The sequence below is a fragment of the Perca fluviatilis genome, chromosome 11 (assembly GCF_010015445.1).
Source record: "Perca fluviatilis chromosome 11, GENO_Pfluv_1.0, whole genome shotgun sequence".
Classification (NCBI taxonomy): Eukaryota; Metazoa; Chordata; class Actinopteri; order Perciformes; family Percidae; genus Perca; species Perca fluviatilis.
In genome coordinates this window covers 37,337,675-37,481,853 of record NC_053122.1, presented here as the reverse complement: position 1 = coordinate 37,481,853, position 144,179 = coordinate 37,337,675, and the positions used below count along the sequence as shown (strand labels likewise).

The 144,179-nt window shown below is 40.8% G+C and overlaps 1 protein-coding gene across 2 annotated transcripts; it reads left to right on the top strand.

Annotated features, from left to right (window-relative positions):
* The first annotated feature begins 39,092 nt into the window (after window positions 1–39,092).
* LOC120568250 (neuropilin-1a-like) lies at window positions 39,093–142,795 on the top strand. 2 transcript variants are annotated; one of them, XM_039815635.1, is made up of 18 exons: window positions 39,093–39,902; window positions 40,797–40,971; window positions 65,178–65,359; window positions 78,083–78,310; window positions 84,863–85,033; window positions 90,360–90,526; window positions 104,566–104,721; window positions 106,363–106,507; window positions 108,811–108,986; window positions 109,516–109,671; window positions 113,453–113,597; window positions 118,392–118,574; window positions 120,892–120,933; window positions 126,079–126,216; window positions 130,612–130,919; window positions 132,064–132,160; window positions 132,321–132,365; window positions 139,010–142,795. In XM_039815635.1, the coding sequence occupies exons 1-18, from the start codon at window positions 39,812–39,814 to the stop codon at window positions 139,282–139,284; spliced, it is 2,880 nt and encodes a 959-aa protein (XP_039671569.1). In that variant the 5' UTR covers window positions 39,093–39,811; the 3' UTR covers window positions 139,285–142,795. The 2 variants fall into 2 exon arrangements, with proteins under 2 accessions (XP_039671569.1, XP_039671568.1); XM_039815634.1 differs by having other exon boundaries at window positions 39,094–39,902; window positions 120,889–120,933.
* Window positions 142,796–144,179: the final 1,384 nt, after the last annotated feature.

Genomic DNA, 144,179 nt, shown 5'->3' with positions numbered 1-144,179 from the left:
TCTGACTTGGTGAGTGACATACCATCGCGGTGAGGATGGGTGGGATTATGTAGCGTGTAACAGGATTACAAGTGAAGTGCAAGCTGCTGCTGCTGCTGCTGTGCAAATCACAGTAGCCTACTCGGATTACCAGTAGTGTTGAGAGCATGTCACTGCCTTTAAGTCAAATCTACATTGACAACCTTTGAGGAATGACCAAGGTTTTTTTTAAAGGGACTCTAACAAACCAGGAGAATACATTTTCTCCCTCATACAGGAATGTGTAAACCTGAAGGTTTTACATTACAAATAAAACTACACACTCACTTAACCCCTAGCCCCGTGGTTTTCAGCAATGCAGAGTTCAATATGTCTGTTTCTACCAGGATTCAGTAATACTATGATCCTAGATGGGTGTTACACACAATCTGTGTGTAACAGTGAAATCATTAGCAGTATAGCAGCCCTCCTAAGGATGAGTACTGAGCTCCATCGATATTGTTAGAACATTTTTGTTTTTAGTTATTCTAAACTATTTCCTCTAGAGATTTTTTCTGTCAATCCTGGATGGATGTTACATCACAGTACTCTTGCTGGACATGGGGTTTTTTTGTGGGTTTTTTGATAAGGAGAAGACTTCTGTGTTCAACATCAACATTCTTCCTGTAACTGTCCCACATATCAGAGAGAACCTGAACATTTTGGTCAATAATAAAATTTGTTATTTTCTGAGTAATTCTAAAAAGAATGTCAGTTACATGTAAAGTGAACTGCATCTGCATTTTGATATGTGTGATGATCCTAAAACAGGCCTGGCTTGCAGAATTGCAGGCTAGTTTAGCTGAAACTATAAAATACCTGGAAAATATAGGGCTGTACCCGACTCAGAATTTAGTCAGTCGAATCAGATTTGGCTATCCAATAGGAATATTCAACTATTTGAAACAGTTAACGTTTAGGGCGACAGCGACGTTCAAGTAATAGTAAACAAGCCAAGTGAGCCCTTCGAGCAAATGCGTGCTAACTGTACTAACAACGGTTTGGAAATGTGTAGTCTTGTAGTAGACCTTCCTCCACAGCGCTCTGGAGGAAGGTCTGGCTAGTCCACACAGCATTCGGGATAGAAGAAAAACGTGCTCTGGGATATTGGTATTCCTTTAAACCAATCACAATCATCTTGGGTGGTGCTAAGCGCCGGACGGAGCCATGGTGCCTCTGCCAAATAGCCTCGGGAAGGAACTTGTTTTGGTGTAACATGTACTTTCAAAAGTAGTTTTTGTCGTGCAACAGAAAACTCCGATTGGACAGATAGTCTAGCTAGCTGTCTGGATTTACCCTGCAGAGATCTGAGGAGCAGTTAACCATAGTCCTCACAAATCCACCGGAGGTTAGAACGCCAACACAGAGACAGAGGAAAGTAACGGCCGACAACGAGGGACAGCCGGCGTAATTTCCGGCGGCACCCGAACAACCCCGGAAGTGCAACGTTGCCGATATAGACTAGGAAATGTGCACAAAATGTTGCTGACACTTACAACACCCAGACACTGTATCTTATTAAGTTGCTGTGAGCTGTAAATTAAATACTCAAGCAGAAGGCAGAAGATAACGTTATCTCGGGGGGGCCTGACCGGGCAACGCCTCGCTTCTTCTGGGGAGCTGCCTCCGTCTCACTCAGAGTCAGCCTGGGTCTCTGACTGATGATTCCAGTCTTCAACTTTCAGGGGGCAGCCCTAGGAAAATTAGAGGATGCCATGGCATATGTCAGTTGATATTTGAGGTTAAAACATAACTCTATCGTCTATCCTGAGCAGATACCTGTCCTACCAAAGAGCACAGCTCCCAAAACTGAATCCTTTTTTTTAGACCTAAAAAACAAGAGTAGTCTCTGGTGAAGCTGTGTTTTTGCCCCATGATGTTGGTGCTGACTTTGACCACTTAAGGCATGGGGAATAGTGATGCCCGTGAACAAATTCATTTTCCTCCCTCTCCATTATTTCGCCACCTCTCTCTAAGTAAAGTGCTGTGGTACTACGGCAATTTGATTACAAACACATGAGAAAATATCTGTTAATCTTTGATCCTGAAATTGTGAAATTACATGTTGAGTTGTTTGGCATTTTCATCGAGTTAAAAATACAATATCTACCCCTACAAAATTCTGCATAATAAATTATTATCAACCTTTTTTATTCTTCTAGGCTTCAAAAAACCATTTTGAACATGTGTGTGCAATTTTGAGACCAGACAAAAGATTTTCGTTGGGGGGGAAATTACTTTTTGTCTCTCAGAGGAAAATTGATTGAGTGTGTAATAGACTGACCCATCCTCTAAAAAGATTAGTATATCACTTAGTAGAGGTAATAGCTGTTTTCATTGGGGGGGAAGAAAAGATGCTGCAAATATGTGCGTGAGACAAAATGAACATTTGAAGCAGTCCCAAAAGAATCGGTGAAGAAGTGGCTCTTATTTGTATACAGTTTCTTTTCTTGGGGAAACGGAAATGCACGTACAACTCCTGTGAAATATTAAAAACAAGTGACATGTGACAGCTGTAACATTCTCTGCACAAATGGTTTATTCTAAAAAACTCAAAGTCACATTTGCATTTATATAGTCTCCTGCGTTATGAATCATTACACTCTGGAACAAAAGTCTCTAGATAAGATGTAAAAACTAAATGTTATGGCATTGTTATCTCGTGTGCGGAAGCTTTTCTTTTCCTCGTTTTTGACATTCACGCTTTTTTTTATTATTATGTTGATCCTCATGAAACCTATAATTATGTGTTGAATGGATCTTCACCCCACCAGGGAAATCAATTAAATCTCAAAGGCTTTTTTTGTTTCATTTATGAGATGGGATTTTAATTCCACTGGCTAATGAAAACTAATGAAAACTTCCATTCAGATTTCAGTCATCGATCTGCATATCAATAGCACCGATGCAAGGCATTTTAATACATTAAGCAGCTTAATTTGGAGCACGTGTCTCTGTTTATACACCAGGGATCCCTTATCAAATACCACTATCCAGCTCATCAACACATACTATTTGCACTATCATTTACATTTCAGGCCTTCAAGCTCCTAAACAGAAAAACACTTGCTATGAATATGTGAGAAGGTAGATTCGGATCTCTCAGGGCGGTTGATGGACATGTTTGTGGTTGCAGAGCTTGAACTTAACGCTCACAAGATTGCCCTCGAACCACAAAACCAACCTTCAAAGGAGTGTATTTCAAAGCAGCCGATGATCTTCAACAGCAAATGTAATTTATGGGTCAGTGTAGCCAAGTCACGCTATATTAATTCTGAGACTTGATGCGGGGCATTGCCAATGACTGGGGCCAGTTGAATGAAATGTTGAATGGACTCCCCTGGCTTGTTGCAGGTGGAAGTGAATTCTAATCTGACCATAGTGCTGCCCAGCTTACTAATAAGTGCAGGATGGAGACGGCGAACATCCCCGCCTGCTACCGTGAGCAGTGAATAAAGACCAGCATGGAGGCCAAAGTCTCAAACAGACTGTTGGGTTCTGACTCCAAGTGTACTCGCTGAGAATATTAATGATAACTAGCTATATGTGTCTGGAGCAGGGATATTCAACAGGGGGTCCGGGACCCCTAAGGGGTTCTCAGAGTCAATGCCGGGGGGGCAAATTATTGTTAATTAAGATACGGTTCATCCTAAGGATTCACTGTGCCACATGTATGTGTAGCCTTAAAACATGATTTATCAAATAATGCCAACAATTATTTGGCTACTTTACTGTAATAGCTTAGCAGGGGCGTAGCACCAAATTCTGGGCCCTGTAGAAAGGCATTTTCTATGGGCCCCTCCCCGCATGCACAGCTATTCATTCTAGCATCTTTTTGGGCCCTCCTCACATGAGAGCCCTGGGTACTCAGTCCCCTTTTTCCCCCCAGTCCGACGCCCCTGTAGCGCAAAAAAAAAGGGTATGTATAAGGGCTTTAGGCTGCCCTACACATTATTTTAGGCCCAGTTTAATATGCAACTTCATTTTATACAACATATGTAGTAGGGGGTCCCTGATCTGTCTCTCTCAGTTAAAGGGTCCTTGGCTTTAAAAATGTTGAAGACTGGTCTAGAGGCCTAAACTACGAAGCAAGCAATATGACCAATCGCAAACATTTGCAAGTCTACAAGAGCCGTATATTTTACATTAGAAGAGCAAACCATAATCCTACAGAAATATATAGAACACAGACACGTGATACGGGCAAAAAGCAATACAGTTGCTGCTGCTAAACCCAGGAAGGAAAGCTGGCAAAAAAACTGCCGACGCTGTAAATGTGTAAGTTACAAGACTTATCAATATCACTGCCCCATCAGTCAGGCACAACAAGATCTAACCTAATTACACTTGTGCATTCCATTAACTTTCGTTGCTGTATTCTTTTAGTTGCAACCCTGGCAGTGGTAAGCAATCGTGAACATAATTCAAACCGATGTGTCGCATTGGCAACATATGGCTCAAGAAGCTGACAAAGATACATAATTCCCTCCGCTGAGAATCTTTTATAAAAGTACCCATCAGGGAATGTCAATGGGTTTTGGCAGTCTGTAAATGTTCTAGCTTTTCTGAGCACATCTCTCACTATCCGCGCACCAAGCTCTACCGGATCTTCTAAGAATGGTGACGCCGTTATCAATCGAGTATTGATTGGTCAGTAGGCGGGGCTTTAAATCTTGCTTCGTAGTATTGGTCTCAGGTCTCACTGCTGCCAGTTCTCCTACTACTGCTACTATTACTACCACAGTGCTTGTAGTACTACATGCTTGGTCTCATCCACTCAAATGCTCAGTATCTACTATTTCATTCAAATACTACAAACCTTCTCAGCCTTCTGTAGTCAGGAATATCCATGCAGGTTATTCACACATTCTGTAACTTTGAAGAAATCGATTTGGGCGGCGTTGCTGCCGTTTTTGGATAGGATACAATAGAGAGCTGGCATTAAATGGGGGAAGAGAGATGAAGGGGAAGACATGCAACAAATATCCCTGACTGGACTCGAGCCAGGGATGTAGCGATTACATGGTCCGCATCTTTAAACCCCCACAACACCACCATAGCCCAAGAAACTGATTTCCTGGTAAGTGATGTAAGCTTGGAAGTTTAGAACAAATCTGTCACAGATATCCGTGCTCAAAAAATGAGCTCCTTCAGATACCTGTCAGGTGTAGGAACAGGAAGCAAGCACAAACTGTTTGAGGTGTCAGTGTGCGTGCTTGATGATCCAACAGCAACACGAACATCAGGGGGAGGCATCCAACGATTTCTGTAACGTCTGAAGCCGATGATCCTACAAGCAGCCTACTTAACGCAGCAATTAGCCGAAGCAAGAAGTCAAATCTTTACCTGCACAGGAGCTAAGAACTGCAGTATGGCTGTCAGATAAATGCTGTAAAAGCGCCTGGATTTTAGACCTAATAAATAAAACGTGGTCATGTCAGCAGCGGTGGAAGAATTATTCAGATCCTTTTCTTCAGAAAAAGTACTAATACCACACTGTTAAAATACTCTGTTAGAAGTAAAAAATCATCCCATTGTAAAAAGAGTAAAGGATCCAACCAGTTGTGTGTTTAATGGTCTAATCATCTCAGCTGGACTTGTAGGTCGTTATATTGTTGGCTAGTTTACTTTAGAATAAAACATCAGATTTTATAAACTACAAGTACATTTCTCTCTGAAATGTAGCGGAGTAGAAGTAGAAAGTGGAATGAAAAGAAAAAACTCAAGTAAAATACAAGTACCTCAACATTTGTTCTTAAGTACAGTACTGAAGTAAATGTACTTAGTTACATTCCACCACTGCATTTCAGCTAAGGTGCTGAAAGTTACTGTCAGGTCCAGATTCAGCTCCATCTCTCCATCTGTCTAATCTCATATCACATCACGGCTCTGCTCTCAGTCTGCTGTCAGACAGCATTGTTTTTATTGCAGAGGGCTTCAAGTCAAGTCATGGTCAAATGCTCTACAGGTGGACAGAGAGTCAGACTCTCTTGCACTTTACTGGTAGTAAAAAGATTACATGTTAAAGCCCACCTGATGCACACTAACAGATGTTGCAAAGAGAAGAAACGCAAACATGTGGAAAACCTTTTCTGCCACATATGAAAGGCTTGTAAGCAGAAACATTTCACATGGTGATGGTGCAGTGGATTGGACACATGTCTTTGGTGTGGGAGACCTGGGTTTGATTCCCACTGTGATACATCAACCAATGTGTCCCTGAGTGACATTTAACCCCTAGTTGCTCCAGAGGCGTGCAACCTCTGCTATATATAGCAATCGTAAGTCACTTTGGATACAAGCGTCAGCTAAATGACATGGAATGTAATGTAATTTCTACATCCCATTAGTGTGAAACAGCATTTAGGGAAGACTTTCCAGTAAACTATACATGCATTCCTGATTTTTGGGGTTCAGCCGAATACCGAATCCACTGGTTAAGATTCTGCCGAATCTGAATACCGAATCCTCCTCCCATAGGGTGACCAGATTTCTCGGAACTAAAACCGGGACACTTTGCGCGTGACCGTAGTGCTTGTGCACGCACACGCTTTTTAACATGAACATGTGCCAGCCCAGGTCAGACATAGACACAGACAGTTACTTCATTATTTTGATCGTAGGCTCCTCATCTTATAAGTGTTTTTTTCTGTTAAAATTAACAAAATTTCAGCAATAGCCTTTTTCAGTTCATTTTGAGATTTATGTTGAGATTTTTTCTAAAAAAGATTTTTTTAAGTGTTATTTATATTTACTAAAATGATTAATTGAAAATTTTGAGCATTAAACACTTAATTTCCTGCATTCTGGTGAATTTGTATGCACCTATTTCTTTCTATTTTTTTCTGAATCAATGTATGCTGCAAATATCTTTATGTGAAGAGAAACAAACAATCTGTATTGCTTTCATCTATTTATTCTCCTTTGGATCGATTTTTCTAATTATATCTGAGTCAGCACACATTTAGCCTAGCATAATTTACTCCTCCCTCCTGTTTGGCGTCTGTTAATGTATTAATAAACTCCTTGACTGTAATATTTCAGATGTGTTTGAGCAATGTCCAAAACTTTGTGCACATTCAAAATACAGTATATCTGTGTTCTCTGTGATTTGGAGGAGTCGTGATATTTTGAGAAAAATAAAGTTATAATAGGCTATTACAAGAATAAAGTCACTATATTTCAGAAAATAATCTATAGGCTACCTGCACCATAGTCTGCTGTGCATTAAGTGATTGCTCTCAGTGTCCACTCAGTGTCCACTCTCTCTGTAAAATGCAGCGCAGCTTCAGGTTTATGGATGCGCTCAGCTGTGGACATGCTGCGGTAGATGTGTTGCGTTTGTGCTCCGTGTATTTCTGCAGTAATTTCGGGTTTCCACCTCCGATATAGCAGCGTACAGCCACTTCCCTAGCTAAACTATTTGTCTCATTCAGACACCGAAGCGGGGCTCTGAGTCTGTCAGACGGTCTGAGATCTACCGTATCAGCAGAGCTATCATGTAATGCACAGCAGACTATGTTGCAGGTATAGATTATTTTCTGAAATATAGTGACTTTATTCTTGTAATAGCCTATTATAACTTTATTTTTCTCAAAATATCACGACTCCTCCAAATCACAGAGAACACAGATATACTGTATTTTGAATGTGCACAAAGTTTTGGACATTGCTCAAACACATCTGAAATATTACTGTCCAGGGGTTTATTAATACATTAACAACAAAACAGGAGGGAGGAGTAAATGATGCCTATAGGCTACATGTGTGCTGACTCAGATATAATTAGAAAAGTCCATCCAAAGGAGAATAAATAGTTGAAAGCAATACAGAATGCCTGAGAACCTTGCTTCAATATATTCCATTATGTTTTTATGTTTGAATTGTAATCTGTTTCTCTTCACATAAGGAGATTTGCAGCATACATTGAGTCAAAAAAAGGTAGAAATAGGTGCATACAAATTCACCAGAATGCAGGAAATTATTAATTAATAAATCATTTTAGTTCTTTTGGAATAAATAACACTTCAAAAAATCTATTTTTAGAAAAAATCTGAAAATGGCTGTTGCTGCAATTTTGTTAATTTTAAATTAATTAATTTAAAAAAACACTTTATTAGATGAGGAGCCTACGATCAAAATAATGAAGTTACTGTCTGTGTCTGTGCTGTCTGGAGATTCCTTCATGCACAACTCGTATTCTTTCAGATGTTTCATACCAAATGTTGTAACAGCGGCCATGTTGTGTATAGTTTAGGGTCCTCGCCACCATTAGACAAATCGGCATTGCAGATTGAACATGTAGCTGGACTTGAATGGCCTTCTTTTGACTGAAAGTTCTGCCAAACAACAACATTTTCTGCTCACCAGATCCATTTCCACTTTCTCACAGCCTACTGCATTGAACGCTCCACCTACGGAAACACCTTCCCGTAATCAACAGCGCCATCATTACGTCGACCAGCGTAGCGCAAGTGTAGGGTTCGGTTCGGTGGAAAAAAAATGTACGGTCTGGCAGAAACCGAACCCCATCAAAAAGCCCAGTAACCGAATCTGAAGCCATATCCTAGATTTGGTGCATCCCTGATTCCTGAAGCAGGTTTGCACTGATTATCGTCTGTACTAAGGCATAAAGCAAATGCCTTCAGCTTCTCCCATGTAAAATTGCTGCCAATACCTATTCAAAACATATTTTCTTTATATTTTCCCATAAACAAATGTATCAATGTTCACAATGCCCAGATGTGCTGGATGCTCTCAATACAGAAACCACCAGTGTCTTTGTGTATGTACCGTATATACATATATTCTTCCAAGCCATTCACAGTTTGGAGCAAAAATACATCAGCATATATTATACTCGACAGTCATATCTCATAAGAAATGTGTGTATTTTTGTAATACCTGTGACATTTGCTTGGCATTTGAATCCACCTCCACATCGTTGTAATGCAGGACATACAGGAATCCGATTAGCCATTCATATTGGATTTTAAATCTCAGGATTCAGAATTTCCCTCTTAAAACACCCTCAAGTTGAATTCCCCATGACATTTACGTCTGGTGATTGCTATTCCAGATAGGCGTGACACCTAGCATGTTATTTAGATGTCATTTGGATAGCGGATTGCGTTTCAACCTCCACAAAGATTACTGTTGAAATGTCCCCCTCTCCTTTTTCTAGATGGAAAATGCAAGCCAGTGGCAGACTGACACGTCCATTACATGTAATGTTGTGACAGTGGGGAGCCGGTTGCAAATGAGAGCCTGCATGTGTGAGAGTGGATTATGTTTGTGTGATTAAGATGAGATAAGATCAGTGTAAGTGTGTGCGTGTATGTGTTTCTGCAGATTCTTTTTTTCAGTTTTCTTGCATGTCTTTATCTGTGTTTATATGTATGTGTCGTAACAAATCATCGGAAACATGTTTGAGCTTATTCAATGTTCACACGTGCTTCAGTGTCTCACAAATGGAAGTGTCTCTTCTCTGAATGACAGAAAGCAAACCGCCTCTCTTGTTTACCAAATGATTATCGTGTCATTTATTACTGGAATGGCCAGAGCTGTCACCCTACATTTATATATTACTGACTTATGTTTTTTTTTTTGAGAGAGGAAGTGCCAGGGGTGGACGTTGGACACACAAAGCCCACTGGGACGCTGACAAATCATCTTGAGTCTGTGGTTAAACTTCGGCAACAACAGTCGTTTGGTTAAGGTAAGAGAAAGATCATGGTTTTTGTTAAATGGTAAAAAAGAAAACGTCTTGTCTTGTGTTTAGGTCATTGTTAATTTTACCTAACCTTCATTTGAGGGTCTAAATATATAAGTATAATAAACATAATTGTACCTTAGTTTCTATGAGTGGATATTGTATGGAAAAGGGAATAGTTTATTGGCCTGTTCAGTGTCAACATTTTGTAACTTGGCAGATGCATTAACTGCGTTCATATTTAAAAAAAAGAAAATGCAAAAAGTATTGCAATTGAGTAGTGTATGAACCTCATTTCTAGGAGACAGGGCTGGAAAATGAAATGAAAAAAAATCTGAATACAGTGAGTTTAAATATTGAAGCAAAACTCACTGTGGTAACACTACAGCTTGGTCTCTTCATAGCACAGCTTGGCCAGTCATGTCTCAAAGTGATGTCTGCTCTTAAAAGTGGTAATCCTCAGTGTTACGTCACACCATAGATGGGTGAGCTGTGGACATTTAAGGCCGTGTGCTTGTCACCTTCTCTCTTCTCAACCTTTACATTCTTGCACTGTCTTCTGAAGTGTCAGAGTCAATTTAGACTGGCTGCAAAATTGTAAATGATAAATATACGGGAATTTGTCAAAGTCGTGCTGTTACATAAACATGCTTAGAGTTTCACATTCTGCAGGGACAACAGAGGGTCATAAGCAATGTTTACATACAGCGCAGTCATTAAACCATTCCTATCACAAAATTTTCCAGTGAAAATCTACAGTTTGACAGTATTTTCATGAATCCAACTGATGATGGACGAGTACCCAGAGGATCAACCCAATAAATTAGCGGAACGGCAGCCTAATCATGTTAGCGATACCCGCAGACATCTGGTAAACACTTCAGCTGGAACCATGCAAATGAACTCTGGCATAATGGACGGCCAATTATGAATTTGACTGATGGAGCAAGCGGGGGTGTGCATTTGTGTGTCTGATTTGTTTTTTTTAATACCACATACTGTGTGAAATATTTGTGTGGTGTGTTTGAAGGGATTGTGTATCTACGTACAGTACAGGCCAAAAGTTTGGACACATCTTCTCATTCAATGCGTTTTTTTAATTTATTTTCATGACTATTTACATTGTAGATTCTCACTGAAGGCATCAAAACTATGAATGAACACATATGGAATTATGTACTTAACAAAAAAGTGTGAAATAACTGAAAACATGTCTTATATTTTAAGTAGCCACCCTTTGCTTTTTTTATTAATAAGGGAACAAATTCCACTAATTAACCCTGACAAAGCACACCTGTGAAGTGAAAACCATTTCAGGTGACTACCTCATGAAGCTCATTGAGAGAACACCAAGGGTTTGCAGAGTTATCAACAAAAGCAAAGGGTGGCTACTTTGTGGCCTTACTTGTTAAGTACATATTCCATATGTGTTCATTCATAGTTTTGATGCCTTCAGTGAGAATCTACAATGTAAATAGTCATGAAAATAAAAAGGAAATGCATTGAATGAGAAGGTGTGTCCAAACTTTTGGCCTGTACTGTATGTATGTATGCTCATGTATACATAGTTGTGCATGCATACACAGGTGTGTGTATGTGTGTGTGTGTGTGTGTGTGTGTGTGTGTGTGTGTGTGTGTGTGTGTGTGTGTATTTCTGTTTGCATGCATGTCACATTTATATTTATATATGTGTTTTGTGGCATTTCTCTGGGTGTAGATGGCTTAACTTGTGTGTATTACCTTCAGTCATGCATGTGTGTATTTATGCAAAGGCATAAATAAATGTTTATTTTGTCGAATATAAAAATGTGCAGAGAGGACTTTGTGTGTGTTTCTTTATGTGTGTGCACATGTGCAATCCCCTGCGGTCTTCGTCATCTGTGTGTGACAGCGCGACAAATTTACACTACAGAGCTCACCTGTTGACGTGCACGGGGGCGAAAGAGATAAATATCGATATTGCCATGGTAACTGTCGCCCTGCTGTTCCCAGCGACCGACAATGCAATGTGTGTGTGTGTGTGTGTGAGGGGGGTGCTGTTGCCTGTGGGGGGTGGATGTTCTTTTCCAGAGGTATAGTTGGCGACACAGCGGGTAGGTGACAGGGATTACAGCCTCAGCCAGTGGTAAATAATACAGCCATGCCGCCAGTCCCTGTGCACAAAAGCCTCTATATTTCTGAGTGGTTGCCTAGGCAACTAAGAGCAGAGAGTGGCCCTAATTTTATGTTGGACTCCCTGAGACGGATGAGCTGTTCCGTGTGTTGAGAAGGGCTGTTCATGCATGTTTGTGTTGGAAAAAGGAAAGCTATAAGGAGATACAGAGACTGATATGTAGTCTTTGCTGGATGTATCTCACACTCCTGCTACATGTATATACATCTTCCACAAGGAGGCCAGAGGTCAGTGGGCTGGCTTCAGCACCATGGAAGTTTGCCAGTTACACTGATAGTTAGTCGACTCTCCTGCTATCTGCTGCTTCTGCTTTTTCTCAGTTTGAATCGTTTGCAGCTTTGATAGCAAACCCAAATATCCTGTTTACATACGAAACTGTGCTTGGGCCTACAATAAAAAGGAACATGCAAAATGAGTGGACAGTTAGAGACAAAGTAATGAATTAATGCACTCTGATTACTGTGTGTTAACAAAGCCTTCTTGAGCACTAAACTCCTGAAATCTGCTGAATGCCAAAAGTGTCTCATGCCAAAGCCAGGTACGGTAACTGGGATGTGACAAAATGGTTCCTTTTCTGGTGCATGCAGATGTCAATCCACGATGTCATATGTCAAGATCCAGCCAATGTGTGGTTTTACAGTACATAGAAACAACACGCACAGGTGTTTTGATGCATTTCATATGCCACCGCTCTTTTGGCCTTAAAAGATCAGCTGACATCACCATAGCATAACAACAATACAGAAGGTTAATGTGTCTTACTGATTAGCTATATATATGTTAGGGCTGTCAAACAATAAAAAAATTTTATCGCGATTAATCGCTGAATTTCTATAGTTATCGCAATTAATCGCATGTTTTATCATGATTAAAATTCTATTATTTTGCATTTAAGAACTGTTTTTAAGTACATATTAACAATGGAAAGCAATTCTTACCAGTATATCTTGATTGAATCTTGAATCAAATGAATGCAAAGAAAATGACTTTATGAACCTGATTTTAAGATTTGTATTTGTTTATTATTTATTTATTTACTGTAAACAAAAGAAAGTGTGTGAATCTAGTCACACATTTGAATCTAGAGTCAATATTAGGGTTCGGTATTGTTTGTTTTTTTTCAATACTGGTGCTAAAGCGGTACTTTTAAAATGGTTCCGGTGCCTTAATGGTGCCTGAACCGATTAAAAAAAGAAAGATACTAAACAACAGTTGGCAACATTAAAGAACGGCTTGTTTATTGATAAGGCCATATGGTCAAAATTAAATGATTTAATAATAATGTAATAACTATAACAATAACTTATTTCCAGAGGTGGGTAGTAACGAGTTACATTTACTCCGTTACATTTACTTGAGTAAGTTTTTGAAAAAATTATACTTCTAGGAGTAGTTTTAAATCACTATACTTTTTACTTTTACTTGAGTAGATTTGTGAAGAAGAAACTGTACTCTTACTCCGCTACATTAGGCTACAACGAGCTCGTTACTTTTCTTTTTACCTCTTTGGTATTCTACGCGTCATTGTATTATCCCCCCGCGTACGCCTCATTTTAATGTTTAATTTTGACAGAGAGAGAGAGACTTCCGCTAAAGGCTCTACCACGTGGCTGTGTTTCACCAATCAAACGTTGTTGTGCAGTCTCGTCACGTGACCATACTCAATCTCAGCGGCGGGCCACGGGACGGGTCAGCTTTACAGCCGCAGCAAAACAAAAGTGACAATGTCAGAATCAACCGTCGGCAGAGGCCAGATCAACATGTCCTGGATTTATTATTTATTACCCGGCTTCACCTAACCTAACAACCGCGGTCCCGCAAGCTGTGTCACGACAACTAGTTCAATCAACCATCAGGGTTTCCCAATCTAGCGGCGCATGTTCACATAAAAGAGGCGATGTTTGCACAACATGACCAATAGCCACATATTTTACATAAGAAGAGCAAACTATAATTCTACATAAATATGAAGAACACAGACACGGTTTTACAGACAAAAACGCAATACAGTCTCTGAAAAACATGTGTCCAAAAAACAGGTGGACAGCTGGCAAAAAGAAAAAATAGCTGACGCTGTAGATGCTTACATCACAACGTTTATCAATATCACCTATCCCCGTCAGTCGGGCACAAGATCTGACCATAATTACACTTGTACTTTCCATAAACTGCCGTTGCTTTAGCCTATTATTTCAGTTGCAACCCATATATATATATATATATATATATATATATATATATATATAATAATGGCAGAAATATTTAGGTTTTTATAGGTTGTGTGCTTGCACATTATATCACCTGGTTGTTTCAGAAACCTGGATAAGCTCTTATCTTGAGAAACCGGAATATTCTAGCAGCAGAACCCGAGACTGGGACATGCAGACCCTGCCATGTGCACAGGTGCATCCTGAGTCAGAGTGGTGTAGTTAGTCAGTACAACAAAACATCTGATGAATGATATAATGATGATCTGCAACTGAAACTGAAAGTCTAAAGGTGTGTTCAGACAGAGGTGGCAGGATATTTGTTTCTCTCAAGCACTTTGCCTGTGATTCTGTTTTACTTGTTTTACATTTAAAATGTGCATCTTTTCCCTGTAACTTCTCCATCCATGCAAATTTTTGCATTAATAAATAGTAGCATTGCTCTTGTCTTTCATTACTGGTGATCAGATAGAATTAGAATTAGAAATCAGAAAGGAGTTTATTGCCATAGTAGTTATAGTGCGTTTCATTTGTAGGCCTACTCTTCACGCCCCCTGACCTCGGATTTCCCCGAGCTTAAAATTCCAACATGGCTGCCCCGTGCATCAACAGTTGTGAGAGCTGTAGTAACGTACAGTTATGAGCACCTTTGTCTTAGTTGTGTTTTACTAAATCAGTCACACACACAGTCTTGTCCATCTTCTATCTGTTGACATGTTGCTACGCTGTTTGTATGCACAAAATACAGCATAACGCGTTGTTATCAACTTGTATTGCTAACAATGGCTAACCTGGCTAGAGCTAATGAAAACAGTGAAAAATCAGAATGGAACGCATTCATCTCGGGTGTGAAGTCGTTCCCAGCTCCGGCTTCTGAGTTCCGAGGTAAATGGAACGCACTATTACCCTACATGGAATATCCCTTGGTGATAGGTGCACACATACACAAACAAACATATTAAACATTAACAAGAAATAAACAACAAATACAGAAACAGAAACAAATAAATACAAAAAATGTAGGTATATACTGTATAGAGAGATGCCAAATCCAGCAGGGAAATGAATGCAGGCAGCTAGTTTCATCCTCACCTGCAGTCAGAGTGGCTTAGTGGCTGCATCAATGTAGACATTCAGAACAGGGAACATGCAGGTTTCACTATTCTCCATGTAAACTTTCTATCCCAAATATGATGAGACTAGGAATGGGGATATGTGTAAACGTATTTAGTAAATCCAACCCCTCGAGATTATCCTCTTCAAAAACAAAGAATAACCTGCATTGCATTTTCATCCAAAGAAGTAAATTAGACTAAGCAAAAGATGCCAGCCTATTTTATTTACAGTCAATATGTTGCCTAGGAGACAGAAATCCACTGCCCAGTGTCTCATCTCCCACACTCAATAATTCATTTGCTTTTATACTCATTATCAAACCACTTTGTAAGTGGTGAAAGTGACTCATTATTTGAATTTTCAAAACATTGTGATTTACTTTCAGCACAGATGGAAAGACTATTTCATTCTATTTTGTTGGTAGACTTTCTCTCTCTCTATCTATATATATATATATATATATATATATATATATATATATATATATATATATATATATATACTGTGTATATATCTGGTCATTTAACACATAGCCAAGTTCTGCTGATGACAGTGCGACAACAGACAAGTTTAATAACATTAATAATATCGTTCACTTTCTGTCTCTCTTCCCCTTCTTCTCACTGGCTCAATATCTTTCCTTCCCTCTTTGAGCATCTTTCTCTCGGCCTCTCTCTGTCATGTGGTGGACAATAAATCAATAGTGTATCATTGAAGGAGACATCTGTGGGAAAGTGAGGAAATAGGAGACCTTAGGGTGAGAGAGGAGAGAGGCCGGGCAGCTGGATCATCAAATGAAGTCTGTCCCTCTGTCTTTCTCCCACTAGGTTACTGTGTGTGTGTGTGTGTGTGTGTGTGTGTGTGTGTGTGTGTGTGTGTGTGTGCGTGCGTGCGTGCGCGTGTTCGTGCACAAATGCTCAAAGGGCTTGCCGTACGTGTGTGTGTGTGTTTGAGAGGGACAGTGTGTGTCTTTGTTTTATGATGTAAGCCAAAACTGTCAAACTGAGAGATGAGTTAAAAAATTGTGTGTGTGTATGTGTGTGTGCGTGTGTGTGTTTGAGAGAGAGAAAAAAATAAAAAAGGGGATGATTAAATGAAAGTGATACTTTCATAAAAGCATGCACGCACACATGAGTTTGTGTCTGTCCGTCCAATGTCTCCGTCTCTGTTATTTTGTCTCTTTGATGGAAGGTGTGCTTCATTCATAATGTATCATGGAGGCGAGTGCATGTAAAACATTACCAGACCCCATCAAATTCCAGACAGTAAACTGTCTGGCATCGGTCCCACTAGCAACGCCCAAAGGCAGCCTGACACACACACACACACACACACACACACACACACACACACACACACACGGGAATAAACCAAAGTACTTGTATTCGAATATTGATTTGCAGGCTTCTCTTTCCAATTCAGCCACACTTATGAAATTCACTCATGCAGCTAGAAAACATGTGATGCTTTATAGTAAAAGTCTGTGTTCTTTCAAAAGATTTTATTTTGTATCCAGGATCACCACTTCTATGTTGTTTTTGGTTCATTTATGTGTTGCTATCTGCAGTTATTAGTGTTAGTGACTGTGTTGGCAGAGAATTTGTAGTAGTGTAATGTTTTTTTCACGATAACATTGTCTGCTTCACAATATTTGCATGAAATAAAGAAAAATGTCCCGGATAACAACACGTGTTAAATCCCACCCCCAAACAGTGATTGTCCAATCATAGCTTAGCAACCATAACTAGGGTCGGCAGGTCTGTCAAGCTTTGGATTTCACAGTAGTAGAAGTGTAAAGAATGGATGGAACTGTGTTTATCTGGTGTTAGCATGACCGACTAACTAGCTCAGCACCTACAGTAGCGCTACACTCAAGCAACTTAGGCCAAACTTGCCTAGATCGTTTCCTCAAAGCTTACTCCTCATCCTTGTATCCTCTTTTCTTCTTAAACTGAAGCAGAGTGAAAATGTAAACATTAAGCATAAACCTAACCACTGTGTTGCTTATCAAAGTAAGTTTTTCTTAAGCTTTTGAACCATCCAAGGGTTACGTCAGAACAAATAACATTTTAATTACAGTTTATTTAAATACTGTAATTTAATACTAGGGCTAACTTTCCACCCTGCAATACACAGACAATGCTGTGCATCATACAATATATCTTCATTATTATTATTATCTATTGAGTCATGGACAGGACGCACGTTTTTTTCGTGTGGTGATTACGAACTTTAAAGCAATGTATTTCAATGGGAAGCATATTTCGTGATCACAGAGCGATGACGGTAGCGCGCAGGGAGGTTGGTCGGGGTGGTGGATGGGTCAAACAACTCAGGACTTTCACCCCGGAGACCAGGGATGGCGTCCCGCGTGTTGCAGTTCCTTTCCCCGTTCTTCTTTTCCTAACCACAACCGTCCCGTTGTTGTGGCGTTTCATTTGTTGTGTGCCCCTGTGCCCGGGGATCGCGTTGTTGTGGCCAGCGTGTGGCGTTTCGTTTCCCTGTTGTTGTGTACCCCTGCGCCTGGGAAAGCGCCCAGGGATCGCGCCCAGGGATCGCGCCCAGGGATCGCGTCCCACATGTGGCGGTCCATCCTGTTGTTGTGGCCGGCGTGTGGCGCTTCATTTCCCCGTTGTTGCGTCCCCCAGAGAAGGTTCGAAAATCGTGACTTGTACACGTTCAAAATTCGTGACGTGTACACGAAATAAACGTCAAAATCGTGACCTGTAAACGAATCAATAAATCAAAATAACGTGACTATTTCACGACCTGGCATGAGACCGGGTTGGAGTGCCACCGTGAGCAGATCGGAGCAGACTTTTGTGTTTTTACCCTTTAGACGGGAACGCGACGGTGGAGCGTTTTTAAGATTTCCACTCTGGAGGGTGGTTTCACTTCTTTGCGTTTTTAAGCCCCCAAAACGCCGTCACCATCTAAACGAAAGGCACATCTGATCAAATATTTTGTAGTTTTCACCCACGAGTGTTGTCGTGTAAACAGGGCCACACATAAAGGGGGGGGGGGAACAGGACGAAACGTTTTAGTTGCCTAACCACAACTATACTTTAATATAGATGCAAAATGAAAATATTCTAGAAATAATTTTCATAAATGTCTTCTTCAAACATAATCCAGGATCTGAATCCAGAATCATCCACTATCAATATTCTGCTCTTGTTTGATTTGATACAGGTCATGGAAACAGCATATTCCGGTTGGATATTCCAAAAAAGGCCTTTTTCCGAAAATAGCATTTTCCGATCAAGAGTGGGGATATTCCGGTATTATTCTGGTTTTAGAGGCATTCTCTGGACATGTATACAGCGCATTTGAAATATGCGTCTCAATCTGGGTTTATACCCCAGTTTACTCCCAGTTTACGGCCTCTTGCCTGTTATGGTCATCTCATGGTCAGCTCTGTGCATTGCTATGATTTCTGTAAACAAACCAACCAGCCAACAGTTTGCAAGGCTACAGACCTGATAAGAAGGAGAAACACCGCTACTTTTAAATATTTTCAAAGACATGAATATCAACAGGTTTTTGGATATGCGCACACATTGCTATGCCAACCTTTTCCAGAAGCTGTTTCAAGGAATGAAAGAGGGAGGCTGTGTTCGCATCAGCCACCACTAGAAAACTTTGAAAAAATCTTATTTTGCACGGCTACATGGAAACGGGAATATTAGTGGAATTTTCACTTTCATTAGCCATGGAAACAGCTTAGTCGGAATATCGTCTTCTTCGGAATATGGGCAAAAACCGGAATATTATGTGCATGTGAACGTAGCCAATGTTTTTCATACCACTGCATAGACATGCATGCACCAGAAAACACAGACACACCTTACCTTACTTTCAATACATTCTTTATTTAATCAATACTGCCAGGCAACCAGCGCACAATGAACAGCAATTAAACAGACAACCGACAACCAACATTCAAGCAGCAACGAGAATTAATAACAACTGCAATAGTCATAAAAGATATCAGATAATCAAATTTTAATATCTCCAAAGGGAGTAATAGAATCTAGCTTGAGAGTAGTTTGCAGTTCATTCCAAAAGATGCATGAATGCAGTCCTGCCAAGATTAGTACATAAATAAAAAGTAGACGTCCATTAATTATTGGAATGTGTACCATAATTGCAAGATTTAAATGAGAGAGAGAGAGATGTAGTTTGTAAACTTTGGCACTAGATAAATATCATGCGATTTACATACTGTACGTACTGTATATCCCTTCTTGTTCACAGACAAAACAACACTTTTTCACACACTACACATTTCAGCGTAATGTCTCCTACAACTCTGACGGTTAAGTGAGATTTCTTCATAAGTTTAGAGAAACATATCCACCCACTGCACTTTTAGCTGCACTACATACAGTAAAGGGCTCATTGCTTCCAGCATTGGTATTGAAACTTGGCATTAAACATGAATTGTGAACTGCAGATTGATCCAATATAAACATAAGTCCTATATGGAGAGTAACACATGCTTAGACTGTTAGTAATTGCACGTTTCAAGCAGGGTTATGAGTTTTTGCTTATTTTCACACCAGTGTTGTAATGTAACGGAGTACAAATACTTCGTTACTGTACTTAAGTAGAAATTTCACGTATCTGTACTTTACTTCGCTATTTAAATTTATGTCAACTTTCACTTTTACTCCACTACATTTCCTAGATAAAATGTATACTTTTACTCCGTTATATTTCCACTAAGCATCTTCGTTACTCGTTACTAAAAAATAAAATTAGAAGAAATGTGTGCGACTGCAATAAGGGAGGTTTGGCGAATCACTGCTCCTAGATTGCATTACGCACGCTCCGCGCGCTCTATTTCAGCGCTTGTTTGTTGCAAACCGCCATGGAAGCATGAGCACCTACTGGAGGACCTCCCGTTATCGTGGACCACCAGGCTCGACATAAGCAATGGCCCGATGGCCCGGGGGCAGTAAAAACGTTTGTCGGGCTGGTTGCAGCCATAGTCACTGGTGTGTGCGTTACACGCAGCACATGTAGCCTACTGACTGGAAACGTTACCGAGGATTATTTACCGCCGATGGCGCAGATGAACTAACGCTACACTCGTTACTGGAAGTAGGTAGCCTACAATAAAACCTCCATGATTAAAGTGTCAATGCTTATCAATAACCCACGTACCTGTTCTACAGGCAGAAACACGTAGAAACCATATCTCAGTCTGATCTGTCCACTCTCGTCCACCGCGCTGTGCAAACACAGCTCTACTCTGCAAACAGCGACTTTACAAACGAGCTAAAATGAAAGATGTCAGTTTGTAGTCTAACTGTTTGTCTTAATTTGCAACCAATCTTGAACTTTGGACAAACTCTTGTAAACGTAGCTGATTTCTAAACGAGCCATCCTCTCGCTGGAGCGGTAAACCTATGGATGTATTTTAAGACCAAAACAAATACACGTGGCGACTTAATATGCACGTGAATGACGCGTTCTTCATTGTTGACGATGTTGCCAGTTGTATTATTTAGCAACAGAATCGTCTTATTTCAAATTAGGCATACAGGACTAATCTGAGATCATTTTCTAGTTAAGTAGCCTATCTAGTTATCATTATGGATTTTCCATGTTTTTAGGGGTTTGCTTACTAATGTAAAAAATATAGCATTAATTTAGTAAGAAAGTGAAAATATCAAGATGACAAGATGATGCGTATTAGGTATAATTTTATTTTCTTTATTTGAATGTAGTTGATGACCCCTGGTCTAGCTTTGCTGCTAATGGCACAACATCCAGTGGCAGTGGCGAGCTTTTTTCCTGCTTTTTTGTCCTTTTCCAATATCACCTATGATATTTCTTTCAGGGCCAGTAAAAATGTAGAAGGGGCCAGCAAAACTCTGATCTACTGGCCCCTGGGGCCAGTGGGGATTTTTTTTTATGTTGAGCCCTGCGACCACCCGACAATAGTGGTGAACTCGGTGAACAGGGTAGTGGTGAAGATAACGTCATACACCCGTGTTGCAAGAAATGTTTCTGTACATTGATGTCAGCTCTAAACATATGCTGTTTGTTCTTTGAACTTAAGAGAATTGTGCCTGAAAAGTCCCTGAATATGCTTTATGCTTTACTATAAGAAAGCCACAATAAAAGTTCTAACCGCTTGCTTTTAAAAAAAACAACTTTTACTTTTACTTTTGATACTTAAGTACATTAAATATCAGAAAATTACTTTTGATACTTAAGTACAGTATATATCAGATACTTTAAGACTTTTACTTAAGTAATATTCTAAAAGGTAACTTTCACTTCTACCGAAGTCTTTTTCTAGTACGATACTTGTACTTTTACTCAAGTATTGCTTTCTAGTACTTTATACAACACTGTTTCACACCCACACACACGCTGACCTGTTTAGGATGGATGATGCATAGATATATAGATGATAGATGTGTTTGCAAGCGGCCACACTTCCTAAACTCCCTGACTGAACACAATGAATGGCTGCTTTCATTCATTTGTGTGTGTGTGTGTGTGTGTGTGTGTGTGTGTGTGTGTGTGTGTGTGTGTGTGTGTGTGTGTGTGTGTGTGTGTGTGTGTGTGTGTGTGTGTGTTAGCTGTGATTATAATTTGCCCTGACTATTGATTGGCCTGTAAACAATTGTCTGGTCTGACCAAATAGTCAATGTGATGGAGTGACAGTGTCTCTCTGCTGACAGACCAGCTACTTTCTCAATGAGTCATTGTCTGCCTCAGAATCCCAAGATAACTCCATAGTATATCAGTTGTATCACTGTTTGCCTCCTCAGCAGGCTTCATCTAGCTGTATGCATATGTTTGTACTGATGAGGTTGTCAATTTAACGGGTTAGTCAACCCTATCCCACTGCCATCACTCTACTGAACTGCTGATAAGTGGGGTCATCCCCACTTTGGCCACGCACCCACTTCTCTACACATTACATACTTATCATTCCAATATGCATCTTGCACACTACTTTGCACTATTACTTTTTGCCCCTTACATCCCACTCCATGTGTACTTGTCTTGATATTATGTTTTATTTTATATTTATATTTTTGTATATTATGTTGATATGTGCCTATATGTATATTGCTGTCTCTATGTGTCTATATTACTATTTGTCTAACACCTACCAAAGTCAAATTCCTTGTGTATGTAAGTATACTTGGCCAATAAAATAAAACTCAACTGAAAATTTAGGTTGTACTGAAAAGGTTAAATTGTAAAAAACTAGTCTGCAAACATTATCCTCATTAGACAATATCCTGATTCAAGATGAGCGACCTGTGTTAAAGTAGTTATTGCTGTCTGTCCTGCTTTTAAACAATTTTTGGAAAGTGGATCAGAAGTATATTGTTCTACCTTCATTTTTTTAGCCGCACTAAAGGCATGGTTTCACTTTGATCTTGACAGCTATTGGATGGATTGCCACTACATTTTGAACTGACGGCGCCTGGGTAGCTCACCTGGTTGAGCATTCATCCCATGTACATAGGCTTAGTCCTTACCGCAGCGGCAGCAGGTTTGATTCTGACCTGCGGCCCATTCTCATTCCCCCTCTCTCTTCCATTGCTCTGCCCGGCACCGCCCAAGATGATTGTGATTGGTTTAAAGGTCCCATGGCATGAAAATTTTAACATTAATATGAGTTCCCCCAGCCTGCCTATGGTCCCCAATTGGCTTGAAATGGTGATAGGTGTAAACCGAGCCCTGGGTATCCTGCTCTGCCTTTGAGAAAATGAAAGCTCAGATGAGCTGTTCAGGAATCTTGCTTGTTATGAGGTCATAAGGAGCAAGGTTACCTCCCCTTTCTCTGCTTTGCCCACCCATAGAATTTGGCCCACCCATGGGAGAGAGACATCATGGCTTTCAAACGACTGAAGCATGGCAGTTGGTCAAGGCCACACTCTCTCTCCTCCTCAATAGAAATGGCACATCCTAAGGAAAGCTCATTGTGGGACTGGCTCTAGTGGCTGGAATTCTGCACTAAGGCTGAATTTCGGGAAAGAGACTTCAGATACAGTATTAGGGGACCACTAAGGCCTATATAAAAGCATCCAAAGAGCACCATGTCATGGGACCTTCAAAGAAATGCCAATAATCCAGAGCACGTGTTTCTCCCATCCAGGAATGCTGTGTGGACTGGCCAGACCCTCCTCCACAGCACTGTGAATGAAGGTCTGGCAATGCGAGACTAATGTGTCCCATACTTTTCTTCAAGACCAAATTCCTGCAAAACTAATGACATTCCCATTAGCCCCAGCTCAACTTTGTGTTTAGTGTTAAAGCTGCTGTAGGTAAGATTGTGAAGATCCAGGACTTTGCCAACAAATTTGAACATCGACAACTTCTCAGTCCCTCCCCCCTTTCTGCTGCAGCCCAAACCGTCTCCTAAGCCCCTCTCACACAACAGAGTTTGACAGAACTGCCGGCCGGCATGTCAGACAACTAAACACTAGGACAGTGTTTACTCACCAACAGTAAAACGATGCTAAGTAGCAGGCTAGCGTTAGCCATTTCAGCATCATATCAGACCGACCACTGTGCAAACGTTACTATCATCCTCACCAACATAGCTTTGTGGACTTTTGACTACTAATAACCAAGTGAAAGATAAATCATTCATGGTAATTATGTTACCTGTTGAGAGGAAATGTGGCTACATCTGCATCGTTCTTCAGATCTTTAAAATCCCGGAGCTCACGCCTCCTCTGAAAAGCCTCTCCAATATTCACCTGAGTTTAGGGAAACCTTTCTGCAGCTCGTGCGCAGGGAGGGGGGAGGGGAGAACGCTCTTATATGCGTGTGCGTGCCTGAGCAGTGATTGACAGGCAGATAGACCCCCCCCTGTGGCCGTGATTGGAGAAAATCAACCAGGAGCGGTGGAATTTTGCCAATCGCACTACAGGCTGTAGGTGGTGCCAGAGGAGCTGGATTTTTTTTATATTACATAATTCATGTAGTTCTACTGGAACATAGGGTCAGTTTCAGCAAATATGACATAAAGTTAGTTTTATAAGACTTACCTACTGCATCTTTAATTGAAAAAGATGTTACCATGCTAACACGCTAACCTATGAAGGTGAACATAGTGAACCATATAATTCACTAGCTCAACATTAGTATGTTGGCATTGTCGTAGGGAGCATTGTAGCATGCTGACGGTGAACAAAATTAACCCTACAGTCACATAGGCTACAAAGGACAGCGACACGCACTCGCTTGTTGGGCGTACCTGAGCGTGCCTAGCCTAGCCTACTCCTGGTTATCACGGTAGAACAATGTTTTTGGATTTAAAACTATTTATATCTCGATAGGGGTAGCAAAATATATGAGATAAAATGCCAAATATATCAGATGTATACAGAAATACGATGTCCTGAAGTGTTTCCGCCATCTTGAATAATCTTCTTCGACTCGAGCAACCAACGTGCATACGTCACACTGCCCTCACGCTGCCTTCACTCCGATTGGCGGTCGCTTTGTCGCATCGCTCAGCATTTGCATAAAATGCATATAAATAGACTTCTTGTCTATTTTGGCCCCGCCTTGCTCGTGGCAAATGGCCACTCCCATTGAAAATGAATGGCAGCCTGTCACTTTTTCGTCTCTTGTAGCTAATGTGACTGAGGGGTAAGATGTAAAAAGGATGCAACTGTTTTTAAATTCTTTATTGCAGAGTATTAATAGGTTAACAATTTTTACAGTTTTTTGTACAATACTAATAGAATGATGCAGCAGTCTTCTCATCACATTTCATTTAAAAAAACTTATGTGCTTTTTTTCAATATTTTTTTTTGGACTTTTTTTATTAGATAATGCAGAAAATGGGAGAGAGAGTGGATGAAATGCAGCAAAGGGACGCTGGTCTCAGTCAAACCGGAGCCGCTAATATGTACTCAGCCTACATTGACACACATACACTGGGTGAGCTACAGGTCTCCCCCACTGTCATTTCTAATTATTTTCTGCCATGCCATATGCCATTTCCAAGGATTTCTGTATTTTTGAGATAGTTTCCTAGACTGGTTTGTGCTTTTTAGGAAACCCTCCTGCTGCCCTCAGTCCTTACAGAATAAGGTGTCCGATGATGGATAGTGCCCTGTGTCCACCCCCATCACTCTCCCTTCTGTTTCCCATACATCGAGATGTGGCACCTGCAAAACATGTCAACAGGCCCTTTGCTGTTGAATCCTCGAACCCTGTTTTAATTAGAACATTTAGAAAAAGGGGAAATTGCACAAGATTCCAATAAATGTCCTGTCCTCAGGGCAATATTTAATTAAAAAAAAGAAATCTTGAAACAAGCTGTGCTGCTGAAGTGATCCATATTGTCTCAGTTCATTTGTTTTGAGAATTTGCTTCAAGTGGAAATGTTGGAATGGCCTTGTGGAGTTATCTGTTGAGTTTAAAGTAAATCTAGTGGAGAAATCTGCATTTCCACACGTTGGGGAATTTTTTTTTTTAGAGACAAATATAAACGACAGTAGATTAAACTACTCGTTAAGATGGATTTTTTTTTTTTTGCAGTGTGGTGGCTAACTGAATCCAAAGCCTAGTCTCAGGGAGGAGAACAAATGGGCTCCTTCATGGCCCAGTGAACCATCGACTCGGTAACCAGCAGAGTCCTTCAGACAGAAAAGATGCATGGTGCTTTAAACCATTGCAGGCCTCTGCTCTCTCTCTCTCTCTCTCTCCCTCCCTCATTCCTTTCCTTTCCTCATGCTCGGGCTTGAAACCGCTGCTCCACGACACGGGGCATCACACGTAGAATAAAAATGAGGTGAGGCGGCTGGAAAATTGAACATGTTGTCAGGCCGCAGCCGCTGTTTTTAGTGATTTAGGAACTGTAGGCCGCACTCGATTAGGGTCATTCATATTGGGTAATGTAAATACAGTGATAGTGGGGTTGGTCATGTGAAGAAGGGGAATGTTTGCTGAGGTTATTGGTAATGAGAATGTTACAGTGTGGTATTTTTTTTTTAAATGGTGGTCAATGGGTTTTCCGTATATAGACTGGCAGGATTATTATAGTGTAGCATTTTGAAATAAAACCAAGGAGAAAAAGCAGTTCACGTCTGCAACTTTTGTTTCATGATTTTAGCCAAGTTGTGCGGTAGCGCAAACATTTCCTTCATAGATGGTATCAGTGGGAATTAAACATGGAACCCTAGCAGTGTTGGTGACTTGATCACGTAAGCCATAAAGTAAATTATACAGGCAATCATAGCTGTAACCGCTGAATTGTTTAAGAAAAAGTATAAGGCAAATATGCAGCATAATGTATAGTCATCATGGCTTCCACTCCACAAATGAAAACAAATAGCAGATTATCGTAATGTGATGGCTGGAATGTGAGCAGCTTACACACAATCTTTTCTCTGTGTTTTGTGTTGTTGCCTTGGTTCAACAGGAGAAAACAAATGGGCATTCAAAAGCTATAAGTATCCAAATACGAGAGATCACTCAGAATCACTCGCATACAGCCGGTGTGTTCTTCACATATTGGCAATTTTTTCTTTCCAAAATACTCTCTCTAATGCTTCAAAATTAGATTCTTACATTTACTTTTACATTTTAGATTCTTATTCTTACTTCAACAGGTAAAATTATCTCATTGTCATCATTTTTCCTACTAAATGCTTGCTCTTGGGGGGAATTACTGGAATTGTTGGGTCTTTGTAAATTATAGTGTGGTCTAGACCTGATCTGTAAAGTGTCCTGAGATAACTCTTGTTATGATTTGATGCTATAAATAAAATTGAATTGAATTGAACTGAATTTTGCTGTATAGACTAAAATAAATATTTGTTGATATGGTTTTCTTTAATTCTACATTTTGCACCAGTTTCTGTGGAAAAACATGACTTTTATACAGATATTGCTTGGCTGATTAAATTCAATTAAACTTTGCTATTATACTTGTGTACAACAAATTGTCTTGCCATTCCAAACACCTTTACCAACAAACTTGGTAAAGGTGTGTGTGTGTGTGTGTGTGTGTGTGTGTGTGTGTGTGTGTGTGTGTGTGTGTGTGTGTGTGTGTGTGTGTGTGTGCGTGCATGCGTTTGTTAGTAGTAGTAATAGTAGTAGTAGTAGTTTTCTTGCATATTAATGTCCAACATGAAAGGAAAGTAAATCATCTCTGCATACGCAGCAGAACGTTCTGCTGGAATGTCTAAACAGCCGCTGGTCACGACTCGCTCTCTCTCACTAATTAACGGCTCAGGCGACCTCTGTGCTCTGGCCGAACTTTGACCCCTTATAGCCGCTATGCTGTAATTGTCGTGTAGGCATCTCAGGCTGGTTGGAGCATGTTTAAAAAAGGACGGCGATAATGTAGGCCTACTATCTGTCTAACAAACAAACAGGCCTTTCTCACACACTTTCTCCAAATACACACTTAAACACACACACAGTTTCAGTGCCACACATCTTCTCCTTCGCCCACCTTCCTGCATTCCTGTTGCAAACAAACGGTGCACAAACTCCCACACGTCTCACCAACTCTCTTATCTTAGTTTCTCTCCTATGTAAAGACACAAACAGTCTCGCACACACACACACACACCCTCCACTCCCTAAATCAGTAACAGCCCCCTGACTGCCGCTCCGGGTCACTGATCACACTCTCTGTGACTTTTAGGTCATGATACATTCACTTTCCCTTTGCTTTCATTTGCTGCCATACATTAGATCCATTTTGATCCATTGGATTTCCCTTTTAATTCTCCTTTTCTGTGTTTTCTGCTGCTGGATAAACAAAGTTTCTGCCATAGGATATAAGAAACTAGGTACACACAGTGCTAAAATCTTATGTAAAATTAGGACTTGAATATCTTCCTGAAATCAAACTATTTCAAAAGCTGCTTTGGTTTGAATTTTTAGCACACTGTTACACATAGGTGTAACAGTGTGTAATAGGTTGTGTGTAATAGGTTTTCCAGCACTGACAGTGCTGGAAAATTAGCAAACAACCCCACAAGCGTCATCACACATTTTGAATCAAACATTGCTTAACTCTGATTGGTGCATACTGTAGCATCGCCCTTTTCCAGCTGACCCTGGAACACTTCAAACCCGTAAGAAAGGCAAGAATGCAAAAACACAAAACTCCTTCATGTAGGATTCCAGGGACTTTAAATGAAGAAGTAAACTAAAAGAAACTCTCTGCGAGTTCCCGTTACTGATGTAGTTCAGAGAATTGTGAGGTGTAACAAATTAGGTTTTCAGAAAAGAACAGTATCAAAAAAAGCCTTGCCAAGAATGATTGTTCTTCCAGAGAAAGAGAAACACCTGGAAACAGTTCACACAGCACAATACTTGTAATATTTTTGTTGTTGTTGCTGTTTTTATTCAGCTTCACTGTTGATTCACATCTTGGAATTACATGTTGTTGTTTTTTTTAGTGTCCAGTAAAAACTGTTGGGGATATTATTGTGCATAAAGTATTGTTTTCCATTTTTTAATCCTCCCTCTATCACACGCTCGTGCACTCACACACTAACAGAGATGTGGGACAGCGTTTCTGTCTTGACGAGCAGCTCTTCGTATCACTTGACAAAGTATCAGGGTTTCTAGAAGTGTCAGATTTTGGGACTTGCACTTAAGCCTTCCCGCGTAGCCGCTCAGTGCCAAGCAAGGGCTTAGCCTAAATCGATGATGACGGTGCCAAGAGAGAGAATGAGAGGAGAAAATTTCAAACAGCTGCCCCTAAAAATAAGAGAGGCAAACATCATTCAGTGGAGAAATGTGTGTGTGTAAGGAACACAAGCGGTGTTAGTTTTCACTCGAAAACCTGATGTGGATCCTGTAAGAGGATCAAAATCTCAGCTGAGTAGTACTTAATGGAAGACTTTACGTCCCAGCGCTTAAAAAAAGTTTGGCTCCAAAGCAAGATATTTATCATATTATGAAAAACCTTTTCACAATATAAGCAAAAATATTATCAAAAGAATTTCAAGTTTAACACAATTAAAACAACCCTTAACGACATGCATGACTGTTCTATATGCTGCCGCATGGTGGCCATGTGAGCCTGACACATGACCACTGTGGAAATTTGAATCATGTGACTGTTCTATTGAACATAATGGGCGCCATTTTAAATTCAATTCAATTGCATTTTGTTTTTAGTATCCAATCATAAAAAGAGTTATCTCAAGACACTTTACAGATAGAGTAGGTCTAGACCACACTCTATAATTTACAAACACCCAACAATTCCCCCAAGAGCAAGCATTTAGTGCGACAGTGGTGAGGACAAACCTGGGACAGACCCAGGCTCTTGGTGGACGGCATCTGTCCCTGCTGGTTTGGACACAGAGACACTGATACAGATATACAGATATAGAGAAATGTGATTCATCATAATTATAGCAGTTGGTATGATGAACAGTGGCAGTTGTAGTAAAAATAAAGATAACGGAACTATGACTACCAGCTAGTCTTCCTGGGGTCCAAAAAAACATTTAATCAGACAATATTAAAACATTTCAAGAAATAAAGAGAAAAGAAAAGAAATACAACAATATCTGCTTACAGAACAAAATAACAAAAAAGACTCAAAAAAATAAAAAATAACAAAAGGGTATGCAGGGTATTGCGGGGCATTGTGATATAGACCACACCATAATTTACAAAGACCCAACAATTCCAATAATTCCCCCAAAAGCAAGCATTTAGTGCAACAGTGGCGAGGAAAAACTTCCTTTAACAGTTAACGTTATGAAATGGAACTAGTTCAGTTTAGGTAACAAAAATACTTATGGTTGGTAAAACATCAGGGATTGGCGTAAAGTAAATCACGTAAAACTATTAAAATGAGGAGGTACAATGGGAGGTAACGTGACATCACAGATGGCATCGCATCAAGGACTACGGTCCGTAAAACTGTTAATTTCAAAAAGCGACCGTTGACATTTGGTTTACAACAAGACTCGAAGCCCGGTCTACTGTGAAAGTCCTCTGGGTTTTTGGTGTCGACGGTCTGATCTAAACTTTACAAGTAAGAACCTTACAAACCCCAATAACAACCTTACGTTAGGTCATCATTTTATCAAAGACAATAAATAATAGGTAAATAAGGTGGATGGAAAGATGTATCAGTTCACAAGATCATCAAGTCAAAATGTACATGTTTTACCTCCTTTTAATACATGTTTATTTTTTGTCTTTGGTTGTGTGGTAAAGATCTTTGCAGGGAACCTGGTTTGCTGAAATGTTTAAGTTTAGTTTAGTTTATTAGTACGGCTTATTTCCAGATGGCATCCAGAGGCATCCTATAATACAAAAGTTCAAAAAATGAAAATAAAATGAATTACATTACATTACATACAATTACAGCAGGCCTAAGCTAAAGGGAGTAAGACATACAAATATATGGCACACAATTGGAGCAAGCACAAACAAGCAAGCACAGATGATGTACAAAGTCAATCAGCACTGTTCTGCTCATCTACCTCATGTATATTTCAATCTTACAATTACAATATTGTTATTAATATATTACCATTGCACTGAACTGCCTTGCACTATATTTATATTTAAATCTTAAATCTCAGACTGTTCTGATATTGCACTCTTCCTTCCCTCTCTTCAATTGTTATTGTATATTTTTTGTAAATTTGTAAATTCTATCGTATTGTTATACTGCATACTTACCAGTATTTTTTTTATATTTCTTACTGTCCTTTTGGTTTTTATTCTTTATATGTTAAGTGAGTGTTGTATTTGAGATCAAAGATTAACTAGAGTCAAATTCCTTGTTTGTTTACGCAAACCTGACCAATAAAGCTGATTCTGATTCTGATTCTGATTCTGATGGCAGAGGTATCAAAGCAGTTCATGAAATAAAAACAATACAAAGGAGACGAGGGAAAGGAGAAAAGTCACAGAGGCCACACTGAAAGCACATACAAGACATAACACGGAGGCAAGCAGCAGAGCTCGAGCAGCAGCTTAATATGTTTGACTCGACTTGATCTGATAAATACTGACTCACTGGGATTTTGCTGATGTCGAATGGAAACCTTTTACATGTGGACTGGGTGAACCCAGCCCGATCTGCCGGCGATTTGATTTCTCCCTGCAGCTCAGGCTGGAAACCTGTACATTTATCTATCCTGCTTCCGTTACAAATTTGCGGGGACCAATCACAAACTGGCTTATCCACCTGGTGCGCTATTGGCGGGTTTAACACGGTGACGATAGAGAAGCGACGGCAAGCAGCTTCTTGTTTACATTGATTACACCAGAAATCTGTCGCTGCTACGTCACCCGGATCTTTGGTCTGATTGGTTGAAGGACTATCCAATAGCGTACAGAGTCATTTGAACTATGCCCGTTGATCACGCCTCTTGTGCAGTAGAAGATACAGAGCAGACTCCCCAGACTAATGTTCAGTCTTAAAGATTGAGATTGGCCTGGTGATAGCCAGACTAGGCCTACTGAGCAATGGAGCCCAAATCCCACTAACAGGCAGAACAGGTATGACTTTCAGCTGTCTGTGACTCAGATATGACTCAGCATCTAATGTCACGGCTCTTTAGATAAGAGACAAGTTGATGGAAATCAGATTTTCGCAACAGCCTTGAAAATCTCTGATTTGTTCTGTGTTGGGAAATGTCGAAGATGACATCTTGAAGTTGTTCTGAGCTTGTCTCAGTAACACTGAGGAGACTTTAAGTTTCAGAGTTTGTGTCGTGTTTATACGCTGACTGAACAGATTTTCACATTTTCAGCCAAGCCAACATGTACACATGTAGGCTATGGCGAAAGACAATAGTCATTTCACGATGATGCCAAAGCGATTGAGAAAAACTGTATTTACCACTACAGCTGGACGCTGGTTACGTCGTCCTTTTTCAAATCGCCGTCTTGGTAATGACAGTAATTATCATTAACAGAGTCCTCAATCAAGGCGTTTTTGGCCAGCATCGTCCAATTCACGCCTCAATCAAGAGTCTCATAATTCGGTCCTTGGGAGGTGTATCTGGCATGACTTGTGTGTGTGTGTGTGTGTGTGTGTGTGGGTGTGTGTGAGAGAGAGCACAAAAGCTTTGTCAAGGTCCCAGAGTGTGAACCAGAGAAGGCAGTCTGGAACAATGCCAGGCAGTAAGATCTTATCGGCGGTACAATGACCTCGAGTTGTGTGAAATATCTTTTCAAGAGTGTATTTTTATGCGTGTGTATCTGTGCATGCGTCTACGTACGTGTGTCTGGGGAAGAACGGGGTGCTGACAAATGTGGTTTAGAGCTATGAGAGTGTTTTGGTTTGGGAGGATTATTTTATGAACAGGAGCTCTAAGTGGAGTAGGGCTGAGGGCTGTATGCCTGTGTCATATGTGTTTGACCCATGCACATGTCTGCATGTTTTTGTGATGACATGATCTTGTATGCATTCACACACGCATGTACTGTATACACCTACATGTTTTATTGCATGTGTGTCTCTGTATACATATTGCTCTTACGTTTCTATGATATGTGTGCGCCCTCTGTCTTTTTTAAGATATAAGAAAATAGAAACATATTCATCCCAGGCAAAATAAATATATACACGTAGAAAAAAGTAGGTAGAAATTAAAAAATGAAGTTTCAATAACTTGGGTATGATCAATCAATGTACTAGCATGGCATTTATGTTACAATATGACAATATTACAATGAAGAAACTGTAAAGAGAGGTGCATCAGTGGCACTATGTTATATGTTACAAATTACAGGCATAGAAAGATGGAGTATGCATGGGTGCATCATAGTATGATAAAAGCAGTCAAACTGAAACCAAAATTACAGGGGATTGAGTTTGATGTACTGCTTTATGTATGTTTACACTTAAACACATGCACACATTTGTGATTGCAGCATGTAAAGAATGTTTCAGTGCATGTGCATGTGCAAGTGCATAATAACAGGATACATATAAGCACAGGAGTCACTGAGCTTTGAGGCCCAGTGTTAGCCAGCATGTAGCAGGCTAATGGATCACTGTCAGTGTCTCCTGTAATTACTGAGATATGACTGTGTCATTATCGAAATACGCCCCCTCCTCCATCATTCCATAGCCATTAGATGCATGTGCGTGCGTGTGGGTGGGTAGTCTCGCATTGCTAGACCTATCTCCTCAGTGCTGTGGAGTAAGGTCTGGCTACACCACAGATGCATTCTGGGGTAGGAGCTAAAAAAAAAAAAAAAAGCTCTGGGTTGTTTGCATTTATTTAAACAAGTCACAATCGTCTCGGGCGGTGCTAAGCTCCAGACCCAGCTCTTCAACAGAAAGGTCGACCTCCTTAGAAATCCTTTCCATAATGTTGTCAGACACCTAGAATATTAAAAATGAGCACTTTTGTGAAGGTAAATACAAGCTGGACAATTATCCTATTAACTTACATTGTAGCTTGTAGCTATCTCGGTTAATACTGGACCAATGTCAGAGATAGTTGTTCCCATCAGTCACTTAGACACAAAAACATAGGAACATAGGGTCCCGGTTAATAAACGGTCGTTACCCTTTAATGTTAGTGACAAACAATAATTGGGTTTTGGGGTTTGAAGCTAATTGATAAGATATTTATTACTGAAATGCTCATTTGGCACCATAGTTGACTTCTCTCCTCGCATTTTTGTGCACACAGGCTTTTGCTTTGGAGTGTTTTTCAAAGAACAAGATATTTTCTACCACACGTTCTCACCTTTTGTGCTGATGATTCATCCAGGGGAATGTTATATCCGTCCAAGCTATGGAAGCACTCCAGCTGACTGTCACCCTAATATTGTCTATTAGAAAATGAACAGGACTTTGACTTCTGGAACTTGCTGTGCTTCACAGATGACAAAGATTTTTTTTTTTTTAAAGATTAAAAAAAAAGGAAAACAGATGCATTTAAGAATAATGCTGTTTCAAGAAAACACCAGTTGACAGGTTTGTAAATATTGATATATTGATAAGTTACAAAAATATCCTTTGATTAACATGCATTGCCATTGCCACACAAACCTATGGCGGCGGTTTAAAAAAAAGCTCTCCGTATCTCACTCAGCGTCCTCTCACACTCACTCACATGCTCAAATTCGCCCCAACGCAAACACACTCCCTGTAATTAATGAACAAGAAGGAGCATTAAAGTGATTTATTGCGCTGCTATTAGCATTTTATTAAATCCTGATTAATGGCTCTGAATACTTGGAAGTACTTTGCATGAAAATGGAAAACAATATGGAGTTGACTATTGGAGCAACATATCAGCAATCAGCAGTGGTGGAATGTAACTAAGTATATTTACTCAAGTACTGTGCTTAAGTCCAAATCTTGAGGTACTCGCTGCTTTTCTTTTCATGCCACTTTCTACTTCTACTCTGCTACATTTCAGAGAGAAATATTGTACTTTTTACTCCACTACATTCATCTGTTACAGCTTTAGTTACTAGTTACTTTACACATTAAGATTCCTTCACATAAATCAGATCAGATTACTTCTTCCACTGCTGGCAACCAGCGGCGGCGATACGAAAGGAAAGTGTTGCCATCAGTCTCCGATCTGTTGTCATACAGTAACACACACCAAGTTCTGTTCTCGCTCTAGAGTTTTGCGTCACCAACATGTACTTTGCCACCGAGGCTATTTCCAGTCCTGCTTGGCAGTGTTCGGAGTGTGTTGCGGTGCCAGAGATCTTTTATTGTCTCCGCTTATACGAGTGCAGTAAGACCACGTCCAGGATCTTAATGGGAATCGGGTTTTGAACGCTGGCTGGAAACATTCAAATTCGTTGTGATCTTTTGATTGTAATACAAACTGTTTTCTGAGAAATGCGTCGTCTGTTTCCTCGCTCTGTGCCAGACCCACTCAGATGCTCATTTGCTGATCTCTTTACTCTGTTTTTATGTCGCTCAATCACCCCCTTCACTCGCTCTCGCTCTCACTCACTCACTCCATCATCTTCTGTGTTTACATTCCTATTCTCACACACATTGGATTTGTCTTTCTCCGTGTGATTATGTTCAAGCAGATGAAATTCTATTTAGTAGTGGAGGAAAAAGTTCAATATTTCTCTCTGAAATGTAACAAGTACAAGTAGAAAGTGGCATGAAAATACTCAAGTAAAGTACTAGTACAGTACATTTGTACTTAAGTAGAGTACTGGAGTAAATGGACTTAGTTACATTCCACCACTGCATCTGCTGGCCTTTCAGTGAGCAACTGCTCCTGTTGCTGCTTGTTTTTATTTATTCTCTTTGTGTTTTGCATGTCTTTATAATTCATAATTCTTTCGTAAACATTTTGCTGGCTAGTTGAAATCTCATCCTATCGTGACTGCATTCCTGAAATGGTACGTTGTGTCGTTGATTTAGAATTTACAATTTGTTCACTGGACTTCTCTATTGCTTAGACCACGGGTGTCAAACATATGGCACTAGGGCCAGAACCATCCCGCCAAAGGGTCCAATCCAGCCCACTGGAGGACTTTGCAACAGGTTCAAAAATTGCTGAGAAGTCATTACTTCCAATTTTTCAATGCAATACACTGCTTTTCCTATTTGTCAGCGCAATTTGGTGGCGCTATCCTAATTATAGTAGTAGGCCCTATGCTAGACACACTATTATACTGTTGACCCAACGTGCTTACTGCAGGCAACGTCACACAACACTGCCAAGCCTAGGCTACTGTCCATGCAGCTGCTGCTTTGTCAAAAAGGAGAAAAGTGGAACCAGAGTGTTGGGTTTTCTAAGAAACATGGACCAGTTCCTATTTCTCCACAGACGTAAATGGGAAGCCAGTGTGCTCACAGCAGCTTTCAGTGCTCCAGGAACACAATATACCACAACACCACTATCAGACTCCTCTTGTCAGTGGTTTGGTTTGACTGTATTTGGCCCGCAAACTAAAATGAGTTTGACACCTCATCCTTTGACAGACTTTAAGCTGGTTTACACTCAAAAAGAAGATCTGTTTCAACATTCTTAAAACCCCCAAAAAGCTCTTATTTTTTACACCAGTGGTGTAAAAAATTTGCTTTTTGGAGGTTTCCAACGTGGGTGCCAAGAAGAAGAAGAAGAAAACAAGAAGACATACTTTATTAATCCCACAAGGGGAAATTACATTTTACACTCTGTTACAGTTCCACACAACACATACAGAACTGAAATACACCCACTTGGACTAAATACAGATATGTCAGAGTGAAGGGGCTGCCCATGGCTGCCTCCAAGCAGTCGGGGTGTTGGTGCCTTGGTGTTTTAAGAAGTAAGCGTGTTTTTTCCCAGCCCATAAAGGAACACTTAAAGCTTCAGTTTATCTCCAAAATTAAAAATCACCAAATATGGAGATGCGTGTTGTTGTTTTTTATTGGACAGCAGCACTATGCAAAATTCTGCCAAGATATGTTAGTATAATCAACCTGTGTTTTGCTTAAACTGAATTACAGTTTACCACTAGCTCTTCTCTTGTTGATGTCCTCCTGAGACAGCGGCTGAAGACAGGAGACAGCAGGTCCTCAGTGAGGACATGGGAGATTCAGAGAATAAACAGCTTGTTTGCTAAGAACACAGCAACCGTTTTCTTGAAGCGTAATGAATGACACTGCATTCATACAGTGCGGTGAGTCATTAGCAGCTCTTAGAAGTGTCCGATAATCACATTTTAATCTTTATTTAGCCAGGAAAGGTGTGCTGAACAAGCACGCTCTAATTAATAATAGCATGCAGTTACACCTGGGAGATATACTACAGTCTTCTGCTGTTTACCACAGGCAGGCTTTCAGAAACGCTGAGCTCATGAGTCCAAACTCCACCTGTGTCCCCACTGGCCTGAACAAATGTTTGACAAGCCACCAAAAAAATAAAACCTACAAAGTGTTGTGATTATTGAAGTTTTTCTCATTTTATTCATTTATTTCATCCAAGGGCGTAGGTTTGGTATCAACATTTCATTGAGGGGGTGGGATCTGGGGATCCTCCCCAATGAAATGTTAAGTGTCAAACACTACATTTCCTGCATTCTGGTGAATTTTTATGCCACATCGTATGGTGCAAATGTCTTTATTCTGCATATTCAAAACATCCCACGTGTTTCTGGATGATTTTTATTAGGATTCATGTACATCTCAACAACAAGCTGTTAGAGAATGAGACCTTGTTAAAGCCAGAAGCTCCAAAGTTTAAATCTACATAAAAGACATGAAAGCTCAAGAAATCACAAATTTATTTTTCACGCTCCTGTTGTGTTCTTTAACCCCCCAATGTAGCACAAAGTAGACACAGTTCTTGGTAAAAAGGAGAGTTCTCTGCGCTTCTGCAGACCACAACAATCCGGTGCAACCAAGGCAGGACACAGGAACAGTATAAAATAGCAAAAAATTGCCGGTGCAACACAGATGTCTTCTTACTTGATGGTTTTATTTCTTAAGGTGCATAACAGTGACTAACGTTTGGATGTAAGGTTACATCTTCATCAGAGTCCTTCCTTACTATTTTAGACACAGTTTTTGTTTTCCGTCCATGTTTAAGGGTTATTTTTTTACCTCTTTTGGGAAACGGGTTGTTTTCATATTTTTTTGAGCTGGGGGACAGATCTGCCTTTTTCTAAATATTGGAAGGGACATATCCCCTGCATCCCCCTACAATATACGCCTATATATAATAATATATATATTATTTTTTGTAAATGTGATCTTTCTACATGATGATTCAAATCCTAAACTCAAATCTAAATGTAAGTACCTAAAAGCTTTATTTGAGGACGCCTAGTCAGTTTACTGTCCTCCTGAACCAGATTGGCTCCTCCAAGGTTAGGAACCTGCAGCTTTTAATACAAAATCAAACATGTTATGTAATAATGCTTATTTTTGTGAAATGCTTTGCATCTTCAATATACTGTGTAAAGGCAAACAATAAAACACATGGAATACAACTTGATGCATGCAAAAATAGTTGTTAATATATGTCATATAATAAGTGATATTTCTTCCTCTGCAGTCAGCTATTGCCTCTCTTCATGTCCAGCTTTTCAATATCATATCATCCTGTGGTTTGACTCTAAAGATAAGCCAATGTTCAAATCAATATGGCAGAAAAGCGTATTGATTCTTTAAGCTATTTGAGTAAAAAAAAATATGCAGGGACAATATCCATTGCATGTCATTAAAAACATAATAAATGATTCATCCGTTTACAGGACGCTTTATGTCCACTTTGGAATAGACCACTTTTCAGTGTCTCGGTTACTGTGTGTGTGTGTGTGTGTGTGTGTGTGTGTGTGTGTGTGTGTGTGTGTGTGTGTGTGTGTGTGTGTGTGTGTGTGTGTGTGTGTGTGTGTGTGTGTGCGTGCGCGCGTGTTGATTGTCTTGTTGTGTATTATTATTTCTAGTCATTCTTGTGTATGCTGTTTTTTTATGTGGAGCACTTTGGGTTTACTTGTAATGAAAGGTGCTATATGAATAATAATAACAATAATAATAATAATAATAAATAAAATATTGACATTGGCATTAAAGTTAAAAATCGTTTCATTTTTAGCAAATCAAATCAATTTAGGGATTCATTGACGAAACAAAGAAAATTCTAATACATGTTTTAACATAAAAAAAGGATCCAGCATGCACCTCCAAACCTAAATAATAAATGTTGGCCTATTATCTGCATTTACAGCATCATAACAACCAGATCTGATGTATAATCAGACTGATGATCAACACCGAATACGTCTCCCTTGTATCCCTTGCTCCTCGTTTTGACAAAGCTCAGATGTGGGCGCGCGCCTGCTTGGTGGACACTGCCCTCACCGTGTACCACACTCACACGCCAGCGGCAGTTTGCGCACGCAGTTTTCTCTCTGGCATGCGTCGGGAGCGCACAGAGGGCGCACCGCACCGCCCGGTGTCAGTTTGCTCCAGCCCCTTGGAGCGCTCGGTCGGTCGGTCGGTGGGTCGCTCGCTCGGTCGGTCGCTCCTGCTGATTGCGCTCAGTGGCGTTTAGCAGCAGGAATTTTGGGGAGTGGAAATTCCGCTGTTACTTTCGCAGCTCGCCTCGTATTCCTGACATATCTGCTGACGGTCAGTCAGTCGCTGCAAACACAGAGAGAGAGAGAGAGAGAGGCGGATAGAGAGAGAGAGAGAGAGAGAAAGGCGGAGAGAGGGCTGAACTGAAAGATCTGTAGAGCAGTGCTCCGAGGTTCCTCTCGGTTGGTTTTCAGTGACTACCCGTTAACTACTGCTCCCTCTTCTTTCTCTCTCTCTCTTTTTAAATTTCCACTCGGACCCTGTTTGGCATCACAAGTGAGAGGTTTGATAAAGAACCGAGGGCGCTCAGCTGCCACTTCTGGCCAACGGATTTTCCCCTTTTTTGATTTCTTCGTCTTGTTTTCTGCTTTTGGATTATTCTTATTTTTTTTCTCTCCAGGAGATGGCAAGTTGTTCCCTGACAGACGCACGGGTCTGGTGCTGAAGCTCGCAGGATGCTGGGGTCCCTACAACAGCCACATCTCTCACTTTGAGACAAGCTTCGCTTATATTTTTCTCTCTTTTGGACGTAACCCCTCACCCCCCGGACCTTTCCGTTTGTCTTGATTTTCTTTAACATAATGTCGGGGTTGTACAGTCTAAGGATGCCTTGTGGATTGCTATTGTTCCTTTCCAGCCAGGTCCTCTTGGTCGCTTCGTTGACTCAGACTGGTAGGTGTTGACTGCTTGTATGAATACATGGGGCTTGACAACAGGCAGCCTGCTGAACATTGATCAATTTTGCATCATTTTGCACCATTGTTGCCTCTCACCTGTTATGCCTCGGCTTTCCCTGTGAGAGCACGTCTGCAGGGGGTTCAAGTTAGACAATGTAGCTAAATACTGCGTGTACTAAAATGACACTAATATATTCCAATAATGAAGGGTATCTCTACAAAATGACAATTTATTATCACAGACAGAGGAAGTGAATCCTAAGATTTCCTCGTTATAATGCAAATATTACACATTTTTTATTGAGTTCTGTTCGCGCTTCAGCCAATCAAAGACGCATTTTTTGAGCTTTTGCGCGCGGTGCCACTGAAGCTTGATATAGGCTACAAGCAATTTCATAAATCATTCGTTGGGAAAATTAAATGTAATCACGCTGCCTGTTTGCAGGGAAAGCAGCAGCAGCAGCCAGCCAGCCCACCTCACCTTCACGGGCGGAATAATCCCACCTTATGGCCGCAGGGACGCAAAGCGACCCACCTCACTTCATACCACACCTTTTCTAAAACAGTGTAATCAGAGAGTTTATCACCTTATTGAGGCTGGTAGAATTCCCCAGCATGGGAAGTTATAGTCACAGTGTGTGGCGTGGAAATAAAACAGAAAGTGCTTTTCTGTCAGCATATTCTTTACTCTATGCTGGATATTTGGATGTATGGCGATCCCCAGCTGGAGGTCTTCCTCCCTCCCATCCCTGCTGCTGCTGCTGCTGCACTTTAATCCTTTACTCTAAACTGCGCTTTCATCAGTCAACATGTGAGTGCACTTCGGTGCCTAGAAAGTCCCATTTTTCTGCACTAACTGGAAAACTTTCTGCCTCCTCTTGCGGCGCAGATAAATGCGGGGGGAATATAGAGATCCACGCGGCGGACTACCTGACCTCCCCGGGCTACCCCGGCGCCTACCCGCCCTCCCAGCAGTGTGTGTGGGTGATAACAGCCCCCGAGCCCGGGCAGAAGATCCTCATCAACTTCAATCCGCATTTTGATCTGGAGGACCGAGACTGCAAGTAAGAATTCACTCATCTCTCTCTCTCTCTCTCTCTCTCTCTCTCTCTCTCTCTCTCTCTCTCTCTCTCTTTCTTTCTCTCTCTCTCCCTCCTTTGCTCTCTCCTCCATCCTGCCTGGATACAGTGTGAAACTCTGCCACCTATTGGCCAAGCAGTTATAGGCTCCATCTGCTGCTGGAGGTACAAGGATGAGCGATATGGAACTGGGGCTGCAGGAAATGACTTGAGAGGAAATGGGGTTTGATGGGTTTTTGTAATTCATACTTGATAAGGAGGGGGGTTTGTCTAATGGCTTTTGTGTCTGCTTGGTTTTTTTTTTTTGGCTGGAATTTAGAGGAGAGCAAACCCAGCCAAAGTCTGCGGTGCACCAGCTTTTTATTGATGGAGTTCAGTTTGCTCATTGCAGGAATGGAGAAATTGTGTTTGCTTTTCATTTGGGGGCAGAGTTTACCTGTTGGTTTTTGGAAGAGGAAAAGAGCACGTGCGGCTCGTTTGCTTGCAGGAATAGTAGAACCTCAAGGATCTAATGTCATTTGACAAATTGTTGGAAGTGCTGCTGTCAGCTTGTTGGAAGTTTGACCAGTTATGTTGTCTCCCCTTGTGCACGTTCATCCACGTTTACACTTACAATTGCAGTCCAAATAAGTCGATGAATTTACTTGTCAATCGCCCGAAAATGAACTATCAATTATCCCTTTATGTCAGAGATCTTCAACTCGGGGTCTGTGACCCCTGGGGGGGCGGAGGGGTCACGGACAGAGTTACTGCAGGGGGGGCACCAAATTAGTTTTTGATATTTATTTGAAAGTTTTTTGTTGTTGTTTAAATCAGAATATGTCTGAAAATATACATTAACATGAATCCAACTTAAAGATAAATCGGCTTATTTGTAAAAAAAAAAAAAAAAAAAGCTAACAAAAAACATTTAATGCAAACAACATTAATGATACGCTTACTAAGTAAGATAGCCATCATAGTATTCATCCACAGATACAGTTCAGCTTAAGGACACTGCGCCTTCTACATGTATGTTTAACATAAAAAATGTAGGTCTATACATATACATTTTGATCCATCCATTTTGATCCATCTGGCCCAGTTTAATATGCAACTAAATTTATATATATATATAATTTATGTCTCTCTTTCAGCTATGGGGTCCTGGCCCAAAAAACATTGAAGACCCCTGATTTTGGTCATTCTTTGTAGCAAAAATGCCATAAATTGCAATAAAAAATTGGCTCTCCGAAAACTTGTAAATGACATTTTTGTCTGTTGCCACACTTTATAGATTTCTAGATATTGGTACTTGTCAAAAGAATCAATAATAAAAGAAAACGTTAATGCCGCCCTGTTTCCCTTCATCATCACTTATATATATATATATATATATATATATATATATATATGCACACACTCACAAATCGTTCCTGAACACGTCACGTCTGATGCTGCTTTCCTGAGCATTACTCTACTAAACCTGTAAACAAGTTCCCATGCAGACACAAACACACCCGTATGCCCCCTCTCTCCGACCCAGAGACACACACTGGATTGTGTGCATCCACACAGCAGCCCATGTGTCGCTCTCTTCCATAAATAAGCCTGTTTTTATGTCGGCTCCTCTGTCTTTTTTTTAAAAGCTCCATAAACGGCTCCTGTGTAAATCACAGCCGGCTGTCCAGCACCGTCTCACAGATGGGCTCCTCCAATACTATTGGATCATGTTTCACCACCGAGGGACTAATAAACCACGAGGACATTAGAAGCACTCTGGACATGTAGTGGATATTGTGTGTCTTTCAGTGGATTACACATCTTCCTCAGTGTAAGCAAATGTTCAGGAAAGAAAACTCCTTCTGCAATGACCTGATTTTGTGTGGTAACCCAGAGGTGCAGTATAAGTATGTAATAATGCTGTTTAAGTACTTAATGAAATGTAATAAATCTTGGTAATAAAAGTTTAGTCCTTGGTTGGCCCCTGTAGTACACCACCAACACAGTATTATTGTCTGCTTAAATTACTTTTCTATAGGTCAGTGTGCTGAAATAAGGCAGTTGTAAAGTAAAATATTATGGTTTAATCAGGATTTAACATGTTCTCTAACATTTACGTATGTCAAATGTTCTTATCCAATGAGAGAGCAGATAGGCTTCTTCTTCTCGCATGTGACAAAGATGCAGAGGAGGGTTTTCAGGTCATAAGACGTCCAAATTGTTCTTTTTTTGCATCTATACAATACCACACTGTAAAAATACTCTGTTACAAGTAAAAGTCCTGCATTGAAAATGTTACTTGAGTAAAAGTATGTCATCAGGAAAGGATATTGTTGGCTAGTTTACTTTAGAATCAAACATCAGATTTTATAAACGACATGTGTTTTGTGTGCAGAAATCTGTGTGTAAATGTGTGTGTAAATGTGTGAAGTAACTAAAGCTGTAACAGATGAATGTAGTGGAGTAACTAAAATAAAAAAAAAAAAAAAAAAAAAAAAAAAAAAAAAATTTGAGTAACTAAAGTAACTAGTAACTAAAGCTGTAACAGATGAATGTAGTGGAGTAAAAAGTCCAATATTTCTCTCTGAAATGTAGCAGAGTAGAAGTAGAAAGTGGCATGAAAAGAAAAGACTCAAGTAAAGTACAAGTACCTCAACATTTGGACTGAAGTACAGTACTGGAGTAAATATACTTAGTTCCATTCCACCACTGGTAAGCGTGCAGTCAAGAGAGACGTTTCCACATTAAGATTGACATGCATTTACTGCTACAGGATTCAAACCTGTGACCGTTCAACAGCCTGGCCGCCCTGCAGACACCTTAATGTGTCTTTTCTTAGGGGCCTCCGTTTTGCTCGATTGGTTTCATGGTTTCATTATTTGTTGTGTGAGTTTATGTTGGATGATGATGGGGTGTAGCTCATAGCTCTCCCACTTGGCAGGAGCAGTGTTGTTTTTGGGAATGAGTCAAATGTTCGAAATATGCCCATTGAGGGGGGCCTTAAGCCTTTGGCGAGACCGCAGTCCCACTTAAAAATTTCCTGAGATGATATTTAAGAGTTTTATTTCAGAGTCTGATTCCACCGGGCTTAACGTCAGCTCCAAAATATGATACTGCCGTCAGGGAGGCCATGATTGGAAACAGCAACAGAATCTAATATTTTGCCATGAATCTGAAGTCTTAAAGGTTGTGCATTAACCTCCGCTAGAAGACTGGCTTTCAGTCCAGGGAGACATCTGCTCTGCTGAAGTGTCCTTAAGCAAGATCCTGAATGCCTATCAGTTCTAGATCAGACCTTTGACCCCCAGTGTCTCTGCAGAGTCGAGTGATAGAACTAGGATGGTTGTTTTTTTTCTCAGGAATTAAATGGGGAATGGATTAGTCAATCCATTAAGCGATTAGTCAATCAACAGAAAATGAATCTGCAACAATTTTGACAATCACTTAATGGTTGAAGTCCATTTTTATGCCAAAATGTCAAATATTCTGTGCTACCAGCCTCTGAAATGTGAGGATCGTCTGCATTTCTCTGTTTTATATAATTGCAAAGTGAACATCTTTGGGTTTTGGACTGTTGGTTGGACAAAACAAGACATTTAAAGATGTGAGGTTTGTAAAATTTTGGCATATGTAAAACAATGAATCTAATAATTAAGAAAGTATTAGGGCATACAATCGATAATGAAAATAATTCTTGGTTGCAGCTCATATGTACTGTACAGAGTGAGGTTCAGTAAGTTTAAAGTGATCATATTATGCTCATTTTCAGGTTCATAATTGTATTTAGAGGTTGTACCAGAATAGGTTTATGTGGTTTAATAAAAAAAAAAAAAACATATTTTTGTTGTACCACACATTGCTGCAGCTCCTCTTTTCACCCTGCATGTTGAGCTCTCTGTTTTAGCTACAGAGTGAGACATCTCACTTCTGTTCTATCTTTGTTGGGGGTCGCACATGTGCAGTACTTAGGTAAGGACTACTAGCCAGTCAGAGGCAGAGTATGACGACGTGTCCTAACAGTACCTAGGTAAGGACTACTAGCCAGTCAGAAGCAGAGTATGACGACGTGTCCTAACAGTACCTAGGTAAGGACTACTAGCCAGCAGAGGTGTATAGTCCAGGTGCCAGAAAGTAAAAATCCTGCCATGTTTTTGGATCTGCCTCTACATCTAGAACAGGTGTTTTCACTAACGAGCTCATCTACCTGGTAGAGGAGCTGGTTTAGTGATGGTTGGGACAGCTGCTGGACAGGATTTCTACTTTCTGGCACCTGGACTATACACCTCTGCTAGCCAGTCAGAAGCAGAGTATGAGGGCGTGCCCTGACAGTACCTAGGTAAGGACTACTAGCCAGTCAGAAGCAGAGTATGAGGGCGTGCCATGCTAGCAGCTAGGTGAGCATTATAACGTGTGTTACAAAGTGACCACGTTTGTCTCTGAAGTAAAGGCTGGACTACAGTAGAGCTGTTTGGAGCAGTTTGTGAACAGTGTTTTCTGTTGGAGATGGTAAGTCCCTTTGGGGGAGGACTTTGGGCTTTTTCACTTTGTAAACCTATAACGTGCACAAAAAGATATATAACACAATAAAGGAAAGGGAAAAAGACAAAAAGCATAATATGAGCACTTAAAGTAAGCTCACAAACTAAATCTTAACGTCTAATCAACAAAAAAACGTTAGGTTAGTTTGGATAGTGGTGAGACATGTTTAGTAATAAAAAACTAGAGCTGCAACAAGCGATCGTTTTCACTTGTTTCATTTGAGATTGATTAATAAATGGTTTTGTCTATTAAATGTCAGAAAATATTGAAAATGGCCATCACAATTTTCCAGAGCACGCTGCGACATCTTCTAATTGCTATTTCATTTTTACAACCAACAGTCCAAAACACAAACAAATTGAATTTACAATCAGAAGAAAAGCAGGAAATGTTTGGTATATTTCCCCTTTTTTTTGCCCGATAACTGACACAAACCATTAATCATCAGGTCGACACTACAGAGTCCCATTTGCAAGGAAAGACATATATAAAAAATCCTTATATATAAATCCATACATAAAAAAACAGCCATACATAGACAACATCAAACAGCTCCATTCAGGCTTTTTTTTTGGTACTGTTTTTGCATTTTGCACGTTTATACGGTCAATGTTTTTACACTGTTTCTATATATATCTTTTATGTTCTTATATGTATTTTATGTCATTTGAGCCTGTCAAAGAGAAATTTCTTATCCAAATTTCTTATCTTATCTTATTGATGATCATAATTTGTGTCATACGACAGATAAACTAATCCACTAATTGTTCCAGCTTTAGATAAAACACGGTTGTAAAGATCCGTGTGTATTTAGTTTTCCTCTCATCCAGTGACCCTCTTAGTAACTGGACTCGTTGGGGTTCAGTGTCTTCAGGGAAATCAAGCCAGTGGCCTTTAGGTGACAGGACAGTTTCAAAAACACTCTGCTATCCCACAGTTTAATTCAAATATACCCTCCTGATTGTAATATATCGTTGGAATGACACTTCCCCCCCTCCTCCCTCATCAGACCGCCTATCGCTGCTTGCCCATTTCTCCCAGTCCCATGATTGAATTACTGGACCAAAATGGAACCAACACGTTCCAGTGTCTGCAGTTAACCAGCCAGACAAAGGAGCCCTAGCACCGGCATCCACAAGCAAATGCAGGCTACATTTCCGACATCTGTGTGACAAAATATCTTCCCCGTGCACCCTCATGACCCAATGGTTTGTAATTATGATCCCTAATTACAGCGTTTTTATAAATACACATTTGTCAGCCGGGAAATGTTTTCTGCTAGTGTGATTCATGAAAATGGAAACTTTGGGGACGAGTTTAGTACTAAAATGAGATGATCTCCCAATTTGGAAACAATGACACCACGTCAAAATAACAACAACATTTATAAGATAGAGTGAAGCTTTATGTTGTCAGAGAAATAACACAATTGAACTGGATCATACACTTGCTGAAATTCCAAAGAAATACACTGTAGCACATCACTCGAGATGAACATGGAGGTTGAATGGATTCATTTGTGGTTCACAAGGCCTTCAGCGACAACCTTTTACTTCCATAAACTCTGAAGTGACACGATCTGCGCTCAGGGAACAGACGTTGGTTTTCCACAAGAACCGGTAACACTTTTGTTCAGACACGCTCAGATGCATCGGCTCTGCCTCCGTAGCCAATCTGGAGCGGCACCAGAACAAGTCTCGTCTCACGTCCACGTCTGAAATAGCGTGGCCGACAAAGTGAATCCCTGCGGAGCGCGGTAAAATAGAGCAGAGGCATGGGTAAGGAACATGCGTCGGTGGCAGGATAATTTGGGACATCTTTTTAGGAGTTGGCTGAACTGTTTCCTCCTACATGAGGTTGTACTGGCACAGTCCCCACCTCACACATACAGTACACTCACACACACACACACACACACAGACACACACACATGCACACACAGTGAATTGCGACAGATACTGTATAGGCACGTAGCAACATGAGACAAGCAAAAGACAAGAGTATAATGTGTAAACACACAAAAAGGGTTGATCACACACACACACACACACACACACACACACAAGTGCACACACACACTGAATTGCAACAACAGACAGATACTGTATAGGCACGTAGCAACATAAGACAAACAAAAGACAAGAGCATAATGTGTAAACACAAAAAGGGTTGATCTCTCTCTCACACACACACACACACACACACACACACACACACACACACATTCTGAAGTGTCTGTCCTGCAGCTTAACAGTAGAGAGAAGGCAGTGGCCAGACATGCTCAACAACAACAACAACAGGAAAACAGTTGCTCTGTTTCTGTGACAAACACAAGGAGGGACAGCAGTAGCAGCGTGCAGACACACACACAAACACACACAAACACACACACACACACACACACACACACACGCGCACACACACACACACACACACACACACACACACACACACACACACACACACACAGCAACCTAACTTTCTGTACATAGTATGCTTCATTTGCACTCTGTGGTGTACACACACAGCTACAGTCTGCGTGCTCTGCAAATTCTCTTACACACATTATTGTGCAGTTTTGTGCCCACAGGGACACAATGAGACTACCACTGACATGCAGAAGGGAGCGTTACTGTAAAGGGAAAATCCTCTGTACGTAGCAGCTTTTGATGTTGCATCTTGGATTCACGGGTTCATACCGGCAACGAGGGCTTCCTGAATGTTTTGATGGGTATGAAAAGGATGTGAATCATATGCTATGGCCTTCACAGTCACCCCATCTCAATCCAACTGAACACCTATGATATATAAGTAGGTACAGCAAAGACATTACAACACTTCATCACAGAATATCTGAAATGTCTTGACATTTTCTCCCAAAAACACATTTTATATTTGCTGCATGCTGACCCTCAAAGAAATAGAAGGAGATGCTATAAATTACATTGTGATGGCAGGACCAGTTGTTTATTATCATATGTCCTGTTTAGTCAATCGCAGTCCACGATTAATAAAAAAATGGGCCCTGAAGCAGAGTCACAGTCACATAGCCTGGAGTTGTCACACACACACACTTGGAAGGCATTTGCGTGAATATGAGTGGGGGCTGGGGCGGGCTGTGCTGTTTACAAAGTCAGTCTTGGATTTTGTTTTTGGCAGTGGTGGCCTGAAGGTTAGAGAAGCGAGCTTGTGACCGGAAAGTGAAAGAGCAGCGCTTGTCCCTCCCTCATCACCACCACTGAGGTGCCCTTAAGCAAGGCCCTTAACCCCAACCGCTCCAGTGGAGCTGCTCAGTGGCCAGCAGATCAGACTGTTTTTGTACCGGGCAGCTTCCAGGTATGAATGTGGAACTGTGTGAATGTGATCAGGGCATAAATAAAGTTAAAATAAAAATGATCTTCATGGTTTTAAAGTCGATCTTACTTGGCTGATTCTGATGACTTTAGACTAAGTTTTTTAATTATATAGTATTTCAGTCAAAGTGTGCATGGTAAAAAGTTGGAAGAATGGCGGGATGGATTGCTGGATGAAGGATGAAATCGATTGTTGGACCATGGATGGAAGGATTTTGGGGTGAATGGATTTATGGATTGATGGATCGAATTGCCGGACAATGGAGGAATGAATTTCTGGATCATGGATGATGGGTGGATGATGGATGGAGCTGTGCTAGGGCAGATGAATGAATCAACAGATGGCTGGATGAATGATGAATGCATTGTTGGATGATAATGGCAGGGTGGATGAATAGAATAGGCGGGTGGATGATTGGATGAATCAATCGATTTGTGGATGATGGGTAGAATGATGGCCGAACGGAGCGCTGACTCAAAGAGATAAATGTGTGAATGGAAGTATAGTTGAATGATAGATAGGGCTGGGTGCTGAATTTAATACTTTTTAGGCGCCGACCGAATTACCTCCAAAGTATCGAGTATCGAAAAATGCCTCGTCACTCAATACCCAATTTAAATCCCTAAGGAGTAAATCTCATCAGCGTCAGTGAGCCAATCAGCACGCAGCATGCTTCTGCCAAGATCTAGAAATGTCTGTGATTGGCTGTCTATACACAGAGACAGCTCACGTAGTAAGAGCAGAAAAATATATATATTTTTTTTATTATGGTATTAAAAAAATCGGTATCGAAGTCCCAGTATTGGTATCGAAACTTTTTTAGCGATACCCAGCCCTAATGATAGATGGAAGAATTGCAGGACAGATGTGTGAATCATCAGATGGCTGCATGGAGGATTATGGGATGGAAGGGTGGACTGGATATACAATTGGTCAAACTTTAGTTCCTAGTACGTTGTTGATGACCTCTTCTTTTAAAAGTGCAGAACAAGCGACTCTGCTGTCAGTTGTTTAGTCTTGTGTTTGTGCCGCAGCACAAATATTCTGATGAATCTCAGCCTTTGTGTGGCTTTAGACCGAGGCATTATTTCATCAGTGGTCCTTTGCTCAGCATGCATTCTGACTTTGCCAGTTTCAAAGAAAATAAAAGCGTCCCTTCCAGATGGTTGTATTTTTCAGTTCCACAGCCGCCACACAACACAGGAAGACTGAATGTGCCGCTGTCACAGATCGGTCAGCCTGTGGCTCGCTCCCAACTTAAGGCGTGAGCCAGCAAAACTAATTTGGTTGTTTGTTCTGTGTTTTTGCAGCGACGTGTTTCTTCTACTTGTTACTTTAAAGTACAAAACAGCCGGAGAATTAGGTCAATGACAGATTGGTTTTTTTTCTTGTTTGTTGTCGGAATGAGCAATTGCCCTGTCTTATGTAATATCATTTTGAATTCTGTATTAAACAAACACATTTGTAATTTCTCATGTGCAAAATTCACAAAACCTCGATAATTAACCAATTTTAGGTTGTGAGACTGTTCAATATGTAGAAAGCAAGTGTTATTGTGGCCTTTTCTACAAGAACACAGAACAGATCTACAGATCACATACTGTACCTCTCCCTTTTCTCATGCCATCTTTACTTTCCAAAATGACTACATCCCCCACGTTGCAATGGGGTCTCAGGCTGGGAGTCCCTCCTGCTGAGCTTTAAGTACTCAAACAGAGGACATGAGTTTAATCAATAAATCTCGCCTGATATTCAGTGTGATGCACACAGAGCTTGGAATATTAAAAGAATGAGGGACCAAAACAAAAGTAGAAGATGAAGAGGAAAGAGAGAGCAGACGAGTGCAGACAGACTCGGAGGTGGAGGGCTTCAGGCTGGTTGGCATGGTCAGGCTCATCTGACCTGGGTGACAGACCTCTGGCTCTCCCTCCTCCACCCTCCTCCACCCTCCGGCTGTTCTCTCACTTTCTTCTTCCCGTCACCACCTGCACCATCTCTCTCTCTCTCTCTCTTTGAACTCCATGTTGCTCTTGTCATATTTTCATCCCAGTTTTTCCTCTGCTCGCTGTCTCCCTCTCCTCCATTTGGATAAATGATGGTGAACTGTTCGCTGCGTACAACCTGAACTTTGATAGAAAACTCCACACAGAATGATGACTGAGCAAATTGTAGCTACAGATGCCATTTCTGTGGTTTGTCTCTGAACCACATTAACAGCAAAGACTGTTTGCGACGTTACCAGTGCAAGAATCAACTTGGAAAATAAGTAGCTGAAGATACTTAGTAAAGTTAGTCAGTAAGTGAAGCTTAGCATTCATGTGAAGTCATATCTCTGGTAGGGCTGCACGACATGAGGAAAATATGCAATAACATTGTCGAATATCGCGAGAACAGATATTATTTGTGATAAATAAACAGATATTAAAGTGTACTCAGTTCTGCCTTTCTGCTGCTTTCAGTTTTCTGCTAAAATACAACAAATTGCTTGTCGAATTCCCCAAAAAAACCCAAAAGGAAATCATTTCCATCCTAATTTTTTAAAAGCACCATTAAACAGTTATACTTTAAAGTGCAAATTTCTACTGATAGTCTCTTTCAACTAACTAAAAAAATCTCTGAGAGTCTATCGCAACATGTCACAGCCTTTCACGATGTGGAACTCTACTTTTAACTCTCTTTTGGTCAACTTCTGATAAAAACTAACTGGGTCTCCAGCTGCTAAATGCTCCACTGTGTTCACCAGATGGCAACTATGCTGTCTCTTTGGTAGCGTACAGTGGGTTTATTTTAACTTTGTTTTTTTAAATGTAAATAGCTGCTTGCTTCATCAGAATGTTGATTACAGCCTGAACCAAACATGTGAGGCTGAACTGGAAGTGTTGAACTTTCCTGACCTAAAATTGAGCCATTCCTCCAGCTGTTTAAACTGTGATTACATGCATCATTAGCATATGAGAATAGCAGTCAACAGCCAAGCTCCAATAGTCCAAATAAACTTACAGCCTTGTGTTTCTCCTTTTCATTGATTTGATAATGTTGCACAATTGATCTGTCAATGAATACCAAATTCCTGGTTTCCGCCATTTAATAGATGAGTGTAAAAACAGAGTTCCAACATTGGCTGACTTTCACCAGACGACTCTCGTCTCTCAGCTGCAAATATTTGTCTAATGAAAGAAAGGCTGATCTTTGATTAATGCTATTGTTTCTCCTATGCAACTGTCCATAGTTTGGATTAGCTTTTCTAAACAATTATAGACACAAACTCTGCGTCCCTTATGAACCGGCTCACACATATGGAACACACATGTACACATACAAAGGCAGGATAAATAACACTGGAATATGCTATATACACACACACACACAATTAACAACTTGCTGTAAATGTAATCAGACCTATCGTGGATGCCCTGCTCATCAGTGAGTCGCACATAAACACACTCACACTTTCACACACAAATGAAAACACATGTCAGATTAGATCCCTAACGAGCAGATTAACGAGGAGAGAGTTTGGCAGGAGGGGAGAAACAGGGAAACCCAGCTAGCAACGTCACACGCACACACACACACACACACACACACACACACACACACACACACACACACACACACACACACACACACACAGCTGCAATCCCGGGATTTACAGTACGCACTCGCTAATACACTCCAGATGTCCCAAAAGCAACATACACGCCCTTATGCACGATAGGGGGGTATCTATCTGAGTAAACAGTTGGATTTAATAGTGACGATAACACTTGTTTTGAACTATTTCGGCTGTTATCTTGTTTGTAGTTCAATGTATTGAAATCCACTGTGAGCATTGGAGGTAGCATGAAAATGAGAGAGGAGTAAACGGAAGGAATGCTGGATTGGTTGGTTGAATACGTTTGGAGGATTTATCCAACGAGGCATAGGCATCTCATTTAATGTGATGATGGTTGGACAGTTTTACTGTAGGATCAGGCTTCATCCGTACTGCAAGTCTTTTTTTCTTTCATGCATCCTTCAGAAACATGGATTTAAATTCACTGTTACTATAGTCCTAGGCTGCGTTTCCTTAGTAGTTTCACTTCCCCTCGTTCACTTCCCCTCAGCCCTTGATATTTCATAACAACAGACCTCGCACAGAGGCCACTTGAAGAGCAGCGTGATAGTGGGCGAGGCAACTGCGGGGGATTGAAAATGGAACGCACCTGCCCTCGTTTACTTTTAGCCCAATCTATACTAATAGACCACCAGTTGTAGGCTTAGCGCTACTGCTTCAAGCTGGTTTTATTTTCCATTAATTGTGACATTCTATCCCCGTTTTTATCTTCTTTCTATGTTTTCTTTTATGTTACGCACCTTCAATGATGTTAATGATGTGAAGCACTTGGTTGTAACATTCAGACTGTTTTTATGGAGCTACAGCAGCTTTCACACCTCAGCAGAGCTCTCAGGGAAACCAGAAATCGAAATTGACGTATGATAAGAATTGAACATGTCTTTGGCTTAGTTACAGTTTTAATATAGATAGATAGATAGATAGATAGATAGATAGATAGATAGATAGATAGATAGATAGATAGATAGATGGATAGCTAGATGGATGGATAGATAGATAGATAGATAGATAGATAGATAGATAGATAGATAGATAGATAAATAGATAGATAGATAGATAGATAGATAGATAGATAGATAGATAGATAGAGCCATGACAGACAAGCCATGACCTACTTCTTACTCTGTGAAGTATGTAAAAAAAAACTAAAAACTGACCTATATGTTTTGAGTCCCAAAAGTCACGACACCATTACAAATTCTTGTAATCAAATATAAATGACATGTGACTTCACATTCATCTGATCTGCAAATCTGCCTTCTTAGGAACTTAAGAGGCCCGTGAAAATTCAATGTCACACTTGGGACTTGTCACCGGCGGGATACGAGGGTCAGAGGTCGGTCAGCGGTCCAAACTGTGTTTTGACCTTCTCCGGGGAGGATGAGTGGCCTGGGAGGCTTTGTCCTTTTAGATATGTGCGACGGGAAACTTGCCCCTGCTGGAGCCAAAAATGGCTTTTCATTAGCAGCGCAGACAATAAAGTCTTTCTCTTTCACAGCTTGTAGAGGAATGTGTTGTATCTGTCTGGGTAGAAACGCCCCAGGGCGACCTCCCATTGAGATATGTAGGTACACACACACACACACACACACATGCACGCGCATGGGCAGACGATAAACAGATTAAAATGTGTGGGAGGCACAAACATATATACATGTATACACTGCATATATGAAACAAGTACATATATTGATATAATATATATCATATAGTCTGATGACCCAACTCTGTGTAATGATTAATGATTGCTGACTGACGGAAACACAGGAAATGGGTGTGTTAGTCAAGTGTTGAGAGCAAAATCATCAGCGTGTCACGTGATTTGTTCTGGTATTATATGCCAACACTTTAGTACAGTGCTCACTAAGATTCCCTGTTTTAGATTAGTGTTAACCAGTAGTAGTGGTGGTGTTTAGATCCATTACCTGTGTAGCAATAGCACACAGGGCTGTGCAATGTATCAGTATTATATCGATATTGTGATGTGAGACTAAATCATCTTAGATTTTGGATACGGTAATATCGTAATATTTTATTTATTTATTTATTTATTGTACGAGGAATACCTCTTGAGATGTGTCATCTCATTTTCGAGAGGGTCCTCGGTAGGACTGGACAGTACAGAAGACAAGACATTTGAAAATATTTCCTACAATATCGTTGCAATATCGCCATTGAGGTATTTGGTCAAGAATATCGTGATATCTGATTTTCTCCATATCACCCAGCCCTAAATTAGCACAATGTTGCAATTCTCAATAACAAGTGAACGTTCTGCATTAGAGTCCAAACAGCAAGAAGCACTTGATTGATGCTTGATTATGAGACATGGTTGCTTTGTATTGGTAAAGGATTTCTACATTATTGCATCTAATGTTGCAGCTGTTCCTTGTGAGGTCATGCGCAACTACATTACATGAGGTTTGATAGTTCAATTCATAAAACTGCATAATAAGTTGGAATTTATTGAAGTCTTTAAAGTTATTACAGCTGTCAGATAAACATCAATATTTCTCTATGAAATCGAGAAAAGTAAAAAGTTGAGCAAAACAGAAATAAGAAACGGTAAAAGACATGGGATTATTAATTTATTTAAACTGCCTGCACAAAAAAAGTAAGGATTTCATGATATTGCATGTATATTTACTTTTGTTAAACGTGCAATATAAGTTTAATATATCATACAGTCAGGTTAAGTCTACTGTATGAGTAAGCTCATTCTTTCACTGTGCAGTCTTCTATACTAGACACCTTCATTCCATGTAAACCAGGTTAGTTAGCCAAGAAAGAACATCTTTGTTCAATTAAGTAATTATAATTTTAACATGACACTGAAATATGTTCCAGTCGCTGTTGCAATATCTAGTTGTTAGTGCCTTCTTCATCACTCATGCTGCTAAAGTGTTAGCCTGGAGCTCCAAGATCAATGATCCACAAAGAACAGGAGAGTAATTTTTGGTTTCTTCGTGACTGAAAAGCTCATTTGGCAAATGTGCTTATCCTCCTTTAACTTAGTTTATTTCTCAAATGCAACTCGTTAAGTCACAGCACCAGCAGGCATCTCTGCCTAATAACTTCATTCTCTGACATGAAGGCAGGAAACTGTTTGCTCTTTATCTTTCTATCCATCTGTCAACTCGACTCTCTCACTGCCAATACAAAGCGATCCCTGCTGGGCTTTCTATATGTGTGTTTGAATCGAGCTAGCTAATTAATGTTGCATGTTGTCAGGAACAAGAGAGGTGAATGTATGGTCGGCCAGGCAGATGAACTTGTCGAGGGTTAACACGTGTCAAAGTGCAGTTGAAGTGACACAGTGTTTATTGCTTTGCCCCTCACTCGCTTTAGAAAGGTGTGGATTGAGTGTCGCTTGACAGAGTGCCTTTTTCCTCCCAAATCTCTAAGGTGCAGACCGAGACGTTTAGCCTTTCTCTGAATTCAGACTTAGAAACGCCCTTCTGTGTTTAAGTCTAAAGTTACCCAGACAGACTCCGGATGTAGTTACAATTTTTCTGTAGCAGATGCAACTTTTACTTTTTGTCTGTGCAAAAAGTAAAGCGTTGCAGTTACACCTGGATGTTTTTTAATTATATGTATCCAAAACTCACACACAGAGTTGCAATACTTTGACCCTCAGAGAAACTACTTTACCCCCCCACCACCTCTCTGAAATGTCTACTTTGACTTTCGTTTTTCTCAACTTTTTCACATTAAACCTCACTGAGTTTCCACCAAATCTCATTTCATCCTTCAGGGTCCCTAAACAGTCTGTCTAAGAAAGAAAGGGGGAAATGGTGTTCTCCTTCCCTCCTCTGTCAGATTAAGGCTTCCTAAATGAGAACAAATTCCACCTCCTCGTCTCCGTTTTAATTTCCCAGCAGGATTGTGCAGCCGTGGCTTTGTATCTGCACGGCCGAGGTTGAAGGATGAGGATATTCATACTCTGGCTGCTTGGCCCAATTTATTTTTGGGGGTAGAGGAGTTTGTGTGGTTCTGTGTGTGTGTGATCTTACTTATTTTAATAGGATTCTTTTCAAAACATTTTCTACATTTTTAGAAAGTGTACTGTAGATACTGGGGTTACCTAATAATGTATCATTAAATCAAGGTTTGGATGTTTCTGTTTGTTTTGAAATGTGTTTGTTTATTGCTTCTGATAAACAGTCATGGTCATAAATGCGATGTGTGTGGGTGGACCGATGGCAAGTGTAAAACTGATTATTTCTGAATATGAATATGTGTTGGGAGTGTGTATGTGTACAAGAAAATGGTATTTAATGAGTGCTCATAGCTCTAATGAGTAGTTCTGCAAACATTAATGAGTTTGTGTTTGCTCTTGTATGTATATCTTTGTGAGGACCATTATTTTGATGTTGAGAGTCAGGACGTTTTTGGTCCTCACTTCATCTAAGGGCTATTTTATTGTTAAGACTTGGGTTTAGGTTAAGGTCAGGGGTAACAACTGCTGAGGACCAATGAGAGTGCAAAGATTTCAGGACAGCAATTCTGTCTTTCTTGCTTGACACAAGCCAACCTCTTAAAATGACGGTTATATCTAACTAATTTGCAAAAGCAAATATGTTTAAATGGAAATGAAATGATGCCCTGACAATGAGTTTATCAACATAATGAGAAAGGTTGTTAATTAATGAAAATGGCAAGCCAAAATGTTGATACTGAACGCATCAGTAATTGTTAACACTGGCAACAGATTTCATTTGTGTTCGCTCCTGCAATACAACACTCTGACAATAAAAGTTTTTTAATGGTTTTGTTAAGGTACTCAGCACTTGGTTAAGGAAAGTCTTGGTTAAATATGGCAGCAGTAAATTAAAGCACAGGATACAATGTGTTTTACATTATTAACATTTCACTTAAAGGCACAACTTTCCCTAACCCTTACCTAAGTCTTTTTATTACCTGAATCTAACCACGCACAGGACACAGGATGCTAACCCTGTTCTCCAGTGTCAAAGTCCAAAAATGTAGCTTGTGATATTAATCAAGGCATGCAGTTGGGACGTAATCACAACGTAATTGTGAAAACAAACGAGCATTAAATAAACCTAATTTTGAGGAGACTGAGTTGCACAGCCTAGCGAGTATTGCTCGTTAGCAATCATTGTGTAAATAAGAAGCCTGTTTTCATGATTTTGTGCCAAGCAGCACATATTCGTTTCCTGTAATCATGGAGCCAAGGGTCACGCCAAAGAGGAACATTTTAAGCAAATCTCTACAGAACTTCAAGGTGAATTTCACCCTCATACACAACATGACCTCTCCCTTTTGTTGTGTCAATCCCACACTGCCTGCTAGCCCATGATGCTTTGTGAAGCAGTTAAATTGTATCCCATAGAAAATGAATAGGGGCTGCACCACATACATTGGCTCTTAATGTGGGAAAAGTAGATTATTGCAAGCATAGAAGTACAAACTTGAATACAAGTGAGTAGTTATGCATATATATATATATATATACATGCGTGCATGCGTGCATGCGTGCATGCATGTGAATGAGGTGAGAAACGAGAAGGGATGGACTGGTGTGTGTGTGTGTTTGATGGCAGGTGGCATCGTAGTGTGTGTTCTGCTCACACATTTGGATGAAACACACACGCGTGCCATCTGTAGCCTCCCAGCAGAGCTCAGAACGACTGGTCATACTGAGTTTAGCGGCACTAAAACACAAAAACCACTCATGTATTACAAAATTCACATAGTCCCCACATGGCAGCCTACAGCTTCCCCAGTGTGTGTTTGTGTCTTTGTGTGGACTTGTATTACTCACATTGTTGGGACATAAATCTGCTCACACGGTCACATTTTTGGGACTTACCTCCCAGTAGGAGACAAAAACTGACCAAAAGGGTAAACCATGTGTTTAGGGTTAGGGTTAGACATGTAGTGGTTATGGTCAAAGTTCCCACATGTCTCCCGGGAATTAATGTAAGTCAAGGTAATGTCCTCCTTTGTGATTAAAAGAAGGGTGAGTCTACTTGTTTCAGAGAGGATAAAACTGCAAATGCCATTGTCTTGAATACACAATGTGGCATTAACTTCCATATTCTGGACGGTGTTGAGCCCACAGATCAGCTCAATTGTGTTTTGACCCCAAAACATACTAACCTTTAACCTTTAGCATGTCTGTCCAATTGTATACTATCACTGACAGAAGTTGAAATTGGTGTGCTGTGCACTTAGTCTTTAAAAAGTCTCAGTAATGTTTCAAAAAGCGACACAAGTCCAAAGCAAGAATATGAGATCATGTGGACAGGTGTGAAAAGTTGTACTGTGTTACTTCACATAGTCTTTGGTTTAAATGAAGCTTGGATAGCACCTGTACATGATTGATTACTCTGCTTTGTGGGATCTTAAGATACATTCCAGATGAAGTACTGTATGTGCTGTTTGTTTGGTGTGAAAGCTCTGTCAGGGAGCATCATAAATGACTAATAACAGGAAACAGGAAGTAACAGGATGTTTCCTGAATTGTCTGACCATTTTCTTAGTTAGTGCAGTTTCTTTGTTCAATGAGTAAAGACAAAGGGACTTCGCATTGACCACATTCTAAGACAGCAAGCAGCACTGGAACTATTTAAAGTATTCATGGTTAACTTCAGGTTTAGGTGTCAGACCCTCAGAATCAAAGATCCTTCTCAAGTCTACGCACACAAGCCTCAACGCACAAGGATGGCAACTTCATCGTTTTAACTCCTGAGTATTTGGTTTGGGCGTATCAAAAGTGGAATGTATCCTTTTAAAGCCACATTGTGTACAGAGAAGTGCAAGTTTTTCGGAGGAATCTTTTAATGTCTGGAGAGGAAGTTAGAGAGCAGACAGTGTTTGTACAGACAGATCCAGATGAAGGGAAAGACACGCGGATGGAAGAAATGAACGACAGAGGGAGAGAGGTGTGACGCTGCTCTGGAGAAACACTGAGTCATTCCCAGCTTTAGCTTTGCTTTGCAGGAGGTTCAAATATAGTCATAGTCAAAGTGAGGCTCAAACGTCGCTCTTGAAATGCTCCCCTGATACCTTCCAGATGTGTGTTAAGAAGTTAGCCACGGGTGGGGGACACACAACACAACACGGCGAGCATATTAATGAAGTGTATGAACGAGCAGGGTTAGCTCAGTACTCCAGTAGCTTTGGAAGGAGGTGGGAAGGAACGCAGGGTTGTGTGAAAGTTCCCCTTCTCCGTCTGGATCTGATTTATTTAAAGAGATAATCTTCCACATCCCCATTTGGGTTCAATATGCTAACATTGTCAGTGCCAGGTAGTCACTGCTTTGGTCAGTTTGCTTTGCACTTACTGACTGAACTGTATGAAGGTTTTTTATTCGATTGCCACTCTGATTCATTTCTGTAGGTGTTACAATTTTAATTTTTTCAAATCAGCCATTGTGGAAATTGCTGCTAATGCTAACTTATGATTTTCAATTATTGTTATATTGATTCAATCTCAAGTCAAGATTCTATCTCACTTGTTCTGGAGCTTTCTACTGCATCGCACAGTCTTCGTCGCAACATGTTTCAACTTTCCTTTTTGATATGGAACTTATATTATAGTGTTGCATTAGCATCTTTAACAAAAGAATTGATTATGGTGTCAAGACTGTGTCCTTTAAAGCCTTATCTTTGATTGATGTTCAACTCTAGCAGCTAGTTAGGAGGAATATTACAATTACAGTTTGTCACCTGTAAATCAAATTGGGAATTTGCGTTTTTTTTTAGCAGTAAAAGATGGAGAAGTTATAAAGGTAGGTCCCCCACCAATGGCCATGGCATATAGCCTGAGAGGCAAATCCCAGTGCAAAGAAAGCCATACAATAACAATTGAGGGTGTCCTGGATGAGAATTTCTGCATTTTTATCAAAGATTATTGGGGATGGAAGAGGTTGCTGTTTTAGTGAGTAAATAAAAGTGTAATTGTAACTGAGTCTTATGTTTTCTCGGTAAAAAAAATAAAAAGCTTCAATGGAATAAATTCATTGATTTGGTGTATTTTATATCAGTTGGTGGTATAGAGATCCCCACGCCACACATTTTCTTCCAGATTTCTAGTTTAGCCAACACCTCTTCAAGATACCGCAATGATTTTATACATCTCCTGACCTTCTCTTGCACTTCCTGCTCCTGGTGCTTATTACGTTTGACGTTTAGCCCAATTGTACTTACTTTCCTGTACATGACTGTGGGTAAGAGTGCCAGTTAATAGCATTAAATGTAAATTTAAATATCTGCTGTTGGGCCCCCAGATGGAATGGCGATTGTTTTGCCCTTGAGCAAGGCATTTGTTAGTGACAGCTGCATTTGGAGGGCATGCCTAGCCAGTTTGGTTAATGAGTGTTGCGAGGGGATGGAGAGCCGGCTGCAGGGCTGCAGACTGAGAGACTCTCTCTTAACCAGAGTGTGAAGAGACAGAGCCACTTCATTAAACGGCCTGTCTCGGTAAACACCTACTGCCTCCAGGACTGGCTGCACTGACTACTGACTGACTGACTGAGTGACGCCATCTGCATGCAAGACACACAAACACACACACACACACACACACCATGTCTCTCTGCCTATGGCTCTTATTTTATGAGCCTCTGTAAGACACAGCAGGATGGAGAGGGGGAGCGAGGTGGAGGTTTGATGCTATGAATAAAAATGCCATCCAATAAACATCACCGTCGGCTCTATAAGACTTTACAAGTGAGCACTTAAGTCCATTTCTCACCGGGCATGTAAAGCTTTCTGTGAACACATGGAGACTAAGACTGACTGACAGAGAACAAAACAGTCAGAGATGGAGAGAGAAAGAACAGATTTTGTACACCTCCAGCTCAAATACCACGATTTAAACATCGGAAACATTGTTTATGCTCTGAGCTGTCAACGCCTCGGATGCATTATGTTGCCTGGAAATATGTTTGTTCATTTGGTTTATTAATCTCATTTGATATAAATGATTACGGATGATGTAGCTGCAGCAGTAATATTATAGCTTGTTCCCGGATGTATGGACAGTAAAATGTGGCTTCATCTGTATAGGTTTGGTCTCTGCTTTTGCAGCTGCTGTTGAATTTGTATTGATTACCTATGCAATTTTAATTGTGCATTTGCTAGCTGCAACTTCTCCTGTATGACAGTGTTAGATATACTGCATTGATCTGGTCTCTCTCAAAGGATAACATCTTTTTGCTGGTTTCTGCTGAAAAATAAAAAGTTAAACATCCTCACGAATACCATATCACAGCAATGTCCCTGCTTCGATTCCCGGCCCGAGGACCTTCGTTGCATGTCCCTTGTCTCTACTTCCTGTCTGCGTCTTCACTGTAAGAAATACAAAATAAATTCTTTGTCTTTTTTTTTAAAGCTATTTTTCCATTTAGAAATTAAGCTTGTGGGCATTAAACCTTTTTGAAATGTAGTCTATACTTGTGAAAAAGATTTCAAAACGCATTTAAAGACTTTAGGAAAGTGATACCTCCGACGCCCTCCACCTTAGAAACCTTAAAGAATCATCTTTTTACAATTTACAAAACGAAATCAAAGAAATAGTCAGACACATATTTGAGACACACCATTTAATCAAGATGTCTGTGAGAGATTCGAGAGAGAGAAAAACAAATTTCCCACGTCCAGCTCATGAAGGGACTCTTTGAAAACCCCCCACCTAACAAGCTGTCCGTCTGCATGCTAACGCTGTTAGCCAGGAGGAAGAATCAGCAGTCAACAGAGGAATTCCTTGAGCCTGAGACAAGCTGACTGAGGAACTTGGGTCCGAACCTGCTGAGGAAGTTTCTCACCATGTGGGAAGACAATGACTGTTTTTGTCTTTTCTGTACATCTGGCTGAATGGGTTGAGTACAGAATTTGCAAAGAATATTCAGTATGTGCAAGGGGCAGATGTAGTCCAGGATGAAGGTTAGTGCAAGTGTAGTGACTAGGGATGGGGGGGGTTAAGAGTCAGTGTCAGTGGGGGTCCAGGGCCTTGTTGATGAGGCTGACTGTAGAGTATTGCTGTAGGGAAGGGTCTCATTAAAAATACATTCCACACATTCCTACATTAGAGTTTTTACTGCTGATCAGCAAGCCGCCATGCCGATGGAATATTTTGATACTCTACCCAGCTTCCTTATAGTTGTCTTGTCAGAGAGGTCAGAGGTCAGCTCTAACACAGAGACCCCAAAGCTGGTATGGATTTTCTGTCTTGCTCAAGGACAGCACAGCTGATATGGGCACACAGGCCCAGGCTCTCTGTTTTCAGCTTTTAGATACTCGCCAGGCCATGTTGTTTCCACATCTGGCTGCAAGAGGAAGAAGCTTATTATATCACATAACATTCTGTATAATATGTTTCATTTGTATAGCACTTATCGAAACAGTCACAAACGGCTTTTAGACAGTATGGTAAAAATAAAAGACAAATGTGTAAACAAGGAGAATGTCGAATATGAAAATCATGGTAAAAGAATGCCAGCAAAACACTTAGAAACAGCTCTGTGAAGACTATAAAAAGTCACATGTTCCGCACAAGATGTTCCAGTCTTAATGTCTGAGGCATCGGAGACTACATCCACTGGGGTTTCCCATCCAGTCAGTCAGAGGGGAAAATCTGAGGCTGGCTCAGAACTGATGGGCTGATGATCTGTTGGGAATCTTTGCAGTATGGTTTTAACCGTCCTGATGATATCAAACATGTCTTGTATGTGTGACCTGGTATGCAAAGTCCTGTACACATTCTGTAGTGTGTAGGGAAAAGCTATAAGTATACAGGGAAGTGCATTTCCAAGATAACAGTGATGTTACAGAAGTCAGCATGAAATTATCATGACTGGAAAAGTCATGTCAGGCACCTAGGGGGGGCCAATCCCTAAATCGGATTTATTTCCCAGTCTCAACACATAGTTGAGACTGGGGCTGTGCAATTAATCAAACCTTTAATCGTGATTACGATTTCGGCTCCTAACGATCACAAAAACAGAGTAATCGAGAAAAACGATTGTTTTGTACATTATGTTTTGCAAGTGAACTCTTCCTTGGTCTTGGGTTCTGAATAAGAAAAAAATTTCAAACCGGAAAAGAATGAAGGGAAATTTCACAGTTCAAAGTATGTTCTCTGTTGGTTTGTTTAACTCTTTCACTGTTTTTTAAGTTCAATAAATGCAACATATTTTCAAAAGTCAATGAGTATACGTGTCAAATAATCCTGATTTCAATATTGACCAAGATAATCAGGATTTTTTTCCATAATCTAGCAGCCCTAGTTGAGATTGAAGTGTCCAGTTCAGCCTGAACATGCATGCATACAAAAGAACATGCAAATCAGGTCATTTTTCACTTCAGATGTAGACCAGTGTATATATGGAACCAAATATGTGGTCGGATATTTTACTTGTGGGAAAAGAAATAAATGATTTTCTCTGTATTTGTACACAATCTGGAGACATAGAAGTTACACTCACATGTTCCCTACATGATGATTTATAGATCTTGTTCTTTGCGATTAAATGTACCTTAGATAATATGACTTTAGATATTGATCTTTTCACCGTGCAAAAGAAGGTAGATGAGCAGATGTTGCCATTGAATAATTCACCGTACAGTTGCTGTATCTGAGAATCTTCTTGACTGTAGAATGCTATAAGTCTATAAGTCAGTTATATAAGCTATAAGTCAGTTTAGACTAAGAAGTCAAAGTAATCAATACCGATGTAGAAGCAGCCCACGTATCCTAATTTTGATCCTCTTGTACGGGTCAAGCTCCAAAATGTTTGATCCTACACTTCCCATAATGTAATTTGATAGTGTCTTTGGTTAGACCCTCTTTGCCTCCAGCCTGTAACACCGGCTTTCTCTTTAACATTTGTAGTAAATTGACTTTCTTGTGTGAAATCAGTGGAATGACTCTATAAAATGCACCCAGCTTCGGCTTCCGAGTTCCGAGGTAAATGGAACGCACTATTAAAACATAGAACTGCAGTTGAGTTTTTGGACATATTAATTAGGCTCAGACGCAACAATTACTCATGCATATGTTCAACAGCTGTGTGCATTCAAGCAAAGACGCATAAAAAACACTAGGAGGAACACCGGTGCCCAATAATCCGTAACGTTGATGTTAAAAAGAGAGATAATTGGCGCCTGGGTAGCTCACCTGATAGAGGGTGAGGTGACAGAGGTTTGCTTTTCTGTCTGTTTTTTTTTTTCTCATACTAATGACACATGTCCGTTTGTTTGTGTGGAAAGCTTTTATTAAGCAACTGTAGGAAGGAATTCAGAAATGTCAACAGATGAGCGCATCAGCGCACACGGGGCAACGAGTGCACATTAACACAGGCGCACACCTACATAATAAGCTTTTGTAAGTTTATAATGTTCAATGCCTTATCGCGCTGATGTGACCGAGCCCGACCCGAACCTGAACATCATTTCTAAATATCTGTCCGAACCCAAATCCGTATCCATCCTCTATTCTCGACGCAGCGGCCGCTGGTTCGACTCCGACCTGTGGCCCTTTGTTGCATGTCATCCCCCCTCTCACTCATGTCTTCAGCTGTCCTATAAATAAAGGCCTACAATGCCCAAATGATCTCAATCTCAATCTCTCAAAGAGCTCATATTCATCCAAAAGGTCAGCCCATCTTATTTATCACTTTGTGATTTTTTTTCAACAACCTAAACTTGTATTTCCTCTCTCCTCCTACAGGTACGACTATGTGGAGGTTTACAACGGCGGGGACGAGCTCTCAGCCATGTTGGGAAAGTTCTGCGGGAAGATCGCACCGTCTCCGATCATCTCCAGCGGCAGCCAGCTCCTCATCAAGTTCGTCTCTGACTACGAGACACACGGGGCGGGATTCTCTGTGCGCTACGAGGTCTTCAAGACAGGTGTGTGGTCTGTGGTTTCATGATGTCACTGCTGAAATGTCCTTTGAATGTCCTGAAATGTTTGGCGCTGCTTGTATTAGACAGCAGCATTACCTGATAAGCCTAAGCTAGAACAGAAGCGGAGCTGCAATTGCTCTGCTGTTTTCTACACACTCCGCTGAATGTGATGAATCGCCTCATGGGACGCAGCCAATTTAAATTCAATTGTAGTTTAGCCAGGTTTCCACAGGTTTGTTCTGTAGCTTTTGGATCAATGGCATGCATCGACTTTCTACAATGAAAAATAATCAGCAGTAAATACTTTTTTTTAAACACATTTGACATATTTTAGGAGACTGGTACGCTGTTAAAGGACAGCAGAAGGTGATAACAAATCAAATTGACTAAAGTTGTAATAATGCTGTCCTCTTAAAGGGAAATCTGGTGACATACAACCTGGTTTTCATTTGCAGAGTGTTAGCATTTTACAAGGTAACCGATCACTAAAAAGATGTCTGACACGGTCAGGTGATCATACCGACTAAAATTATTCCTGTAGTTGTAGGGAATCTTAGGGCGCTTTCACACCTGCCTCGTTTAGTTTGGTTGTATCACACTAGAGTTGGTTTTCCCCCTTGGTGCGGTTCGTTTGGGCAGGTGAGAACGCAGTAATCGCACTCGGGCGCGCACCAAAAGCATACCAAACAAGTCGAACTCTGGAGCGGTGCGTTTGTGGTGAGAACGTGATCCGACCTCGAACCGCACCAACTATACGTACTCCTCCAGTCTGAGCTGAGGTCTCCTGTAGTCAGGTGTGTTCAGGAACCTGTGATGCAGCAGAGAAGCAAACTGTAGCAACTTCAGTGTTTCTCTCACAGAATTAGACAGCAGTGAAGCTCGCCGTCCGTCACTCGTATCTCCGTGGTCAAACCAGCCGCCGCTAAAGTTGGAGACAGACGCCGGCAGAGCAGAGCGAAGTCTCGGAGACCAGATCAGACGTAGTAATGTCTCTCGTGAAACAATGTCAGATTATTTTAATGAAATGAGCTGGTTTGACCACTAGACCAGAACACAGGACCTTCTTCCTGCATTTACTTTCTTGCTCTCGCCCCCAGACACATCTGACCAATAATGTTCCTGCGTGATTTGTAATGACGCATTTTGGTACACTTGGATTTTTCCAGATGTGAAATCAAACCGAACCAAGGGGAAACCGCTCCCAAGTTTACAAACTCATCAACTGATATCTCACAATGTTAATGCAGTGGGAAGTTTCCCATTCTGTAACTCATTCTACCGTCACCTCATGAATGCAGCACAAACGCTCTATCTCGCAATGTTAACAAAAAAAGGGAAAAATAATTTGTGTATTTGCCCCATAATTCAGATCTGGTCCAAAATGTAATGGGCTCCTCCTTGGGCCTGGCTTCACCCTTTTTACGAAAATCAGGCCAGTAGTTGTTCTATTTAATTGCTGACAAACCAACAAACAAACAGACAGACAAACCGAACCGAAAACAGAGGTATTAAATATGACGTTATGTGAACCAAGTAATATGACTATATGAAAACTACATGTCGAGAAATGATAATAATATATAATACAATATATATCATATAATAATGATAATAATAATTACAGTCTAAATATTGAAATTATTTATACCACATGAATTCTGCGCACGTGTGCACATGTACCTTTTCTAAAATAACCTTTCAAAGATTATAGTTCAAGTTGTTTCCACACTAATGTCCAGGGCTGTTCAAACAACCTGAGCTGAACCTCTGGTACACTGACCTCTAAACCTGAAAGGTAAATAAACTCAAAGACCCAGAATTCCATTGGAGGAACAGAGAGTCCCAACAGGGGCAGGATGCAAGCAGGATGGACCTACATAAACACTGCCTGTCGAGGAAGGAACCCTGCTCCCGTGTCCTACATTTGTATTTGCTCTTCTCTCTTGGGGCCACTTGAGTATCTGCCAAACGGCGAGTCTCCTGTGACCACTTCCGTTTCCACCAATAGGGACTAGAGATAAATCAGATAAAAAGGGAGCACGCAATTACGTGAGGTTCGTCTTCTTTTTTCATTTGTTTTCACCCCCGAGAGCAATAATCATTCACAGAATCACAGGATCCAGGAATAGGAATCCCCAGGTTGACTAATGTTGAAAGCATTGTAAGATGAAAAATGGATGGGCAAGTGTTTTTTTTTATGTATTTAAATGAGCAGTAAGACAGTGATCCGAGTAGGGTTAGGGACCTAATTCACACCGGAGCTTCTTTAGGCTCTGCACTGTCGAATGTTCTCTCTAAACTACAGAGTATGGCCCTTCTTCTGATACACCTTTCAAATCTAAATCTCATCTGTCATTTCAGGGTGCAAAGTGGAGCCTTGACTGATTAGAAAGTCAGTGTAATGAATCTTTAAAAGTAGGTCACCTAGTATTATCAGCTCTTCCAGCTGGGATTTTTTAAGATAGAGCTTCCACATAGATGTGTGATGATTTCTTTTTGAGCTTTGATCACTGTTATAATGATCAAATCAGGATTTAAAGTAAATTCATAGTACTCTCTGGGTCACCGTGCTGTTTACTTTCAGAAAAGGTCCCACTTTATATCTTTTTTAAAAAAAAATTATGAAATAGACACCTATGATGGTGGTGGAAGTTTGAAGAGTCTAATATGACGGGGATGAACCACCAATTTAGATATGTACATGGAATTTAAAGGGTCAGTTCTTCCACCTCCAGTTCCTCTAGTGCTATCACGCCAAGCATGTATCTAAAAACCTGGACAAATAAAACCAAACCTATCTGCAAAGATAGAGTCAAGTAAGAAAATGTTGTTTTTCCAATGTGAGTGAACCGACCCTTTAAGCAACTAGCTCCCATAGATTTAACTCAGCTTTTACTGGACAAACTCCCTAAACTGATGAGGATCATGTGTTATGATCAGAACAACAGCTACTACATGGACCTTGTGGTCAGACTGGTTGACCATCTGAAAGCTGAGATATTTTGTATTTTGTATTTTTTTAAGTGGATCATCACTCTGACTTCCAAGAAGTTAGTGGATGAATAAAATGAGTGAGTTTGATTCCCTCATGTTGTCAGGTCTGCTGGTCTGAACCTGCAGGGTATGGACATGTCAGGTGTGTGTGTGTGTGTGTGTGGGGTTTGTATGTGTGTGTGTCTGCACGCTGCTACTGCTGTCCCTCCTTGTGTTTGTCACAGAAACAGAGCAACTGTTTTCCTGTTGTTGTTGAGCACGTCCGCCCGCAGTCTGCTCTCTACTGTTTAGCTGCAGGACTTCAGAATGTGTGTGTGTGTGTGATCAACCCTTCTTGTGTGTTTATACAATATCTTCTTGTCTTTTGTTTGTCTTATGTTGCTACGTGCCTGCAGTATCTGTCTGTTGTTGAAATTCTGTGTGTGTGTGTGTGTGTGTGTGTGTGTGTGTGTGTGTGTGTGTGTGTGTGTGTGTGTGTGTGTGTGTGTGTGTGTGTGTGTGTGCGTGTGATCTACCCTTTTGTGTGTTTACACATTATCTTCTTGTATTTTGTTTGTCTTATGCTGCTACGTGCATGTACAGTATCTGTCGCAATTCAGTGTGTGTGTGTGTGTGTGTGCAGCAGACAGGTGCACGGGACCCCAGGCTCATTTAGCTAATGGGCTGTTTGTCCTTGGAGGCAGCAGGGGTGACCTGCAGATGAGATGGATGCTCTGGCACAGAAGAGGGGCTTCGAAACTAGGACAGCCAGTGTGTGTGTGTGTGTGTGGGGTGTATGTGTTGGCCTCAATATGGGTCCTCTAACAAGTTAAAAACAGCACTTGTACTCACTCAGGTAATCCCCCTGCCATGTTGCTGCCTTCCTTCTCGCCACATTTAAAAGCCATTAGAGTCGGAGCAGCATATTGAAGCTGGCTGCTAAGTGGAGCTGCTGCTCTGCTTACAAACAGGCTTTTTACTCTGTTCGGTTCGGACTCCCCTTTTTGTCTCTCTCTCTGCCTGCTTTTGTCCTCTGATCTCAGAATATTTTTGTACATCTAATAGTGAAATAAAATAGTAATCTGTGAAGTATCAAAATATATATATTTTAGACATACATTTTTTATATGTCATTTCTAAGTTTGCATATATAACAAAATAAAACACTTAATACAATAAAAGTAAAGTAATAATGATCGGGGGGGTGTACGAAGACATCCTACAAAAAAGCAAGGTAAAATGATTAGAAGAAGTTGAAATCAATCAGTGGTCGCTGCTATTAATTTGAATCAATGAAGAAACAAAAAGCAATCAGGCAATTTGTAACACAATTACCAAAATTGTAACAGTGGTTTCTTGTATTTGATTTTTCTTTTATTTTTTATTATAAAATAAATATAGCCTATAAATGGTCATACATACATTACAACAAATACATATTATATTAAATTGCCGAGGATAGACTCAATAAAATGAAATACATAACTTATTTCCATTCTAACATGGAAGACAGAGACACAACTTTCACAGAGACACAGTTGTCATATCACACTGTACCAACATGTAACCATGACCACCAGAGATATAGCCTACACAGTTAGGAAAGTCCGTAGAAATACGAGCAAACAAACTGTCTCAATATGAAGACATTTTCTGTTATGATTTTGCACAGGTTTTTTCAGTATTTAGATTTTTGGATTAACAGAAATGTCCGTACACTTCACTTTTTTCAGTGTGTGTAGCTAGCACTGAGGACACTGACATCATGTCCTCTGTATTTCTTGGAACTGGGGGATTTGAAGTACCTGAGGAGTTAGTGTCAGACACATGGTGGATGATTTCTTTCAAGGCTTGTTCTGACTTAGAGGCAATATCATAAAGTCCTGTTTTTACCTCTCCTCCCTTGTTTTGGTCCCTCTCCTCCACGTCTGTCATTATGATGATAAAACCCCAGAACGCAGCCACAAAGAGCCTTAACCCTCGCTCAGATGACAAGTTCTATTTGGCCTTAAAGATAGCGCGGTGCAATAGCGGGTAAATCTCTGGACTAATGAGCGTCGGGCTGTAAAGCTCTGGCACATCCGTCTCTCATAACCATAACCATAACTCCACCCTCTGCTGACCACAGAACATTTATAGATGATAACCATGTGAGCCCTCCTCAGCGTCCTGGAACTATATTTGCACCGACTCTCTCGCTTTATTGCAGGTTTTTAAACCAAAAACACATGTCTCAGTGGTTAAGTCGATAAGGGGGGGATCTTTCCTACTTTGAGCCACAGTTGATTGAAGGGTCGTTGATAAAAAAGATTAAAGACAGAAAGATGGATGGGCAGAGAATGAGAGATGAGAGCGATGTTACACATTGCGATAGTGATGTCACATAATAACAGATAGGCTTCAACACACAATAAGGTTTGTATGCGGCGTCTTTGAACACTTTCAAATATGAAAACACACAGTCACGTATTGGCTCGCTTGATTTTTGAGGGGCAACTTTGTCATTTTGGGACATTTAAACAAGAAACAGAAAACAGAAAAGTGATTTTTTTTTTTGGCTTTGTTTGCTGGACAGTTTAGCCACAAGGCCAAAATTACTGATTAAAGGATTCGTGACATTTTTTAACCTTTTTGTTATTTTTCATGAGTTTATGCATGCATTTATGTTTTGAATGAAGCAAAGTCTGGTTGAAGGAATGCAGGCTCTAAATGCTTTCTAGTTTACAACATTGTTGATGCAGCGGTTTTTTATGAAGTCAGCCATTATTCCACTTTTTAGATGTTTACTTGCTTGTCCTCAGATCAGAAGGTGCTTTGTTGCTCTCATCCACAAGCTCTGAAAAGAATCAGCTGGGGATGGACTCGAAAACCGACCAAAAGTTGCCCATGAGGTTCAGTTCTCACATTAAGATAAGATAAGATATACTTTATTGTCCCCGAAAGGGAAATTTGTTTTGGTCCTTTCCGCAGCTTTACAAGGACAACACAAAATACAGAAAATAAGCATCTCTCAACACACACTCTTATGCAACACAAAACATGCTTTTGTATACATTAGCCAGGTACCTATATAGTAAGCACACATATTGCACAAAATGACATGGTGCACTGACATAACGCACAACCCAAATAGCCTACTTATTGCACAACTAACATATTGCACAACCCCAATAGCCTACGTATTGCACAAATGACATAATGCACAACCCAAATAGCCAACATATTGCACTCTCTAGTATTGCATGATAGAACAACATACATTTTTGTTTGGCTCCATACACTCTAAGTCTTTGCAGAAAATGCATCCTCTGTTGAAGTCTGGAACAGAGAGTGTTCACGTGGTCCTTCCAGCTAAGTGCATTATCGATATGTACACCAAGGTACTTGTAAGAGCCAACCTGAGTAATGGGTAAGTGGTTGATCACTACAGGCCTGGTGTCGCCTATGGCCTTTGGGTCAAACACCATCTCCTCAGTCTTGGTCACATTTAGCACAAGATAGTTGTCGTCGCAACACTGGACAAATTCCTCAATGTCCGTATGATACGCTGCTGGGCTTCTATCTTTATGCATAAGGCCGAGGATTGCTGTATCATCGGATAATTTAATAATATAATTGTCAGTGTGGAGTCTAGTGCAGTCGTTGGTATACAGTATAAAGAGGACTGGAGAGCTGACACAGCCCTGAGGGGCGCCAGTGCTGATTGGCCTGGGCTCCGTGAGAGCATTATTCACTCTGACCTGTTGGGTACGGTTTGTTAAAAAAGTAAAATACCAGTTGAGAATAAAAGAGTTAACATTCATGTGTTTCAGTTTCTGGATGAGCATGTGAGGCTGCAGAGTGTTAAAAGCTGAACTAAAATCAACAGAATGCGTGTGTAGGCCTTGGGGTCCTCAAGATGTTTACTGACCAGATGTGAAATGCTGTTAATAGCATCATCTGTGCCAATGCCCCTGCCTATAAGCAAACTGAAAAGGATCTAAAAACACACCAACATCTTGCTTAAGAAATGACACCATTATACTCTCAAGACATTTCATGACAATGGATGTCAGTGCCACAGGCCTGAAATCATTATTCACCTTAGCAAGGTTTTTTAGGTACAGGTGTAATTACTGATTTCTTCCACAGGGTAGGTATGGCGTGTGAGTCTACTGATTTTTGAAAGATTGGGCACCATGCAGGTGTCAGCTCCTCTGCACATGTCTTTAGCAGGAATGCAGATATTCCGTCTGGCCCAGTGGTCTTAATACATAAGTCTTTAAAAAGCAATCTGACCTCCTGAGGTTCTATCACCAGCCTGTGCGTCCTGCTCTGTGACAAATTGACTCTAAAACATTCGTCCATTCAGAGGAGAAGTCCCGAGATTCAAATCTCAGTTAGAAGTCATTCAGTTCATTAGCTTTTTGCAAGTTAGAAATTACCTTTATCGTGTCCCATAGATTTTTTGAGTTCATTTCTGTAAAACTTTGTTCAATTAATTCTTTATGTCTCCTCCTGGCTGCCCTGAGCAAGTGATTAAGTTCTGTTTGCACAATTTTCAGTTGTGCTCTGTCCTGGTTCTTGAATGCCAATTTCTTACGGTTGATACAGTCTTTATCCTCCTTAATTGTTGTTAGGATATACAGTTATTACTATCTGAGGTATAACATTGTCCACACAGAATTGTATGTAATCCATTAACAGTCTCTGCCGCTTTATCTACGTCCAGCTCATGACAGATACTTCGTTCTGTGGAGAGAAAGTAACCTTTAAGGGACTCTTTACACCAGTCTTGGTGTATGGTTTACTGCTCTTGAGAACAGTTCTGTAAGTAGGGATGAGATGGACTACGTTATGGTCCGAGTTTGACAGCGGGGGTTTAGACCTGCTCACGTAGGCATTTTTCACATTACAATAGCACTTATCAAGGATTCTATCCTCTCTTGTACCACATGTAACGTACTGTGAAAATTATTAAAGGGATAGTTTGGATCTTTTGAAGTGTGGTCAGTGTGTTAGCTACAGTAGATGGCAGTCAGCACACCCCCCAGTTTGGAGGAGTAGGCAGGAGTACCAACACAGAAGCTAAGCTATGTCCTGCTGTGGACCGGGGACAGTAGCTAAACACATTTTAGACTAGGGATAGACCAATTATGGACCCTGGCTGATTATTGGGCCGTTTTGTTGGCATTTTGCAGATGATCTGTGTCAGTGTTTTATTTGCCTGATAACTGATGAAGTTGATGAATTAAAAAGTGTTCTACTTTGGCTCGGCTACAGCTCTGTGTCTGTCCCTCTGCTTCAGTTACACTCACCACTGAGTCTGACTTAATGTCCCCCCCCCCACTATCTGACTGTTACTGGGGATTATGTTGAAAGTTTCTAATTCATTAAATAATTGCTTAAAACATTTCATTTTCATTTTCACTGTAAATGCATATCGGTTGCAAATATGGGTTATCAGTTTCATTAACTACTAATAATCGGTATCGGCCTTGAAAAACAAACTTTAGACACCTAAAAAGACGACCTTAGTTTAAATGGATGCTATATTTAGAATATTTTTACTGCTTTACTTTGTTGTCAGATAGCTCGATTCAACGTGGAACTGAAGCCGTTTTATTGCCCTCTTCAAAGCCACCAGACTCCTTTGACAGAAACAGTCATTTTACTTCGCAGAACACGGAGTTGCTGCTCTACCGCTGCCTCCATCTGTAAGTTTATGTCATTGACTTGGGTGTTTTAAAACGGTTGGGAACAAACAAAAAATATATTTAAAAAAACTAACCAATGGAGGCAGCGGTAGAGCAGCAACTCAGGTTAAATTGCTGTTTTTGTCAAAGGAGTCTGGTGGCTTCGAAGAGAGCATGGATAACGGCTTCAGTTCCCCATCGCAAATGGCTGTTTGAGGGCAAGGTAAATGGGTAAAAATATAAAATATCTAAGCATCCACTTAAACTGATGTGAAATGTGTTTAGCTACTGCCCCCCGTCCACAGCAGGACATAGCTTAGCTTCTGTGTCGGTACTCCTGCCTGCTTCTCCAAACTGGGGCGCGTGCCGACCGCCATCTACTGTAGCTAACACACTGACTATGGAGAAGTAGCTCATACAACCACACAGTCCAGTCTCGCTCTTGCATGATAGCAAAAGAAAAGGTGTGGTATTAGTTGTTTTATTATCCAGACATTGTATGCACTTTCAAGGATATTTCTGCCCTGAAATCCCATTACTGTCATGTCTGACCTTGATAGACATACAGCAGCAGAGATTTCTCACAAGGGCTAGATTTACTCAACCCATCTGCACATTTGACAGACACACACACACACACACACACTCACACATGCATACACTGGAAAGTGTGCCAGCTGAGCACGATAGAAGCCTGCCTCATCCCTTACACGTCATTCATCATGTCGCCCTTTTAATGACACCACCTGTGTCAACAGCAAGGGCTCCAGTGGAGTGTGTGTGTCTGTATGAGGATTCATGTTTACAGGCATGCTCAGCAAACATGCAGGTCACATCTGGCCTGGCAACATAAGAACCCCCAACACACACACACACACACACACACACATACAAACCCCTCGTGCCTCCTAAGGGACGCTTGACCCTCGTCCAGGCCTCGTGTCGTCTTTCACCCTCAGAGATCAGTCACCGTCTTGTAACTTCGCTCATGTCACTTTACGACTAGAGAGGTGTGAACTGCCAGCCGCCAGTTGACGGATGCGAGCCGACTCAGAGATTTTCCACGAGCGGTATCGGCAGTGTGGATGTGACTGAAGAGAGAAAAGCTTGTGTACAAAAAAGCGACAATGACATAACAGCTGCTGTGTTCCCCCGTTGCTCTGTTTGTACTTTTATCAGGAGACACTTATGTCATATGTTACCACTTAGTGGATTTGTATTTGGTTTTCAAATGTTAAGTGTTGAAAAGCCTTTATTTCATTATCCTACAATCCAGAGGAGCAGGTGATGCTTACCAGGAATGATGTGGGTGGGTGAAACTCTGTTTTGTGTTGTATTAGTGAAACAAATCACAAACAAAGGGTCTCTCTTGCATAATGCTCTCTGTGCCTGTGTGTAACATCATGAGCAAAGTCCAAACAAGCTCTCAAGGGTATACACTCTTATCATCACAAGCTGAATGGCACCCTTGCAAACATGCATACTTCATATAGTAAAATGTTGCAGATTTATGCATGGAAATAAATAGAAATGTGGCTCTAAAACATAAAGATCAACACATCGACTTATTTTAATGTCGCATACATCATGTTGCAAATGCATTGAAAGTTGAAACAAAAATGTGTATCTTCTCAGGAAAAAGCCAAGACAAGAAGTAGAGCTGGCAGAGACAGAACATTAACTTAATGAAAAGGTGATCAAACTATACGTGGACATTACCTGCAGAATTTAAGTCTTTATTTATTCAGCATATGATTTTACAGGCCTTGATCATAATGTAGTGCAACATCATCGCACTACAACAATGGTGAGAATAGAAAATGAGCTAGGTAAAAACAACACAGCTGATGATCTTAACACTCGAAGGTGTTAGGTGCAAAATGCATGAATGAAAGTGTGAGATCATTAAACATCATCGTCCAAGGGTGCAAAATAACAGCAGGCGATGTTTGTGTGGATTTTCTTTTGTGGAAGTAAAACATTATTTATATAGTCCTCATTTAAAATCTGGGTTACACAGAGATATATGGTTACAAATGATCAGGGGCGTAGCACAAAATTCTGGGCCCTGTAGAAAGGCATTCTCTATGGGCCCCTCCCCGCATCCACAGCTATTCAGCATCTTTTTGGGCCCTCCTCACATGAGGGCCCTGGATACTCAGTCCCCTTTTTCCCCCCAGTCGGACTCCCCTGCAAATGATTATAAGTGCTGTACATACCGAAAAATTGATATTTATCAAAAAGCAGCAAGAAAAAATCAGAGCATTACAGTAAAATCCCTCAAAGATAATATTGAAACACAAAGCATGTGTGTATTAACCTGAGATGGACAAAGTGAATCCACAAAGTCGAGAGCAGCACTAATATTTGACTTGAATACAGATTATAAGGTTGTGGTTGAATGATTATGTAGGGTAGCGTGTGTGCCCATTTGGATGTGTCTAATGAGCTAATAGGGTGGTATTTGTCCGTCTATGAGTGCATCTTTTTTGTGTGTGTGTGTGTGTGTGTGTGTGTGTGTGTGTGTGTGTGTGTGTGTGTGTGTGTGTGTGTGTGTGTGTGTGTGTGTGTGTGTGTGTGTGTGTGTGTGTGTGTGTGTCAACAGCCTCTCAGTGTCTGCCCCCCAGTCACAACACAGACACAGACGGCTCCGACATGGGGAGGGGACCAGTGTGTCTGATTGGACGGAGACGACATGAGTTTTGTCAATAAAACATAGGTTATATTTGAAGAAAATCGTAACTCCTTATTTGGTCTGTTACTGGCTCTTAACGGCTGAATTCTGCTCATTGTCCTATTTTTAAGGCAAATGAGTCACTTTATCTGGATCCAGTGTGTCCAAGTGTTGTTTCTTATTTCATGTGCCATGTGTTTCTTCCACAACATTGTTAAAAAGAGAAAATCCTGTCTCACCAAGAGATTTTTAATGAAGGGAAAAGCCCCCCCCAAAAAAAAATCTTAAAAAAAAAAATAACTTTCAGGGTGTTTCAAAATGTCTATATCCTCATTTTTGCAGAAGGAAAAACAACAAAGTTCAAAAATATAAAATACTGACTAAATGGTAAACAGTATCAGTCCAAAGAGGGACAAAGGTTTCTTTCGAGGATATTCTGGCAGACTCAACATTCAAAGACCTGATGCACGGAGCAGCTATGAATAAATCATTGTCTCAGCTTTCAGTACCACGAATGGATTATTTTTCAAAAAAAATACTGAAAGCCATATTTGAAGTGAAAAGGATGTGTGAACACCAACCCCTGAGAGTTCACACCTCTGTCCGAGCGAAAAAATAGTCCCTCTGTCCAAACACGTCCTGACATTTAAAGGTCCTATGACATGCTGCTTTTTGGATGCTTTTATATAGACCTTAGTGGTCCCCTAATACTGTATCTGAAGTCTCTTTTATATAGACCTTAGTGGTCCCCTAATACTGTATCTGAAGTCTCTTTTATATAGACCTTAGTGGTCCCCTAATACTGTATCTGAAGTCTCTTTTATATAGACCTTAGTGGTCCCCTAATACTGTATCTGAAGTCTCTTTTATATAGACCTTAGCGGTCCCCTAATACTGTATCTGAAGTCTCTTTTATATAGACCTTAGTGGTCCCCTAATACTGTATCTGAAGTCTCTTTCCCGAAATTCAGCCTTGGTGCAGAATTCCAGCCACTAGAGCCAGTCCCACAATGAGCTTTCCTTAGGATGTGCCATTTCTATTGAGGAGGAGAGAGAGTGTGGCCTTGACCAACTGCCATGCTTCGCTCGTTTGAAAGCCATGATGTCTCTCTCTCATGGGTGGGCCAGATTCTCTGGGCGGGCAAAGCAGAGAAAGGGGAGGTAACCTTGCTCCTTATGACCTCATAAGGAGGAGATTCCTGATTGGCCCATCTGAGCTTTCATTTTCTCAAAGGCAGAGCAGGATACCCAGGGCTCGGTTTACACCTATCACCATTTCTTGCCACTGGGGGACCATAGGCAGGCTGGGGGAACTCATATTAATGTTAACAAAAAATCATAAAGTGAAATTTTCATGCCATGGGACCTTTAAAAACTCATCTGTGTCTTCTTCTCCCCTCACAGGCCCAGAATGTTCCAGGAACTTTACAGCTCCCAGAGGCGTCATCAAGACACCGGGCTTCCCTGAGAAGTACCCCAACAACCTGGACTGCACCTTCATGATCTTCGCCCCTAAGATGTCTGAGATCGTGGTGGAGTTCGACAGCTTCGACATGGAGCCTGACACCACGCCGCCGCCAGGCGCCCTCTGCCGATACGACTGGCTGGAGATCTGGGACGGCTTCCCCGCAGGTGAGCAGAGAGTTTGGCTCAGGCTGGGGTGGATGAGAAAAATTGAGGAAATGTTGGTCAAAACAGGAGCTCAAACTGGTTAATAAAGGAAATATTTCTAGTGAAGCCATGAATAAAGATGAGAGTAAAGCTGGAATCAACTTGCACCAAAACAAGTGCAGAAATATGATGCTACAACTTGAAATTGTTCATATTTTCATTGTTTTCACTCACTTTAATATCCCCATGCAAGACGTGATCTTAGAAAATACATTTCCCCAACTAGGTCCAAAAAAAAATAATATTTTTTGGCTGCTAACTTTAATAAGCATTTTATGAACTATCAAGGCTATGTTTCAGCTTGAGACCCTGGCAAAGAAATACATTATGATGGCTGCCTGTAGAACAATACAAAATCAGGTCAAAACAAGCTATAAAAAAAGCGTGCATAAGAGGTATTTTTGCCTACTTAATTTCAATTTCTGAGGCATTTTATGAACTCTCAGGTCCTTTTTTTAGTTTGAGCCTCTGTCTCAGAACAAAATAAGCTAAAAATGGATACCCTACCAAGATAGAGCGAAGAGATCAAATGAAAACTGTCAGACAGAACAGAGATGAAGGGTGTAAGAATTGAAGGAGAAACAACAGGTGGAGTGTAAGGGCAGGGAAAAACGGGATGCAGATGCAGGGGCTAAATATGGCGAGCTGTGAAGTAGCAGAGAGAAGAGAAGGATGAGAAGTACTTGGGGCGGTTTCCCCCGGCAGATGTTGACAGAAAACAGAAAGACGTGTGGAGGTATTGGCGAGGAGGAGGGAGGAGAACAAAGGATGGATGGCTCCTCTGCAGGTGGGACCAGCTCGGACTGAGCGATGGAGAAGAAGGAGAACGCAGAGGCGAAAAATAGATAAAGACACAAGGAAGATGTGTGCTGAAGGAGGGGAGGAGGTAGTCTCACATTGCCAGACCTTCCTCCACAGCTCAGGGGAGGAAGGTCTGGCTAGTCCCCATAGCATTCTGGGATGGAAGAAAAACGTGCTCTGGTTTATTGACATTTCTTTAAACCAATCACAATCGTCTTGGGCGGCGCTAAGCGCTGGACGGAGCCACGGTGCCTCTGCTAAATAGTCTCGGGAAGGAACTTGTTTTGGTGGAACGTGTACGTTCAAAAGTAGTTTTAGTCGTGGAACAGAAAACTCCGATTGGACAGATAGTCTAGCTAGCTGTCTGGATTTACCCTGCAGAGATCTGAGGAGCAGTTAACCATAGTCCTCACAAATCCACCAGAGGTTAGAACGTCAACACAGAGGAAACGGAAGGGGACGGACATCCGGCCGAAAATGAGGGACATCAGGTGGAATTTCCGGTGGCAACGGAGCAATCCCGGAAATAAAACGTCGTCAATATAGACTAGGGAGGAGGTGAAAGTGGTTTTATTTTTTGGGAGACAACTTTTCACGTGTTGTGCATATATCAGTAATAACAGGATACATTGGCACTTTCAAAGTAACTTCAGCCAATCATTGAAGACCCTGGTGTCGTCAGAATTCTTGTTTTGTCTGAATGACTTTAAAATACCTTAATTTTCAAGAGAAAATCAGCTCTCTGGCTACACTGATGTTGAAATAGAAAATTTTAAAAATGAAAATTTCAACTAAACTTGGCTTGACTTAACACGAGAAAAAAAAGAAGTGAATCTTGTATAACGTCTAATTCTGACCAGGCTCATTGGTTTCCTAATTCCACCAAACAAAACCTCAAAAGTCTCTTAAAAAGTTCTTAAACTTACAACTAAAATATACCAAATACTAAAGAAGATGCCTTGCTACTCATTGGTTTCTTGTTGCAGTTTAACAAAGGGGTTCATTATTTTTCAACTTTTTCATCTCCACAGCTAAAACATAGCCATGTCACTAGTCAGGAGTCTGTGCCAAGTCACATTCTTCCATTGAAAGGAATTTCAAAGAGTATTTTTCCTGAGCAACACATCTGTGTGAAGGAGCATTAAAACAACACAAACAAGAAGATGGATACAAAACTGCCCAATTAGGTGCTAAGACTAAGATGAGAACATCAACACCACTTTCATGTCTGTGCGGTACGATGAATATGAAGCCACAGCCAGTAACCAGTTAGCTTAGCTTAGCATACGACTTGAGATATTGGAACCAGCTAGCCTGGCTCTGTCCAAAAGTTTAAAAAAAAATCCACCTTTAGTAACGCCTTTACTTCAAAACCCACTAATAATAATATAATAAGCATTTTTCCACAAAATGTTACTAAACAATGCCTTTAAAGGTGCTCTAAGCGATATCACGCGTTTTTTAGGCTACAACATGTTTTGTCACATACAGCAAACATCTCCTCACTATCCGCGAGCTGCCTGTCCCCTGAACACACTGTAAAAAAACGCGGTCTCTGTAGACAGCCCAGACTCCACAAACGGAAACAACAACAAACTGCACCAACCTGCACCACCAAACATAACAAACAGTCTTCCAGCCAATAACCGACAAGAAGGATTTTGGGGTGGGGGTTGGGGGGGTTAGTGCGCGGAAGCACGGAAGGGAGGGGGAGGGGACGGGATGAGGAGGAGGGAGGGGCGAGCTAGCCTCGGTTTTGTTTGAAAATGCTTCGAACGTCAACAAGAAGTAACGTCACCCAACATCGCTTAGAGCACCTTTAACATACAGAAGTGTTAGTACGCCCACAGTTGATAATAATCATAAATGGCTCTGCTGTTAATGTGGTAATTTCAATCTTTTACTTGAGACTCGTCCTCCTGTGCACACATGGAGGCTGGATGTACTGAGAGAGACTCCTTCACAGCTTGCTCAGTGTTCCCTCACCAACTACATTTGGAAAATCGGCTCTTCGGCACATGAATGACGTTGGCGCATCCTGCTCCACTCTCTGTTCACACTCCTCCTCTGGTTTGGACAGCGTTTTTTCGGCTTCCATTGTTGTCTAATTAGCCGCACAGTGTGCAGATAATGGTGAGAGCTACATACCTTGGACAGGCATGAGAAGGTTGCCAGGATGCCCACAATACCTGCTGCTGTGCCCAATGCGTTGCCTGGTTATTGCCAGGGAGGAGACTGGCATGGGAAAAACCTGAGGGACACAAAGACTGGCACAGGTATACAGACAGTGACACACACTTTAAAGCAGTGCCAGCATACATAACATGCCAGGGCTTTTCCTGTCGTATGATCTGTGTGTGTGTGTGTGTGTGTGTGTGTGTGTGTGTGTGTGTGTGTGTGTGTGTGTGTGTGTGTGTGTGTGTGTGTGTGTGTGTGTGTGTGTGTGTGTGTGTGTGTGTGTGTGTCAGCGCAGATAACAAAGCATCTCTGCAGCAGGGTGAAGACCACGATGATAGTTTTTCATTCCATCAAACGCATTCGCAGTGTTAACACGGTCACCAAACGCTCCCATCATGCACTGGTGTTGGTTTTTCTTTGAAAGCTGTAAATCTTCAAAAGGATTTTTTTTTTTCTGGTGGGATTTAATCAAAACAAACAAACATCTAACACTCATTATGTTTGGATTTATTCTTTAAAAAAATGAATCAAATATTTTTGGGGCATTTATTTTGTTTAGAAATTTTATTTTTCACAGATTTGTTAACAAACAAATTATAAAAAATGGAAACGGATGAGCCTTATAAATATCCTAAATGGAGAGTTTTAATGTCTTCACAACATCCTTTCTTTTGGATGAAGAAAATTTGGATCATGAGGGTCACTTATTCGTTTTTTTCCAAAGTTCCCAGCCACATTTCACATAGTTAGCTCGGTACGAGATGTGCTTTAAAGCTCCTGAAAAAGTGCACACGTAAGTAATAAGAATTATTTGTCAAAAATCATTTTCGTTTTTTAGAAAGAACCTTGAGAAAGCTTTTTTATCGTTATCTTACACTCTTACAGTACATGCTGATTGTGTGTTACGGCTAAATACTGGAATTGAATCTTCCTCTTCTTGTTGTTTATTTCAAATATGACCATTTCCTAAATAAATTAATGTAAATGCAGCCATATTGCTTGAAGTGTTGAAAGCCTTTCACACTATGTCCAATCAGGCTGAAATCATTCAAAATGTAATCCATCACAGATTGCCGACTACCTGCTTTAAACTGTAACTGATATTAATTAACATAATCCAGCAGATTATTCTAAACTCAGCAATCCAATGTGACTGGTGATATTTTTTGCTTATTATGCCTCAAATTGTTAGAAAAGTAGGGAGTTGGGGGATAGTTACACGGAACACAGGTCAGGTGTAACACTTCCAATTGCTCCAATCAGGAACAAGTTTGGAATCACATGATTCACTCTGCACATGCTCTGTTTAATCCTTATTACAAATAATAATAATAAAATCATGTTTATTAGGTGTCTATATGGATATCTTTCATGCAGGTTGTAAGTGCTAATGTTTTAGCTGTTAGCATAAAATTAAGGCGACAATTCTGGGTTAGTTGTAACTCAGTTAGTAAATGTTACAACTTCCCCCAAGCAAAATGTTGGTTGTATTTATGTTTTTCCTTTAAAATGTAGTTTTGGAAAAGAAAGACAGACCGAGGACTGCCTCTAACAACGCATTCTCATGAATGGGTTCGTAGGATATCGTATGAAAAGTTATGGACACTAAAACGTAGGACTAATAACTAGGAGACCGCTGGCTTGTCACGTGACATCAGCAACTGCCGCTCTGTGCTACAGAGCGGCAGTTGCTAGCTGTTTAAGCCGCTACAGAGCTTTGTGACGCCGGCTAGAGTCCTCCAGTCACAGCTCGTCCTATCGGCAGCAGTTAGTAGATGTGTTTAGCCGCTACAGAGCTCTGTGACACCAGCTACGGTGCTCCGCATGGTGCTCCGCATGGTGCTCCGCATGGTGCTCCGTCAGGTTAGCGGTAGTTGGTGGTTCAGTTACCCGAGAATAGGTGACTGTGAGCCAGGTACAGAGCACCGCGAGCTGCCGGTCGTTGTTGGTGGTTAGGTTACCCGAGAATAGGCGACTGTGAGCCTAGTACAGAGCACTGCGAGCTGTCGGTCATTTCGGCGGAGATTACGGTTAAGTTTAGGCAAGAAAAAGTGAGTGTTATGCAGCGATGAAGTTAAGTTTAGGCACCAAAACAACTAGTTAGGATTAGGAAAAAGATCGTGGTTATATTAGGGCTGGGCGATATATCGTCTTAGATTTTGGATATCGTAATATCGTGATATGACCTAAGTGTTGTCTTTTCCTGGTTTAAAGGCTGCATTACAGTAAAGTGATGTACTTTTCTGAACTTACCAGACTGTTGTAACTGTTCTATTATTTGCCTTTTCTTAAGGTCTCTCAAGGTCTTATACAGCAGCAGTCAATGCGGTGCACACAGCAACAAAAAAAACTTATAAATCATAGGAATCACAGTACTTGTCTTTTCGTAGCTTTTCGAACATGAGAACAGGCTGCCTCTCAACACACAAATATTATGTTGAATAAGAGTTTCAATATCAACTGTTTGTCATAATCCTAATTCCATGACGTTACATTTCACCCCAGGGTATGGTATAACTAACCCAGACTATGGGGTAAAGTGTAACATTTTCCTCCTTGTGTTTGAGAGGAAACCATGCATGTTCTGTTTGGGTTGCAGAGATATCAGCTACACCGTTTTAATAGCAGACACATGGACCACTGGCTTAAAAGAACTCCAAGATACAGAGAGAAATGTCAAAATTGTTCTCCCCTATAATTTTTGTATCATGTATGACTTCACTGTGGACTGAACGTTCCCTCCTGGAGTGGTGGAGAGGCTGCAGATCCAGTATCTGTCTGAAACAGGAGGCAGCAGCAGCCTGCCATTGTTTCTCACAGATAAGAACAGGATGAAATGGCCGGCACACTGTGGGCAGGCAGCAACGTCAGCACTCAGCGGCGAAGACATGGGACAGTCTGTCGCTGCGTGCTGCATGTAAGAAAATGATGTTGCAGTAGATGTTAGCCACAGTTTGTGCGTCTCGTGTTTGATCATTTTAGTCACAGAGCTCAGCGTCTCTTTTGAAAGAGAAATCTCCAACAGTCGGTGGTTGACGCCAAAGTTATGAAGATATTTTCCAAATCCTCGAAGACTCGTCGGTCCATCTCGGTCTAAAGATTATCTGTCCGCTGCACAAATAACAAGATTTAGCTTAATATGTGTATTAAAAAAAAATATTGCTATTGGCTATATTTATCTGTGTTATTTTTCATTATTTGTCATGCAGATCAGGAAAGGAGATGTCACAATCTTTTAAGGGTTGTAAACAGTATCACGTTTGGAAGTGGGTTAAAAAATGTCTTTTATCGAGCAGCTGTCACGAAACATTTCCCAGGACACTGAGGGCAGAAAAGGACAAAGTGAATTATAAAAAGCACTGTGCAGTTGATGAGTGATGAAGCTGACATTCTCCCTTTTCTCCCCTGCTCCATCTCTCACTCTATTTGTCTCTTCGCTATCCCTCTTTCTCCTCTGCTCTCTCCTCCTCTTCCTCCCCCCCGTTCTCTTTCCTTATATACCTCTTCTCCCCCACCCCTCCATTCTTCCCTCAGTGGGCCCCCACATTGGCCGCTACTGTGGCCAGACGTCCCCGGGCCGTGTGATCTCCTACACGGGCATCCTGTCCATGACCATCACCACTGACAACGCCATCGCCAGAGAGGGATTCTCCGCCAACTACACCATCCGCGAGAGGAGCCTCCCCCTGGGACACGAGGATGAGGGTGAGCAGCTGGAGTAGCCATGAGAAAGGGAGGGGTGGGGGGTGTGGAGGGTTAGACACGTCCTCTGGCATTAGGGAAGGACCAGGGTCCATTTCCTGGACGTTTCTGTGTCTCATTTGCCTTTAACAGTGTGAAAAAATACTAGGGCTGCACGATATTAGGAAAATATCTAATAGCGATTATTTTGACTGATATTGGGATTGTGATATGATGAGGGGAATGATCATTTTTGTATAATTATTCTCATTTTCATTGAAAAAAAAAAAAAAAATGATTGAAGTGTGATTTTTTTGCAAGGATCTGTACCAAACAAAGATTTTTTCTTTAGTCTGTAGGATAGGATGTGTGGGCCAGGACGTCTCTGCAGCACCACAATACTTCATTCAGAATGGTTTGACACATATTTTGCCTTTAACAAATATTGCGCCCCTCTGCAATTTGGATATTGCACAAGTTCATATTGCGATTTCGATAAAATTGCGATTAATTGTGCTGCCCTAAAAAGTACACATTTTCCTTAGCGAGATGCTGAATCTCTTTCAGCTGTAGGGGCTCAGCTGTATGTGATCTTTGACAACCCCGACTTCCTCCCTACAGTAGCGTTCTTATACAGCAGCAGTCGTTGGGTTGCATAAAGCAAAAAAAGAACCGTGGAATGCAGTGCTTAACTTTTCGTAGCTATATGAACATGTTGTTTCATGAAAACAGACTGGAGTAGCCCTGCCCGTCTGTTTTTTTTTTATTCAGGATCTGAATTTGACAAAAGTGTATGTAATCTCATCTCTTAGCTGCAACTTTAAATTTAAAATGGGATTTGGCTCTGATAAAAACAGCAGGATGACCTTCTTTTAACTCGTATTTTCTCCTACCTTATCCTATCTTCTTCTTCTTGAACAATGATTTCACACATCAGGATATGATCACCAGGTAAAGAGTTGCTCTTGGTTATGGTTCCTTTTAATGTGTTGTGTTGTGTCCACATGTTAAAAAAAACATGTGTGACCCTGTAGGAATGCCTGGAGAGAGATTAGTTATGTTGACCCGAATGGTTTTTGCACTCTTGTAACCTCACCCCCAGTCGCCCCTGTGTAGGAATGTGAGAGGTGAGTTTACCTAAAGTCCCATGGTGGCTAATATGGGCACTTTGGGAGAAATGAACATAAATTTGTTCTAAATTGATATTTAATGACTTGAAGTCAGTTGACTGTGTATTTATGTAGTGTTTGGGTCAGGATTTACATGTCCCAACTGCACACAGTGGTCAGTGAAGCTATTTTTCTTTCTTTTCCTCATTTAAAATGACAAAAGTGTCACAATAAATTTGCGAAACACTTCTCAAAATAGGTATAAACATTATCCAGTTATTGACAAACCAATCTCGCATGTGCTGGAGCTTTTGGGCATATCGAATGGTGTTCATCAGCAGATGGAGTTTGCCACTTGCCATAGAATTCTAGATGTTCAAATTCTACTCACTTTTGAGCACTTAAGGACCTCTCGTCCACATTGGCTTACAAATTGAGGTTGGAAGTTAAAATGCTCTTATTGGTATTCAAATTGTGACATACAAATCAATTAGAAACAAAAGCATTGACAAAGAGTGTTGTTTTCTAAATCCTTCTGCACATTGTTGTAGGTCAGGAGCAGCATAATGTAAAGCTTTAATTTGACAAAAAAAAGATCTTATTTGCATATTATACATATTTGATACCACCTCCTTCAATCGCAACAGAATGCGCTGAGCTGGAAAATGTTTCTGAATCACACATGCATGTAGACATTTTACCAGAGGGGTCACATAATTATCTGTTGTTCAGTTTTCTTGTTTGTTTTTGCCCTGGGCAGAAAGTGTGTGTGTGTGTGTGTGTGTGTGTGTGTGTGTGTGTGTGTGTGTGTGTGTGTGTGTGTGTGTGTGTGTGTGTGTGTGTGTGTGTGTGTGTGTGTGTGTGTGTGTGTGTGTGTGTGTGTGTGTGTGTGTGTGTGTGTGTGTGTGTGTGTGTGTGTGCGTACTGCTGTTGATGGTGAGTGTTAATGACAAGGTACATGGGTGTAGTCTATACAGTATTCATCAAATATGTGTTTGTGTGTGTGTGTGTGTGTGTGTGTGTGTGTGTGTGTGTGTGTGTGTGTGTGTGTGTGTGTGTGTGTGTGTGTGTGTGTGTGTTTGTGTGTGAGAGAGAGTGTGAGTGTAGCTCTAAGGCTACATTCAGACTGCAGACAAATCCGATTCTTTTCTCAAATAAGACAGATCTGCTCTATTTGCAAGCGATCTGATCGGATGTGTGGGTCCAGACATCACCAACCTATATGCATGGGTTGTTGTGGTAACAACGGCTTTCCAATATTGGTTCAATTATGTCACATTATTGCTTTCTAATAGTGTTAAAAAAACTGTCATTTTAAAATCCATTCAGTTGAGCACATTTGGAACATGATGGGTGGTCTTGATGAAGGGGCACATCTGACCAAAAAGGCTGGGAACCACTGCTATGAACAACCTGTTATCTTCTATTCACTCCGATTTCTACATCAATGCGTTCAGTGCATTCATCCTCTTGAGATTCTCAGAAAGAACTTCCATTCAAGCAGGATCTGGGCTAACCGCCTCTGAGGACTCCAACTCTGATATCCTGCGGAGAATTTACGGTTTTCTCTCGCTATGTCCTGGCCATCACCTTCAGAAATGGCTTCCAGCCGGGCCTTTGATCAGCTGGACGATCGGTGGGGGCGTTATTTTACGATCTTTCTTTCTTTTTGGCTGGAGAGCTGGAGGGAGGTTGAAGTTCGTCCCCCATGCCTGCTGTGAGGGAGACATGGTTGTCTCATGAATTGAAATGAGAAAAGAGCAAAAAGAAAGGTTTTTGGATAGGAGACTGAGGCCAGAAGGAAAACATAAAAGTAAGCGAATTTAGGGATAAAGTGGTGGCTGGCTGATAGCCAGTGGTGTTTTTCTTTCTCAATGTCTTGCAGCAGTTTCAGAGCATTTTCTGGCAAGAGTGGGCTACTCTGCTGGGGAAAGCTGTGAATTTGATGATTTGGGCCTGAAAATTGTCAAATAATAAAAATGTACGATGAGTGCAAAAAAAAAACCAGCTTCTACTGTCTTTTGGTGATCTTGTAAGCAAACTTTCTGCCTAATTTATTTGTAAAACTTGGAATGATGTAAGTGTGTTTGTGTCAGTCGGGTAGACCTTGTGTCTCCAGACAGGCCTCCCACACACACACACACATAAATAATCACATTTCCTTTTGTTCCCCCCTCCCTCTTCCTTCCCCATGCTCCCCTGCTGTTACAGAGTGGACACTGTAGCCACAGAGACACCGACATGTTTGTCCAAAGGATTTGGGATTTTCTGAATCCACGGAGGAGTGCGTGCATTATCCTTCAGTTAGAGTAAAAAAAATTTTAAATCTGCTAAATTGGAGTTGAATCTTCACATGAAATTAGCAGCAGCATGTGCCTGTGTGAGTTTGTGTGTGCATACAAAAATATTATGCTGAAGCTAAAATGATTGGTTGATCTACAATGTATTAACAACAAATTTGAAAATATAATACTTTAAAGTCATCTATCAAGCAAAAAGTATACACTGCTTCTCTGATGTGAAGATTTGCTGCTTTTGTTCTCTTTTATATCATTGTTAATTAATTTATCTTTGAGAAGTTGGGATGTACCCATGTCTGACATTTTGTGGTTGAAATATTTCCCGGCCTACATGGAAGAAGATTGAACAGGATGAATTGGTTATGAAGATTATACTTACTTGCAGTATCAGAATAGAGTAGTGGTTTGAGAAAAGCCATCGGATAGCTGTGAGTTTAGCTGTCAAGTCACTCTTGATGGGATTATTAGCAAACAGTGATTTTGACAATGACATACTGTATGTTTTGTTATTTTGACTCTTTAGTTGAGCACACTGGATTTGAAACAATAACCATGAGGTTAAAGTGCTGACTTTCAGCTGTTTACATTCATATTATTAGTTACTATATGTTCATACTAGCCAATCATGGCCTTTCCTGAAACAAAATAGCAGGTTGTTTTTGAAATTCAAATGTGGGTTTTAGCCTCACATGTCTGCACGTAGGATGAGTGTGTGAATGTATAGATACTATACAAAAGCCAGTGTCACCAAACAGCCTCTAAAGTGCCACATACATAGGAGCTTGTTTGAAATGACTCTTTACTACTGCCCAGCAGGGACAGACACGTTACAGTGTCTGGGTGACACTCAATGCTCACGTGGTTTTCAAACCAACAAAACAAACCTTCCTTTTTAACACAGATTAATGACTACAGGTGTTTCTTTCAGAATCAGCCATTACCAAGTAACCAAAATTCAGTTCATCCAGCTAATGATGTGTGTAATAAACTTTTTAAAGCTCATATTCAAGGGGCATTTTGTATGATTTTGATGACAAACATTTCCCCTTATGATCCAATAATAATTACCTCCTCATTTGTTGATATTTTGGACATAAAAATGATTGCCAGAGTGATTGCCACCCTGCAATGCGATTAGGAACAAATACTTTATGTTCACTGGTGTCTAAGAAACACATAGACCACCATTATAGTTTTACAATAGTCAGATAAGTAGATAAGATGATCGAGGTCATGAATTAGATCCAACTGGGTTTCATGTTCCTTGATAACGTTTAAATAGGTAAAGATATTTTGCTGATTTAAATCAAGCTCTGTGTCATGGCAGTGTGGGCAGTGTATTTAGATGAACGGTGTTTGGCTTCCCTGCATGGCGCCAGTACAGGGAGCTTTCCGCGGTGGGGAGCAGCGGATGTCTGCTGAGATCCGCCGGATGACGTGAAACGCGTCACGGAGGTCCGCCGCGATCCGCAGTGAACTCAAACACCATTCATTTAAACACACTGCTGGGCGCCAGGTTAGCTCAGTTGGTAGAGGGGGCGCCCATATGTAGAGGTTTACTCCTCAACGCAGCGGGCCGGGGTTGGACTCCGACCTGTGGCCCTTATCTGCATGTCCTTCCTCCCTCTCTCCCCTTTCATGTCTTCAGCTGTCCTGTTAAATAAAGGCCTAAAAATGACAACAACAAAAAAATATCTTTAAACACACTGCCCACACAAAGATGACACAGAGCTGGTTTAAAATCGGCAAAGTATCCCTTTAATTGGTTGAAGACACTTTCTATGACAGAGACCCATCTGGGAGATCAATTGATTCAAATAAATTGTTTTATTTTCTGTAACTATCAACACAAAATGATAAACACAAAAAAAGTGATTCAAAAAAATATCATTTAGGAGTCTTGTTGAACTCTTGTTAATAGAGGTTTTCTTTCTTTGGCAGATTTTGCTTGTATGGAGCCACTGGGCATGGAGTCGGGGGAAATTTCCTCAGAGCAGATCACCGCCTCCTCCCAGTATAACTCCAACTGGTCCCCTGAACGCTCGCGCCTCAACTACCAGGAGAACGGCTGGACGCCCTCTGATGACACCGTCAGGGAGTGGATTCAGGTCAGTAATGTTTGGTTACGTTAGAAGTCGAGGGATCACATTTTGGGGGAGGATTCCTGAATTTCTTGTGACTGAAATTACATCACACTGGTCTTTATTGTAGAGTCTGATCTCCAAATGTACGTTTGCTCATTCATGGAGAAACTGTGTTCCCTGAGTTTGAACTTGGATGTACCGCTGAGATCTTGCTCACATCTGGTCTGAATATTGTTCACTCATTTGTAACATTTTTTCTCTGCACGTCATACGGACAAAAAAGGAACAGAAAATAACACAACATGAATTATTTATTCAAATTTGCCTCTCCAGTACAGTTGACAGGTCTTGTCTTCATTGTGAAATCTGACATAGCAGCCTGCAATCACTGATTGTGGAAATAGAGTATGGAAGTGTTTCTAGCTATAAAACACATTTGATATATTTTTACTGCTCGAGGATTCAGTCGGCTAAACTAACTGCTGTACAGGTTTGAGAAGGAAGAAGTGCAGACAGATTGGCTTCTAAGTCGTGTTGGCCTCTGTACACACATCAGGGACACAACAAACTGTTTCTGTTTCAAGCTGCCTTTAAATGTCCTGTATTGTAAAAAGTGAAATTGCCATGTCTTTTTTTATTATAAAGTACAAAGCAGGTCGAGGTGCTATATAAATACTGTGAAAGTATCAAAGTGCTCAATCCACAGAGAAATGCACACAGCCAGGATTCAGAAACTGTGCCTTTAATCGAGCCATCAGGACTTCTGTACGGTTGTGATGTCACAACAACCTATATAACTAGAAAGTGCTTTTTTTGAAGAGACATGCGCTAGAACGGAGCGTTTCAGACACAGGGTGAATACAGGTATTTTCAGACAGGCAGTATGAGAAAAATAATGTTTTTTTTAACATTAAAGCATGTAAACATGTTCTAGTAGAAACCCAAAATACAAGTATGAATCTGAAAATGAGCATGATATGGGACCTTTAAGTCAAACGCATTTCATTCTTTGTATTTGAACTCTGGAGCTTTCTCTAATTTTGTTAGGTAGGATACAATGCAGTTTAAAGCTGCACTGAGAAGCCCAACATGCATTTCTATTATCTATCGTAAGGTTTATGACTATATAAATTGTGAAATATCTAATAATTTGCTTTCAATATGCACATACAGTGCTTTGTCTTTTTTTCTTTTTAGATTGTAGTTTGAAACAATGGAGTTTGCTTTTCAAACATTTAGTCAGACATACACTATTGTTTTTTGTATGTGGTAGTTTAGTTCTACTGTAAAAATGTGGATATGGTGTGATTATTAAATACAACTGATTGAATGAGTTCTACAGCATCAGAAGCTGAGATGGCAGTTAGCCTGTTAAGCTATGCTAGCTATCATTTAGCCAAACTAATTTAGCTTCATGACTAGAATTAGCTACTTCATCATTTGGTTGTTGTTGTTTTTTTTAACTTAGTTAAAACTTAGAAGAAGATGGAAGTTCATTAAAATGGATATTTTTCAGAGAGAGACAGAGAGAGCTACTGGTAAAAAAAAAGTATATTTAGCTTTAGCCTGTGGCTTTCTCTCCAGCTAGTTTCAGTGGCAGGGTGCAGTTACTGTGATTTGTTCGGGTGTTTTTCATTTCTATAGCTTAATACATTTTATGGGATGTCAAAGCTTCAGGTCTTTACTCAATTTGGAGCATCTATGTAGGTCCAAGTTTGTTTTTTGTTTTTTTGTATGGCAGAATACTGTTTTGTATGAGAATAAGCAGCAATGATTCAGCTTTTCAACTGAGTAAGGGAAAATAGACACAGAGCAAATATGGTCTTCACGATAAGCTTGAAATCTTTGGCACACATGAACAAAGCCAAACTGTTTTTCTAATCCTTTCTTTTTCCTGCGCTCTTGAGAGTGCAGTCCATCATGTTTGGCTAAAATTAAAGGAACAAGGAACTGATTTGTTTGTATCCCTCTTAAATTATCAGCCCTGACTCTACTTTTAGAGTTCTGGCTCATTTATAATTGGGCTTTGTAAACAGCAAGCATGTGCTTTTCCTAATATGGCTTTTGGACCAAAGAAAACTAACTCTAGGTGAGATCGCCCCCGTCAGATAGACCTATAAGGTGTGGCCGGAGTCCAAGACTGTCCCATTGTGCAGGACAGGAACTCATAGAGGAAGACTCACAATGCCCCTCGCAGTAAGAATGGACGCTCACTACCTTCCTGTGGGGGTTAAAACAGGAAGTAGACATGAGGACGGCCACGGTGCTGGATTAGTAGTAGTATTTCTCTATTGTCTGTCTGGGGACTCCTTTTAGCTACCGGGCCACAGCTGAGCCCTCAGGGAGGTCATGATATTGAGGCTAATAGGTTTATCTATAGAGAGAGGTTGTCCGATACACTTCAAATATGTAGTGTTCATTTTACAAAAGTTAATTTACCAATGATGCCTTCTGAATGTTTTATTATTTGTTTTGACTTAGTGGCACAAATTGTTTTCTAAAAGTGTTTCTTGTCCCATTTAAGGACACATTTTTTGATCACATGTACTATATGAGGCTTCTCTAACACAATAAACAAAAAAAGCATCTTCACTAATATACAGTATGTTGATATAGGCATAGATTTACATAGGCATCATTGTGATATTTTCCTGCCAACTTATAGGGAAAGCTAAAATATCCCTACAAACATGTTGACTTTTGGACTTTGGTTTGATCCCATCCCCTTTTTCATGCTATAAACATACTTTTTAAAACCCTTACTGGTACTATACCCTTACCTCCCTGATATGTTGCAGTCCACCTTTGTGTTCTTACTGTACCCACATTAAAACAAATGCTCCTTCTATTCATTTACAGTACAGAAGCTCTCAAATTGTCTTGATTTTATTGTTTTAAAGCCCTGGAATAAAACCCTATCAAGTCTTTGCACACATGACGTGCCCATTTCTCATGGTATATAAAAAAGTAGAGGTAAAACACTTGGTAGAGTTTGCTGAGCATGGATCTGCCTTCTCAGCAACATTGTGCTGTTGGCGTCTGAGCAGCTCTCAGAGTTTTTCCAAAAGGACACACTGACTGTATACTAAAGGAAGTGACGACACTCCTGGTTCAGGTCACCCGTTGTGAAATTTGCACCAGTGACTTCTCAGTCCCACGCTCTCTCTCCTGACGCCCAAGGCTGGAAGCTGTAGTCCAGTTTGGTGTGTGTGTGTGTGTGTGTGTGTGTGTGTGTGTGTGTGTGTGTGTGTGTGTGTGTGTGTGTGTGTGTGTGTGTGTGTGTGTGTGTGTGTGTGTGTGTGTGTGTGTGTGTGTGTTTTTGTGCCAAGTAAAGCCCTGTGGCCAGTCCCTCCTGAAGAAACAGCAGACCATCCCCCTGCCACAGTGATTTATAGCCTCAGAACCTATACTGCTGCTTGCCCCCCGACTCTGTGAGGCGTTTGAGTTACGACTGGTGGTTTTTGTGAAGAGAATTTTCCATTTTATTTGATTAAGTGTGGTGCGTGGCCAACTCCTCACAGCGTGGTTTGCCTTACGGCTTTCCATTTATCTTACTTGAAAGGAAAATTATGACTTTGTTAATTCTTGCATGCACGCCCACTCCGATGCAAACACTTCTATTATTCATTTAAAGGCATTCATATTTTATTGATACTATTTCAGGTTACTATATATAATTCTTTTGGGGTGAGGTTACCCAGTGGCAGTTTCAGATGGCGGCAGACAGTGAGCTCATTATTCAGCTTTCAGATATATCTGTAATCCTATTTTTCACTGTTGTGACTTATTTAAAAACTGTGTAACTGAAGAGTGCAATTGCTCTTCCTAAACTCAATTTTGTATTTGTATTATGTATCGGTTGTCCCTTGATTGTTTTTGACCTGCTGTATTTTATAATTTTGTAACCTTGTAATGGTGAGAAATGTTGGCCAGGTGTCCCTCGAAATTCGTAAATTCCCTCAAGAGATTTTAATCTCAAGGGACTTCCTGGTTAAATAAATAAATAAAAAAAACATTTTAAAGATTGACAGAGGAATTAACTGTATTGTTCAAGAAGAAATGCTAAAATACCTCTTGCAATAAAATCACCGAAGGAGAAACTTGTACGTAGTAAAATGAGCCTTTAATGGTAATTATAAAAATACAAATCAACATGTTTCAAGCAACATGGCTCCTCTTAAACATACACAAAAAAAAACGTCCTCTTCAAAAATGCTCAAAAGATCTGATCAGATACAAAAACATTACTTGCATGGTAAAAAAAATAAATATATATATAAACGTCAAATGACTGGTAGCAACAGCTGCCAAACAAAAAACGTAAAATGTATGTAAAACACCCTAATCAAATTTACAGTCATATTCATTCAAGGTTTAGCAGCAAAACACTGTATTTTTTTTGGCATAATACATAACAGTTGGGTTGTTAATTTAAAATGGCCATAATTTTACAGACTTTTGTAGACAAAGAAAAAAAATACGTTTTTACGGTGTACTTTCAACGCCTCATTCGTACGAATGTGGCTCAAAAATGGCCAGTAGGTGCATCTTTACAAGTTGTAGTGAATTGACATCTAATTGAATACCATGATGTAAGCCCAGGAAAGGCTTCCTTCCCCTCCTGGCTTCAGGTATTTATAGACGCCCTGCCGGTTTGTCTTCAGCATCTCTTTGACGGCACCAGGAAGAGCTCAGCGATGTGCATCTGGAGATCACATTTGGGCCCCGTGTGAGCGGGGTTTGTTGTCGTAGTTGGAGCAGGGGGGAAACTGAAAGACAAAAGATCCTCCAGAGAGCGTAAAAATGGTCTCGCTATCCAGAGCAGACCTCTGGAGGAATGCCTCGGTGAACTTCCAAACCCAGGAAATGTCAGTGACACAAATCAGACTGGTGAATGGAGACGTACGTGTTAGACCTATGTCTGAGTTGGCTGTCTGGCTGTGGTGAAAGACGTATTTCAAATTTGTTTATTAGGATAAACCCCTTGAAATGTACTACTATCTCGTTTTCGAAGGGGTCCCAACATATATCACAATCATTACATAAGAGTGTCAGGAAGAAAAGAAAATAATAATTATCGAAATAATATAGCAATAGAAATACAATAGAAATAAAATGATCAATACGACAACATACATACAACAGGGAGGTAAATAAAAAACTAAAAAACACATGCATAAATTCAACAAAACATTAAAACCACTAGGTGGCCAAAATGGCCAATAATTAATAAACGGTAGCGTGAGTCGCTCACTAACTACAATCAGGTGTGAACATTAGATATAAACACTAGGTGTAGGGAATGACGGTATCATTGACAACAATGACAGTCCATCTTTAATCTAATTTCTTATGCAATAAGTGAAGACTGGAGAGACCAGAAAAGTGATGAAATCAGAGTTATGTCATTCATCAAAGACAAATAAAGGCCCAAAACCAAGTAGATCTAATTAGTCTGATGTTCATTCTGGAAAGAGACCTCGAGGCTGCTAAAAGAAAGTATTTCAGAAATGAGAAAAAAATGTCATCAATGCCAAAGTGTCATTTAAAAACTGTAATGAGGTTGTATGGGCCGAGTGGTTCTAAAAGCCACTCAGCAGATACATAACCATGTAAAAGTTCCAAACAAAAACAATATTTTGTGATTTTCCAGCAAGTTGTGCCTCCTTAATTCGCTGTTTTCATTTTTGTGGAGATAGGGTCGGCTAATTAGTGTGTTGCATTTTTTTGGTGGGATAAAAGCCTCAAGGCTGCAAAAAGAAAGTATTTCGGAAATTTGAAAAAGATTTCCAACATTGTTATTAATGTAAAGGTGTCAGTTTTTAAGGTATACATGTCACTAATAGGGCTGGGCGATATGGAGAAAATCAAATATCACGATATTCTTGACCAAATACCTCGATGTTGATATTGCGACGATATTGTAGGATTGACAATTGGTGTTTTAACAAAATATTATTTACACAATGAGATTTTTGATAAGTAATCATCAGAAATGTCAATTTAATGACAAAGTGTGTAAGGGCAAATAATAGAACAGCTAGAACAGTCTGTTGAGTTCAGAAAATGACATCACTTTACTTTAATGCAGCCTTCAAAACCAGGAAAAGACAACACTTATTATATTACGATTTTACAATATCCAAAATCTAAGACAATATCTAGTCTCATATCACGATATCGATATAATATCGATATATTGCCCAGCCCTAGTCACTAAACATGATCCCTGATTCTAATAGGTTTGCTATTGTGCCCAGTGATGGCTGTTTCCCCTGGTTGGAGAAACAATTGACCAATCAGTGGCCATAGTGTGTGGGATGAAGAACGGGGATGTCATCTTCCTAAATAGTTACTTTCATCAATCCATGAAATGTATAGCAACAGAAAAATGGTGACAAATGTGGAAAAGACCAACACAAATACAGTATTACTTGTTGTAAGTCAAGTATAAGTAAGTCAAATAATACTTCTCAATTGAAATCAACACATTTCTTCATCACATTCATTGCACCTAAAATCGGTGTCAACTGAAAATGATGTTGGCTGGATTATTGGTTAGGGCAAAACAACAAAACAACCCCTTCTTCCCATCAAGAAGCCAGCTAACATCAGTCTTGTATAAAGTACTTGAAAGCAATACTGATCTGAGTATCTGATATTGACTGTATTATCAAAATTAATGTTCTGATATTAAATGTCCTTCATTTTTTGAAGTAAAAGTAAAGAAAAACTTTGATCATGAACTTTATTGTGGCTTTCTTATAGTTAAGCATAATATTCAGGGTTCCAAACCTTCTTAATCATCATATTCAGAGTCATGACATCAAAAAAAAATTTGTGAGGAAGAATCTTTCACTAAGTAGTAAGTAACGAGTAATGAAGATGCTGAGGGGAAATGTAGTGAAGTAAAAGTATACATTTATTTAGGAAAAGTAGTGGAGTTAAAGGGAAAGTTTCCAGAAATATAAATGACGAAGTGCAGATCTGAAAAAAATCTACTTAAAGGTGCAGTAGGTAAGACTTATAAAACTACCTTTCTGTCATATTTGCTGAAACTGACCCTATGTTCCAGTAGAACTAGATGACGCAGGTAATAAAAAAAAATCTGGCTCTTCTGGCTCCACCTACAGCCTGGAGTGGGATTTGCAAAAATCCACCTCTCCCTGTTCAGATGCACCAATCAGGGCCAGGGGGATGTCTAACTGAGTGTCAATCACTGCTCATGCACACGCATTCATTCTCCCTTGTGGGGGGAGGGTCTTAGGACACCGTTTTGGGCTTTAGCAGAAAGGGGGGGAGGGACTGAGAAGTTGTTGATGTTCAAATGTTTTGGGTAAGTCCTGGATCTTCACAATCCTACCCACGGCACCTTTAAGTACAGTAACAATGTATTTGTACTCTATTACGTTGCAACACTGGCTAACAGGAACACAAAGTAATGTTGAATAAATTAAATAAAATTAAATGTCAATCGAGTGTGATTCCAAGGCTAATAAAAACACATCAAAACATTGTCAGTCATGCAGTTTTTATTAGAAAAGTGGTGAAAACTTTTTCTTTCCCCATGTAATCCCCCTTCATCCCCAGACTGCAGCACTTTCTAAAGTAAACACTGAAACCTCAGATGAGAATTGAGTAAGTGGGGCTCTTTCTTTTACTATCACTGCTAAAGCAGTATCCTGTTTTGGCAGGAAATAGCAGCATTTCTTTGTTCAGTCTCATTTAGCCATACTTGAGTGAATTATGTCCCCCTTTCCTGCATTTTGTTCCCTTCATTAAGAAGCTGTAAGTGTGACTCTTTTCTGTGGAATTAATGTAGGCCCTGCCAAGTGTTGAGTAATTAGAAGATGGAAGAGCAATTGGCCGTAGTCCTTTGATAGAGGAAGTCTGGAGAATGCAGCTTTGCCTGGCCGCTACAGGCCCGGGGATTACCGTAAGAGCTGAGGCTGTCCCTTTTTAAACTGGGGAAACATCGCCAACTCTTTAGTCAAACTCTGAAAGATTGTCTGCTTATTTTTTATTTTTTTCACTTTTCAGACATATCGTGTTGAACATTGTCAGTGCACAACGCCTAACTGTTTGTACAGTTACGTAGATACAGATACAGATAGCTTTATTTATCTCCGAAGGGCAATTCAGTTTCTACTGTCCACCGAAACATAGCCTACACACACACATTCATACTGCCAATCATCAGTGACAGAGGGAGCACAATAAAAGGGCATATAGGAAAGTGTGAGATCCAAAAGTATGCAGCAAAAAAAGTATTTTAAATAAGAAGTGAATAAAGATGATAAAGTACAATAAAGAGAGACAAGATTAAATAATTTTTTAAAAACGATAACGTGCTGAGTGTATTGCACATTGTACATAACAAATCACAATCCATCGGTTTTAAACACAGAGCTACAACTAATGATTATTTTTATTATCAATTTTAATGACCACAGTTTTCTTGATTAGTTGTACTTGGGAACCCCAAATATATTCAGTTTACTGTTGCATAAAACCAACCAAACCATCCTGAACGTTTGCATATTCCCTCAACCGTTGTTGCACATCCTGTCTTAACCGTGCAGCTTTCTTTGCTCATTGGTAAACAGTTACATTGTACATATTTGTTAAGGTTATCTTGTCTTTAAAGCTTTAGTGCATAACTTTTTGATATTAATGAATGTCTGTTGCATTCAAGCCATTGCCAAATGAGTTGCTACAAAGCTAATTAAGACTATCAGCTCCACACAACTCTCTCTGGATTTCTCAGTAGGACTATGTTCAGAAGATTGACCTTTTTCACGGCAGACATGTCGACATGTCATAGTAGGAAAAGCACAGGTGTATTCAAAACCATTACTGATGGCTGCATTCCACTTAGGAGAGGTCCTGGTATTAAACCATTACTGATGGCTGCATTCCACTTAGGAGAGGTCCTGGTATTAAACCATTACTGATGGCTGCATTCCACTTAGGAGAGGCCCTGGTATTAAACCATTAATGATGGCTGCATTCCACTTAGGAGAGGTCCTGGTATAAACGATTACGATGGCTGCATTACTTTGGTATTCCACTTAGGAGAGGTCCTGGTATTGTGCATGCTGACTCACTGAAATATCTTACTGGGACACTTGATGGAACTGAGCCATCGTTAAGGTTATCAATCTCAGCTGTGCTTTTCCTACTATGACAAGTCAACATGTCTGCTGTGAAAAGGTCCATCGTGGTGTCCGGTGACTTTCCCGTGCAGAAACTCGAGTGAAGGTACCTCTTCTGAAGAGTCCATCATGTTTTTGCGTGGAGGATGGTTGGGGGGGGGGGTGCGCGGTCACGGAAGGCTTGTATCATGTGGACCCCAACATTTTTATTTTTTATTTTTATCATTACTTAGAATTCCTCACGGGGGTGACAGAAACTACACACTATAGCTTTAACAGAAATGTCCGTTTAAAGGTACAGAGTATATACTGTAAATGTACTGAATTTTCATTTTATTTTGATTAATAGAAATGTTTAACGGAAAAGATACTGGTAATTTTCTGCCAGGACATTTTTCTTACAGTGTAAGGGGTCATAAGATGATTCAAAGCATAAGGAAGAAAAAAATATACCGTTTCACAAAAAAAAAATTCTTTTTTCTGACTTTTCTCTTTTTTCTTGGGATACTTTGACCTCTTGATGCCTCTAAATAGCCTCAAACATTAACCAATCTAAGATAGCAACACTCTTTGGTTGAACAGCTCATGTCCCCACAGAGGACCTGTGATGCATCGCTTCATTTTAATAAAGGGACACAAGCTAAGATGACTGGAAGCCACTTTACTGCATTTCTAAACTCAACTCTTGATGCCATAATGACCAACAGAAATTATCCAGTCCCATTTTTGTTACATTTCACAACAAAACCTACTATACACACTGTCTTGGTTACATACAGTGCGTGTTGCGTTCGCGTGACACATCTCGTGGGAATGTAGAGCAGAAGGCAGCTGGGAACGCCGGCGAGCGATCCCACAAAACAACGTTTCCCAGGGGTCTTGCTGTCAGTCACAGAGCCCACACAAAACCCACGGGAAGCTATTTTCTTCTTCTTCTTCTCCTGAAAAAGCAGCAGTGGGAGAAGTTAAATAATGGCCTCGGGTCCCTTCCCATGTACAGTATCACATGGTAACGTCTCTATGGTTGTATAATTACACACCATATATCACAGGCAGCCCACATACTGAAGCGCTGTGTATTTTTATATGCAACTGATAATTTCCAAACTCAACAAACAAGCAATTTTGTTTAGTTAAAGTGGAATGAAATGGAGCGTCACCTCATTAAATACACAGTTATGGAAATAAATGGATTCCCGTTCATGCCTTAATGCAGTTTGGAGGAACTTGATGTGATAATGGAGCTCCATTCTGTTCTGCTGAAGTATTCTTAATTTAAGATGTAAGATTTGTGGACGGGTATGTATGTGAATCACTGATTTAAAAAAGACCGCTGGAAGGCTTTCTGTTATCACTGGCACTCTCTTTGATGATAACTATCGTTATAGTAATCTTTTACCAGTCATGTTTCTGGACGCTTCTTTGCTGTAGTGAGAAAAAAGTGCCTCGGCCATCTGAACAAGACTTTTTTTATCTGTTATTTAGCCCTTGGATCATAATTTCGTGAGGAAACTGGGGAAACGAGATGGCCACGAGATGCGGTATTGTCGCTGTAATTTCACTTGGAGTAACTTATTTGAACAATTTCTTTGAACTGCTGGTGAAATAAGGATGATTACAGTAGTTTATTTTTTTTAAGTGTAAAACAAGCCAAAAACTAGATTAAAACACTTGGATGGACATTTTATACGGTGGAATTCTCTCTATTTTTAGGAAGTCTGGCAAATAATTTTAACTCAATCACACACAAGACAAGATATGTTGGCTATTTTAACATGTGACAGTTAATCGCCTTGTTTAAGCAAGAAAACCACCGGGATCTGTAGAGTTTTTGAGAGTTAAAATTGTATTTGTGAGAGAGAGAAAAAACTAACAAATGGTACGTGGAGGTTGAATAAAGTTTCCAGCAGCCATTTATTGTAAGAAGAGATATTCACTGTTGGAATAAAGATTACCAACAAAGTACTTAACATAATAATGTTAAAAGCTGAAGCCTATTTAAAATGATGCTTGGTTTTCTATGAACTGTATGTTTGGCATAATGACTAATGACATAATTCAGGTTTTAAGCTAATGACTATGAACAACTGAGTTTCCAGATGTGTGACATGGAAACCTTAACCTTTGTTCTGGTTCATTTGTGTTTTTTTTTTGTTGTGACTGAGAATTCATAATCTTTAGTGGTTGCGGTTTTGTGCAGTCTGTGGTTCTGTGCCAACATTAACTAGCTTCTCACTGTAGCTGACTAAGAGTTTGTTGAGGTTTAACCCTGACATATTGGCCCTACCATCTGACATTTTGGGAAATATGGTATGAATGTGTGCAACTGTGTGAATGTGATCAGGGCGTTCCTGATAAAGAGAGGCTGCCTCTCAGTGAACCTCCCCTGAATAAATAAAGGTTAAATAACAAAAATAATGAATATGCTTGCTGTTTGTTATCCTACAAAGTCACATAAGAGGGTGATAACTGTTTCATCTCTGTTTGTCAGTACAGAGATCTAGGACGCGTTAAGATTAGCTTAGCACAAAGACTGGAAGCAGGAATAGACTGCTTGCCATGTTCTGTCAAAAGCAAAACATTAGGCTTTTCTTCAACACAAAATAGTCTTTTTGAATGTTACGTGTTTTATCAAGCTTATAACGTACTCAAATGTGCGAACGAGGAAGTTTTTAGTTTTAGTTTTCTTTCGATATTGATATATCCACACTGAATTAACAGAGTTTTACAACAAATGAAAGAAGAAACGTCCATCTCCTTTCACTTGTTTGCTATTTGAACTGCGAAGATAGCCCTTACCAGTCTCTTACAATGTTAGTTTATATCAAGATCATTGGACTCTTGGAACATTGGCCCCTGGGAACATTGGCCCCTGGGAACATAGGACCCTGGAACATTGGACTCTTGGAACATTGGCCCCTGGGAACATAGGACCCTGGAACATTGGCCCCTGGGAACATAGGACCCTTGGAACATAGGACCCTGGAACATTGACCCCTGGGAACATAGGACCCTTGGAACATAGGACCCTTGAACATTGGACCCTGGGGACATAGGGGTGACCCCTTATCAAGTTAGAGAGAAAGCCACTATTAAATTCAAGAATTACGGGGGGTTTATCCACAGTTACAGGCTAGCAGTTTCCCCCTGCTTGCAGTCTTTGTGCTAAGCTAGGCTAACCTGGACCACTCTGCACTACTCTACTTTAGATCTCAGTAAAACTTGTGTATTTAGTTGTATTGAGCTGACTCTTTTCATGTTCTGGAGTATAAACTAGGGCGAAACAGTGTACCATGCTGTTCACCTAAACCCACAATACTTCTGTTTTTTTTTTTAATCCAGCTGTTATATATTTAGTCCTTATTTATTCTCACAAAATCTGTTGTTGGTCTGACACAACCTCTTACACACACACACACACACACACACACACACACCACAGGTCACACAATAGTCATTAGTGATGCTGGTGGACAACCATAAAATTGATCCTGAGCTGGTTCCCACACACTCACTCATTCTCTCTTTCTCTCTCTCTCTCACACACACACACACACACGCACCCACACACACACACACACATACACACACACACACACACACAGAGACTCTTCTGGACATCCTTGTGGATCAGCAGCCTGAGGCTCAAACCTCAGTGCATCTCTGACTCAACAGGCCTGAATTAAACACATGACCTAAATCAAATGTCACGCTCTATCCATTTCTGGGAAAAGGGAGTTTTGTTGATAATAAAATGTCAATAAGAAGCCAAAGGGAATCACCTAAAAAATGTTTTCTCTCTTTTTACTGTAAATGTTACATCGAGAGGACTGGTGTTTCTCACCAGGTAGATATTATCGAAGAGAAAGTACTCATGACTTACAACTCTTGTAACCAGTTTGGTTGTGGAGTATATGACTTCATAATGCTCCTGAAAAGCTCTTTGTTTTGTGTTAGGGAGGAAGTTGTCTTAACAAGCGGTGCTGCCTTTCTCTCCAGCGTCCTGCTCTGATTTTTCACTGTCTGCTTATGGATGGATCACGGTATAATTAATGAGATCTGAGCCTCTTGTTTCCCATGTGCTTAAAGGGAAACATGGTGCAAGCCATTGTTGTATTTTACTGTAAAAAAAATAATATGCTTTGGCTCTTTATGTAGATGCTGGGACTAAGCAATTCATTAAACTTTCATATTATATTTTGTTTGTAAAAAACTTGAGGATTTTTTTCTTCTTCCTTTTGATGCAGTTACACACTTTGACACTTTAAAATCTGCCTCGAACAATCACAATCTTATGCAGCCTGGGATTTAATCAGGCTTCAAAAATTCTTTTTTTTGCATATTCAGGCTTTCATGTCCTTTCTTAAAAGCTTTTTGACAGTACTAAGAAGGGGAAAGCGTTTCTCATTTGCTGTCTCCAACTGGATTTTTGGATCACAAATCCACTTCTTTTACCTCGAGGCCAGTGGTTCCCAACTTTCTTATACATACATTCCAAAAAATTAGTTCATTCAAATTCATTTCAAACTTGATTTTATTCAACACTATTACTTATATAAAAGTGGATGTCAGTGTTTAAGTCAGTTAGGCAAACAGTTTGCTACCACTTGTGAGTGTTTATACATAACTTTAACCTCTATATTTCGACTATTTATCTTTATATTTCAACCTTTTACATAACTTTTAGCTAAGTTTAGTTAAGCCTTCTCTTCTTGCTCGCTAACTACTTCTCACACTCTCTTATTTGTAACATATTGTGTTCAGGTGTTACAGCTGACTAAATATGTGAATAGATTTCATTAATCAAATCATGGTTTCATTTTTGTCAAATGAGTACCAGAAGGTCTGAACCTCACCTTTAATCCTGTCTGAATTCTTCCGTTGAGCTTGTATTTCCTGTGTTTCCAGGTGGACTTGGGATTTCTGCGATTCGTCACAGCTATCGGGACGCAGGGAGCGATCTCCAAAGAGACCAAGAAGCACTACTACGTCCGCTCCTACAAAGTGGACCTGAGCTCCAACGGAGAGGACTGGGTCACCATGAAGGAGGGCTCCAAGCAGAAGGTGAGGATGAGCAGTGGTGGGAGACATATTCACATCCTTTACTTAAGTCAAAGTACTAATACCACACTATAAAAAATACTATAATACTATAATAATATAAGTATAAGTCCTGCATTGAAAATGTTACTTAAGTTAAAGCATCATCAGGAAATTGTACTTAAAGATGATTTATTTGGGGCTTTTATGGCCTTTAATTGATAGGATAGCTTGAAGACAGGAAGGGGGGCAGCGCTGCCTGGAAGGAGACTTTGGGGGTTTAATACACAGATAAACGTGTTTAACGTTAAAAGTAGAAAAAAGTCCAATATTTCTCTCTGAAGTGTAGCGGAGTAGAAGTAGAAAGTGGCATGAAAAGAAAAGATTCAAGTAAAGTACAAGTACCTCAACATTTGGACTGAAGTACAGTACTGGAGTAAACGTACTGTACTTAGTTACAATCCACCACTGTTTAATAGAATAAAGGCTACTGTCATACACAAGTGAAAAGGCTGCAGCTGGATTAGCTGTGTTGCAGTACTACAACACAGCGTAGTCATGGGCAACCTGAATACAAAAAGCATTTCCAACACAGGAGTATTAGCAGTAGCAACAGAAGTAGCACATGTGATACTAATAGTGGAGGAAGCAGGAGTAATCACAGTAGTAGCAGCATATAAAGGGCAGTGGGCTTTTTGCTGTTGCCGTAGTGATAGTGGAGACAGTAGCAGCCACAGCATGTGACTCAGCATCAGCAGGAGCTGGAGTAGCAGTGGTCAAATCTCAAGTACCAGCAGTGTCTTCACTACCAATCGAAGTAGTAGTAGTAGTGTCAAAAGCAGTAGCAGCAGCAGCATTTACTTCAGTGGTGGGTGGCTGTGGCTCAGTGGTAGAGTGGTTGCCTGCTAATCAGAAGATTGGTGGTTCAATCCTTGGCCCTGCAGTCCCATGTTGAAGTGTCCTTGGGCAAGACAATAAAGCCCGAGTTTCCCCATGTGATGTGCCAGGGAGTGTACCAGTTTAACATTAGGAAAAAAAGAGGCCGGTATAATAGTGGCAATGTTGGTAAAGTCAACCTGTTCTCACTCCGAACTCGGCTGGACAGTGACAGACCAGAGACCGGGGATCGTGTCCTGCATGTCATGTTTCCTAAACCCAACTGTCCCGTTCTTCCCGCGTGTCATGGAAACGTACCTTTTATAAGCCCAGCCATGACCTTAACCTATGTCAAAAGTGACGCCAATAGACCCGACCCAGCCAGTTTAGATAAAGCGTGTGTAGATCTGACCCTAAAGGAGACTTTTAGCGTCAGTAACAACGCCAAAGGCACCTGACCAAGCGCCCGTATTTTACACGATGGGAGTGAGAATCTGTTGGTAAAGTAGTAGTAGTAATACTTGTAGTGGTAGTATTTTCCAATCTTCTGATCTTCCAGGGCTGGCAGACAGTGTAAGTAAAAGTAGTAGTTGGGATAATATTCATAGTGCTAGTATTTTCTTATCTTCAAAGGGTGGCAGGCAGTGATAGTAAAAGTATTAGTAGTAATATTCATAGTGGCAGTGTTAGTTAAAGTAGTAGTAATATTTCGTAACCATCTGTGGTAACAACAGTCAGAAGAAGAAGTAGCGCAGCAGCCGAAGCACTAATCTGTAATATTGTGTTCAGATCTTCCAGGGGAACCACAACCCGACAGACGAGGCTCGCTCCTTCTTCCCCAAACAGACTCTGGCCCGCTACATCCGCGTGCGCCCCATGTCCTGGGAGCAAGGCATCTGCATGCGCTTTGAGATCTACGGCTGCAGAACGTCAGGTAACCCGACACTCCCAGCACATGCACTCACACAGTCTGTACGACGCCAAACTACGCTCCCAGCTTCAACTCTCGATGCACTGATTTATGTTTTTCAATAAATCTGGCACTGGAATCACAATTCATTCACATATTTTGTACATTTTTTTTCTTAATTAACTTTCCCTGTCCCCCACATGGATCATTAAAGTTAAATGTAATCTATCAAACGCACACAGTATGCAGTGTGGCCAGGCCACGTGATCCCAGCCACACTCTTTCACTTTCTAATATATATCTAAGCATGTAATGTCATGATTATCATTTCTACACACAAAACACATACATGATACACACGCTCACTATTGGGAAAATTCCCTTTTTGGCTTAGTTTTTGGTAAACAGAAAACAATAACCAAAAAATTGTGAGGTTTACCTCTGTACGACGACAAAAAATTGTGAGGTTTACCTCACAATTTTCTATCCAAAAATGTATATTATTTAACGTAACATCCAAATTAAAACAATAGTACACAATTTTAACTTTCTTAACAATCGGTGAACTTTTGCAAATACAAAGTTACTATGTTAAACTGTGACTTTACTTTCACAACTGCAATACCAACTTTCTTAAACGTTTTATACAATTTGACAAAGACAAATGTTCTTTTACAGACATTACGTGCACTCTCCTAACCCTGGGATGCATACACTTTTCTCACTTTTGCCCATCGTGAATCAAACTAACATCTTTTTGGCTGGCGAATGAAAACCTCCTGCTGCTCTCTGTTGATTTAAAATAATCACCGCTTCCATGGCGAGCGCAAACTCCCGCAGAAGGACACCGTTATTCATTACTGAGGCGCAGAGGAAAATCATGCCGCCTCATTACTCCTCCTCTAACATTATATGAGCCTCAGTCCTTGATGTGCTACAAGCAACTCTCAATAGGAGCGCTCCATCACGGCTCTAACTCATCGGAAAACAGGGTGTAGAGTGCTAGACAGGTGATTCAGGAGACATAATGACACAACTGGGAAAGTGCGTGTGGTGTGCAAGCACTGAACTATCATTCACTCCAAAACCTGTAACCTTAAACTTCCTCATTTTTGCCAACATTTTATCCCATTTCTGTATGTAATCCTAAACAAAACTTATCCAAATCCTGCAATTTAAAAGTAAGTAATAAAATGCAGGAAAGACAAGCTCCTTTTTGCTCATTTAAACCATTAATTTCTACCCCTGGGGGGATGTTTTGTACTCATAAGCACAGAAACACAAGAACACACACAGACAGTACTGTAGGGGGCTTCCATAAAGAACACCGAGTAGCTGCACATTCACATTGTGGAGGAATTAACATCCTCAGGAGCTGTTGTTAAGACCCAGATAGAAGTCTGGAAGCATTTGTCAAATACTAATACCACACTGAGACCACAACTGTTTGGTTCCGGATATTAGATCTAGCTTGTTGTGGATAATGGATTCAACTTGGCTCGCAGTGACCAGACCATTGTGTCCACATACTTATACTTATATGATAAGAATTTAATTAACTTTTCTCATTCCGAGAAAACAAAAAGCACAGCTAATGTCTCTGAATTATTCAGTAACTATCCCAGTATATTTCCTAATACAGAACAACAGAATGGCTTGGTTTATTCAACAGATTGTCTAATAGCCTTAAGGTTACATGCAGCATCCCCTTCAACATGGGTCCGTCAATTCAATTCAATTTTATTTATAGTGTCAAATCATAACAGTTTATCTCAGGACACTTTACAGATAGAGAGTAGATCTAGACCACACTCTGTAATTTGCAGAATTGTCAGTGTAAGGGTGCCCATGAAACAAGACTTTCACCATCCAATATTTTCTGTTACTAAGTGGGTAAAGTTTTATTGTTTGTATCCACGTTATTGGTGATTATTTATCAAAACTCTCATTGTGTAAATATTTTGTGAAAGCACCAATAGTCAACCCTACATTATCGACATCGATGTATTTGGTCAAAAATATCGTGATATTTGATTTGTTCCATATCGCCCAGCTCTACCTCATACATATATATATGCACAAAACCCTACATTATTCCATGTTCAAGCATCCTCCCAGATATGATAAATGAGTCTCTGGTGTTTTTACTCTTGAGTTTAAACACTGCAGCAGCGGCCAGAGGGCATCGACTAAAACTGCTGACTAAAGCATGATAAGGATGGCAGTAGCCTTTCTTATCATACTGTACGCCTTTTAAAAGTTTCTAACCCACCACTGCCCTCCCTCTCTCTCTCCCTCCCTCTCTCTCTCTCTCTCTCTCTCTACAGACTACCCCTGTTCAGGGATGCTGGGGATGGTGTCAGGCCAGATCTCAGACGCTCAGATCAGCGCTTCGTCGTACGCCGACCGGGGCTGGGTGGCTGAAAACGCCCGCTTGTTGACGGGGAGATCGGGCTGGACCGGGCAGCAAACCAAGCAGCCCTTCAGAAACGAGTGGCTACAGGTGGGGTTCATACTAGTATTGCATTGCCACAGGGCTACGAAGGAAGGTCTGGCTAGTCCACACAGCATTCTGGGATGGGAGAAAAACGTGCTCTGGCTTATTGCCATTTCTTTAAACCAATCACAATCGTCTTGGGCGGCGCTAAGCTTCAGACGCAGCGACCAGGGCTCTACAAAATAGCCTCGGGAAGGAACTTGTTTTGGTGGAAGACGTGTACGTTCAAAAGTAGTTTTAGTCGTGCAACAGAAAACTCAGATTGGACAGAGTTCTGCAGAGATCTGAGGAGCAGTTAACCATAGTCCTCACAAATCCACCAGAGGTTAGAACGCCAAAACACAGAGACAGAGGAAGGGGACGGCCATCCGGACGAAAAGAAAGGGACGTCCCGTAAATGAAACGTTGTCAATATTAGGTTCATTCGGAACTTTACAAGTGAGAGTCAGGTTGTCTGTCTGTCTGTTAGTCAGTTATGTCTGCTCGTCATTTAGTCAAACCAAGCATTGTTTCCCTTCCTCGTCCTCCCTGGCAGGTGGATCTGGGCCAGGACAAGATGGTGAGTGGCGTGGTGATCCAGGGAGGGAAACACCGCGACAGGAACGTCTTCATGAAGAGGTTCAGGGTGGGACACAGCCTGGACGGAGACGAATGGACCATTGTTAAGGAGGACAACACCACCAAGCCCAAGGTTGGTCTGACATGTGCATGCATCATGTACATATTATGTGTTTAAATGCCCATCATTAGAGATGTCTTACTTTTAAGGATGTTAGTTTTTACTAGGTAGTATCTGACCCACATTTAATCCTGCTCTCCTGCTGTATCCATGCTCTCTGTCTCCTTCAGTGGCAGTATGGGGAAATACACAGATTAACAGAGAGTAAATTACACAGGAGACAGATAAAATGTTGTTGACATGAAGTAAACCATGAAGTAAACTACCGTAATCTGTAATTCCCTGGAAGCCATCAGACAGATGCTCAACGGGCCGCAACGCCGCTACTGGAACGAAATGTTTGGCACACAAATTATAGACTGCTAGTCATATGAACTCTGTCTGCTGTTTGTTGGATGCCTTTGTGTGACGCACTCAACAAAACCTCGACAATAAGGACAGCTTTCAAGGGGAAATTGAGTTGTTGTAGAAGCAAATCATATTACGTGTAGACAGAGCCGGATTAAATGGACAGATTACATGAGGCATGCTGCATTTTTCGGCCCCCCTCCGTGGGGATACTTTGTTATTTGGTGAATGAACAAGATTACTTTTAACTGCTACATGATTATTATGCTTATTTCTTTTTATTTTAATGACTCTTTTTTTAGGCTCGTTTGATGGGGCTGAGAGGAGAGAGAAACTCTTTGTCGTTTTCTTTCTTCTTTTTCTTTTTCATTTTCTTTTTTTTTGCTTTGCTGCACCCGAAGGCATCCCAGAAACGTGGTAGCGTAACCGATATGGCTAACCAACTATTGTGTTTTACTCAGAGTAAAAGTAAAATAGCTTCCTAGAGGTTGGCCTCTCATGTTGTTGGAGGTTGTTAGGGCTGTATGTAGTCTGAGAGGAAGACTGGAGGCACTACTTAGGACTGAAAAAGTCCAATCACCTCCTCCGTGTGTGGAAAGAAAATCTATCAGACCATCAATCAAAGGTATAATATAAGATCAGATAAGCTTTTATTGATCCCCAGAGGGGAAATTCAGGTGTTGCAGAAGCCCAAGACAGAAATTAGTACAGATAAATAGGGATGTAAAAATATATATATATTTATAATAATAAGAGGTATATACAACTAAAATAAGAGTTGAAGTAAAAATGGAAACTATACAAGAGCAATAAAAGGCAAATGTACAATAAGGCACTTTAAGCAGTGTTTTTTGTAGTTTATTTTTTTATGAATTATATTACAATTATCTGGGTATCTAAACATGATTTTAAATAAGGTTGGTTCTGTTTTTTCTTTAATAACTCATCTGAAACCTGTTCACTACCTTTGTATGTAGAAGTGAAGAGGCATCTTACAGCGGTTGAGTTTGTTCAGAATAAACAGAAGACTTGTGTGGTTAGAATGAGTAGTAGTGGAACATCAGCAGAACATGTGAAGGAGACAATGCAGTACTGCTCTTCTGCTGTTTGATTTGAAAAAAGATTAGACTCCAACAGTCCGTCTCAGTCTCTAAGCTCTTCTTGGCCACTGAAGTGACTCTCGTTCTGATCCTGGAGAGGAAATTCCTGTCCTTTCTTTGGAGCCCCGGCTTCCTCTCCGCGGCTGGCCCCGTTGGTGCGCTGTCCTCCTCTATGTGTTCCAGATGGCAGGCTGGAGGGCGAGGCTGTCAGAATCCTGCTGATTTACTGCAGACAGAGATCTAGATGCTCCTCTGGCCGCTCACTCATCCTCCCTGCTCGCTTTCCTGTGTCTTTTTCTAAAAACCTCTTCAAAAGCCGAGGCAGGAAGGCTCATTGAGGCCCTGGCTGTTACTCGAAATGTTTATACTAGAGATGGTCCGATACCATTTTTTCCTTCCCGATACTGATTCCGATTCCTGAACCTGCGTATCGGCCGATACCGAGTACCAATCTAATACTAGTGTGTAATATATTTTATGTTTTAACAGCTGTATACTACTATCCCTGTATGGATGTGATATGATTGTTATCTTTGTTGTTTGACCTGGCTCAGGTTAAACTCTTTGTCAAACAACTACAGACAAAATAAATGCCACACAACTTTCTTTTATTATCCAGTTTGATGTCAGCCATAACTGAAAAAGAACATAAATAAACTACTTTAACATAGATTTTCTTCTGGTCTTAACTACGTGGTATCAGATTGGTGCATAAACGTCAGTACTCTAAATATATAGCTTGTAACGTGGCTGGTTGCCGTGGAAAAAAACAGTTTTAAGTTGTTTAAAGTCGGTTTGAAAATGGCTAATACGAACCTGGGCCTAAAACCTGTTTGGATACATTTGGCTTGTATGTTCATGCTTGTAGCGCTCTTAATTTCTTAATAATAAAACAGAGGGTCTGGGGGTCCTCTGCCATTTGAATTCCATTTCCTGCATTTCTACATTTAGGGACTATGATGATACAAAATCCAGGAATTAATTCAGGTGATGATAATGATAAATTCCTCCAGAAAGAATAGTACTAAACTATGTATTGAAAAGAAAAAGATGTCTTATTTTCTTTATTGTTTAACATATACACATTACCAAGACATATAAATAAAATATCAAACACATTTGAATGTGTGTGGGGGGGACACACAAACGAACGTTTTTGGAAAGTGGGGGTGACTTTACCTGTTTACACTGATCATGTGACTTCTTACTTATTCATTTAAAGTATGGATAAACATATAAAGTTAAGATGTTCAAAGCAGCATTAAAAAAAACACATCACGCACAAGACAGAACACGTACACACACACACCAGTAAATAATGCAACAACAACACAACTGGTAAATGCTAAAGAGTTAGCAGACACATATCTTGGTGTATTCTTTAAAATTCTGCCTTTACGTCGCATCCTACCTTGCACCCATAATGCCACACTGCAGCCTGTGATAAATCAGGCGAGAGGAAACCTCAGCACTTCAGACAGGCTGGAGGGCTTTTGGTGTTTGGTGTCCCACCACTTCTCTCCCAGTGTGACGGAAACCATTTTCATCTGTGCGTCTTCCATGTCGGACATATGAAAGGATCAGACTCTGTTTCTGATTTCCTGGCTCTTGTCTTTGTTTCATTTTGTTTCAGCTTTTTTTTATCAAACTGACCGATGCTTGATCTGAAGCAGACTTACATCAGAACAGAATAGCGTATTGTTTGTTTTGCTGTGGGCCCCGTGGATGGGCTCTACCGTGCAATGAGTGCTGCTGAGGTTCAACAATAGCAGGAAAGAGCAGTCAGATTTATCATTTACCTGTTGAAGGAAAAACTATTTCAAGGCCTCAGCATTGCTTATGTTCAATGACATAGTCTAAAATGACATTGTGGAGCTGCTCTCTCTTCTGATAAAAGAATTATTTTTTGTAGTTTCACTGTAAGTACCTGTTATTAATGGACATTGATATGAACCTGTGTTCAATACTTTGTCCTGTATTATCTTCCCCTGAGGTTTTGCTTTTGGTGCTTTATATGTGGAAAAATGGGCATGTAAACAAATATTTTGGATTGTGCTTTGTAAATCCTCAGGTTGCCAATAAAAAACTGAATAACTATCTCCCACTAGAAAGGTCTTTGAACACGTTTTTCTGCTACTCTGAGCTACGTCAAATCAACACAAATGACTATTTGCAGCTAGATATTGGGCTGAGTTGGATCAGGCAGTTATTTCAATGTCAAACCCTTTGTAAGAATCTTTACTTACTACTACTGTAATTGGCTCATTGTGGCATCTGGCAAACACTGGGTCAACTTATGTAAAGTCCAATCAGGCCCTGACATGTCTCTCTGTCTTCTGCCTCAGATATTCATCGGGAATCAGAACCACGACACCCCAGAGCTGAGGTCCATGGGTCCCCTGCTGACCCGCTTCGTCAGGATCTACCCGGAGAGAGCCACCAACGAGGGCCTGGGCCTCCGCCTGGAGCTGCTGGGCTGCGAACTGGACGGTGAGTTTTAATTTATCAACAGAGTGTCTGCAATGACTTAGTCTCGCATTGCCAGACCTTCCTGCACAGCTCTGTGGAGGAGGGTCTGCATCCACACAGCATTCCGGGGTTGGAGAAAAATGTGCTCTGGCTTTGTGGCATTTCTTCAAACCAATCACGATCGTCTTGGGCGGCGCTAAGCACCGGACAGAGCCACGGTGCCTCTGCAAAATAGCCTCGGGAAGGAACTTGTTTTGGTGGAACGGGTGTACGTTCAAAAGTAGTTTTAGTCGTGAAAACTCACATTGGACAGATATCTGTCTGGATTTACCCTGCAGAGATCTGAGGAGCAGTTCCTATTTTATGTGTCTAAAACCAGTAAAAGAGTAGAACAAAAAGAGCAAGTATAAACTGGATCAAATGACTCTGGAAAACTGAACTGTCATCACCAAGGCCGGGGCTTATTACGTAGAGGTTGATATTAAAGCAGATGGTTTCTGTTGCTCTCTCAGCTCAGCTTTCACAAACCCTAACAAATGACAAACAGAAAGGCCTCTGATTACTGTGAGTGGGTTACTCAGCGGGCATCTTCACTCTAATATGGACAAAGTTGATATTAACTTTATATTGCATCTTTTTCGCTGTTGGTCATGAACAGGGAATAACAATTTGATCCTGTTTAATTATATGTTCTGCTAAAATAGCACAAGAGTAGACATTGTAGTTAATCTAAGCATGAAGGTTTAAACACCACATTATTTAAACGTCCAAACCAATGTCCAAATCTTCACTCTTAACGTAGATGGTCAACTTCTCTTCCTTAACTGCTACGTCTGTCTGTTCTGCACATTGTATGCTACACATATGACAAATGGTGTATCGCCCTTTAGGCTCAAGTAGCCAATAGAAGAGGTTTACACATTTCAGTGTAGCTGCCCAAATTTTAGAAAAAAAAACTCTAAAACATTAAAAGACAAAATGTTCAACATGCAAACAGCATTGTCAGATGTATTTGCATTAATGTGTGTGTGGCAGTCATTAAACAGTAAACTGTTCACACTTCAGGCTGCTTATCGGCACGATTTGGTGCAATGAAAGAGAGGGAGCGAGAGCGAGGACATGAAAAGCTGACGCATGCCATGGCAGGCTACTATCTCTACTGCAGCAGTGGCCAGAGAGAGAGAGAGAGAGAGAGAGAGAGAGAGAGAGAGAGGGCTCGACCTCCCACAGTAGGTGAGGGAGGAACAGATGAAGGGAGTTTGAGTATCTGGTTGCCTTGCAGGGAGAACGATAAGGATCAGCCACAGCAGGCAAGATTGCAGAGTATGAGAGAAGGGAGTGTGTGTGTGTGTGTGTGTGTGTGTGTGTGTGTGTGTGTGTGTGTGTGTGTGTGTGTGTGTGTGTGTGTGTGTGTGTGTGTGTGTGTGTGTGTGTGTGTGTGTGTGTGTGTGTGTGTGTGTGAGAGCGAGAGTAGAGAGTAGAGAGTAGAGAGGAGGATGGAATAAGAGCAGAAGAGATTAGAAAGTTGAGAGGAGTAATATAGACCCTTTAATCAGCTCCTGAAAACCTTAAATTCCATTTTGTTTTCTTCTTCCATTTAGCTACACTGTAAAGTTTATTTGAAAATTGAAATGTTAAAAGGTGAGCTGCAGGACAGATAATGTGACAGTAGACAGGCAGCTTATGTACAGCTGCTCACATGGATGTGATGAACGAAGAAAAAAAAAAACATATATATATATAAATAAATTTAACACTTCAGTAGTGGCATCGCCAGAATAACTCGCACATGAAACACAAGCTTGTGGCTTCGTCTGGTTTCCAGGCAGCCTGAGAAGTCTGATAAAAGTAAATCAGTCCATATGCAAAAATGTAACATGAGAAACAGTTCTTAAACTAATTGAAGAAAAAAAAAAGAAGGAACATATAAAAAGACTCGTTTGGAGATAATGTCAGAAAAGCCTCACAGATTTAAACTTCACGTTCAATAATAGTCATATTGGATGTTTAATTGTAAGTTTCACTTCAGAAGGAGAGAACAATGACAACACACACACACACTGTCACAGGAACTAAGAGCTCGTACACACAGGGCTGTGGGACCATAGGGCTGTGGGAACATAGAGCTGTGGGAACATAGGGCTGTGGGAACATAGGGCTGTGGGAACATAGGGCTGTGGGAACATAGGGCTGTGGGAACATAGGGCTGTGGGAACATAGGGCTGTGGGAATGAAACAGGGGCGTGTGGGAACATAGGGCTGTGGGACCATTGGGCTGTGGGAACATAGAGCTGTGGGAACATAGAGCTGTGGGAACATAGAACTGTGGGAACATAGGGCTGTGGGACCATTGGGCTGTGGGAACATAGAGCTGTGGGAACATAGAGCTGTGGGAACATAGAGCTGTGGGAACATAGGGCTGTGAGACCATTGGGCTGTGGTAACATAGGGCTGTGGGACCATTGGGCTGTGGGAACATAGAGCTGTGGGAACATAGGGCTGTGGGAACATAGGGCTGTGGGACCATTGGGCTGTGGGAACATAGAACGGTGGGAACATAGGGCTGTGGGACCATAGGGCTGTGGGACCATAGGGCTGTGGGAACATAGGGCTGTGGGACCATTGGGCTGTGGGAACATAGGGCTGACCCCGCCCCGGGAAACACTAAAACGCTCAAGGCAGGAAGTCAAACAAGACATGACACAGGAGAAAATATACTATGAAAATAAAACGGGAAACTAAACAAAACCAAGGATCATGACACACTTAAAGATACAGACAATCCCTCCCATATCTTACCACATGCACAGACATACGCATTAGCAATCATGTCCAATTAGCCAAATCACAGCCTTCTCGTACCTTGATGCTCCCTGAGCCACTTTATCTCTTCATTAATGTACATAATGATAAAGCTTTGACCTCAAGTGCTCGGATCAGCCAAACCAGCTGATTCCATGCTATTAAATAATCAAAATGTACTAACGTTAATATTAAGCACTTTTTTGATATAAGATCAAACATAAGATCACTTAACCGGCAGTTCATTGAGACTTATTGAACAACTCCGTGTCAAAAAGCGTTTCTGTTGATTCATCAAAGAGCCATGTTGCGTGAAAAAGTCTCTTCCTGTTTCTACAAAAACATCAAGATGCCAACTTACGCTCACAAGAGAGAATTAACAAGCTCACGGTACGCCTGCAGATCACTTTCAGCTGTCTAATCAACGTCCTTTTGTTTTTTTTCTCCGCTGATGCAGCGTCAAGCTTTGAGTTAATTCATCTACTTACATCCAGGCTGTTGTGAGAGCAAACCTCCGTCCCACTCGAAATGCTGCAAAAAAACGTCTCCTTGCAAAGTTTAATTACATGCAGACCATCTGGGATTTTTTACATAGCCTACATATGCTAATTCAACTTCAATTTGCTTAATTTCCATAAAAACACATCGCCAGACATCACACTGTATGGTAAAATTTAACAAGATACAAGAGTTTTCTGTCATTATTACTTTGGTTCTTGATGGGAAACAGGCCGGCTCTTCAATCTTGCAGAAAAATCCTTTGCAGGAGTGTCCTTGATGATCAACCTCATATCTCTTTCCCCACATGAGTCACAGTTTTCTTGCATAAATTACATTAAGCTTCAGATATTATTACAATGCATAGATGCCTCTTAAATTTGGATACATTTCATTCTAGTTTTAGTACATGTTAAGTTGCACTGTGGTGATAAAACCGGTCTCCAAAGTAGCAATGCTCTGCTCAGCTCCTTGTCATTTTTCAGTACCTTTTTAATCGAGCCCAATCAAATAAGTCAGGATATAAAATTTCCGCTAACACTTTCTATGAAGCCTGTCTCTATAAGCCATTATATACACAGTTATAACGCTCTGTAAGTATAGTGATAAGCACTTATGAATATGGAGCGTTGTAAGCAGATTATTATTTTTCTATGTAACCAACATAACATTATGATTTGGCAAATAGAGTTAAGTCTAATTTTTCTTGTCTTTTGGATCAGTTTGTTCCATTTAACAATACAAACTCTGTAAACTTGTACGGCAGCCTCGGCCACTGTGTGTGTGTGTGTGTGTGTGTGTGTGTGTGTGTGTGTGTGTGTGTGTGTGTGTGTGTGTGTGTGTGTGTGTGTGTGTGTGTGTGTGTGTGTGTGTGTGTGTGTGTGTGTGTGTGTGTGTGTGTGTGTGTGTGAATGGTTCCCATAGTATGTAAAAGTGCTTTGAGTAGTTGTAAAGACTAGAAAAGCGCTACATAAATCCAGTCCATTTACATGTGTTTGTGACATACTTAAGCAATAGACATCCTAGATACTTGAGTATAGGTACAGACTGAAGTAAAGTTCTCTGCTCTAAGCTGAGCCACTACAACATGTCTGGCCACACTTTAACATGCACGCACTGCACATACATGTATGTATCTTATGTATAACAAATTAATGTGTGAGATGGTTATACTTACTTTTGAATTGAAGATTTTTCTTGTTTTGATTTTTGTTTTTTAATGATTACTTTTCCTTATCATTCCTTACTTTCTCCCCTCATTTAATTGTTCCTTAGTTCTGTCCCTTTTTCAGAAAGACTGTTTTTTATTTTTTATTTTCTATATGCTACCTTAATTATCTAATTATTTTAGGCAACCCAACATGCTACACCTCTTGAGGGTTTTCTGGGTTTTCTTTGCATGTCTTTTTTACTTCATGTTTTCAGACTTGTAACACTGTTGTTTTTTACATGTGCCAAATAAAATGAAATTAAATCAAAAAAGATTGACTGTCTTTTCTCCATCTCCCTGTCCAGACTTTACAACTACAGCCCCTCCCACCACCGCCATCGTCTCTACACTTCCCGTGACCACGTTTGGCGCGACCACCACGGCGCCCATCACCGTCCCCGGCACCACCCTGTCCCCAGTCTGCAATGAAGGACACGAGGACTGTGGCGGCGAGACCGTGGCTCCCGATGACTACGACACAGTGACGGGTAAACTCCCTTACTGTCCTCCTACCCTCCTCCGTGTCTGTATTTAGGATTTTATTCATGTAGCACTGCCTAAAACTAAGCTACAATGTGCTTAAAGTAGGGCTGCGCGATATATCGGTTTTTTTGGGGGGGGTTTTATCGCCATGGCAATATCAACTGGCGCAATATACAGTACACATCACGAAAGGCTGCGACATATCGCAATAGACACTTTTTTTTTATTTAATGTTTTAAATTCAACAAACAGTTTGTTGTATTTCAGCAGAACACTGAAAGCAGCAGAACTGAGTACACTTTAATATCTGTTTATTTATCATTAAGTAATATCGTTATCGCGATATCTAACAACCTTATCGCATATTTTCCTCGTATCGTGCAGCCCTAGCTTGAAGGCAAAATTATAAAAGGTAAAATGTTAAAAGTTAAAACACATATTTAAAAGAACATATTGCATTAGAATAATTTGTGTCAGTCTGTTTAAACCTACATTGTGTACTTGTTTGAGTTGATTCTCATCAAAGACCCCTTTGTAATCAAAGTATTCTCGTAAGCGTAGAATCTGACATTCAGAATCACCTCCATCTTTATAATACATTAACCAAAGAGGGACATACCTCCATCTTTATAATACATTAGCCAAAGAGGGACATACCTCCATCTTTATAATACATTAACCAAAGAGGGACATACCTCCATCTTTATAATACATTAGCCAAAGAGGGACATACCTCCATCTTTATAATACATTAGCCAAAGAGGGACATACCTCCATCTTTATAATACATTAGCCAAAGAGGGACATACCTCCATCTTTATAATACATTAGCCAAAGAGGGACATACCTCCATCTTTATAATACATTAGCCAAAGAGGGACATACCTCCATCTTTAAAATACATTAGCCAAAGAGGGACATACCTCCATCTTTATAATACATTAGCCAAAGAGGGACATACCTCCATCTTTATAATACATTAACCAAAGAGGGACATACCTCCATCTTTATAATACATTAGCCAAAGAGGGACATACCTCCATCTTTAAAATACATTAGCCAAAGAGGGACATACCTCCATCTTTAAAATACATTAGCCAAAGAGGGACATACCTCCATCTTTAAAATACATTAGCCAAAGAGGGACATACCTCCATCTTTATAATACATTAACCAAAGAGGGACATACCTCCATCTTTATAATACATTAACCAAAGAGGGACATACCTCCATCTTTATAATACATTAGCCAAAGAGGGACATACCTCCATCTTTAAAATACATTAGCCAAAGAGGGACATACCTCCATCTTTATAATACATTAGCCAAAGAGGGACATACCTCCATCTTTATAATACATTAACCAAAGAGGGACATACCTCCATCTTTATAAAACATTAGCCAAAGAGGGACATACCTCCATCTTTAAAATACATTAGCCAAAGAGGGACATACCTCCATCTTTAAAATACATTAGCCAAAGAGGGACATACCTCTGTATTTCGCACTTTTAAACTCAGTGGCACCGTGACGAACGCCAGGGGGAGATTACTCGCCAGGGAAGCAAAAAAGAGAATTAAAACGACAACACGACAGGCAAAGCAACAAGACCAAAGTTAATATTGGAGCGGCTAGAATAGCTGCGTGGAAACGATGGAGATACTAAAAGTTAATTCCGGTAGGAGTTAAAACGCGCTCGGAATGGAAAGGGCTAGAAAGTAATATTCAGTTGGTTGTCATATACAATTTCACCGCTAGATGGGAGATATTCTTACACCATGTAGCTTTAAAGAAGTGATAAATGAAGCACTCTTGCGTGCCTTTCTTTGAATTCATCCTGTGGCACTCATCTCTTTCATGTCTATGACATATCTTCCTGATACTGACAGAAGGGAAACTCGTCAGACTAACACTATAAAATATTCTCCCTTATCTTCCCTCTCCCTGTATAGGTTTTGACAGAAATGTGAATTTTTCTCTTTAACTTTCCACATCAAAATCAAGCTGCCATATCCACGTTTAAAATTCTCCTTTATCTTGCCTTTGACTGTCACATGTAATCAAATCCATCCTATGTTCTAAACTGTGAGAACTGTGAAAGTAAAGATCTTTTCTGAGAAAACATTCATATCCAAAGATAAATACTGCACCCTCTGGATTTCTTTGAATATTTTTCTGAATTGCCGTGCAACCCGACATGAAAGCTTTCTGTTGCTTTCTTGTAAACGGAGGTGTGTTGAGTATGTGTTGGCATCTGTGTGGGCGGGACCAACCCGCCTGACCTTTGACCCCCACTCTGACCGTCCCATCTGTTTACAGCAGGAGGCCCCGCAGCGGCCGACCCCATCATGGACTTCATGCCAGGTGAGACACAATCTGCTTCCATGTTTACTCTTCTCTTCTTTCATTTGTTCCTCCTCATCTGATCTACCCGCCTTTTGTCTTCATCTTTTCTCCTCTTTTCCCTTTGGCTACCTATTATCCTGTTTCACATCCTGTTTAACCCTTGTGTTGTCTTCCCGTCCACCATACACTTTTTGTCCCTTTTTTTACACTTCTTGCCGCACTACCACCATTATATTAATCATTAATACCAACTTGTTACCACCAGTTTTACAATTCTTGTAATTCATGGTCAAAAAACTTCATTGATATGAAATCATATCTAGTATGTAGTAAAAAAGCAGAAATTATCATTTATTTTGACTAATAGTTAAGATCAGAGGATGATGAGTGGGTGATCATGGGCTGGTATATGTCAAAGTTTAGTCAGGATACTGTTTTGAAACCATTTAAACCCAAAAAACTGAATAAAATAGTGACATTAGGATTTTGGGCAATTGGGAGGAAACAACTTGATATAAAACTTTGGAAAATGCGAGACCCGAGGACAACAGGAGGGTTGAAGTCCAGGAGAACCATTTCGCAGACAAATGTACAAACAAATGTGCCAGGTCAGGGTTGCCAGATGAGTGCATTCATTCAGCCGACAGTCCCATCGTTCAGTGTCAGCGAGAGTACTGGCCGCAGTCACGGCGAACAATGAACAATGAAAGCAGCTTTCATGGGAGCAAATGGCTTTTTCATCGCCCCAGTTCACAAATGAGACTTTAGGCCAGTGCTGCTCAGCCCTGACACACTGCTGGGCTGCACAGACAAATGTTGATAGATTTGCTCTGAAATGCACCTGTGTTGTTGTTGGTCATGTTAGTTGAAAAAAACAGAAAGTAAGAAAAGAGAAATAAATATGTTAACGTACTTTAACTTACATTAAAAAAGGCAGGCAAACAAAAACCTGTGAAACAGATCTCTTGTTCTTGCAGTTAAAACAACAGTATATAAAATAGAAATAGGAATAGAATCAAATGATAATAGGAAGATAACAAGAAGAAAGCAAGTTTAAGGTAAACAAATGAAACATTTGTCTTTATTATTCCTTTAACCTAGCCTGACAAGCCAGACCCACATCCAGATATCAACGGTCTGGGAACTCACCATTGGTAGGGCTCAATCCAAGGGGCGGGATAAACGGTTGTCTAGGATAGCGCTACAACCAGGCAGAGCAACGCTAGTTGATAGATTCAACTTTTACCGTATCCGGTCGGCAAGACTCCCAACACATCTTCCTTTTTTAAGAATGACTTCAGTGCCGTTCTTTGTTCTTTTCTCAAAGAAAAGCTGAACTCCAAGTCTTCCAGAGTCGCAGTCAAAGCCGATTGCAAAGACCGCAGCAGCAGCCATAAGCCCGCTCACTGACTCTATACACGATGTGATTGGCCCGGCCAGAGTTTGTTTTTTCCAGCTTGCAAGCCAACAGAGAGTTGCTAGACTGACCCTGGCTGCAAATTACATTTGCTGCCACTAGGGTGCGTCTAGATTTCTAGGCTACCTTTAATCATCTTGTAGCCCCTTCAGATTCATCTTCGACCCCAGCTTAGGGTTGGAAACCACGACGTTATTAAGAAACGAACAGTTGAAACGGGCTCAGAGCATTTAAGGTTCAAGCTCACGACGTTATGTATTGTGTATGAAACTGACACTGTACTATATGGAGGTGGGTAAAGTAACAGAGAAACTGGGAGACATCTTTTCAAAAGCAACTCGTGAAAAAATAGCATGACATTTCTGACCAATTGCATTTGCTGGTGCATTAAAGAGCCCCTATTATATTCATTTCAGCTTCATATTTGTACTCTTTGGGTCTCCTAGAATAGGGTTACATGTTTTGATGTTGAAAAACAGATTATGTTTCTCATACTGCCCTTTGCTGCAGCTCCTCTGTCTGAAACACTCTGTCTGAGCTCTTGACCCGCCTTCCTGAAAAGTCCAGTCTGCTCTGATTGGTCAGCTGGCGCACTCTGTTGTGATTGGTCAACCAAATTCAAGCAAGCCGCTGGGCGGGCTCTGCTTGCTCAGGCAGCACCTATGGGCAGTACATATGAAAAACTGGGCTGGCATTCTCAATGAGTGACATCACTAATGGAGCAATGTCTGTGGGAGAGGTTTTTTTGTACTTTATACATCTATTACATACAAAAAAAACTATATAACACAAAAAGACGGGAAAAATCCCCCAAAAAAGACATTGCACCAAATTCAATTCATGTGGAGGGAACTGCCAACCAAAGGAGAGAGGCTCGAATAGGTGGAAAAGGTAGAAAAGATAGCAGCAGGGACAGAAAGACAAAGAAAGGAAGAGAGGGAGAGTCAGCGAGGAACCAATAGAGATGAAACAGAAAAGGCAAGAAGAGAAAGGGAGAGGTAAAAGAGAGGACTGGAGAGGGAGGATAAAGGCCTCTTGGGTCTCAATTATCGCGGGAAGACAGCTCAGGGTTGCGGGGGGGGGGGGCTTACCAGCTCCACGGTCATCTCTGCATCCTATTAGCCTCTCAGAAACAACATGTCCAGCATTCGGGGGTTTCTGCTGTGGTGAACCGCTGCCGCCAGCCGACTGCTGGCACAGGCAGACAGGAGGAAGGGAAATGTGTTTTTTTTCTGTTTGGGGTTTTTTCGAGGGGCCACATCCACATGTTGGTGGCACCACGCCTTTCTCCGTGGACGGCCCCTCCATTCCTTTCCGTCTCTCCCTCTCTTGATGTCCTGATCCCAAACATCTGCATGTGTTCTCTATCAGCGGTGACGTCTTAGTTCCTGCAGCGCTGTGTTCAGTTCCATCTGTCTCTCTGTCTTCCTCACCCCGTTCCATCTGCACACGCCTTTTGTTTGGTGCAATATGTTTTCCACGAGCTATACAATTTATAATGCGTGTACAAAACAGCTTTCTAATATCGATGTAACAAGACTTTCTTCCTCAGGCTGTCTCCTCGCCCCCTCTGAACTGGAGCCAATTTAGCGGGTGAACACCCCACGTGATCCGAGTTTTTTAGCCTGGATTTACAATGTCAGAGAGCATGCCTGTATTTTGTGAAAGTCATTATAAAACAGAGAATCGGGTGCGCCATAGCAGCTTTTAGGAACTGAGTCCAGCAGCTAATACTTCTAGGAACATTTGGCTTTCTGGGTAGTTTTACAGGAACAGATGAGGGCTGATTAATGGTTCAGAATGCTTGAAACAAACGTAGTTTTTGTCTAAAAAACAAAAGTGTTGCTGTTCCAAATAGTGATCATAGCCTGGTCCTGACTGCAGAAAGAGGGTTTACGACGCAGTTATACAATCAGTCGAGCACTTTGGCCTTTACTGTGACAGCTAGAAATAGGATTACTGGCAACTTGATTCAATTTAAAGGATACGCATTCCTTTTTCTCAACCCTACTCGATGCCTCAGCCTCAAATACAGAGTGACTCTGGCTGTGTCCCGGAGAGTAGGAGAACCTCTGTTTATGGTTAAGCATCTTGCTATAACAGATCTTCAACAGGTGGTCTGGGTTCCCTCGGGGGTCCTCAGAGTTACTTAGTTTAAAAAAAAAAAATCCAACATATTATTAGTAGGGTTTTTCCTGAATAGAGGAAATTTTGGCACAATTTACCAAACAATCATTGAACAAGCAGAACAAAAACTTGAATATGAGAGCTAATCTCAGTTGTATCTCCATGAGTCTGGCTTTGTCAGAATCTCCAGGGGATTTATTTAAATATTAATTATTATTATTTTATTTTTTTAAAGAAAAAAATTTGGGGCATTTTTAGGCCTTTACCAACAGGACAGCTGAAGAAATGAAAGGGGAGGGGGTAATGATATGGAGCAAAGGGCCGCAGGTCAGAGTCGAACCCTGGCCCGCTGTGTTGCTGTGAGTAAACCTCTACACATGGGACCTCTACCAACAGAGCTATCTGGGCACCCATATTAATATTTTTTTAACCACTTTTGTTAATTGGGGTTTTATTTACTCAAGCAAAACATACATTTTTGTTTATCAAATTGTCAGAAATAACAGGTAACTGTATAGATTTCTGTCAAATACGGTAACATAGACTAATTGCCTTTACACGTGGACCGATCATGCTTACTGTTGTGTGTAATCGCCCCCCCCCTAAAGACCCATTCTGAGTCAGGAAAAACCCTGTATTAGCAAATATAGGCTTATAGGTAAGGTAGTCACTAAGGTAGCCATCCACGGATACAGTTCATCTTAAGATTCACTGTGCCACATGTATATATAATAATTTCCAATATGGGAATGAAATCCTGAGGGTCTTGCTAGAGTCTGGGTGCTCCCGTCGTCTCCATCGTTTGGTGTAAGGTCATAAAACTCAGTCCCAGTCAGTCTTTTTCCAAAATCAAACATTTTTGATGTGAGATGGTATCACACTTTAGTCTTTTCAGAGTCTACTAGTGTATGGTAGGCATTAGTCTCGCATTGCCAGACCTTCATCTACAGCGCTGCGGAGGAGGAGGGTCTGGCTAGTCCACACAGCATTCTGGGATGGGAGACAAAACCGTGCTCTGGTTTATTGGCATTTCTTTAAACCAATCACAATCGTCTTGGGCGCCAGACAGAGCGGCATGCCTCTTCTAAATAGCCTCGGGAAGGAACTTGTTTTGGTGGAACATGTGTACGTTCAAAAGTAGTTTTAGTCGTGCAACAGAAAACTCAGATTGGACAGATAGTCTAGCTAGCTGTCTGGATTTACCCTGCAGAGATCTGAGGAGCAGTTAACCATAGTCCTCACAAATCCACCAGAGGTTAGAACGTCAACACAAAGCGAAAGGTAACGGACATCCGGTGGAATTTCCGACGGCACTCTAGCAATCCTGGAAGTGGAACGTCGTGGATATAGACTAGTTAGGCATTAATCAGTTAGTCAATTGACAGAAAACAAATATATAAGGTCATTCTGCTATCATGTAGACCCAACAACACAGTGAGAAACATGTTTTAGTACCCAACAGTGACGACTTTGTTCCATCTGTTGCTAGAAGATCTACAGCCTGGTTCCTCATTCTCCTGACTGTTGAAAGTCCAGCTCATGTAACACAACCATAAAACATCTCTAACCTCCTTTTTCAACAAACTCCCCTCCAACTGCTCTCCTCCCTTTGGTTGCAGAGTACGTGTGGTTCGCCTGCAACTTTGACTTCTCGTCATTCTGCGGCTGGACCAGAGAGATGGGGACGGGGGCCGAGTGGCTCATCCAGACCAACAGGGCTCCCAGCATCCACAGAGGCCCCGCCCTCGACCACTTAGGTAGGAGATGTGTGTGTGTGTGTGTGTGTGTGTGTGTGTGTGTGTGTGTGTGTGTGTGTGTGTGTGTGTGTGTGTGTGTGTGTGTGTGTGTGTGTGTGTGTGTGAGACATATGCTGTGGGAGAGCATGTTACTATGCAGCTGTTGAAAGCCTGTGTGAACCCTTTTTTGCTAGAAGAATTACAACTAGGGCTGGGTATCATAAAAACAAAATCCAATACCGCTATACAGATACCAATACCATGACTTTGATACCGGTTCCTAAATGATACTTTTTTCGATACCAATTTTATAAAACAAAAACAAATCTTTTTATGTATTTTCCAGCTCCTACTACGTGAGCCCCGTCTCTGTGTAACGTGGAGTTTTTCTGGCGTGTCTCTACGACGTGTAACGTTAGACAGCCAATCACAGACATTGTTAGAGCATGCTGCATGCTTATTGGCTCACTGATGCTGATGAGATTTACTCCTTAGTTATTAAAATTGAGTATTGAATTGAATTCAATTTTATTTATAGTATCAAAGCATAACAAGAGTTATCTCAGGACACTTTACAGATAGAGTAGGTCTAGACCACACTCTATAATTTACAAAGACCCAACAATTCCAGTAATTCCCCCAAGAGCAAGCATTCAGTGCGACAGTGGCGAGGAACTCCCTGTCAGGAAGAAACCTGGGACAGACCCAGACTCTTGGTAGGCGGTGTCTGACGGTGCCGGTTGGGAGTGTGATGAACAGTGGCAATAATAGTCACAATAAAGATAATGGATCAGTGACTAGAAATAGTAGTTGTTGTTGTAGTAATTCATGGTGTAGCAGGGCATAGTAGGACGTAGCAGGGTGTAACAGAGCATAGCAGGGCGCAGAGCAGGACCACGGCAACAGCTGAAACCATTAGATGCCACCCTAATCCCAGGAAAACTGCTGGATGAAAAAAAAACATAAGGCCTCCGTGGAATAAGCTCCCCTGAGCTAGATTAGTAACAAGCATTTCTGGAACATGGATGCACACAGATGGAACGAGAGAGGAGAGAAGAGCTCAGTGTGTCACAGGAAGGAAGTCCCCCGGTAGTCTAAAACTATAACAGCATAATTAAGAGCTGGTTCAAGGCAAACCTGAGCCAGTTTTACAAGGGTTGGTAGATGAATCTGAATGAATGATGAGGCATTTTTCGATACTTGATACTTCAACGTTTTTAGGCCAAGGACCCCTTAGCTGAAAAAGAGAAGGAGCAGCGCACACACACACACACACACACACACACACACTACATGTTGGATGAAAATTGAGTTGCCTTTACACATACTGTACCATTTTTATGGTGCATGGTATGGTATTAAAATAATTATGATTGACAGTCATATATTTATACATCATGTTTTACTGGTAAACAAACATGTAGCAGTATATCCTGTGTCTATGAATGACTACCTTACCTACAGGCCAGTAAGCCTGTCATCAAGGTTGTGTTAAGCCTTTATTTATAGAGGACAGCTGAAGATGTGAAAGGAGAGGTGGAATGACATGCAGCAAAGGGCGGGCGCTGCGTCAAGGAGTAAACCTCTATATATGGGCGCCTGCTCTACCAGGTGAGCTAACCAGGAACCCAAGACTGTCTAAATTTAAAAACAAATCACAAATAAGCCGATTTATTATTGCTAATAATATGTTGGACTCGTTGGATTTCTTTCTTCTTTTAAATGATTAAACAATAACTTGGGGCCCCCCTGTGGTAACCCTAAGGAGCCCATAAGGGTCCCGGACCCCGTGTTGAAGAGATCTGCTTTAGAGGCAATTCGTTAGGTGCCTAAAAAGTATTGAACTCGGTACCCAGCCCTAATTGCAACGACCGTAAGCTTTAAATAACACACTACACTCTGTGCTGCTGGGAATTCACAGCAGTGCTTTTTTTTTTTTTTTTTAAACGAGGAAAAGATGCCTACGATGTAATAAGAAATTCCCTCCGGAGACAGAACTGTATTCCTGCTCTGAAGGACAAAGAGTTTGTGAACATGGGAAACTATCACACAGTTGTGTTGCTGTGCTCAGCCTGGAGCCGCTCAGTTTGGTCCGTGTGACTCTGACAGAGGCAGATCAGACCATAAGTGGGTCCATATTGACGGGAACTTCTCTACACTAAAGAGATGTAGGTGACATGCACTCCGACTGGGCTAGTTACCTGGTATGGGTAAATCAAGGAAAACAGGGCCAGGACTAAGTGAGACAAGATTCAAATGGAGGCCATCTTCTGTTAATAATTAGAGATCCCCTCTAAAAAAATCGTGTTTCAATCAGAGTTTATTTGGTAACATTTTCTTGAAGGTATCTACATAAGAGTGACATGACACAGTCATGACACATGAACCCTAATCCTATCTCTAACTCTAACCCTAAAGGGCGTTTTATGCTTCTGCGTAGAATCGACAGTGGCCCCCCGCAGACCCCTGTGCGTCTACGCCAGACCCTACGCCGTAGCCTGACGCGCACCTCTTCAAAAATCTAACTACATGTCACTCGGTCGTGGCGTGGTAGCGTTGCATTTCCCCCGACTCGTGTCCGGGTTCTCCTTCTCCTCTTAACTCTAACCCTAACCATAACTTGTCATGACAAAAACCGAATGACACAAAAGAAGCGTTATGTCATAAACGTTTATGACTTGTTTATTATGTTACAACAGTGACAGTTATGACAGTGTAATGTCACTCTTATCTAGATACCTTCAAGTAAAGTGTACCGTTTCTTTTTTAATAATATAGTTCTGTGTTTTGGTAATCAGGGTTGGTTGAATGACCTTGTAATGTCCATGTTTTTTTATGGATGAATAAGTTGAACCGTTGACTGAACTTAGTACACGACTTTGTCTCTGGCACTAATAAGCAAGGACAGCAAAAAAAAAACATGTCTTTATTAACCTTGGTTAGCTCTTCTTTTAAGAGTGTCCTGCAGCATTTACAAAGAGTCACAAACATATGACCGATAACACAAATGTCATAAAATCAGGGATAAAATGTTGCAATACAATCATAAAAACTACCACAGCAGAACCTTAAACACCCGAGAAACACAACTCGATTCATAACTGAATGTGCAGCCCTGAATAACACTTTGCGATGCTTTGATCCTTAAAACATTTTGAAAATGAAAGGAGGGCCTTGAAAAAGAAAACTTGACTGTTTAAAGAATCCTCTCAAGCCTCCACTCTCTGACCTTCTCTCCATTCAAAGCTCCAGTGATGGATGTTTCCGTGGAGACAGCAGCAGCTCCAGAATGAATGATTCCACCTTGATTTCTTGACTTAACCAGATCACGAGTAACAAATGAGCCCTTTGTGATGTCATGTCATATTGTCTGCTGAAGCATGCTCGTATTGAATCTTCTGTTTACAGCACAGGAGCGTTGTTGAATATGATGCCTGTGGGAGTGTGTGAGGCTTGATACGGAACAATTACACCTAGATCTGGGCCATTTATCGATATTTTATATATATTATTGACATGGATATATAAGGTTAAATATCGTCTTAGATTTTAGATATTGTAATATTACACACGCAAGTGTTGTCTTTTCCTGGTTTTAAAGGCTGCATTACAGTAAAGTGATGCCATTTTCTGAACTTACCAGACTGTTGTAGCTGTTCTGTGATTTGCCTTTACCCACTTAGTCATTGCACTTAATTGGTGATTATTTCTTGAAACTCTCATTGTGTAAATATTTTGCGTCAACCCTACAATATCGACATTGATGTGTTTGGTCCAAATTGAAATTGTGATATCTGATTTTCTCCATATCGCCCTGCTCTAATTACACATATATTATTACGTTAGAGAAACACTTGCAACAGAACAGACAGGTGTTAAGATTTAGCAATCCACTGAATGCAATCCAGCGAGTGCATAATGAGAGTTATGGAAACCTTTGATTGATTGGTCAATCATATCAGCGCCTGTTTTTATTCAAAATGTACAGAAAACTCTGTTATTGACTGCATTTTTACATTCTTAAAGGTCTTAATTTGAAATCATGGTGAAATAGAGTCTGAAGTAGATGTGTTTATACACGCTGTCAGGAGCCCTTAAACGCAACACACTGCCACCTCTTAGAAGAAAGAAAAGGTCTGGAGTGCTCGGAAGTTCAAATATCATGAAGGTGCTCTTTGGAAGGGGAACACAAAAGAGAGAAAAGGTCCATGGCACTCTTTTTGCAATTGTTTTTTAAAAGCCTTTATTGAAATGGTTATTTCATGTCAAAATCTACAATTCAAAAAATAATTTTTACATGAAATAGCCATTCAAATAAAGGCTTTTTAAATTTAGTTTGCAAGAAGAGTGCCTTGGACCTTTTGTTCTCTTTTGAACACTGCCACTTCTTACCTTGTCTCTTGCCTCCCCCTGCAGGCGGACCGGGGAACTTCATCTACATGCAGCTGGGGGACACAGACCCACCGAGTAAAACAGGCGAAGATGAAGATGAAGGTGAAGAGGAGAAGGTGGCGAGTTTGGCCAGCCTGCCCATCACGGCGCCGGACGCCGACCTGTGCATGTCCTTCTGGTACCACATGTTTGGGGAACACGCAGGCGCGCTTCACATCAAGCAGAGGAGGGAGGCGGAGGAGGGGCACATCATGTGGACGCTCAGCGGTCACCAGGGCAACCGCTGGAGGGAGGGACGGGTCCTGCTGCCACGCTCTAGTGTCTCATACCAGGTAATACCCAGTCAAAAATGATATGAGTGATTGTTTTTAACAATCTCTTTATTTTCATGCACTCACAGGTAGTACACTACAACCTTTGTTTAACGGGGGAGCCCACTGTTCACACAGCCCTATGGTTCCCACAGCCCTATGTTCCCACAGCCCTATGGTCCCACAGCCCTATGTTCCCACAGCCCTATGGTCCCACAGCCCTATGTTCCCACAGCCCTATGGTCCCACAGCCCTATGTTCCCACAGCCCTATGGTCCCACAGCCCTATGTTCCCACAGCCCTATGGTCCCACAGCCCTATGTTCCCACAGTCCTATGGTCCCACAGCCCTATGTTCCCACAGCCCAATGGTCCCACAGCCCAATGGTCCCACAGCCCAATGGTCCCACAGCCCTATGTTCCCACAGCCCAATGGTCCCACAGCCCTATGGTCCCATAGCCCTATGTTCCCACAGCCCTATGTTCCCACAGCCCTATGGTCCCATAGCCCTATGTTCCCACATTTCTAGGACATTATCAAAATTAGGCCTTGTGTTCCTACATTTCCCTTCAATTTAAGCCCTATCCTCCTACAGCATTTGTTAGCGGTTAGAGTTAGGGGAATAAAATCTGATACAAATTTATGAAAAAGGAAATTGTAATCATAAGACATTTTTTTAGAAATGTGGGAACTGTGGGAACATAGGGCCTAATTTTGAAAAAAATCTTAGAAATGTGGGAACTGTGGGAACATAGGGCCTAATTTTGGAAATAAAATTCTTAGAAATGTGGGAACATAGGGCCTAATTTTGAAAAAAATCTTAGAAATGTGGGAACTGTGGGAACATAGGGCCTAATTTTGGAAATAAAATTCTTAGAAATGTGGGAACATAGGGCCTAATTTTCAGTGGAAAAAAAATAATCTTAGAAATGTGGGAACATAGGGCTGTGGGAACATAGACACGCTCCCTGTTCAACAAGTCCCCCCACCCAACCCACATCAAAGGTTCTCTCTCAACATCTGTTACACTATAAGAGCTAAAAAAAAGCTAAAAAACTAAAAGCTAATTATATGACAGCATCACATGCACAGAACAATGGCACCTCCAGCAAAGCCATGATAGGCATAAATACCTAAATGAATTGTATGTGTGTTGTATGTGTAGGTGGTTGTGGAGGCCGTGGCAGACAGACACAGTGCAGGTCACATAGCTGTGGACGACATCCAGATACTAGATGGACTCGATGCTGAGGACTGCAAGGGTGTGTATTGTGTGATTATAACTACACATCGTTATACTGTCCAGTAATGTGCTGGCTTAAAAAATGTTTGGTTTCACAGTTCATGAAGTTGCTCTTCTTTGTTGTGTTTGACTTCCCGCTGTGCTTTCATTTCATCTAATGGCTGTTCTTTCTCCCTCAGATCCAGAAGCTCCTACGTCTCCGCCAACTGAGATCTTCATCCTACGTGAGTAACATCTAACTACAAATCGAGGAAGCTCTGGTGTGTGTGTGTGTGTGTGTGTGTGTGTGTGTGTGAGAGTGTGTGTGTGTGTGTGTGTGTGTCTCCAGCATGTGCACTAGGCCTACAGCAGTGGGGGTGAGGGTTGCTACATCCCTAGGAGCCTAATTGATTATGGCTCACCCGCTCAAGCAAGAAAATGGTCTATCTCACATGCAAATGGTGAAATTAAACGTACACAAACACGTTATGCCGTGTTCTTAGTCTCTCATTAGTGACCTCATACATGAACAACACAACTAAAGCATTAGGTACGTGGGCACATCATTATGAATTATGATTTATTAAAGTGATGGTTCGGAGTAATTTCACCCTAGGGTCCTTTGCACAATGACCTCGAGCCAAACACCCCCCCAGAAGCTTTTTTCACCTGGGTCGAACATTGGGAGAGTTAGCGTAGAGTAGCGTTATCAGCTGAATAGCTTAGCGCAGGGGCTAATGGACCCACGTTTGTATCTCTTAAATGACCCCACTAATAATGCCCGAAATGATACCAAAGGTCTACACTAGTATATATAGGTTATGCACTCATAAGCGCGATGGATTGGAAAGTTTGTAAGTACACCAGAAGTTTATGTAAATAACACTTGCCTGCTGGCTTCTGCTCTCTGCTGTTGTTGTTGCTGCTGTGAGACGAGTGCTTAGGGACATCTACAAATTACAACACCGAAAAGAGATGCAACAAAAATATTTTTTAATTTAACTTTTTTTTTTTAAGTAAGTGCTGTAGTATAACTAGCAGGAGACAAGTAATAATTGAGGTAAGTTTGGAGACATTACCTTATTTAATCATTAAATTAATATTTTTGTTGCATCTCTTTTCGGTGTAGTAATTTGTAGACGGCCCTAAGCACTCGTCTAACTGCAGGTAGCAGCAGCAGCAACAGAGAGCAGAAGAGCAGGCAAGTGTTCATAAACTTCTGGTGTACTTACAAACTTTCCAATCCATCGTTTTATGAGTGCATAACCTATTTGTACTACTTGTAGACGTTTGGTATCATTTCAGGCATTATTAGTGGGGTAACTTACAAGATACAAACGTGGGTCCATTAGCCCCTGCGCTAAGCTATTCAGCTGATAACGCTACTCTACGCTAACTCTCCCAATGTTCGACCCAGGTGAAAAAAGCTTCTGGGGGGGTGTTTGGCTCGAGGTCATGGTGCAAAGGACCCTAGGGTGAATTACTCCGAACCATCACTTTAAGCATGATCATGATTATTTTTCTGCAAAACAAAATGTGGTCATCACTGCGCAAATTCTGATTTGAACACAACTTGTGCATAATGATGTAGCCACCTTACCTAATGCCTTAGTTGATGTGTTGTTCATGCATGAGGTTATGAATGAGAGGCTATGAACTCATGTCAATTCCTGATGATTCATAAGATATAAAGGAATGAAGTAATGCACAAATCATGAATTAATTCATGCATGAATTCATAATTCATGTACCCTTACCGTAAAGTGTTACCATAACTTTAGTTCAAGCCTGTGGCAGCAGTTCCAAATAATTATTATTACAAAATAAAAAAAATATAAATTACAAAATAATTCAAGTTCAGTGGGTGCATTTTCCAAAATAATGCTTTAACTCTGAAAAATAAAGTTGGTCCCACATGAAATTCACTCAATGTCTTTTAATATTATTTCTTAGATATGTAGGCTACATACCAAGAAAGTTCATGAATATTAACTGACATACCCCATTATGTTGTGAGCAGTAGGCCTACGTGTGCTGTTGGCAAAATTGTGTCTAATCTGTCTGTGTCTATGTCTGACCTGGGCTGGCACATGTTCACGTTGAAAAGCGTGTGCGTGCACGAGTACCAGATCACGCACAAAGTGTCCCAGTTTTAGTCCTGGGAAATCTGGTCACCCTACCTTAAGTTACCAGCTAACACTAGCTTGGTTACATTTTTCAAATCTAATTTAGATGTAGTCTTGCAATGTGTGACCCTGCAAGTCTTTACATATTATGACAGTCTTTAACGTTAGCTGTGAGATGGTGTCAGACTTTAGTCTTTTTAAAGTCCGTTCAGAGTCTTTTAGTGTCTGGGAGGCATTAGATGAACGCCCAGGCTCTTGGGCTCTCTGTGACGGGCTAGACAGAAAAAAAAGGAGACACACCGTATCTGTAGAAAAGCAGAGCTGCACCTGATTGAACCGCGCTAACGGTTGCATAAAGTTGTGAGAAAAAGAAATAGGCCTACTTGGAACCAAGCAATCAGCCATCCACACAGGTACTGCACTAGTTGGGCTCCTGACTAATGTAGTCGTTACAGTGTCAATGTGTTGATTTTAGCTGCACAGACTCTTGTTATTACTGGACACGTCTACAGAGAATGGTAGAATGGCTATTGAGCAGTCCTGAGCTGTGGTGGGAGCTAAATAAGTCAGACAAATAGTCTTTTGGATGACAATGAAAAACATGAAATCATACCAAAAGCAAAGTGACTGTGAGGAGAGTCTGTGTTGAAGCCTGTTCTTTGGTGGTGCGTTCACAGAAGATCTGACGTCCAAGATTTAAAAAACAAAACAACAAAAAAAACACAACATTCACAAGTTATAATGTGGGAAAATCAATCCCAGAAGACCCAAATAAAAGACATGGATGTTGTGAGAGGAAAAAGTTTGGTCATTTCTGGAAAAGTTTAGCCTTTTTCTACTTTATGATCCAGAACATGCAAAACCACCAGCATCAGTGGCGCCAGCAGGATTCTATTTCTTAGTACACATGTTAACTGCCCGCTGAAGTGGTTTACTGCGCCAGAAATCAGCTGTTCTTATAATATTTAATGTGTATGAGAGTGTGCTAGCGTACTTGTATCATATAATGACCAGATCATGAAAATATTTTACTGAAGCATTTTGTGTGTGAGAGAGAGAGAGGTTCATATGCTCAGACAGCTGTCACAGAGATGTGAAGAACATTATTTCTCTGTGTGCCATGTCAACATCATATCCCAAATATGATCAAAAATGGGATAAGCCTCATAACTGCAATACTCATACATGTCCATGTTAAAGGTCCAGTGTGTAACATATTTAGTTGTTCATTCTCTAAATCTGTGTTGCCCGTTCACCAACTTGTCCTTTTTCATGAATATATACCACCACCATCAATTCCAAGTATTCCTTTTGGTTTGAAATTTTACATTTGCATTCGCATGAACTGGGGTAGACGCAAGGGGGTAAGCTTCGCTTCAGAACTCGAACCTCCGATGGCGCCATTTTGTTGCTACAAAGGTATCACCTCCTGTTAGCATTTCACTGACCACCATTTTTTTTTTTACGTCACTTGACTGCGAATAACTTTACATCTGAAGCGTTTAAAGACTCTATTTGTCTGTTGTTTATTTCTAAAGAAACACGACAATGTATAAAAGGCTCCATTACCTTGTACCTCACGTTATGGCTCCGTAGCAGACGCTTTTATAAAACTAGGCTAACGATTGGGTCATAACCAAGTGACTTACTGTCGCACAGTAGAGGAATTACCGTATAGTACAGGAGAAGCTTGCAGGCAGTTTCGACTTCCATTAGTTGTTTAAGTTTAATTACTAATGTTAACTAGCATGTTAGTGATCAATAATTAGCCTGTGCCTATGTTATCTCCTTACATATACCTACGCTCTCCGTCTCTGTAAGACTGGGAATGATTGAGATTTCTCTTGGCACAGCTACCAGAAGACTTACAACTTTCAGACACGTTGCTCACATCACATCTACGTTGTTTCCGTTAGGGCTGCACAATTAATCGAATTTTAATCACGATCACGATTTTGGCTTCCCACGATCAAATTTGCGTGATCGAGCGATATTTAAAATGCGTCATTCCCTTCATAGAACAGTTTTTGCAAAGCCAATCTAGCGCTCCATAAACCACTGTCTGATCACATGTCTCCATGAGCCAATCAGAGCTGTTCCCTGCCTGCACCGCGCAGCTTAAGCCCTATTCACACGGGATAAGTATTATCTAGGGACCTCGTGTGAATTATAAATTACCCCCCCACGTCTGACTTTCATCTGGCGCATTCGAACGGGATAAGCGAAGCCTGTGATTTTACTCGAATTTACTGACATTAAGCAACAGTAGAAACATGGGTGTGGGTAGCTCTGCTACGTGTGTTTGTGTGTGGTAAGATCTCGAGGACACACATGCACACACACACACACACATACACACACACACAATCTCAACCGGGTAGTCAGTCATCGTCCGAACTGCGACCTCTGCTTTTTCTTTCTCTCACTTTTTTCTCCGGGTGGTGTCAAGCAGGGTCCGGTTAGATGGATAAAACTAAACATTTCACCAGGTTAAAATCTATTAGCTCAAGCTTTACGCTTGATTTATTTGTAACATTAACCTCTAATTATGAAGTGAGCCCCCTCGCGATTGTGCATTATGTTTTTTGATAAGCTATTGCTTGGATGTGCTTGTCGTTATCTCTAGATGTATGATACAAACATAAAAAATATATTTACCGCATGCTGCTATACATGTCATCCATCGCCATCTAATCATTCTTTTTGTCTTCGCACTTGTGGTGGTTTTCATCTTTCTCTTTCTGCATATTGTATATGATGTATAGCGACATGACCCAGCACCCAAAACACTGTCAAAACACTCCAACGCACCCTCCATTCTTCGCATATAGATGGATAAAAAGGCGCAAAAGAAGGAAATAGGTACCTTGAAAAAACAAAAAAGCCCCGCCAAATCCTGGACAAAGCAGAGATGCCGATTCGCACGGGACTAATATTATCACAGGACCTCCGTTTTCAGCGAAATATGATAGGTCATTTGCGGGGGAATTATTACTTTACAAATTACAGACCTGACCGATTCGCACGGGATTAAGATCACAGACAACCTCCGCAATTATTACAAATGACTGGAGGTCACCAAGTAATACTTATCCCGTGCGAATAGGGCTTTAGTCTCTTTGTAGACAGTCACAGAGGACAGAGTAACGTGAGGAAAATCCCACAACAGGTAGCAGTCGGTCATCATAAGCCGGTCACGATGTTTACCAGTTTACCAGTAAACGCAACGTTTTGTCCCGTCTGTGTTGTTTTTCAGACAACAGCAGTGACCAGTGCTAGTTTGTGTCTTTTAGCTCATAGCTTTAGCAGCAGACTGTTGGACGTCCCGCTGTTGGAATCCTACAGTGAAATACAGACGCGCCTACACTGTTTAGCAGTCAGCATTTTAGCCGTGTTTAATCCAGTTACTACTGTGGCTAACGGTAGGCTAACGTTACCTGCTGTGTAACGTGTTATTAGTGTTTACTAGCGTGACATTCAGCGATGTTTATGTTGTCTCTAACGTGGGTTTCGGAGCATCAGACGCAACGCAGACATTTGTCAGTGTAATGAGCCACAGAAATTCGCGTAGGTATTTCGTCCGGTAGATACCAGGCACCACATGCGCCGTTAACGTGAACAGAAAACATGCATGTGTGGAAAGCGGTCGCACAACAGCTGAAATGGCATACTCCTTCACAGTATCCTTCAATAAAGGAGGAATGTAGCACAATATGGATGTATTAGTAGGAATGTAGCACAATATGGATGTAAAAGCAGTTATAATTATATAATTATGTGACAATAAAATTTGTTCTGGCTAAAATCAACAAATAATCGTGATAATTAATCGTGATCTCAATATTGATCAAAATAATCGTGATTATCATTTTGGCCATAATCGTGCAGCCCTAGTCTCCGTCAGTTGGAGGCTGCGCAGTAAAGCAAGGGATCACCGCAAAAGTGCTTCTAATAGCTTTCACTGGTCTCCGTCCAGAGCAACGGGAACTATTGGTCCATTATATATATGTCAATGGGTAGACGCTCCATATTCATGCTCCATCTTGAAATACGTTAGCTGGTAAGGGACATACAGGACATACTGCTCCGCCTTTCACGTTTTCGCTGTCACATGATAAACTCTCAGCTGCTGCTAATGCTGCTAATGGGTATCGTTTTGTTTGAAGAAGGAAAAATGGAGGACCACATGTATTCAAAATCCAAATTTCAGGAACTGGAGTCTTCTTCTTCTTCTCCCAGAAAAAGAAAAAGGAGATTGAAAAGAGCAAGAGACCGGCTTTTTGGAGCGTGAAGGCTACCATAGCTGTAATACCTACTTTGAACTGCGTGGTGCGAGAGAGATGATTGTGAGATATGATCTCAACGCTAGATGGGAGAAATTCCCACACTGGACCTTTAACACGCATGATTCAAACAACTTACTATATCTCCGTCTGAGAGTTTAGCGTTACTCGGCGTCCAGCAGCCAGTTTATCTACGCTTCGAGTCCTAAACATGAACATTGTGATGAATAGTGAATGGAGGTATAATTAATGAGAAAATGATTACTGTGAACAGAACAGAGCTGCTGTCGGCTGCTGCTCCTGTGTGCATTTACGCGTTGTTCTCATTAGATGTGTTTCACGTCTCACAGACAACAAATGGACACACAGTGCGTACAGGATTAGGACTTGCGGCGCCACTGACCAGTGTGATCCTTTAAGAATGTAATCAAGTCTTTTGAATGGAACATAACTTGTGTCTGTTTTTTTTTCCTCTTGCAGCGATGGACTCCCTCTCGCAGGAGACCAGCGAGCTCGGGGGCCCGGGCAACATGCTGAAGACCCTGGACCCCATCCTCATCACCATCATCGCCATGTCGGCGCTGGGCGTCTTCCTGGGCGCCATCTGCGGCGTGGTCCTATACTGCGCCTGCTCGCAGGGCAGCATGACGGACAGGAACTTATCTGCCCTGGAAAACTATAACTTTGAGCTGGTGGATGGCGTGAAGCTAAAGAAGGACAAGCTGAACGGACAGACTAACTATTCGGAGGCGTGAGGGGGGGGCAGAGGGACGGAGCTGCGATTGCTCCGCGTGGACACGTGATGCAGTCAATCAAGTGGGAGGAACACGGGTGGCTGAAGCCACCAATGGGACGGCAGGGTGGGCTGAAAGTGAGCCAATGTCATTTTTTTTCTCAGGAGCGGCAGTGGAAGGGACTGACCTGTAGGGGGGGCACTGTGTATAAAGAATCTGTACAGTAAAAGAAAAGAAGACAACTAAGATGATTCTAATTGTTTGTTTCAGCGTGCTTCGTTGATTTCATGTAATCACATGCTGGTGTTGAGACCAATTCAGATGAAAGTATCGTTTGTGTACTTATTGAGAGATATGATTTTGTTTTATTCTTTTTTTTTTTTTCAGACGTCATAGTTTCACAGAAAGAACGGAGTATGTGGAATTATTTACTACTCTGATATCTGGCTCTTTAGCTGGCTGTGTGTGTGTGTGTGTGTGTGTGTGTGTGTGTGTGTGTGTGTGTGTGTGTGTGTGTGTGTGTGTGTGTGTGTGTGTGTGTGCTACGTGTATACATGTGACACATTCATATACATCTGCATTTCAGGTGTGTGTGTGTCATTCAGTCTGGTATGTGCATTACACATGTTTATCTGTATACATGAAGTGTGTGTGTGTGTGTGTGTGTGTGTGTGTGTGTGTGTGTGTGTGTGTGTGTGTGAAGGCGGGTACTATGGTGACCCGTTGTCCACTTCCAACAGTGCCTTTTTCTTTTTCCCCCCCCTCCAATTTTTCTGTTGCCTTGTTTTTCTGCTGGTTGTTTTTTCCATCGGCTGGTGTTCCGTCCGTCCAGGGTTCCTATACACACACACACGTGAGGGAAAAGTCCGGAAACTTTGCCAGTTGTGTGATTATCCAACTCCAAATTGTCGTGTTGTAGTAGTATACTGTCAAATACGGGTGCGTCGGTGTGGATCTGAAGATCTTGTCGCCTCGATGACGAGGCGTGAGTCATAAGGACACGCATTCAAATGTTAATATCCAAGTCAAGCAGTTATGGTTTTGGAAAGCTTTGGGAAAAAAAACGATGGGATTTCAGAATGGAAAATGTGTAGGAGCCCTGAATGCCTCATGTTCATGGCACATGACACATCCAACATATTGTACATAGCTTTTAATATATTTGAGCACCCTTTTTCTATAGAAAAAGACACTAGTGCCGCAGTATCCTTTCTATGTTGGAATCAAACTCGCCCTAATCTCTAAAATGTACAGATAAATATTCGTTTTGACAGGCAGAGACACAAACCTGTTGTATGTGTTTCTTTTACAAATGTGATCTGGCTCCACATTGTGTGATTTTTTTTGTTGTTGTTGTTGTTGTCGTCGTTTAGTTTCCGTTTGTGCTCCGGGAACAGAAAGGTTTCTGCAACCATGGAAACGGCTTTGAGATTATGGAGGGATGCCTCAGAAATGCCTCATGGGAAGCCATGTTTTTGTACAGGGTAAAACGGACAACCTCAGCACCAGTGGGACGCTGACAGCTAGTCAAGGATGGATCCTTCATGGGATTGAAATATGTTTTCATGGCTAGCAGCTAACATTTCTCACTGGCACACAGAGAGACTGTTGAGCCCTGGAGCTGCCAGAAAGACCGCCCTCAGCATCTTTTTATTGAGGCTGACAGGATGTGGCGGACCCTGCTAATTCTTACCACCCTGACTGAAAAACTAAGAACTAATGTTTGCCACGACAATGCTGTGCTCTCTGTCAGTGTTTTTATCCTGTGACGACTATCAGAGAAGGATCGAAATGATGTTTAAAAAAAAAAAAAACAACAGGTGGCTATAAAGCTGTCCAATTCTTGCCCCACAACCATTTCTCTTGAGCTAAAGTGGCCTGGAAATAACACACACACACACACACGCACACACACACACGTCGCATTTTCATAACAAAGATGAGCTTACGAGCTAATCAGAGTGGAGACCCAACAGCAATGCCTCTAAAGCAATAGGGCTCATTATTTTCTGTTCTTGTTTTGTATTTTAAAAAATCATGAATTTGATTTTTTTTTAAAGTCAATTTTTATAGTGAAAGCACTGTTTTTTTCTGTGAGATTCGGCAGCAGTTTAATTTGCATTTCATCCCCATTTTATTTCATTGTGCTGTCAATATTGCAAAGGGGCCTCATGGAACTGTAATCTACAGTGATCAGTCTGTGAGGAGTAGGACATATGATGAAAATCTGTTTATAGTAATTGGTTCTTTTTTCAATCTGGGTATTTTTCAGTAAAAAAATGTGTTAAAAAACTGAAAAACAATGAACCTTATAAATATTGCCCTAATAATACTGCGTTGTGTTTTAGCTTTTGTAGCTAAATGTGTTGTGATACTGGTCACTTGTTCATAGCACTGTATCGGTGGGAGGATTGAGTCTTAGAAGGCAGTCGCTGGTGTCAGCCTTTAACAACCGCCAACAGACGGGACAGTTCTTACCGAATGTTCCTCCACGCTGACGGAGGCCTCCGTAGATTAAAAAGCCATTAGGCAGGTGTGAGAGTTGGACATGTTGCCACTGGGAGAGCAATGTTCCTCTCAGTGTGGTTCCTGCTGCGCTGCACTGTGGAACCTCAAGCTGCCCAGTTCTTAATGTAGCATTAATTGGCATTGTGTGAGCTCAAAATACACAGAGACCGTTCATCGTTTCTCAATTCTTTCCTTCAAGATGGGGCTTTTCAATCGGTTTAAATGAAATCACTGTGCGGTTGCACTAACAAACATTTCCAATCAAATGAAGGTGCTCTTGAGATGTTCATTATTAGAAGCACACCGGTTCACAATATCAACCACATACGGTGTGTTTACAGCGAAAGACACAGACAAGATTCTATCCAAACTATAATACTTTCAGTCTGAACAGATTGTGTCTCAATAAAGCTCCTTCCCCTTCCAACAAGAAAGGATGCCGCAGCACTCGATGTGAAAACAAATGTTGCACTGATATATTCAAAAAGAAGAAAAAAAGAATCTGTGTTTATGATGTTGATTCATGAGGAGGCAGGAAGGAGAGGACAGTGTTATTGTTGCTTCTTTTTTAACACGGTTTCAGATAACAATGTTAGAATTCTGAAAAGTACCATTCTCAGAGATGTTTTTCATTCTGGAAAAAAAGCTTATATGCGTCTCTTTGAAACGTAACAATTTTATTTGCTTGGTATAAGATCACCTTGTTTTTGTACCGTCACTGATGTGCGTGCCATTGTTTTATTTGTTTTCTTTGTATGACAAGAAGAAATGTTTTTTTCCTTTCAATACTGCTTCTGTAATTTTTTGCTGTCTCAAATCCAGAAAAAACAAAGAAAGGACATAAGAAGTCAAAAAAAAAAAGAAGAAAAGAATGGGAAAGCAGTGAGGCCTTAAGTGACTAAAAGTATTGTCTGTACTTTGACTTTCTGGTCAGCACCCAGACTCACCCGTCTCTGTTGTCTCAGACTCTGATCATTGACTATTACATTCCAAAGAATTGGATCAAATAAATGTTTTAAGTAAACGCGGCTCTGCTGTTTCTTTCCTGAATGGTTTGTTTTAAAGGGTCCCATCGCCTCAATCACAAACCTGGTATCTAGAAATGGAGATAGTTTGGGTTTAATTCAGGGATGCACCGAATCCAGGACTGGGCTTCAGATTCGGCTGAATATTGGGCTTTTTGACGGGGTTGGGTTTCTGCCGAACCTTAGAATTTCTTTCCACAGAACCGAACCCTACGCTTGCACTACGCGTGCTACGCTGGTCGACGTAATGACGGCGCCGTTGATTACGGGAAGGTGTTTCCGTAGGTGGAGCGTTCAATGCAGTAGGCTGTGAGAAAGTGGAAATGGAACTGGTGAGCAGAAAAAGTTGTTGTTTGGCAGAACTTTCAGTCAAAAGAAGGCCGTTCAAGTCCAGCTACATGTTCAATCTGCAATGCTGATTGGTCTGGTGGTGGCGAGGACCCTAAACTATACACAACATGGCCGCTGTTACAACATCTGGTATGAAACATCCGAAAGAATACGAGTTGTGCATGAAGGAATCTCCAGACAGCAGCCAGAATGCTGCAACTTCAGGTACGGCAAAGGAAGGACAGTCCCGGCTAAAAACTGGTGTTACCCAGACAGCCTCTCCCGGGCTGTCAGCTGTTCTCTCGGTAAATGAGTCTCCCTACAGTGGGAGCGGAGCGACTGCCGCTCGTCAGCTAACGTTAGCTTTCTAATTTCACCCCCCCCAACATGCCTTTATCATACACTGGTTAGCAAAATTTGCCAAAATTTCACCACTAAGGTCTATATAAAAGAGACTTCAGATACAGTATTAGGGGACCACTAAGGTCTATATAAAAGAGACTTCAGATACAGTATTAGGGGACCACTAAGGTCTATATAAAAGAGACTTCAGATACAGTATTAGGGGACCACTAAGGTCTATATAAAAGAGACTTCAGATACAGTATTAGGGGACCACTAAGGTCTATATAAAAGAGACTTCAGATACAGTATTAGGGGACCACTAAGGCCTGTATAAAAGAGACTTCAGATACAGTATTAGGGGACCACTAAGGTCTATATAAAAGAGACTTCAGATACAGTATTAGGGGACCACTAAGGTCTATATAAAAGAGACTTCAGATACAGTATTAGGGGACCACTAAGGCCTGTATAAAAGAGACTTCAGATACAGTATTAGGGGACCACTAAGGTCTATATAAAAGAGACTTCAGATACAGTATTAGGGGACCACTAAGGTCTATATAAAAGAGACTTCAGATACAGTATTAGGGGACCACTAAGGTCTATATAAAAGCATCCAAAGAGCACCATGTCATGGGACCTTTAAAAAAGAAGAAAAAAAACAAACTCAAATTCAAATTTTCTTTTAAGGAAAAATCTTTCACACCG

Bases quoted from the DNA above. Each gene is read 5' to 3' on its own strand.
- LOC120568250 (XM_039815634.1), top strand. From the start codon at position 39,812: ATGTCGGGGTTGTACAGTCTAAGGATGCCTTGTGGATTGCTATTGTTC. The intron at 40,972-65,177 runs GTAAGAATTCAC...CTCCTCCTACAG, and splicing joins CTGGAGGACCGAGACTGCAA to GTACGACTATGTGGAGGTTT. The intron at 85,034-90,359 runs GTGAGCAGCTGG...TTTCTTTGGCAG, and splicing joins CCTGGGACACGAGGATGAGG to ATTTTGCTTGTATGGAGCCA.